The 144,179-nt window shown below is 39.1% G+C and overlaps 1 protein-coding gene and 1 pseudogene across 7 annotated transcripts; one reads left to right on the top strand and one right to left on the bottom strand.

The window, feature by feature from the left end:
* Window positions 1–43,334: 43,334 nt before the first annotated feature.
* SEC24B (SEC24 homolog B, COPII coat complex component) lies at window positions 43,335–135,571 on the top strand (the record flags this gene model as incomplete). 6 transcript variants are annotated; one of them, XM_080697307.1, is made up of 24 exons in its annotated part: window positions 43,335–43,461; window positions 63,218–63,961; window positions 69,000–69,167; window positions 78,725–78,829; window positions 90,581–90,661; window positions 94,827–95,050; window positions 103,228–103,412; window positions 106,795–106,897; window positions 109,406–109,532; window positions 110,680–110,789; window positions 112,804–112,916; window positions 117,025–117,143; window positions 119,774–119,829; window positions 120,069–120,275; window positions 122,930–123,053; window positions 123,445–123,603; window positions 124,315–124,488; window positions 125,860–125,970; window positions 126,709–126,884; window positions 128,502–128,639; window positions 129,402–129,506; window positions 130,291–130,383; window positions 135,120–135,223; window positions 135,457–135,571. In XM_080697307.1, 24 exons carry the CDS (start codon window positions 43,335–43,337, stop codon window positions 135,569–135,571), a joined length of 3,768 nt encoding a protein of 1,255 aa, XP_080553433.1. The 6 variants fall into 6 exon arrangements, with proteins under 6 accessions (XP_080553433.1, XP_080553432.1, XP_080553431.1 ...); XM_080697306.1 differs by having other exon boundaries at window positions 68,994–69,167; window positions 103,231–103,412; XM_080697305.1 differs by having other exon boundaries at window positions 68,994–69,167.
* LOC308264489 (large ribosomal subunit protein eL21-like) lies at window positions 43,735–62,446 on the bottom strand (annotated as a pseudogene). Its single transcript has 4 exons — window positions 62,427–62,446; window positions 61,807–62,293; window positions 58,274–58,340; window positions 43,735–43,917 (listed from the first exon to the last, which is right to left on the bottom strand). The product of its transcript is annotated as a large ribosomal subunit protein eL21-like (transcript).
* Window positions 135,572–144,179: the final 8,608 nt, after the last annotated feature.

The following is a 144,179-nucleotide window of genomic DNA, read 5'->3' as shown; positions in this document are numbered from 1 at the left end:
TTTGCTTTAAATTGGGTTGCCTGAGAGAAATAAACGATATCCTGCTTGACACACTCCCGGCTGGTGTGTTTCTGTTCCGGCCACTAGCACCCACCTTCCTTCTCAGCCCCACCGCTGATGGGCTGGACCCGTCAAGGGAGGGAGGGAGCGAGGGAAGGAAGGAAGAAAAAAAGGAAGGAAGGAAGGAAGGAAGGAAGGAAGGAAGGAAGGAAGGAAGGAAGGAAGGAAGGAAGGGCAAAATTTGATTTGTGGAGCAGGTAATGTCTGACATGTTTTAGAGAATATGTAATGATTTCACAGGTGAAAGAGGAGGCATAAAACACTTGAGGTAGAGAAATCAGCATTAATAAAGGGATAAATAGCATACTCTGTATAGAATAATATCCCACAACCAAGCAAAAAGAGCACTTTACTGTTTATTGGGCCAAATTAAATCATTTGGTGGTTTCTTGGAATTGGTATATCTAGAAAGATCAACGTACAGAGATGAAACCAAAAGTACTATGTAATTACTTGTTATGTTAGAGTTATTGTTATAAAACAGTAGACTTGCCGGGCGTGATGGTGCTCGCTTGTAATCCCTGCGCTTGGGAGGCAGAGACAGGAAGATCACGCTGGTTAGAAGCCAGCCTCCCTGGCTTAAGAGACCATGTTTCCAAATAAAAATATAAAATAGATCTGGGAGTGTAGCCCAGAGGTAGAAGGTCTTCCAAGAACAACAACAAAAAAAAATTGTCAAAAACAAACAGTAGATTTAAGGAACAATGTATTAAAAAACATTCTGGGTGAGAAATTAAAGATCCAGTAAATTTAGGAAATAACCAAGATGGTAAGCTTCTCCCACCAAAGGACTTCTGTACTGTCTTAGAAATATTCTGGCTGACTCATAGTTGACAGGTTTGTTGTTGTTGTTGTTGTTTTGGGGGGGTTAGCTAAGATTTAATTTAACTTTGGTGATATTTTATTTGTTTATTTCAGCAATGTCTATTTTTATTTATTAATTGCTAGTTTATTCTACAGAAAAAAATCTTAAGTACTTATTTACATAGACACTATTTGTATAAAACAGTCTTTGTGATGCTTGTAGTCCAGTGGGAAAGGCAGATGCTAAGGAAATAGATGAACTTTAAGCATATTTTTAAAAAATAGCATTTTTTTTTTTTTGGTGGTACTGAGGGTGGAACCCAGAGGCTTTCTACCTCTGGACTATACTCCCAGACCCATTTTATATTTTATTTGGAAACAGGGTCTCAATAAGTTGCTGAGAGCCTCACTAAGTAGCTGAGGCTGGCTTCGAACCTGCGCGATCCTCCTGTCTCAGCCTTCCAAGCGCAGGGATTACAAGCGTGCGCCACCACGCCCGGCTAAATAGCATTTTTAATGACATGAAGTCCGTAGCATCTGATACAACTAGAAGGTTCAAATATTTCAATACCATTAATCTGAAATAATCTTTTATTTTAATCCTAAAATTTCTTCCTAGGTACAATAGCAGTTTCTGGTGTGTATCATACACATGACAAAAAAAAAAAAAACACCCTACTAACAAAAACACTAAACACTAACCATTACTTACCTATTCGTATTATATTCCAAGTTGTCATTTGTGATGAGTTCAGGCCTATTGACTGGACTAATAGCATTAGCAAAATAACAAAACATATTACAGGGAAAGTATAAGAGCATAAAGATTACTTTCCTTTTAAGTTTGAAAAAAGGAGTCTTTGATTCAAATGGAGCTTCTGTTTGGTGAATTAATGGGTTGCCATAACCAAACGATTGTAAGTCACAATTTAACTGAAAGCCAGAAGGGTAAAAATAGCAAAGACTAAACATATAATATCCGTCTTTCTTCGTCTTTGCTTCTGGAAGGTGTGTCTTTCCTGCACCATGAATCATTGCCGCAGACCTTGCAAATTTGTTCCATAAGAGGGATATACCAGAAAGAGCAGCAGCCAGGCTCTCACTGCGGGCTTCGCTGGGGAGGAAGGAATGGTGCGCAGCCCAGTGTGGATAATATCATTCCCTGCAGGGTGTGTAAAATGGAAACTAATGTTAAAAGTGCAAAACTCCATGTCGGCTCACTTTTCCTTCTATAACCACTGCCATGACTATACCAGTGGCAGGCGTGAGCCTTTTGCCCCCAGCCGTCTTGAACTTGAGTCTTGGGAAATGTCATAATCATAGAACCTCAATACCGCAGTCCTCAAAGTAAATAAAATCATGGTTCATAAAATTTACAGCTTATGCCTGATATTTTGGCAACTAATGCTACTCTATAGGCCTGGAAATAAAAAATGAATATGGCTTGAATTTTTAGTCAGAATCAGAATTAAGGTTTCTCTCTCTTTTTTAAGACTTAACTTGATTGTTACAGAATTTTATCAAGCCAGGCATGATGGCGCACGCTTATAATCCCAGCATTCAGGAGGCTGACACAGGAGGATCGCGGTTCACAGCCTCAGCTACTTTGAGGCCCTTTACAACTCAGTGAAACCCTTTTTCACTAGTAAAAATAGACTAAAACATAGGGCTGGGGGCGTAGCTCGGAGGTACAATCAATGTCCCTGGGTTCCATTTCCAGTATTGCCAAAAAAAAAAAAAGAAAAAAGAATTTTATCAAATTCTCAGATTAAGAATTGTTATTTTAACCAAAAATTTTCAACATTACTAAAACGTAGCATTCCCTAAAGTGTATTATTTGAATTATTTGTATCCTTTAAAATTTATACTTTTACATATTTTTTGGCCGTTTTTCCAAAAAATACACATTTGGCATTGATGTATTAGCTTTTCTCCCAAGATATTTTTCTTAACATATATGAAACTAAAGTTGCAAGTGACAGCTTATTTAAAATTATATAGAAGTAAGTTAGGTGTCATTTATTTTATTCTTTGTCTTTCTAATAAGAATTGTTTAAACAATGTGATAATGAATTTGTGGTTAGAATTATTAATATCTTTTATTTGCTCTTTTGGCTAATTCGGAGTACAGCAGCGACGCCTAGTGGACACCTTGCTATCTTTCAATGAATAATCAGTTCACACCTTCAAAATACAAAATTGCCTTGTTTTGAGAAATGAAGTTTGGATGGCTATTATTTATTATTTTATTTATCAATATTGCTCTCATGAGCAAATGTATGAATTTATAAAGCTTGCCTAACATAATGATAGTCAGCCTCACGGTTATTGAGTCAAGAGAGTATTTTTAAATAAGTATGATGACTTTGGTGGCGCACGCTTGTAATCCCAGTATTCGGGAGGCTGAGACTGGAGGATCGCTGTTCGCGGACAGCCTCAGCTACTTAGTGAGGCCCTCTGCAACTCAGTGAGACCCGGTTTCAAAATAAAGAATAAAAATAGGGCAGGGGTGTAGCTCGGGGGTCGAATGTCCCCTGGGTTCCATCCCCAGACCTGCAATAAATAAATAAATAAATAAATAAATAAATAAATAAATAAATAAGATGATACCCATATAACCTGTGCTTCAAGTTTAGTATGCCATCATAATTTATTTCCTAAAAGAGACTTTATAAGGGAAACAGAACCAAAGCCTGAATTGTCAGCAACAACAATTATCGGAGTAAGCCATCCATTTTCCCACCTTCCCACACACCTAAGGAAAGATGCCTAATAGAGCTAATTCTTGCTGTTATGCTTAAAATCAAGGAACAAAGGAGAAAAAACATCCCAGATGTTTTTATGTAAATGTAGTTGTCAAGGAGGGGAAACCTGTGTTAATACTAACATTCACATTTTCTTTAGGGATGGTAAAGTTGGATTTGCCAGACATTCAATTAAAACCAGCAATAGGAGCAAGGATTTTACACATTCAAGAAGAAGCATAAAGGTTGCCATCTATATGCAATTTAAAGCGGGGCATGGTAACACATGCCTGTAATCTCTGTCCTTGGAAGGCTGGGTCAGGAGGATTGCAAGTTAAGAGGCCAGCCTCAGTAATTTAGCAAGACCCTGTTTCAAAATAAAAAAGTAAATATGGCTAAGAATATAACTCAGGTAAGATGCCCCTGGATTCAATCTCCAATACCACAAAAATAAATAAATAAATGTAATTTAGCATTTTTCTAATACTCTTATGTGATGGAAAAGAATTTCAGCCCATGCCAGTCAGAGACATAGAGATATATTTAGGAAAGTAGAAAATACACATTCAAGAGAATTTGGGACACCCCAAAAGTGAGAGAAATCCTTTGGTAGTACAGGGCTCATCTTTTGCAGGGGACTTTGGCGAGGGGTGGGCAGAGGATGTGCCCACAGCCCCTAGGTAGTTTAGAGTGTGCGGGTCTCCTTCCGAGTCCTGATCTTTGCCTTCTTACCATTCATGCCCATTTTGTATAAACTATACAAGAACAGCTAACGATGTCCGAGGAGACGGCTCTGAGTGGGACTCAAGGAGATTCCTCTTGTGTGGTCTCAGTTGCTTGACAAACAGACACCTCCTAAGGATGAGCCACCGTAACTCTGGTCCAACAGTCCTTGTCAGCGGCTCCTGTATTAACAAGTTACATTTCCTTGATCTCCCTGTACGTCTCCTTTTGAGGTGGTGGGAAGGAACTGGAGCATTCTACCTCTGTGCTATACCCCAGCCTCTTTCATCTTCTGTTTGGAAATAGGGTCTTACTAGATTGCTAGGAGTCTTCCTACATTACTGGGGCTGTCCTCGAACCTCTGATCTTCCTGGCTCAGCCTTCCTGGCTCAGTTCTACCTGGTGTGAACATATAATTAGATCTTTTCTATCAAAGGAATAGTTTGATGTATGCTACATTTTGTAATACTGCCATTGTGTAGCCTTGTGTGTGCTTGTAGTTTTGTAAAGATAGCATTTCCTGGAAATTGTGAGTGCCAACCCCTCCCTGGCACCCCCATCAGCCAGTGGTGTAAAGCTCAGGAGGCCACACGCCCACCAATGAGAGCTCAGCACGAAAGCTCCACACTCGAAATAAAATGCCCAGCAGTTTTCTGCCACCTTGTTCCTGCACACCTGACTTTACTGGTGGCAGGATCCCATTTTGAGAAAGAAATTTTCACTTTGCCAAGCTGCTTTTGAGTATGTGTCTTTTCTTACAATGTCATGGAAATTGATTCCTAACCCTGGGATTTTAGGCATGCACCACCATGCCCAGCTTTTATGTCTCTTTTCTACCTATTTATTTTGTTTTTTCTATCCTACATCACTCTTACCACTTTTTATCCCAGGATAATTTAACCTCATTGACTCGCAAAAGGCTCTATCTGGTTAGACTGGACAAACTGATAACCCAGAAACTGGACAAACTGATAACCCAGTAACTGGACAGTGGTGCTAACAAATCCAAGGGGTGCGGGCAGAGAGGACGACCAGGGGTAAGAGAGCGCACAACCAAATAAGACCAGTCACGTCTGTTCTCACGGGGCTGAGCTTGCATTTCCCAGCTCCTGTTCCAGGCCTCTTCTGTGCTATTGTTACTTCACCCGGCCAATTTTCAACGGCATGCTCCCCGCCTCTTTCTGCCCAACGTGGCTTTGAGCCCCACGTCCCCCTGCCCTCCATGAGTCCTCAGCGAGCCCACAAGGAAGCGTTCCGGTAGAGGAAGCAAGCAGGCTCATTAGAGGGGCCGTCCCCGGCCTTCTCGGGGTTCGCTGGACACTGCGTTTCACTCGGTGGGTTTACAAGGCAGAGGCTGGGCTTCGATTTCTCCTGCAAGGCTAGCGGCAGAGAAAACCATCAATTAAAACAGACAAAAGAGACCACAGATGACTTTTCCAGCTCCCCCAAAGTCGACAGCCCATAGATTACAACCAAGACCTGAAGTGTTTGGTGGGCCCTTGTATTGTTCCACAGCTCTTACTTGTCCACGCGAGGGCCTGAGGCGGGGGGTGCTCTCAGCCCCGCTCCAGGGTTTCAGACTTGTGTAATACGCTGTAAGCCAACCTGAAGTTTTATGAGAATTTCTGTTAAGCTTTTGGGGGTTGGGGCTATAGGCTGTCATTCTTCATTTTCAAAGAATACATTTTTACAGTGATGGTGTTTTCCATATCTACTTCCCACGGCCAGCCACATCTACCCTGGGTTATTTATAAACTGCTGTCAAACTCTCAAAACTTTTCTGTCTGGCAGCACACCGAACTTGATCCCCCACCCCATGATGGATGGAGAAGGCGTTAAGAGGCCCGTGGTGGGTTTGTGTGGTAGGAGAGAGATTATGGAGGGAGAGAAGGGACTGGAAAGTGGAGGCCAAACAACTCCGGGCAGAGCGGCTTTGCATAAAGCCCTTCCCCCTTGTGACGCGGCCACAGTACGAGGCTGTAGCCAGGAAGGCTGGTGGGTGCCAGGACGAGCCTGGCGCAGCAACCCTTGGACACTGGCAGCCTGGACACAGGAGTTTGGCCTCCTCTTCAAAATGTTGTCAAGAAGCAGGTGTTGTGGCACACACCTGTAATTCCAGTACTTGAGAGGCTGAGACAGGAGAATCACAGGTTCAAGGCCAGCCTCCACAATTTAATGAGACCCTGTTTCAAAATAAAACATAAAATAGGATGAGGGTATATCTCGGAGATAGAATACCCCTGGGCTCTATCCCTAGTAGCACAAAATTAATTGGCTGTGTGGCATTTTTGCATTGGTGTGTTCCAGTTATGTTGTTGCAAATAAAGAAGGGTTCTGAGAGGCAGGCACAGTGATGCATGCCTATCATTGCAGTACTTGGGCAGCTGTGACAGGAGGATTACAGGTTTGAGGCCAGTTTTGACAACTTAGACCCTTTTTTATTTTATTTTATGAAACTGGGGATGGAATCCAGGGAACTCAACCTCTGAGCTACACCCCAGACCTATTTTTTATTCTTTATTTTGAAACAGGGTCTCACCAAGTTGCAGAGGGCCTCACCAGGTAGCTGAGACTGGCCGGAAACCAGATCCTCCTGTCTCAGCCTCGCAAGTACTGGGATTACAAGTATGCGCCACCATGCCCATCAGTGAGACCCTTTTTCAAAATAAAAAATAAATTTGGAGCCAGACATGGTGGCGCACGCTTGTAATCCCAGTATTTGGGAGGCTGAAACAGGAGGATCACGGTTTGCAGACAGCCTCAGCTACCTGGTGAGGCCCTCTGCAACCCAGTGAGACCTCGTTTCAAAATAGAGAATAAAAAATAGGGCAGGAGGTGTAGCTCAGAGGTCAAATGCACCTGGGTTCCATCCCCAGACCCGCAGAAATACATACATACATACATACATACATACATACATACATACATAAAATTTGTTCTGGAGGTGTAGCTCAGAAGTTCAATATCTAGTACCAAAATAAAAAAAGAAAGAAAAGAAAAGAGGAGGTCTGTATAAAGCCTATCTTTACCACCCACGAGACTGTGATCTGTTGATGTATCTGCTGCCTTGAGAAAAGTGAAAGTCTGGGCAGTGGCACTTCTAATTTTGTCTAATCATGTCTATTTCAGGCCAAGTCCCGCAGTTTGTGGTATTAACACGAGACACAGAATAACTGTGTGTCATCGGAAACAAAGAGTTTGGAAAAGACATTTCCCCCAACTAAATTAAATATCACTGCTCAAAAATAATAACATACTATAGAAAGAAAATATCAACGCCACCACAAATCAACATCTGAGTAGTAGCCCTAGAAAACATCTGGAAAATTGCATTAAGTTAATAAACCACTAGATAAAAATGTTTGATTTCCCAGTCACTGATGTTGCTAACTGCAAAAGCAGTTAAAAAGTCTTATGAGGAATAATATCTTGGCGCTGGGTGAGCAGCAAGAAAGCCAGCTGTTTGCACTTGCTGTATAACAAGCACCAGTGTGCACACCGTGGCCCACGGTCTGCAGAGTGCTGAAGAGCCAGCCGCAGGGTGATGGAGCTTCCAAACGGGCGGCGTGAGTAGACGACAGGGACCAAATAATAGGCACAGGCCTCCTTTCACTACAGCAGCCCACTTCCAGAGCAGCTTCTTTAGGAGATGCTTTTTTTTTCTGTATATTCATTCATTTTCTTTTACTAGAAATGTATATGATGGTCTGGAAAGAACTTCTATTTCTAGGCAAGAGTTTCTTTAAATCATACCAGATGTTGGAAATAACGTAAGACCGGCCAAAGAAGAGGAGGAATTCCAGCCAGGACTATATCAGTGACAGAAAAGAGGCCAGTAGGTGAGTGCACGCGACGGACGAGAAGCACATAGCACGCTAGAGCAAGACCCTGGGACTCCGTCCAGATCCCCACCTCAGCGACCGCAGGGTCCGAGCCAGCCTGCGATGACACAGACAGTGAGGGTCAAGGCAAACACAGCAGGCAGGCTCGCTGCTGCCCACAGCCCTCCCCGGACACGGCAGTGAGATTGGCAGACACCTTCAAATATGGACAGAGCATCATTTGAACTATTTTCTTCATCAGTTCTTCTCCTCCCAGCTCCCTCCCTAGTCCCTTTCTCCTATTCTTCTGCTCTCTCTCCTCATTTATCTGAAGCTCCTTTTGTTTCCTATTTTCTCTCTAGTCTCCACATATGAGAGAAAACATACAGCCCGTGACTTCCTATGCCTGGCTGTCCTCGGCATACCGGGCTCTGGTTCCATTCATTTTCCTGCAAATGACATAATTTTGTTCTTCTTTATGGCTGAGTAAAATTCCAGTGTGTGATTGCCGATAATGCTGAACATTTTTAATGGATTTTTTGGCCATTTGTATTTCTTCTTTTGAGTGTCCATTCAGTTCAATTGCTCATTTTTGATTAGGCCATTTTTTTTTTTTAGTGTCATGTTTCTTAAGGACTAATAGCAATTGAGATTTTGAATGAAACTATAGTAAAGTTTCAAGACACACAAAAAAGAAGGAAATGTGTGGACATCTGGACAACGTGTTTATTTGCAATGCTACTTGGGCATTCATTGAAATCAGCAATTCATGACAAGTTAGAAGGAAAAGTCTAACCAATTTGGCTATCATTCATTTAATTATTAGGTGTGAGACCTGGGGTGAAATAATAGTGCGCAAGAAAGACATGGTCTGTTATAGATAATATTCAGGTAATCTCATGAATAAATAATCAGTTCTTGTAATAACTGTTATGAAGACCAAAGATGTATGCAGGAAAGGGGTTTCCTCTCTTTCCTTTATTTATACACTGGAAGAGGTAGATAATAATAATAATAAATGACAGACTTCCGGGAAGATGGCGACCGAGAAAAGCGGGGCTTAAGAGTCCCGCTAACAACCAATCTCCATTACCACAAAAAGAGCGCCTTTCATAGCCAGAAAACACCATCACCAGAAAAACAAAAAAACCACCAGGCTCCAGAGAGAAAGCGGACTGAGAACAGAGCTCAGGGCCACAGAGGAGACACACGCGCCCGAGGACGCGGCAGCAGCGCCATACTGCCGGCGGCAGCGGCGAACTCAGCGGACGGCTACAGCAAGCCGAGGTGAGCTGATGCGGAACAGCCAGGCGGGATCTTTCGGCGCAGACAGCATTTAAAGCTCCCAGTGGCTGAGCTCAGCACACGCTGCAGGGATTCAGAGTGGAAATCAAAACCAGAGAAGAAAGAATACGCCAGCCTCATGGCCGAGGGCGTGGCAGAGGCGCCATATTGCTACCGGGGGCGGCAGCAGCAGTGAATTCACCGAGTCCAGTACAGCTACATCTGCGTACTAAAGAACAGTGAGTCAAATTGCGGGCCACAGAGGAGAAATCCCAGTATTGTGCCTCCTGGGACTTGACCCAGTGAGGGAGTGGTGGTGGCAGAGATATCACGCCATAGGAGAGCGTACAACCTGGCACCCCCCATAGTTTAAAGCAGCCTCTATCGACTCCCTGGGTCGGAGACTCTGTGATACAACCCAGTAAAGAAGTAGTAGGGTCTGAGATAATACAGACTCGAGATCCAGAGCACCTTAAGTGAAGCCATAGTGACCCAAGGGAAGAACCCAGAGAAGGCACAAACCTCCGAAATCATGGGAAAGAGGAATAACACTGAAGTAATGAATGTGCACAATCCCACAACATCAGAACCTGATAAAACAGAAAATGAGAGATTTCTAGAAGATCAAATCAGGAAAATAACTGTAGAAATAATAGAGGTGCTTCGAAAAGAACTCAGAGAGAGCCAAAAAGAGATAAAGGATGCAATTAATGAAGTAAAGGCCTCAATTCAAAGCACAAACAACCGATTAGACCACATGGAGAACAGAATCTCGCTCTTAGAAGATGAGCAATCCAAAAATGAATGCATAGTTTCTAATCTAGAAAAAGATATCCAACAGCAGGAATCTGACATTGAAGAAATATGGGCCCATCTTAAGAGAGCTAACCTAAGAATAATTGGAATAGAGGAGGGAAAAGAAAGTGATACCAAAGGGATCAACAATCTCTTCAAGGAAGTAATAGCAGAAAATTTTCCAAATATAGAGCAAGAGGTTGATACACAGATCCAGGAAACTTATAGAACTCCCTTTAGACAGGATCCGAGAAGAGGATCCCCACGCCATATAATTTTCAAAATGACCAATGTGGAAGCCAAGCAGAGAATCTTAAAGGCAACAAAAACAAAGGGCCAAGTGACATTCAGAGGCAAACCAATTAGAATCACTCCAGACTTCCCAAACCAAGTCATGAGAGCCAGAAGGGCTTGGAGTAACATATTCCAAACTCTGAAAGAAAACAACTTCCAGCCAAAAATTTCCTATCCAGCAAAACTTTCTATCAAATTAGATGGAGAAATAAGAAGCTTCCATGACAAACAGAAACTGAAGGAATTTATGTCTTCAAAACCAGCGCTAGAGAAAATACTCAAAGAGATTAACTACAAAGAAGAAATAGGTAACACTCACCAGAACCAGAGAAACAAGAGTTTCCATCCAACAGACAACTAAGATTGGTTATCTGTGGAGATTCATTATTTATGTTAGTCTTTTACCTATCTCTAAAGGGTATTGTTTGCCTTTATTGTTGTTAATTTTTAGGATTTCTAGTTGGAATATTAATATACCTTCAGATATAGCATTTGGAAATATTTTATCCAATTCTATTAGTAACTTTTAACTCTGTTTACATTGTCTTTGGATATACAATATTTTCTTTTATTTTTTAGGGAGTTTGTATATTCTTCTGTTGCCTGTGCCATTGAAATCATATCCAAGAAATCACTGCCAATTTCAATGTTGTGAGGTTTAATGACCCAGATTTTCTCCTAAAAGTTTATAGTCTTAAGATTTATATTTAGGTCTTTTATCTAGTTTGAGTTAATACTTGTATGTGGGATTAGGTAAGGGTCCAATTTTATTCTTTTCCATGTAATTATTATTTTTCAACAATATTTAGTTAAAAGATTATTATTTCCACCACCAAATCTTCGTGGAAACCTTGTCAAAAATAACTTGATAATATAGGGAAGAAGTTAGCTCTAGGCTTGTATTTAACTCCAATGGTCTATATATCTGCCTTTAGAACAGTACTACACTGTTTCAATTATCGTAGCCTTATATGGTTTGAAATCAGAAAATATACATCTTCTTGCTTTGTTTTTGCTTCGAGATTGTTCTGGGTATCTAGAGTCCATATTCCATATCAGGATAGATTTTTTTCTGAAAAATAAATATATGATAGTTTCACCTAAAAAAAAGAAAAAAATATTCTCTGGTAAGAAAGAAAGCAAAAAGAAATATTGAAATGTTATCTTTAAGTCATCAAAAGCTTGGTATCAGACAAATGAAACTGTTATGTGAGATTATCATTTTTAATTTTGGATAAATTGCTATAATACTAGATGTCAACCACTAAGCCAAGCATGGGAGGGAGGGATGGGGAGAGAATGGGGTGGGGATCGGGTGGGGGCTGACTGGGCGATGTGTGCATGTATGTCTACAAAAGTTTGTATCCCACTATGATGTATGAATACAGTGCACCAATAAAATAAAATTAAAAAAAAATAAATGACAAAATAAAATTGTAATTGTGGTGACTGCTATAAAGAAAGATAGATGATTTTGTAAGAAGGAAAATTAGAACATCTGAACTTGACATAGAAATAAGAGTGTCCTTGAGGAAGGGATATTTGAACTTTAAAAGATGAGTGGAGTTTAATTGGTGAGGAAGGGGGCTAGATAGAGGAGGGGAAGATTTCTCCAAGAAAGAAACTAAAGGGAGGGGTAAGATGGGCATGGTGGCACATGCCTGTAACCCCATTACCTGGCAGGCTGAGATAAGAGAAGTGTAGGTTTGAGGCCAGCCTCAGCAACTTAGGGAGAAAGAGAGAGAAGAGAGAGAGAGAGAGAGAGAGAGAGAGAGAGAGAGAGAGAGAGAGAGAGAGAGAGAAGAGGGGGAGAGTGCAAGGCCAGCATTCAAGAATGGAGAGCATTTACATGAAGCATACTACCAAATACAATTAGAAAATGTGTTGGAGCAAAATGTGCAGTAGTCTATAGGCCATATTATCTAAACCCTAATGGGTATTTTTCCTTAGTCAGGATAACATGATCAGATTTGATATTGAAATGATCATCTGGCCACAGTGTGTAGAACAGATTACAAGAATGAGAATGAGCGAGATGAATCTGTATTTTATTTCTGTAGTTCAAGTGATGGAGAGCGATAGCTTACATGAGGATGATGTTGATGTTGGGAGACACGGAGCTTTGGAGAGACTCACGGTGAGCATAGGTAAAATGTGAGTGAACTAGGAGTTCACCATCAGCCCCAAGAAGACGGACTTCACTCAAACAGGAATTTCCTTTGCATGCCAACAAACGACAGTTACATTCTAAGAAACCTAAACAACCAAGGGAACTTGCCAGATCTTCCTTATTCACATAACTTCACTATATAAAACAATCACACTAAAAATGGCATGGAAAGCGGGCATGGTGGTGCACACCCATACTCCCAGTACTTGGAAGACTGAAGCAAGAGGCTCACAGGTTTGAGACCAGCCTCGGGAATTTATAAAGACCCTGTTTAAAAATAAAAACTAAAAAGGGCTAGGGCAGTAGCTCAGAGATAGAAGGCCTCTGGGTTGAATCCCCAATACAAATATTAATAATAATAATGAATAACAACATAGGAGAGGTAAGTAGAGGGAATTCATAGTTCCTTTTCTTTTCTTATTCTTTGGTAAGCTGAAGGTAGAGTGTTGGTAGAATGTACGTGTATCTAGATCTGAAAAAAAAGTTAATTTTGTGCATTTCACTTTTCATTTGAGAACAAAATGCATATCCTTACACAAGCTAAGAAGTATGAGTTGTTTATTTTGGTGATGCCACATATGAGTTAAATGCTCTCATATTTGCATTTAAATTGGCATTGTACATTATATATATGAATGGCAGAATCCATGTTAATACTTAAAGTTTTTAACTTTTCTTTACTTAGAACAACATTAAATAAGGACACATAAGAAATTAAGAAGCACCTGGCCTGGTGGTGCACGCTTATAGTACTTGGGAGGCTGAGACAGAAGGATTGCAGGTTCTCAGCAAGCCTCAACAACTTAGTGAGTCCCTGTCTCAAGATAAAAAATAAAATAGAACTTGAGGTATAGCTCAGAGGTAGAATGTCCCTAAATTCGATCCCCAGTAACACACACACACACACACACACACACACACACACACACACACACGTTAAGAGAAGCTGAGCATGCTGGTGTACACCTGTAATTCCAGTACTCAGGAGACAGGAGGATCACAGGTTCAGGGCCAGTGTTCAGTAACTTAACAAGACTCCATTTCAAAATAAAAAATAAAATAGAGCTAGAGGCATAATGCTCCTGAGTTCAATCATCAGTAACACACACACACACACACACACACACACACACACACACATACATACACATGCGCGCGTACACACACATACACATATGCACACATATATGCAAAAGTTAAAGGAGACAAAGAAGAAGAGGGAAAATCTATTTTGGTACCTTTGTTGGCACTTTTTATGTGGGAAGGGGCACTAGGGGTTGAACCCAGAGGCATTCTACCTCTAAGCTATACCCCCAGCCAAATAGATAGATTTTTTTTTTTTTTTTTTTTTTTTTTTTTGCAGTGCTGGGGACATTCTAACTCAGAGCTGCAAACCCAGCCCTAATTTTTATTCTTTATTTGGAACCAGGGTCTCACTAAGTTGCAGAGGGCCTCACTAAGTAGCTGAGGCTGACCCAGAACCTGTAATCCTCCTGTCTCAGCCTTTGAAGTACTAGGATTACAAGCATGAGCCACCACACTCGGCTCCAACTTTATTTCTTATTTGGAAACAGGGTCTCACTAGGTTGCTAAAAGTTTCACTAAGTTGTCGAGGCTGGATTTGAACCTGCGATCCTCCTGTCTTGGCCTCCCATGTACTGAGATTACAAGCATGTGCTACCACATCTAGCTCTTTGTTGGCACTTTTGAACAAAAAACAACCTGCATTTTCACATTGCACTGGGCCTTGAAAGTGAGGTGGCAGGCCCTGCACAGTGCACACCTTGCTGGATTGTAGGCAGCCGTTTACTTGCTTAATTCTTACTAGATTGTCCCGCTCGGAACACATGGTAAGTGGGAAGAAAATGGCAAATAAAAACAAGCCTGGACTTGGAAAAAGAGAAGCTTTATTCAAAAGAACCATTGTAAGAGAAGGAGGACTATTGCACGAGGAGAATGCTCTGGCCAGGCCATCCGCAAGTGTCTCCTTGGCTTTGTAGGGAGAGGATATGTGGATACAGACATGCACACACAGAGAAAAGGCCTTGCGGGGACACAGTGGGAATGGGCCGTCTGCGAGCCATGAATAGAGGCCGCAAAAGGAACTAAAGCTGCTGACACCTTGCTCCTGGACCCCAGACCTCCAGAGCTTCAGGAAAAGAAATTTTTGTCATTCAAGCCATGCAGTGGTAATTTGCTATGGCAACCCTAGTAAATTAATACAATCTTTTTTTTTATACTTTTTATATTCTGCACACAAGCACATTATCAGATAAGTCTAACACCAATATTTTCTACCAGATTGAATTACCCTTTCATTTTCCCTAATAGAAAAGAAAAGCAGTCATTAGCTGGGCATGGTGGCACACATCTGTAATCCCAGTACTTAGGAGGCTGAGTCAGGAGGATCACAGGTTCAAAGTCAGCCTCAGCAACTTAGTGATATTCTGTTTAGAAATAAAAAGTAAAAAGGGCTGGAGGTATACCTCCGAGGTGAAATGCCCCTAAATTTAATCCCAGTTCAGCAACTTAATGAGACTCTGTTTCCAAATAAAAAATAAAATAGGGCTGGGGATGTAGCTCAGAGAATGGAAACCCCTGGATTCAATTCTCAGCACCACAAAAATAAAAAAGGAAAAGAAAGAAAGGAAGGGAGGGAGGGGGAGAAGAAGGAAAAGAAAGGCTGGGCTCAGTGGTTTCATCTATAATCCCAGTTGGGATTTTTAACTTTTTTGCTACTGGAGATTGAGCACTTCCCTACCTTTACTACGTGTTTATATTACACTTTTTTTTTTTTTGATGGTACTGAGGGTGGAACCCAGAGACTTTCTACCTCTGAGCTACACCCCTAGAACTTTTTTATTTTTTTTATTTTGGAATAGGGTCTTGCTAGGTTGCTGAGAGTCTTGCTACATTGCTAAGGCTGGTCTCAAACTTGCGATCCTCCTGTCTCAGCCTCCCAACTACTGGGATTACAAGTATGTAAGTTAAATTTTTTTTTAATTTTTTATTGGTGCACTGTATTCATACATCATAGTGGGATACAAACTTTTGTAGACATACATGCACACATCGCCCAGTCAGCCCCCACCCGATCCCCACCCCATTCCCTCCCCATCCCTCCTTCCCATGCTTGGCTTAGTGGTTGACATCTAGTATTATAGCAATTTATCCAAAATTAAAAATGATAATCTCACATAACAGTTTCATTTGTCTGATACCAAGCTTTTGATAACTTAAAGATATGTAAGTTAAATTTAAAAAATAAAATAAAAAGGGCTTGGAATGTAGCTCAGTGGTGCAAATAACTCAGTTTTCAACCCCCAGGACTGCAAATAACAACAACAAACCCACTGATTTAAAGAGATGTTTAATATAGCCAGGTGGTGCACTTGGGAGGCTGAGACAGGAGGATTGAACAGGTTCAAAGCCAGCCTCAGAGCCGGGCATGGTGGCGCACGCTTGTAATCCCCGCGCTTGGGAGGCAGAGACAGGAGGATCGCGTAGGTTCAAAGCCAGCCGCGCGCTGGCTTAGGAGACCCTGTTTCCAAATAAAAATGTAAAAATAGGTCTGGAAGTGTAGCCCAAAGGTAGAAGGGCTTCCAGAACCCCAGTACCACCAAAAAAAAAATGTCAGCCTCAGCTACTTGGTGAGGCTCTCAGCAACATAGTGAGACCCTGTTTCCAAATAAAATATAAAATAGGTCTGGGAATATAGCCCGGAGGTAGAAAGCCCCTGGCTTCCACCCCCAGTACCACAAAAAAAAAAAAAAAAAAAATGAGAGAGAGAGAGAGAGAGAGAGAGAGAGAGAGAGAGAGAGAGAGAGAGAGAGATATGTTTAATATAAACACACAGTAAAAAGGTGGGGAAGTTGTACCAGTATTGGAAATGGCCTAGGAAGAATTGAGGAAGCTCTGATTATTATATTTCAAAAATTGTTGAAAGGACTTATTTTCTGCCAAAAAAGCAGGCAACTATTCCAATGTAAATTAACCTAGCTAAAGGTAATTAGCAAGTCCATAGGAGAGGGGAACTAGGACTTCCTCATCCTCAGTCTAAAGACAGGTTTACATAATAATTGGATAATCTAGCTAGGATGGGAGGGAGGGGGTCGACCTTGGACCATGACCTTCGTGGAAAGTACACCTTGCTGGGGAAAATAACAGGAGGTACTTTACAGGGTAAGAGGAGGTACCTTACAGGGTAAGGGGAGGTACCTGACAGGGACGTTTACTACGTCAGAATTACATGAACATGATAGAGGCCATGTGTATAAAAAGTCTAGTCCACATGTTGTATCTTTGGTGAATTCATTCGAACCACCCCCTCATGTTACCTTTGGGTACATGAGGCTGTAACTGTCTTCTATATTTCTATCTTTTTAATAAACTTCTTTAAATCTTCAGCAAGAGTCCGGGCTAATGTGTATTTATTCTTAGCTCAGAACAAGAGCCCGCGCTTTTTATCTTTTTGTGTTTTGAGGGAAATTGTGTCCAGAACCCTAACAGGGGTGCCCGGGGACAGTTTCCCCAAACCGTAACATATTCTCAAACTGTAACAGAAGTGCTACAAAAGAAGACTCTAGAAGATGTGAATTGGCAACTACAGATGGCAGTGCCCAAGTGCCCAAGGAAAGAAATGCAGAGATTCAGAGGGAACATCTCAACCGTGAAGGCTGAGATTCAGAGCTCTGAGGACACGTGTGACTGCCACAGAAACATCCAGACTCCTGCTGACAACAGGACCTGAATGTAGAATAGTGATTACTTGAGATTTGGAAGAGGTAAATAAAGGGAAGCTAGATTTGATCAATGCATGCTGTTGAATATTAAATTCATGAAATATGCATGTATTGAAACATGAAACTGAGTCAGGCATGGTGGTGTACACTTGTAATTCCAGCATTCGGGAGGCTAAGACTAGAGGGTCACAGTTCTCAGACAACCTCAGCCACTTAGTGAGGCCCTCCGCAACTTAGTGATATAGTGAGACCTTGTTCTAAAATAAAGAATAAAAAATAGAGCAGGGGGGTATAGGTTGGAGGTCAAATGCCCTTGGGTTCCATCCCCAGACCTGAAAAAAAAAGAATAAAACATAGGGCTGGGTTGTAGCTCAGAGGTACTGGGTTCCATCCCCAGTACTGCAAAATAAAAAATTATCAAACTAAACCCCATTAATATGCACAATTAATATATATTAATCAAAAATAAATTTTTAAAGCCGGGCATGGTGTCACACGCTTGTAATCCCAGCATTTGGGAGGCTGAAACAGGAGGATCATGGTTCGCGGACAGCCTCAGCTACTTAGTGAGGCCCTCTGCAACTCAGTGAGACCCTGTTTCAAAATAAATAATTAAAAAAATAGGGCTGGGAGTGTAACTCGGAGGCAGAATGCCTCTGGGTTCCATCCCCAGTACCACACACACACACACACACACACACACACACACACACACACACAATAGAGTTTAAAAAAACAATGCTCCAAATAAAGAAGTGAAGAAGAGGAGAGAAAGGGAAATCAAGACCAAGAAGTCTGAAAAGGAGCCTTAGAGGTAGAAGGGAAAACAGAAAAGTAACAGAATCTAAGGACTGAGTGTCTGATGCTGCTAGAAGAATGGTCTCCCTACCTGTCCTTTGAAATGGAGATTTTTCTTATTCTCACCCATCTTCATCTAATCCTATTGAACCTTTATATCATCCAGTATCAACCTAGATATTGCTTCTTCTGGGCGCCTCCTCACCCCACCCATGGTCTCTTGGATTTACCCTTGTGATAAGCTTAACCTCTTTGAGGTAAGGGATTATGTTTTACTCTGCATTGTGTCCTCAGATCTTAAGATACTTCTTGGCATGTTAATATTTCAACATTTGATTTATACAATACCTAAAACTCTGAATAAATCATGCTCTCTTTCTCTGTCCCAAAGCACTTTAATTATACTTTTGTCATAGAAATTAGTACCAATGATCGTTTTTGCATGTTGTTGCTTCTCCCAAAGAAATGTTAGCTCCTACTAATCTTTGCACTGGTTTGATCGCATGGCACAGTGTAGGTATGTGCTAAATGTTACTAAATGTCATCAAACTCATAAAAAGTGATTACAATGTAGTAAAAGCAATTTTGTGATTGGCTTACAAACTGGTTCTAAACACTTCTCTTTCCTGCTGCTACTTTATCAGGATGGGTGCAAACCTTTCAGTATTGGTTTATACTCATCTGGCTGAAAGAAACAGCTCTATTGAATTAGTTTAAATAGAAAGGAGAAGGAATTGGTAACGATACAGAGTAGGACTGGAATCGGGCCTGCTGGCTGGCAGTGACACTCCATCTCAGTCCCCCTGCAGCTCTTCCACACACAGTGATATTTTGTCCTTCTAGTTTTCTTCCCTAACAATAATAATAGCATCACAGGAAAAGAGAGAAAGGCTGTCGACACGCATTCTGCCAGATGACACATGGGCCCTTGCAGACTCAGAATTTACAACTCCTCCATTGAAGAGAGGTTTCTAAACCCAAAATTGGGTCACTTCATCCTCAGTCCCGAACTAAGAGTGAAGGGCTCAGATTTGTCTTTTGGGGAATCAAAATTTTATTTGTGTAAGCACCTTGCCCTTAGTCTGATAAGCTATCAGGTCCTGCAGCAAATGTAAGGCAGACATTTTCAGCTATGGCCATGAGGGCTGGGAAGTCCCTGGGGTCGGGAGGAAAGGGAACTTAGTGGACAGGAACAAAAGTACCCTGATGGCTACCCACTACACCTAGCCACCCAGTTCAGAGGTTCAATGGAGGGTCCTCTGGGAACCTATGTAACTGAGGGGTTGGCCTTAAATTTGAGCAGTAAGTAATCCAACACAGATAAGGTAGGGTCAATTTTAATGTGACTTGTGAACATAAAGGTCTTATATTCATCTTAGTCATATCAGATACTACCTCTTCCAGGGCTGAGGAGCTTATATCATTTCTTAGTAGTAGTTTATCAACTGGTTGAGACTAATGTGGAAAAAAAAAAACCCAGAGTATTCATTGACATTATTAAAGCACTTAAGCAAGGCTTTGTTTAGCACCATCGAAACAGATATAGGGACTAACTACTGGAATGGGGCCTTGAGAAAGGGGAGAGGGATCGGGCTGAAACCCCCACACAGCATGGGCAAGTGGGAATCTGTAGCCAAGGAGCAGGGTGGGAGTCAGTGAATGGAAAATGTCTATGAGAGAACAGCAGGGATAAGGCTAAACTGACTAACAAGACTCCTGCAAAGAGCCAGGACGATCAGATACCACGGGGCGATGGAGAAGGACGAGGAACTTGATGGGCTATCGAGGGTGAGCAGGTACTGAGGGTTCTTGCTAAAATGACTTAGCAGGACATTTGCTAAAATTTAATTTTATAAGGAAGGACATAGAAGTTTCAGAAGCCTAACTACAGTTTGAACAAGCAAAGAGTCACTGTCTTAACAGCTAAAGGCATCGGGGACTGGGAAAATATGGCTTATAATTTTTACAGTGTTTTGATGCTAGAGTGTTAATGATAAGCTTATCATTACCCAAGCTGCCTACTTTGACAGACAGCAGTGATGTGTGTGTGTGTGTGTGTGTGTGTGTGTGTGTGTGTGTGTACCCAGGGGCATTCTACCACCGAGCTACATTCCCAGCCCCATTTTTTTTATTTTTATTTTATTTTTTGCAGGTGTGGGGATGGAACCCAGGGGCATTCGACCTCCAAACTACACCCCCTGCCCTATTTTTTATTCTTTATTTTGAAACAAGGTCTCACTAAATTGCAGAGGGCCTCAGTAAGTAGCTAAGGCTGTCCGCAAACCGCGATCCTCCTGTCTCAGCCTCCTGAATGCTGGGATTACAAGCATGCGCCACCACACCCAGCTCTTTTTTTTTATTATTATTCTGTATTTTAAAACAGGGTCTCACTAAGTAGCTGAGGCTAGCTGCAAACCTGTGATCCTCCTGTCTCAGCTTCCTAAGTACTGGGATTAGAAGTGTGCACCACCACGCCCGGCTATTTTCTATAGTCTCACTAAGTTACTGTGTGCTGACCTGATACTGTGATCCTCCTGTCTCAGCCTCCCAAGTACTGGTGTGACAGGCCTGTGTCACCACAACCAGCAAGCAGGCTGTATATGCAAGGTCTCATTTGTTCTTATAGAGAAATGACTAAAGAAATTAACACCCCAATTGCTGAATATTATGAGAGCTACTCTGGAGCCCTATTGTCAAATGTTAATTATTTGCCTGGAATCATAGGGATATTAAATTTTTTAGTTCACAATTGATTGACAAGAACTGGACCCATGGCTCAACCTAACCACCAGGTGCCATCGGCCACGTGCAGAAGGTGACCAGAGGGCCACCGGCAGGACCATCTGCTTTTGCTGTCGCTTTCTCTGCCCCACCATATCCTTCAAGGCTACAATGCATATAAAGTTATCTGCATTTCAAAATAAAGGACATTGAACCATATTATCAAAAGAAGCACATTCTTAATGTGAAAATTTTAAGTACAGGATAAGGGCTATGCAAATCAGTAGAACTGGATATAAATGTGGACCCTCCTGTCCTCTCAGACAAGACCAGTGAAGGATTTTACTTACGTTGCTTCATGGCTCTGGGATTGTTTATAAAGTGTCATATGCTTCAGAGTGTGACTTGAAGAATTTGAGCAGATTTTTGTCAGCACTAGGAATTGAACACTGAGGAATTCTACCTCTGAGCTATAGCCTGAGCCCTTTTTATCCTATATTTTGAGACAGGTTCTCACTAGATTCCTAAGGCTTGCCTCAAACATGCCTCAAGAACATTTTAATTACTTTGGTTCTGTGTCACTGCAGTTTGTAATACAACACCTAAAAATTGTTCCCCATTTTATCCATTTAGTTTTCACATTTCATGTATTTCTTTCAGATCAACTGCATAAGTGGAAAATGTATTAATCACTCTTCTGCCTCTGAATCTTCTCACATCAGGGCACATCTCTACATTGTCCACCAGATGGCAATAAAAGCCCACTTACATTTTAGACCAAGGGGAAGAAGGGAGAGTAGGCTTCTTATTAGAGATGTGTGTGTGTGTGTGTGTGTGTGTGTGTGTGTGTGTGTGTGTGTGTGTGTGTGTGTTTTAACTAATTGTTAAATGGAAAAGGACTGTTGCATTTAGGGCCTCAGATATTGGACTTTTTATGAAGCTTTTTTAATTTTTAGATTTTTTTTATTTTTAGTAATTTTTAGTTTTTAAAAGCTCTTTTCAATTTTTCCTTAATTTTAAGGTATTTTAAATGAGGCATAGAGGCACACATTTGTAATTTCATTTTTTGGGAGGCTGAGACAGAATAATCACAGTTTCAAAATCAGCCTCAGCAATTTGGTGAGCCCAACCCTATTTCAAAATTTAAAAATAAAATAAAATAGGGATGTGGGTGTAGCCTAAAGATAAAACGCCCCTAGGTTCAATCCTCAGTATTACAAGGAAATAAAATGAATAAAAATAAAAAAGGGCTGGGAGCATAGTTCAGAGGTAAAATGCCCCCCCTGGATTCAATTCCCAGCTACCCACCCCCAAAATAAAAAAAAAAAAAAGATATATTAATGACAAAGTATGGCTGGGCCTAGTGGTACACTCTCCGGAAGATCACAGGTTCAAAGCGAACCTCAGAAATTCAATGAGATCCTTAGCAATTTAGTGAAACCCTATTTCTTTCTTGCTGTTGTTTGTTTGTGGTATTGTGGATTGAACCCAGGGGCTTTCTACCTCTGAACTATACCCCAGCCCTATTTATATTTTATTTTGAAACAAGGTTTCACTAAGTTTCAGAGGGCCTCACTAGGTTAAGGCTAACACCCTTCAATCCTCCTATTTTAGCTTCCCAAGTACTGAGATTATAGGCATGTGCCACCGCACCCAGCTGAAACTTTATTTCAAAGTAAAAAATAAAATAGAGCTGGGGTGTCGCTCAGAGGTAGAACGCCCTAGGGTCCAATCTGAAAGATTTGGGATAGGAAACACAGGGAGATGGATCAACAGTGCAGGTTTATTGAAATAAAACTAGTGGAAGGGTTCTCCAGTGAAAGATGGAGCCCATGTCCGTGGTGGCGCACGCTTGTAATCCCCGCGCTTGGGAGGTGGAGACAGGAGGATCGCGCAGGTTCGAAGCCAGCCACGCTGACGTAAGAGACCCTGTCTCAAAAATATAAAATAGGTCTGGGAGTGTAGCCCAGAGGTAGAAGGGCTTCCAGGAACCCCAGAACCACCAAAAAAAAAAAAAAAAAAAAAAAGATGGAGCCCATGTCTGCTTACAGACTACTAGAAGTTTATATAGGTTGCTTAAGGGGAGATTCTTCAGGGAGGGGGAGAGGTAATTAGCTACTGCCCAGGAGAGTTGTTCCATCAGGGTTAAGCAGGGTCATGGGGCTTTCCTATAAGCAGAGGGATCTGATAAGCAAGGAGCATATTAGGCAAGTCTTAGGCAAGACAGTGGGGACATTTCGGAAGCAGCGGGAAGGGTATACTGAGCAAGAACTGGGAATTTCTGGTCAAGATGGAGTCACTATTGTTTGGGCCTCTAACACAATTCCTAGTACAAAAGAAAGAAAGAAGAAAAGAAGGAAGGGATTTATATTTTCTAGTTCTTTCTTTAATGAGGCAAAACCCATCATGTAAAAGTCATGTAAAAACCCTCGGTAAAGTTTAGTAAGTTGTTTTTTTTTTTGGGGGGGGGGGCGGTGAGTGATGCAGATTGAACCCAGAGGCATTCTACCTCTGAGCTAAGCCCCAGCCCTATTTATTTTTATTTAGAAGCAGGGGCTTGTGAAGTTGCTGAGGGTGACTTAGAACCTACAATTCTCCTATCTTTTTTTGAAGTTCTTGGTAATCTGTTCATTGAAGTTACTTGGCTGGGGATGGAATAGAAAGTGCCATACTTTTCATGGCCAACTTAGACATACTGGAGAAAATACAGTTAAGGGATGTTGTTACCTGGATTTGGAGTCTTACAGACAATCCTCCTTCCCTGTGACTTCTCCTATTACTCCTGCTCTCCAGTGAGAGCATGGTTTGCAAATATTGTCTCCTAATCCATGGGTTATCGCTTCATTCAGCTACTTATTTCCTTGGTGTACAGAAGCCTTTCAGTTTGGTACAATCCAATTTGTTTATTATTTATTTAGGCTGCTTTTTTCTTCTTCCTCTCATACTGGGAATTGAACCCAGAGTGCTGTACCAGTGAGCTATATACCCACTTGGCCCTTTTTTAAAAATTTATTATGTGTGTATGTGTATGTGTATGTGTATGTGTATGTGTATGTGTATGTGTATGTGTGGTACTGGGGATGGAACCCAGGGGCATTCTACCTCTGAGCTACACCCCCAGCCCTATTTTTTAGTCTTTATTTTGAAACAAGGTCTCACTGAGTTGTGGAGGGCCTCACTAAGTAGCTGAGGCTGTCCACAAACTGCAATTTTCCTGTCTCAGCCTCCAGAATGCTGGGGATTACAAGTGTGCACCTCCTTGCCCAACTTACTTTGAGTTGATTTTTTATATGATGTATTTCAAGTTTTTAATCACCTTGTTATCATAGTGATGTTTTGGCTTATCAATATTCTTCTTAGAAAGTATAATGTCTTCTCTAACTGAACAACTATGTTCAATAACATTTTTTTAAATCTGGCATTTTAAGGATTTTTTAAATTATTTATTTATTTATTTATTTATTTATTTATTTATTTATTTATTTTTGTGGTCCTGGGGATTGAACCTAGGGGCATTCTACCTCTGACTGACAACTCCAGCTCTTTTTATTTTTTGTTTTGAAACAGGGTCTTGCTCTAGGTTTCTAAGAGTCTCACTACCTTACTGAGGCTATCCTTGAACCTGTGATTTCCCTGTTTCATCTCCTTAAGTGCAGGTATTACAAGTGCATGCCACCACACTTACCTAAATCTGTAAGAGATGTATTTCATATTTCTCCATGTAGTTTAAGTTTATTCTTTCAAATAGTAAGAAAAATTAATCAACTCATCTGCAATACAAAAGCACCCTTTCGTACAGCATACAGTTGTTTTTTTTTTTTTTTTTTTTTTTTTGGAGGGGTGCTGAGGATTGAACCTAGGGACATTCTACCTCTGAGCTACACCCCAAGCCCAATTTTTTATTCTTTATTTTGAAAGAGGCTCTCATTAAGTTGCAAATGGCCTCACTAAGTAGCTGAAGCTGGCTGCAAACTCAGATCCTCCTGTCTCAGCCTCCCAAGTAATGGGATTATAAGTGTGTGCCACCACAATATGGTCTTTAACTTATACAATTTTATAAATAAAAATAAATCTGTGCAAGGTAATAAATCTGTGAGGCACACTAGTAATTCCAGCTAATCAGTAGGCTGAGGCAGGAAGATCAAAAGTTCAAGGCCAGACTGAGTAACTTAGTGAGGCTTTCTCTGGGGTTGTAGCTCAGTGGTAGAGCGCTTGACTGGCATGCACAAGGCCTTGGGTTCCATCCGAGAAAGAGAGAGGGAGGGATGGAGGGAGGGAGAGAGAGAGAGAGAGAGAGAGAGAGAGAGAGAGAGAGAGAGAGAGGAATGAATATCAATCTGTGAAGCTGCTTTCCCTGGAGCAAGAATATCCACCCTGCCTGCATCCAGCAGATGGCACTGGAGATCCTGCACAGTATTTTGAATAGTTAGCATTGCCCATCTTCCTTCATAACACAGCTAGAAAACAAGAGGCAGGCGGGGCGTGGTGGCGCACGCTTGTAATCCCCACGCTTGGGAGATGGAGACAGGTGGATCGTGCAGGTTCAAAGCCAGCCGCTCTGGCTTAAGAGACCCTGTTTCCAAATAAAAATATAAAATAGGTCTGGGAGTGTAGCCTGGAGAAGGGTTCCATCCCCAGAACCACCGAAAGAAAGAAAGAAAGAAAGAAAGAAAGAAAGAAAGAAAGAAAGAAAGAAAGAAAGAAAGAAAGAAAGAAAGAAAGAAAGAAAGAAAGAAAGAAATCAAGAAAGAAAGAAATCAAGAAAGAAAGAAAGGAAGGAAGGAGAAAGATAGGTATGTGGGTAGCCAAAGGAGAGTAGATAACTCAAGGACCCCCTCCACTTGCCCTCAGGCCTGAAGGAGAATAGTATGTTGTACTATCATTTTAATGAATTGCAGTCTGTGGTGTGCCCTGGTGTAGTGATGCCCAGATCTAGATCATTTTCTTTTCTTTTCTTTTTTCTTCTTTTTTATGGTACTAGGGATGAAGCCTCAGGGGCATTCTACCTCTGAACTACACCCCCAATTCCATTTTTTATTCTTTATTTTGAAACAAGGTCTCACTAAGTTGTGGAGGGTCTCACTAAGTAGCTGAGGCTGGCTGTGAACCTGCGATCCTCCTGTCTCAGCCTCCCAAGTACTGGGATTACAAGCTTACGCCACCATGCCCAGCTTAGATCATCTTCTTATTAATTTGGGGACTAATGTGAATTTATACACTGGGGATGGAACCCAGGGGCATTCTACCTCCGAACTACACCCCCTGCCCTATTTTTTATTCTTTATTTTGAAACAGGGTCTCACTGAGTACAAAGGGCCTCACCAAGAAACTGAGGCTGTCCGCAAACCGCGATCCTCCTGTCTCAGCCTCCCAAATGCTGGAATTACAAGCGTGCACCACTATGCTCGGCTGGATTTATACTTTTAAAATGTGTTTTAGCTGGTTGTGGTAGCACACACCTTTAATCCCAGTACTTGAGAGACTGAGACAGGAGGATCGCAGGTTCATAGCCAGCCTCAGCTACTTAGTGAGACTCAAAAATCTAGTGAAATTCTTGTTTCCAAATAAGAAATTAAAAATCAGGCTGGGGTTGTAGGTGGGATGGGAAGTAGAATTCCTCTGGGTTCAATCCATAGTACTGCATTAAATAAATAAATAAATAGTGTTTTATAAATATTAATCCGACCAGCGATATCAGTGAGAAAGCAATAAGAATTCTGAAGGTGGTAGTAAGAAAAGTGTTTTAAAGAAGTTGATTACACCTGTAATCCTAGTACTTCAGAGACTGAGACAGGAAGATCACACATTTGAAGCCAGCCTCGGCAACTTACTGAGGCTGTCAGCAATTTAGTGAAACCATTTCCAAAAAAAAAAAAGAAAAGAAAAGAAAAAAAGAAAAGAAAAGAAATAGTAAAATACTGGAGGATGGCTTGGAGGTAGAATGCCCCTGGGTTCTATCCCCAGCACCACAAAAAAGCAGAGATTTAGAAATGGAAATTCATAGTGATAAATGTACATTATAATAAGATAATCCATTTGCAATAGAAACAAATCTGAGCCGGGCATGGTAGCATATGCTTGTAATCCCCGCACTTGGGAGGCTGAGACAGGAGGATTGCACATGTTCGAAGCCAGCCTCAGCTACTTAGTGAGGCTCTCAGCAACTCAGTGAGACCCTGGTTCCAAATAAAATATAAAATAGATCTGGGAGTGTAGCCCAGAGGTAGAAAGCCCCTGGTTCCACCCCCCTCCACCCCGTACCACAGAAAGAAAGAAAGAAAGAAAGAAAGGTCTAAACAGTGTTGTCAGTGAAAATGACACTTGCTTATGGAGCAATTTGTGCCCTCACTCCCCAAATTCATGTTAAAGCCTTAACCCATCACACCACTGTATTGGAAATAGAACTTTTAAAGAAATGATCTCTTTTTTGTACTTGGGATTGAACCTAGGGCAATTTTACCTGAGCTGTACTCCCAGCCCTATTTTTTTTTTTTTATAAATTTGAAACAGGATCTCACTAAGCTGCTGAAGATGGTCTTGGACCAGTGATACTTCTACCTCAGCCTCTCAAGTACTGGAATGACCTGTGTGCACCACTGTGTCCCCCGGCAAACAGGTGATTAAAAGTTCAGTGAGGCTGGGCACGGTGGTGCATGCTTATAATCCCAGCACTTGGGAGGCTGAGACAGGAAGATCGCATAGGTTCGAAGACAGCCTCAGCTACTGAGTAAGGCTCTCAGCAACTTAGTAAGACCTTGTTTCCAAATAAAGTAAATAGTAGGTCTGGAAGTATAACCCAGAGGTAGAAAAGCCCCCGAGTTCCACCCCCAGTACCACACACACAAAAAAAGGTTAAGTGAGGTCATAGAGTCAAGAAGCCCTTATAAGAAGGCATGGTGGTACATGCCTGTCATCCGTCATCCCAGTACTTGGGAAGCTGAGACAGAGGATTGAAGGTTCCAGGCCAGCCTCAGCAAGTTAGAAAGGCCCTCAGCAACTTAACTAGACCTTACTTCAAAATAAAAAATCAAATAGAAATGGGGGTATAGCTCAGAAGTAGAATGCCCTTGGGTTTAATCCCTTTAGTAGAAGAAGAAAAAGGGGGAGAGGAGGAGAAAAAGGAGACCAGAGAACTTGTTCTCTCTCTACCTCCCACCATGTGAAGAACAGTGAGATGGTTGCTATCTACAAGCCAGAAAGAGAGCCCTGACCAGAATCCATCCATGCTGGTACCCTGATCCAACTGCCAGCCTCCAGAATCAGAGGAGAATAAATAGCCATTGTTTAGGCCACCAGACTGTGGGCTTTTGTTACAGCTGTCCAAGGAGACTAATTCACCATTTTCCACAACAAATAATAACTGGCCAGAGGAAAGTAACTGACAAAATGAAAGCACTGTTGAAAATGTGGCAGAAGGATCAGTGTCAACTCATAGAATACTTGAGTTTTCCCCAAACAGAGTGAATAGACAGACTCATCATCCTCTTGGCTTTGGTGCCTGGGATTTTTGGTACGCTTGGTTGGGACTGAAGCTTTTGAGGGGCCTTGGATTTACGCAGGCACCTCAGTTCTGCTCCAGTCTTCAGGTGACTGTAAGGGGCTCCTTATGATCAGCATTAAAATCCTGGTCATCATCAAGTCAAAACCGCGGCTCTCATCCACCCGCCAAAGGTTTTCAGCCTTGATTCTTATATTTACCCGTTTGTCTTTCTATTCTTGGGGGTGGGGTGGGGGGAGAAGGAGGAGGGAGACTTGAAAGAAACACTTCCGTCAATGCTATACACATATGTGAAGTTATCAGTGGCATTCTTAATAACATATATGGGGAAGTGCAGGGAGTGAGGTGGGACCCAGGGGGAAGCTCACAAAATGCTGTGCATATGTATGTCTCTATCACTGTGAACTGCATCACGATGTGTGATTACAGTGTACCAATAAACATATATTAAAAAATCAACTGCTATAAGAGTGAGGATTTGTCCCTATAGCTCCTGTTTTACTCCATTTGTGTATGTGTCTGTTTGGGGGTCAGTACCACACTGTTTTGTCATCATAGCTCTGTATTAGAACTCTAAATCAAATATTGTGCTACCTCCCTCATGGTTCTTATTGCTCAGAGCTACTTTGGTACTCTGAGTGTTTAGAATTAGGGTTAGGGTTTTGTTCTTCCAAATAAATTTTATGATTTTTTTTTAGCTCTGTAAAGATTGATGTTGGTATTTTGTTAGGAATTGCATTGAATCTGTAGATTGCTGTTGGCAGTGTGGCCATTTTGAAATATTTATCTGCCTATCCAAGAACATGAGATATTTCTCCATCTCTAAGATCTTCAATTTTTTCTCTACTGCTCTATAGTTTTCAATGTACAGGTCTCCTCTTTGGTTAGATTTATTACTAAGTATTTTTTCTCTTGAGGGTATTGTGAATGGAATTGTTTTCTGGATTTTTTTTTCAGTGAGTTGGTGGTTGGTATATAGAAAAGCTATTGATAGTAGGAAGCAGTATGCCGGGAAATATACTAAGTGATGTGTACGTGTATATTTGTATAACTTTGCATCTCATTGTGATGTATAATGACATTTCACCAGTAAAAGTATTAAAAGTAAAAGAAAAAAAGCTGTGGATGTTTATAAGTTAATTTTGCATCTGGTTAAGTTAATAACTTTGTTTATCCACTCTAGAAGCCTTCTGGTGTTTTTGTACCGAAAGTACAGGAAACAAGGGGCTTTCCATTATAAAGGACACAAATATTATAAAGGATCTTTAGAGGGCACAAGGAATTTTACTTTTATATTTCATATTTTAAGTTACAAAGTATACAATTTATTTTCTTAAGTTCTCTTAATCTTTAATCAGAAAATACCAAAAAGGGGGGCCCTGCCTAGCCGATCTCTCTGTCACTCATAATAAACTTTAACTAAACTTATCCTTTACTAAATGCTATACTTACTATTTCTACTTCTAAAATTAACTGATAATTTTATCTGCTATTTTAACCACTAGATATTCCATTAACTTATTCTAACCCAACCACCAAACCCACACTAAACTTATTCTATATCTCTAACATACAATGTCTACACCTAATTTTCTATAATACTTATTAAATTGTTTACTAAGAGAATTCTTTTGTACTTTAGTGAGCAGGCACCAAGGAGATTCCTGCCTACCCAGCTTCTCCATAAGTCTATTTTTGTGCCAGAACCTATTTTCCCTTAACCTTTACTATCCATTCTCCATCCTATATTATTCCCATAAAGGGTAGGGGGGAGGAGGTGATGTATTGATTGGCTCTGATTGCCCTGAAGTGGCAAACATAGATGTCCTTTAATCATATAAGCTGACCTAATTAATTTTGCAGGCATTGTGTCAGGCTTCTCAAAAGACTCAGCATCTATAAACAACTGTAACTGTTTCAATTTCTGTTAACCAGATTCTTACTCTTTGGGATTTTATGAATTTCTGAGCAATTCCCAGGTTTCTGAATACCCTTTTTCCTGTAACATCTTCATATGCAAAGAGCAGCATGTCTAATTGAGACCACCCAGATCATTTGACTTGATTGATATTCCAATTAGAACACAGGATACAAAACAGGGTCGATGTGACCTTGCAGGAGTCCTCCTCTTCCTGGGACCTTGTCAAACAGCTTGAGGGACCTCCGGAATACTGGGATAAGGGCATGCTCCTCTGCACCCGGCTCACTGGGGTCATTTTCCTGAGCCAATTTTGATCCTCATTTCCCATCACCACCACCTATATGCTATGTTTCACCCTTGCCCAGATACCAAGATCTAGGGTGTTTCTAGTAGATGGCCCCCACTGTTGTGTCCTCTCTTCTGAGGCCTCAGAAGGGAGTGGCCTAGAGGCCATGGGAGGGGTGGGGGTGCTGTGGCTGCTGCCCCCACAACCTTGCCTCACCCAGCTCCATGAAGGCTCCACCAGCATGGGCTGCTGCAGGACAGAGGACCCAGGAGGCTGGTAGGAGAGGCCAGTTTCAAGAGGCCAGCAGTGGAGGGGCATTTGTGCTCTGAATCTGCCAAAGCTACTGGTGGAATCAGATTGCGGGAAGAGAAGCTGTCTGGGTCAGGCTCCCAAACCCCCAGAATTGTCTTCTAAATACTTTTCAGAGTGTCCTCACCCCCACTACACTTCTCCCAGCCGCTCTCTCCCTAGTCCTAGCCACAGTCCCTGGCTGGCCTTGATCATTAATGGCCCTGGTCTCACCCAAGCCTGTTCCACCTTGGCTGCCATTTTTAATTTTTTTTTCAGCACAATGTTGACCAGGTAAGCCCTCAATGAGAAATGAATAATGCTGCCCTGGATTTTCCTGAAAAATGACATAATTTTGTTCCTCTTTATGGCTGAGTAAAAGTCCATGTGTGTATGCAACACATTTTATCTATTCATCTATTGACAGACAGCTAGGTTGTTTCCATAATTCGGCTATTGTGAATTGTGTTGTTATAAACATGAATGTAGCCAGGCGTGGTGGCGCACGCTTATAATCCCAGTACTTGGGAGGTGGAGACAGGAGGATGGCACAGGTTCAAAGCCAGCCTCAGCTACTTATTGAGGCTCTCAGCAACTTTGTGAGACTCTGTTTCCAAACAATATATAAAATAGGTCTGGAAGTGTAGCCCGAAGGTAGAAAGCCTCTGGGTTCCATCCCTAGTTCCATAAAACAAACAAACAAACAAAAATAAATAAATAAATAAACATAGATATAAGCCAGGTGTAGTCATACATGCCTGTAATGCTAGTACTTGGGAGGCCGAGATAAGAGGATCACAGGTTGGAGGATAGCCTCAGCAAGTAGTGAGACTTACTGAGACCCTGTTTCAAAAGAAAAATAAAATAGGCTGGGACTGTAGGTTGGAGGTAGAATGTCCCTGGGTTCAATCCCCAGTACCACAGAAAATAAATAAATACATACATACATACATACATACATACATACATACATACATAAGTATGAGCCAGGCATGGTAGTGCATACTTGGAATCTCAGTACTTGGGAGGCTGAGACAGGAGGATCTCAGTTTCAAGGCCAGCCTTGGTAAGTTAGTGAGGCTCTGTTTCAAAACAAAAATAAAATTGGGTTAAGGTTGTAGTTTAGAGGTAGAACACACCTGAGTTCAATCCCAGTACCACAAAATAAAATTAAAAACATGGGTATGTATATATCACTATAGTATTCTAACTTTATTTTGGAAAGATACCAAGGAAGGAGTGGTATAGCTAGGTCATATAGTGGTTCCATGCCCTGTCTTTGAGGAACCTCCACACTGATTGGGGTTATACTAACATATCCACCAACAGTGTAGAAGACTTCCCATTTCCCCACATCTGCCATGAATGCCATAATATACAAAATTTCACTTTTAAGTATTTGCAAAAGATTGTTGAGGGGGAAAAAGATTGATCTCACAAAATCAAAATGAAGCAGCAATTAGGCTTAACTTGTCACTTCAAAAGCAGTGGTTTTCTCTGTGTGTGTGTGTGTGTGTGTGTGTGTGTGTTTGTGTGTGTGTGTTTGTGCGTGCACGCGCTGGGGATTGAACCCAGGGGAATTTGACCTCCGGGCTACACCTCCAGCCCAATTTTTTATTCTTTAATTTGAAACAGGGTCTCACTAAGTAGCTGAGGCTGTCCGCAAACCGATATCCTCCTATCTCAGGCGCTCAAGTACTGGGATTACAAGCGTGCTCCACTACACCTGGCTTTGTCAAAAGCACTGGTTCTCAACATTTTCTTGTGCTTGGGAGTCACTGGGGAGCTTGTTGCTGGTCCCCATCCCCAGAGTAACTCAGTAGGTCTGGGGCTGGCTGTTAGAAATAAATTTCTGTGGCATCATAAGAAATGACGCAGCTTGAAAGAAGCTTGGCAAGGTGAATTTTACATTTTGCAAAAAGGAATCCTGCTACCAGTAAGTCAGGTGTGCAAGAACAGCATGGCAGAAAATTTGCCAAGCATTTTATTTCCAGTGCAGGATTCTGTGCTATGCTTCCACCAGTGGAAACATAACCTCACAATGTTTTGCCATTGGCTGAAGCGGATGCTGGGGCAGGGATTGGCACTTACAATCTCCAGGAAATGCTATCTGTACAAAAATACAAGTACATATAAGGTTACACAATGATAGAAAAGATTTAATTATATTCTCACAATTCCCTTTTTTCATATACTACTACTCTTTTCTTCAAATTCCATTAGCATATGATAACTTTTGCTCTCAAAGATGTCATCAGCTCCAGCATCCTTAGCTAATTCATATCTAGAGCTAAATGATTTTCCTAGATCCTTCTACCGTTGACATCTAGTTGTTTGGCTATTCCCTTGATGGCATCTCGAGTATAGTCAACAAATCTCTGCTGATTGTAATATAATTCTCTCTAAAAAACAGAGAATACAATATAGCATATCAACTACTATCAATCACCCTGTCCATTAGTACTAATAATTTGCTTATTATAATGGTTAGCCACAGCTATCTCTTGTTTTTACATATTTGGCAAAGCTGCCTATAAATCAAAGATCCTGTTGTTCATTTCATTTCTTTTCTTTTTTTCCTTAAGCTGTTCAGGGGTCCTAGACCTGTAAAACCTCAAGAGAGCCACGTTTAGTTTCATAGTGTCTTATAAGGACTTCATGAGTACGGCTTCCTACTTCTACCCCAGAATATACTTCAACACACTTATTTTTTGGTTATTCTTTCCTGCTTTGGTTATTCTTATTTTCTGGTTATTCTTTTCTTTGGCATTCAAGACCAAACAGGTAGCTCTATGTTGGGCAAACATAATTTTTTTTTTTTTTTTTTGGTGGTACTGGGGTTCCTGGAAGCCCTTCTATCTCCAGGCTACACGCCCAGACCTATTTTTACATTTTTATTTGGAAACAGGGTCTCCTAAGCCAACGCACGCGGCTGGCTTCGAACCTGCGCGATCCTCCTGTCTCTGCCTCCCAAGCGCGGGGATTACAAGCGTGCGCCACCACGCCCGGCCAAACATAAATTTTTACAAAATTATTTTGCTGTTGTTAGTTAATTCTCCTCAGGATTACTCTTAGGGACCTTGGGATGCGTTTCCTCTACCAGTTCTGTCATCTGTCAAGATGGGTCATGGTCTTGCTGACACATGGCTTCCCTTGAAGCACTGAGGATCTTATCTGCAATGACCCTTCTTTTTACAGAATACACACAGGTGGCTCTTAGCCTCTGGAGTCTTTGCATCCCCTAGTTAGGGGATATGACAACTTACCAGCATTTTAGAGCCCTTTGGAGTCCCATCAATTGCTTGGGTCCTATTTGGTATAATGGATTAATAGAAGGGCAAGGGCCGGGCGTGATGGCGCATGCTTGTAATCCCTGCGCTTGGGAGGCGGAGACAGGAGGATCGCGCAGGTTCGAAGCCAGCCGCGCGCGCTGGCTTAGGAGACCCTGTTTCCAAAATGAAAATGTAAAAATAGGTCTGGGAGTGTAGCCCGGAGGTAGAAGGGCTTCCAGGAACCCCAGTACCACCAAAAAAAAAAAAAAAAAAAAATAGAAGGGCAAGGGCCAAAATACTGGCTGGCTGTTTCTCACCCTTTTATATCCTGGTTGTTCTCCAATTCCCAGTTGTTGCACATCCAGTAGGTCAGTTCCATCAATCCTTGTTAATGAATAGGAGTAAATATTATAGCCTATCTGTTTTCCAGGAAATGGCTACTAAAACATTGGTTAGAAACCAGGCATGGTGGCGCACGATTGTAATCCCAGCATTTGGGAGGCTGAGACAGGAGGATCACAGTTCAAGAACAACCTCAACTACTACGCAGTGAGGCCCTTTGCAACTCAGTGAGACCCTGTTTAAAAATAAAGAATAAGCCGGATGTGGTGTCACACGCTTGTAATCTCCATGCTTGGGAGGCTGAGACAGGAGGATCGCGCAGGTTTGAAGCCAGCCTCAGCTACTTAGTGAGGCTTTCAGCAACTTAGTGAGACCCTGTTTCCAAATAAACTAGACACTAGGTCTGGGAGCATATCCCGGAGATAGAAAGCCTCTGGGTTCTACCCCCAGTACCACCAAAAAAATAAAATAAAATAAAATAAAAATAAAGAATAAAAAAATAGGGCTGGGGGTATAGCTTGTAGCTAGAATACCCCTGGGTTCCATCCCCGGTACTGGAAAAAAAAAAAAAATTAGTTAGAAGCCAGGCATGGTGGTACACGTTTGTAATCCCAGTACTTGGGAGGCTGAGACAGGAGAATCACAGGTTCGTGGCCAGCCTCAGCTACTTAGTGAGGCCTTCCACAGCTTGGTGAGACCCTCTTTCAAAGTAAAGAATAAAAAAATAGGGCTGAGGTTGTAGCTCAGAGGTAGAATGCCCTGGACTTCAATCCCCAGTATGGCAAAAAGCAAACAAACAAACAAAACATTGTTTAGGTTATTTTGCTAGAAGTTGCACATGTATAATGTTAACAAATAATAATTATAAAGATATATAAGGAAAATAAAAAACAAACTATTAGGAACAAAATAGGTCCAGGTTGTTTAATAGTTCTGGTAATATTTGATGACACAAACAAATCCCCATTTAAGGACCCAATCTTTAATCAGAGTGCCAGGATTTGAAGTGTCAAGTGTTCGAGCACTTCTAATGATCTTAGCTTAAGATGGTCATGATACATTTTAGTAAAATGCAAACATAAACCTAAAAAGGGCTATCACTATTAACAATTTTTGTTTAGAGAACACCAGCTTGGTAAAGTGTTCTCTTAAGCTTTGCATTTTAGAGGATATTTGTGAAACACAAATATATTTAACTTAAAAAGAAGCCAGTAATAATTAATGTTACAGATACACAGGAGTTAAAAATATATTAACTTAGCATTTACTTTTGGAGTGAAATTCAGAATCCATAGCTCAGTAAGATAACTATAATTAGAGGTCTGTGTAGGTTATCAGCATTGACAAAAATCAAAGAACAGCCCTAGACTACTTTTATAAGTTTAGAAAACAGTGGGCATATTATCTGATGAGTAACTATATTTTTCCATACAATAATATAATATAATAAAGCATTTCTTCAGTCAAAGCAAACAGATATAAAGCAGGTTTTAAATGACAGGAACTTTTGAATGGTACTAAACATAGAAATTGCGTAAGTTTAATAACTTCATTAGAGCCGGGCGTGGTGGCGCACACTTGTAATCCCCGCGCTTGAGAGGCTGTGACAGGAGGATCGCGCAGGTTCAAAGCCAGCCTCAGCTACTTAGTGAGGCTCTCAGCAACTTAGTGAGACCCTGTTTCCAAAGAAAGTATAAAATAGGTCTGGGAGTATAGCCCAGAGGTAGGAAGCCCCTGGGTTCCACCCCTAGTACCACAGGGAAAAAAAAAAAAAAAACTTCATTAGCCATTTTATATGATTAAGGTTCAGATACAACATATAATGCATAAAGATATCACTTATTGGTTACCCTGCATTATATAAAACCCATATGTCTAACTTTATAAGCTTTTATGAAACACTTAGATAAACTTCCTGTATTCCCCATTTGTGCTTTCTGTTTGATAGGCAAGGACTAAGATGGTGTAGAGTAACTTTTAGATCAGCCATCCTGAAGCACAATCTCCTGCCCTGACTATTGAAATGTAATTTTCTAAGTACCCAAAAGTCTAATAAACACACGAGATTATCCTGATAAAACATAAAACCTTTCCTTTTAAACAAGCTCTTCATAAATGTCACTAACAACAGAAAATCTTATTGTTTTAAATATGAAGAACAAGCCGGGCGTGGTGGTGCACGCTTGTAATCCCAGTGCTTGGGAGGCTGAGACAGGAAATATAAATAGGAAATATAAATAGAATATATAAAATAGGTCTGGGGGTATAGCCCGGAGGTAGAAAGCTCCTGGCTTCCACCCACAGTACCAAAAAAAAAAAAAAAAAAAAAAAGAAAAGAAAAGAAAAGAAATCGAAGCCAGCCTCAGCTACTTAAATATGAAGAACATAGGAAATGATCTAGGCTAGTTTGTGTAAACTTTTTACCAAGAGCAGATTAATGTCTTAAAAATATAATTGCTTTAGCTGGGCGTGGTGGCGCACGCTTGTAATCCCAGCATTTGGGAGGCTGAGACCGGAGGATCATGGTTGGCAGACAGCCTCAGCTACTTAGTGAGGCCCTCTGCAACTCTGTGAGACAATGTTTCAAAATAAAGAATAACAAATTGGGCAGGGGGAGTAGCTCCGAGGTCAAATGCCTCTGGGTTCCATCCTCAAACCCGAAAAAAAAAAATTGCTTAAAACAAAATGTGACTTTAAAACTTAAATGTGACTTTAAAAACTTTAATAATTTTTATTTCTTGCAAATCATTTGCAACTCCCTTAAGCCTTCCTCAGACCAATAAATAGCTCCTTTTATTTACTGGTTTTTCTTACATTTAAGACAATCCTTACAGAAATCTTTTAACTTAGACAAAATACTTTAGTAAGAATGCTTAATTAATATCCAAAAGAAAGATATGAAAACACAGTTGATAAAACAAATATATTGTCTCTTGCTGATGTTGGAGAACAGGGCAAGGAAACAGGACGGGGGAAAGCCTATCTATGACCACAGGCTGGTTGGCTTTACACTGCAGCCCTAGAAACCAGGAAGGAAATCCCAGCATGGTAGACATGGAACTATAACCCTCAGCTCTTAGCAGGAAACCCAGAAGCAACTGAGCCCATGGGTGCACTAATGGCCACAGAGAAGGAATCAGAATGTCTTTATTTATTTATTTATTTAGTGGTACTGGGGGTGGAACCCAGAGGCTTTCTACTTCCAGGCTATACTCCCAGACCTATTTTATATTTTATTTGGAAACAGGGTCTCACTAAGTTGTTGAGAGCCTCACTAAGTAGCTGAGGCTGGCTTCGAACCTGTGTGATCCTCCTGTCCCAGCCTCTCAAGCGCAGGGATTACAAGTGTGCGCCACCATGCCAGAGTGAATGCCTTACTTTAAAACGATAGCCTTTGCCAATATGTTTACTGACTGTCCAGGCTTCTGATCTTTTTATGCAAATTTTTTTTTTTTTTTTTTGCGGTATTGAGGATGGAACCCAGGGACATCCTACCTCTGAACTACACCCCTAACCCTATTTTTTTATTCTTTATTTTGAAACAGGGTCTCACTGAGTTGCAAAGGGCCTCTCTAAGTAGCTGAGGTTGTCTGCAAACCATGATCCTCCTGTCTCAGCCTCCCAAAGGTTGGGATTACAAGTGTGCGACACCACGCCCAGCGATGCAAAAATCTTTAACTGTCCCAATTCCAATCCTCTGTTTCTAAAAAAAAAAAAAAAAAACTTTCTTTATCCATCTTACTTTCTTTTGCAGTACCATTGCTCTCTGCTTTGTTTTCTGCTCTTGAAATTTGGTGTACAATTTATTGAATATTTTGTTGTTTGAGATTTTCTCTGCCCACTTTATAAATCAGTCCATCACCTTTAAATTCAGACCCATACAAGGTTTCACACAGATGCTAACAATGGACACTATACCTCCAATATCACACTGAAGCAAACAATACAGGCTCTTTGGTTCCGATGAAACAACAATATTTAATCATCCTTTGATCCTTTTTTCCCCTCTAAATCCACAGATTATCTCCCCCAATTCTGTAACATTCAGCCTAAGGGATTATCAGAAGAAATTTTGTCCTTAATCTTGTATTTTAGGTACCATTCTTTTCTATTTCTGGTAGAGATTCAGCCTCTGCCCAGAGGTGTCTTGTCATCTATCAACCCAATGTCCCTGGCTGGGTGTTTCTGAGTCCCAACCCCCCTATTTTTCTGGGAGTTTCTTGAACTTGGACCTTGCTTTCCTCTCCACTGGCCAGGCCCCTCACGGGAAGCCATAACCTTTGGGGTCCACTTTCATTATGTGTCTTCTTATGCCCCTTTATTTTTACACAGCCCTCACCCCTGGGTATCTTGACCACCAAGAAAACACTTGGTCACCTCCTGTGACATTATTTTCCCTTGATCTGCATTCAGAATCACTTGGTCATTGCAGTGCAGACCAGGGTGTATCTTTGCAATGGCTGGAGGGGATGCTGGGCGTTGGCACTCACAGTTTCCAGTAAACACTATATTTACAAAAATACAAACACACATAAGGTTACACACTGTCAGTTTTACAAAATGGAGCCTAAGTCAAGCTGTTCCTTTGACATATCTAGTTATATTCTCACAGGGCTGTGCCTGAGAATTTGCATCTCAAAATTTTGGGATCTATTGTTCTAAAGAATTCTGGAATACTAAATATATAAACTAAAAATCTTTCTACATGAAAAATAGGATATCAAAGTAACATAGTTTTATGAGAAATATGAATTAGCCCAGTATAGTTTATAGTGAATAGAAAAAAGGTATTAGACCTAAGTAGATTTGGGGTTGAGCTCTGGTTCTACTAATTACAAGCTTATAATTCTTACTAAGATTACTTGAATTTTGTAAACCTTAATTTACTCACTGGCAAAATGGGGATAAGGAAATCATCCCACAGACTAATTGTGAGAACCAAGTGAAAAGAACTGTATCGTGTATGTAGTGACTAGGACAATGCCCAGCGCCTGGGAAGTATTCATGTAGTCCTGCAGCCTTTTATTCACTCATAACAGTGTTGGAACTTAAAGCAATAGAGCAAAGTAATATTTTCATAAAAGTTGTAGGACCTATCATTCAAAAGATTTTTATAGCTGGCTGCAGTGGTACACACCTGTAATCTCAGTACTTATGAGGCTGAGATGAAAGGGTCACAGGTTTGAAGTCAGTGCATGGTGATTTAGAGAGACTTTGTTTCAAAATAAAAATAAATTCAGCCGGGCATGGTGGTGCACCCTTGTAATCCCACCATCTGGGAGGCTGATACAGGAGGACCACAGATTCTCAGATAGCTTCTGCTACTTAGTGAGGCCCTTTGCAAGTCAGTGAGACCCTGTTTCAAAATAAAGAATAAAAAATAAGGCTAGGGGTATAGCTTGGAGGTAGAATGTCCCTGAGTTCCATCCCCAGTACCATAAACAAACAAACAAACAAACAAATAACAACTCTAAAAATAAAGTAAGGCTGGTGGTGTAGCTTCAGAGGTAGATAGAATGTCCCTGTGTTCAATCTCCAGTAAACACACACACACACACACACACACACACACACACACACACACACACATTCTTATAAATAGAGGGAAGGAAAAAGTGTCTTTTCCTTTACATTTCTCGGTTCCCAGCTGGGGTCCCTGTAATAAAAGACAGACTAACAAAAGAAAGGTATATAAATGTATTTCATATAATTGTTTTTTTTTGTGTGTGGTACTGGGGATTGAACTCATGGATGGGCATTCTACCTCTGAATACACCCCTAGACTATTTTATTTTTATTTGAAACAGGGTCTTGCTAGGTTGATGAGAGTCTTGCTAAAGCTGTCCTCAAACCTGTGATCCTCCTGTTTCAGTATTCTAAGTACTGAGATTACAGGTATACACTATCATGCTTGGCTTCATAGAAATTTTACATGACACTGAAGCCTTCATAAGAAATGAAGACCTGACAAAAGGGAGAAAAGTGATTGTTTTTCAACTGCATTTGATGCAGCGTAGAGAGTCATGGGACAATGTGAGAGGACAGAAAAGAAAAACTAGCAAGGCCAGTCCATCCAGCCTTCTCTTAGCTTTCCGGCATCCTCAGAGCTGAGCACGCTCCTCCCTTCCACATGGAGGGAGCTTAACTCAGACAGAAGGGTCACATGAACTGCTTCAGGGGAAGATCAGAGAATCCTTCCTATACCTGCCATTTCTCAAATTCCTTCTGCTTAAAATATTGAATTGGTGCACACACTATTTGGTGTTGTCATAAACATGCGAGAAAACTTCTATAGTGAATTAGCCACTGTCAGGTTAGGTACTGAAGATTGTAGGGGAAAACCTATGAAAATACAGGCTCTCAATTCTCCTGTTAAGGAGTCTCCCCTCAAGAAACAGCACTCTTCATTCCACACACCTCTGGCCTCTCACACCCAGGAGCACGTATTCCAAGGCAAAAGTCAGTTGTCTAGTTATCACTTTATCCATGGAATGGCAGCCTTTAATGGAATTCAGTCTCCTGGGGAGTGCCGGAAGTCTAGATCATTTAAACTCCTTGAAGAAGGAGAGTGTGATGTATTTCTCATGAGAAGCTTAAGTTCCTATGGAGAAGCCAGGAATACTATGGAATATGTAGAACATGCAATGTAGTTATTATAGGGCTGTATTTCCTCAGTTCTTTCCACAGAAAGAGATTTCATTTGGAGGATGCCCTTAGGTAGCCATAAAAAACTTTACTGGATAAATTCCACAGAGGGCCTGGGAGCAGAGTAAAGGGAATAGGGGGTCAAGAAGAGAGAGGGAGAGGAGCATCCTAAGGAGGGAGCGAGAAAGAGAGAGAGGGGGAGGAGGGAGGAGAGAGAGAGAGAGAGAGAGAGAGAGAGAGAGAGAGAGAGAGAGAGAGAGCGCACATCCATTGCTGTATGGTGGGCTTTTACACCTCCCCTTGCCAGAAACCCACCCCTTTTCATGTATATTAATTTTGGGTTTCAAGCCACAGGTCAGTATGGTGGTGCAGGATTCTACCATGCAGGTAACCTAACAATGTAATGTAATCGATTGGAAGTCCTTAACCCCAGCTAGACTGGGCAACCCCTGTCTTTCCTTTTGGGGAGGGGCTTTTCTATCCTTTTTTCTTTCTGCTATGTTCTATTTTCCTATCTAACTACCCAACAGTTGGAAATACTAGAATTTATTTTATTTATTTATTTTTGGTGGTACTGGGGTTCCTGGAAGCCCTTCTACCTCCGGGCTACACTCCCAGACCTATTTTATACTTTTTTATTTTTTGGAAACAGGGTCTCTTAAGCCAGCGAGGCTGGCTTGGAACCTGCGCGATCCTCCTGTCTCAAGCGCGGGCCGCTTGAAATATTAGAATTTAAAAGAAGAAATCCTAATCACAGAACTCAGGAATCTGAAACAAGAGGATCACAGGTTCAAGGCCTGTCTCCGCAATTTATCAAGCCCTTGTTTCAAAATAAAAAAATAAAAAGGGATAGGGGTGTAGCTCAGAGGTAAGATGCCCCAGGGTTCAATCCCCAGTAAACACACACACACACACACACACACACACACACACACACACACACGATATAAACCCAATACTAAAATCCGATTTGTAGTTTATTTGGCACCTTAAAGAACTTAGCATCATCAATGCCTGACAACAATTAAAGGAAAGCATTGTATTATTCTAGAACTACTACATACTTTATGCTCCCATGCTGAATCCAGTATTTTTAAGCAATTTCATTTCCAGTTACAGAGCGATGGTGGCCTGCTCAGGATTCTCTTTCCTTTTCTTCTTCTTTTTTTTTTCAGTAGTAAGGATGGAACACAGGGCCATTCTGCCTCCAAGGTTCACGTACCCTTGCCTGATTTTTTATTATATATTTTTGCAGTACTGGGGATTGAACCCAGGGGCATTATTCTACCTCAGAGCTACACCCCAGCCCTATTTTCTTTTCTTTATTTTAAAACTGGGTCTCACTAATTTGTGGCAGGCCTCACTAAGTAGCCTAGGCTGTCCGCGAACTGCGATCCTCCTGTCTGTCTCCCAAGTCCTGGGGTCAGAGGCCGGGCCACCGCGCCGGCCTGCGGGGCAGGCAGCCCGGGCTCGCCAGTCGGCTGTGGGCAAACCAGTGCGATTCAAAAATTAAACCTTGTAAAGCAACCTGATTATGGAGGCCACAGCCTCTTCGGAGACGGACAGCATGAGCAAAAATTGGAAGATGAAGCTTGTCTCTCTTACTTTATTTTCGCCTTTCCCTTCCCTGGATATTTTAGGCTACTGGAGGAAGTTTTGTCTAATTCATCATAGAGATGTTTCCCTCTTTCTTATTAGCAACAGAGAGCTTAGAAGACAAATTTCCTTCGGAATTAAGGAAAAGCAAATCAAGAATTACAGAGCAGAGCGGAGGCCCGGGCTCCTCTGGGGAGGAGGCAGCCGGCCGGGCCTGTGTCGGGGCCTGGCCCAGAGTCGGGCGGCCGGGCCTGTGTCGGGCGGCCGGGCCTGTGTCGGGTGGCGCGGCCCGCAGGGGGCGCCGCGGCTGCGGGGCGGCGCGGGGAGCGGCCGAGGGTCCCGCGGCGCGGGCGAGGCGGGCCGGGAGGGCGCGGGGCCGAGGAGGCCGGGCGGCCGGGAGGGCGCGGGCGCGGGGCCGGGCGGCCGCGACTCCCCCGGTGCGCCGGCGCGTCCCTTCCTCTTCCTCTTCCTCCGCGCCGCCCCGCCCTTCCTCCGCCCACCTCCGGAGCAGCCGCCGCAGCCGCGCCGTCATGTCGGCCCCCGCCGGGTCCCCGGTCCCGGCCGCCAGCGCCCGGATCCCGCCCCAGCTCGGCGGAGCGGCCGCCCCCGGAGGCGCGTCGCCCGCGGGCCCGGGCCCGGCGCCGCCCCAGCAGAACGGTGAGTGCGCGGGCGCGGGGCCTACGCGGGCGGCGGGCGGCGGGCGGCGGGCGGCGGGCGGCGGGCGGCGGGCGGCGGGCCGGGCCGGGCCGGGCCGGGCGAGCGCGGCGGCGGCGGCGGGGCCTGGGGCGCGGACCCCGGCGGGCGCGGCCTGGAGCGGGGCCGCCGCCGCCGCCGCCGTGCGAGCCGGAGTCGCTCCCAAGTTTGCAGACAAAGGGTGAGAAGACGCCGCCGAGCGCGGCGGGAAGCCCGCGGCCGCCCGGGGAGCAGGTGTCAAACGGACCTAACCGAAGCCGGCGGCGGCTGCAGCCGCTCGCTGCCGGGTCGGAGGCTTGGGAAATGCAGCTGGAAAAAAATAAAAACCCGCAAAACGATGGGCTCGGCCTGGGATCTGGAGTGCTCGCGGGCCGAGTGGGGCCGAGGCCCCGGGACTTCGCGGTGTGTCCGGGGAGAACCCTGGGAAGGAATTGCCTGGGCTTAGAGCAATGTCGGTCCTGTGTGAGGGAACAAAGCCGCGCTACTACTCAGCCAAGGATTGACCTATTTTACAGAATTTGCCAATGAAAATTTACTAGACTTTATAAATCAGTGTAACCAACATCAAAGTTTTAACTGCGGATGCTTCTCAGACAAAACTTATCCTCCATCCCAAGAATCGGAGGTTGCATCTTTTCATAATTTAAAGTGACAGTTTAAAAGCCTTCATATCCTTTGGATCATTCTGACTTGTCAATGCTACATGCTTCACGTCCAGTGGTCATGCTTTATGGTAGAGGGATTTGAATGTGAACAGTGTCGCTGTTATACACTTCCGAGCATAGCAAAAATGTATTACTCGTGAGCACTTTTTATTCTCGAACCGTAATTTAAGTTCTTGTCTTTAACTCAGTTTTGTATGTGAAGGACCAGAACATAATTTAGGACTAGGTCTTAAGTTATTCAAATCATTGTAATCCATGTTTAACAGTGATTCGAGGTAAATGTCCTTCCTTGATGTTCTGAGTATGCACTGTCCTCTGAATGAACAGCTTTTAAAGTAGCAAATATTTTAGCCTTATAAACTTCGTGAACACTCGAAGATGTCAGGATATTTACTCAGCCAAAAAGATGTTAAATTGTAAGGACAAATCAGTGTTTTGATGTGGAAATATAGAAGATGTTACTTAATTTCTACTTTATAATCTTTGCTTCCCTCTGAAGTTGCAACAGTCATTTCAGTGTGTTTTGCTTACTTAATAAAAGGTAGTGAAAGTGGTAGATAAGACAGAATCTCTCTCCTAAGTTGGCCTTGTATTTTGGCCCTTTGCTTGGCCTTCATAGATTTGAGGCGTGGGAGCGCTGTCTCCAGGAAGAGTTCACAGAATGAAGAAAATGTGGGGCTTGTTTAGAAACTAAGCCGTGGAGGGGAGCCAAGAGATCTGAGTAGTTAAAAGGGGCCTTGAGTTATGCTGGGGAATTTGGAAATGAAGAACTAAGGTCAGGTTTTGTGAAAGAGATTGTTTTAAGTAGGGAAACAGCAAGATCAAGTCTGTTTTTATTTGCTAACTTTATTTAGTATAGTACTAGGGATTGAACATAGGAGCATTCTACCTCCAAACCATACCACTACCCCTGTTTTTATTTTTTATTTTTATTTTGAAACAGGCTCTCACTAGATTGAAGAGAGAGTCACTGCTTGCTGAGGCTAGGTTTGAACCTGCCATCCTGTCTCAGACTCCCAAATACTGGAATTACAGTATTGCTAATTTTAGAAAAAACAGTCATAGATAAGAATTAAGCCGTCATTTGGGTTTCTGACTTATTCTTTGGCCCTAACACTGATGCCTGCCTGTTAATATATTCTCTGTGGAATTCCAGACATGGTGAAAAAGAAATAGGTCAGAAGAAGAGCATAAAAAACACTGTGGAAGACAGAATGGGATCATTTACTTCATATGCTTGGTGTAATATGAAATGCATTTTGTCTTTGTCCCAGCCTAAAAACAAAGGGTGTGTCCTAAAACCCTGGAGTTTTCTGAGTGATAGTAGTATCTTTAGTTACTCAAAATGAGTGTCTGATCAGATCTAAAGATGGCTGAAGATGGGGCCACTAGCTAGCCTCAGGATAAGACTGGGTCACTCAAAAAACCAAGTGATTGGAGAGTTAGAAAAATCAGTTTCTACTCACCAACCTCTAGGAAAGTGTGGGCAGGATGATGGGCTAGAGATTAAGTTGTATAGAAACTCTTGTAACACTGAAATAAACCTCAGCCCTTCTTCCATGTCATTTGTAATATCCTTTTTAGCAAACCAAGAAACATGTTCCCTTGAGTTGTGTGAATTGTCCCAGCAAATGAAGCCAAGGAAGGGGTAGTGGGAACGCTCATAACCATTGGGTCAGAAGGATAGGTGATACTACTTTGTGTGTGTGTGTGTGTGTGTGTGTGTGTGTGTGTGTATGTGGTTGGTACTGGGGATTGAGCCCAAGGCCATTCTACCACCAAACTACACCCATAAGTCTTATTTATTTTATTTTTTATTTTGAAACAGGCTCTTGCTAAGTTGTGAGGGCCTCACTAAGTTGCTGAGGCTGGCTTTGAACCTGCGATCCTCCTGTTTTAGCCTCCCAGTACTGGGATTACGGGTGTGCACACCTCCCCTCTCTCCCCCACTATGCACTACTTGTGATCAAAGAGGAGGTCTGTCTTGTATAACTGAGCCCTTAACCTGTGGGATCTGACTCTAACTTTAGGTATAGTGTCAGAATTGAATTGAATTAGAGGACCTCTAGTTGGTGTCCACTGGAGAATTGGTTGATGGAGGGAAAAATCCCCACATAAGTGGCCTGTGAGGACTTTTTTCTTTTTTTTAAAGAACATTAACAAATGTTTGAAAACTGGATTTGTTTTTTCAAAGGAAATTTTAGGTAGAACCCTGGTAGAGAACTCAGAAAAAGCGAAGTGGGTGTGATTAGCATGGAGGTGAAAGTCTGGTTGCTTTTGGAACACAGAAAAACACCTAATCCATTTTCAGAATTTACCTGTGAGCTCAAGATTCAGGAGCTGAGTGTTGGTGGTACATGCCTGAAACAGGAAGATTGCAGGTTGAAAGCCAACCTAGCAACTTAGTGAGGCTCTCAGAAACTAAGTGAACCCCTCTTTTCTAATAAAAAAATAAAATAGAGTTGGGAGTATAGCACAGGTATAGAGTGTCCCTGGGTTCTATGCCCAGCACCACAACAGAACAGCAAGTTTTAGGTATTCCTTAAGCATTTGCTTAAATGAAGTCCAGTCTGGTTCTCTTAATTCTAGACCCAGATCTTATTCTGTTGATTCAAAATTTGTTTTGTTTTTAGAAATTTTGACATTATTTGGGAAGAGTAGGAAATAGAAAAGGGGAAAATTGAGTATTTACTTTATTACTAAGTTTAACAGCTAACATGCTTTCCCCACCTTATTTGACTTTGTTGAGTCTGTAAGACCTTGTCTGTTAAACTTTCTCCCTTGGTGCTATATTTCTACACTTCAGTTTTTCTTTGAGCACTATATGGACTTTTAATATTATTTGTATGTCCTTATGAAGTGTTAATTGAATGCTTTTTACCTTTTACTCTGCCTTTTAAGATTGTTCCAAAGATAAATCTTCAAAAACCAGAATTGAATGAAGTAATAGCCTGATGATAATAATATAACTCCATAATTGTTCCCAGTTGACTTGAATTGAAAGGGGTCTTTTTAAAAAATATTTTTGGGGCCGGGCGTGGTGGCGCACGCTTGTAATCCCAGCATTCGGGAGGCTGAGACCAGAGGAACGCGATTCGCGGACAGCCTCAGCTACTTAGTGAGGCCTCTGCAACTCAGTGAGACCCGGTTTTGAAATAAAGAATAAAAAAAAAAGAATAAAAATAAAAAAAGAATAATAATAAGGCAGGGGGTGTAGCTCAGAGGTCAAATGCCCCTGAGTTCCATCCCCAGACCCGCAAAAAAAAGAAAAAAAAATATTTTGGGGGATGGCAGTATACAGAGTTTTAACAATATGCCACTGCTTTTTAATTTCATTTTTAGAAAGCAAGTGGTTCTAATTTTTGTCTCCTTCCTTCCGCATGCCTTTTCTAAGAGTGATACTGCTGACAGTTTTATCATTTTAGGTGTCAATAATGAGATGAGTTGTATGGGAGTTATTAGCATTCATTATAAAATATAATATAAAAGTATAAACAAACATTCCATTCACTCAGCAATACTACCTAGTCTGTCAATTATAGGAAACCTTTCGCTTTTGAGAGCACATGCAAAATTTAAAATGACACAAATCTTCCTAGTGTGTCTGAACCAAGTTCCTTTTGATCAGAGCAGCATCTGTGTCTCAGGTTTCTTAGTCTGAATTTATAGGTCACCAGAAGCAGCATGTTGATCCCTTCATGAATATATTGCTATGGTTTTTTGTTTTTTTTCCAACATTAAAGAAAATTTTTTCCCAGGGTTTCATACAATGCATATTTTTATTTTTTAAGGCATAGTCTCACTGTGTTGCAATGTCCAGGCTGGTCTTCCTGTGTTGCCTAGACTGGGCCTCTGAGTCAAGGTTCTCCTGCTTCAGAAACTCAGATTACAGGCTTGGATATTGACACAGTTTTTTTTTTTTTTTTTTTTTTTGCAGGGGGGGGGTACAGGGGTTCCTGGAAACCCTTCTACCTCCGGGCTACACTCTCAGACCTGGTTTTTTTTTTTTTTTATACTTTTTATTTGGAAACAGGGTCTCTTAGCCAGCGTGGCTGGCTTTGAACCTGTGCAATCCTCCTGTCTCCACCTCTAAAGCACAGGGATTACAAGCGTGCACCACACCCGGCTTGACATGGTATTAATGGAGCTCTCTTAATACATAATTTCTCTACTTCTTTTTGCAGAGCTGGGCGTTTGAACACAGGGCATTCTACCTCTGAGCTACACCCCCAGCCCTATTTTTTTATTCTTTATTTTGAAACAGTCTCAGTAAGTTGTGGAGAGCCTCACAAATTTGCTGAGATTGGCTGCAAACCTGTGATCCTCCTGTCTCAGCCTCCCAAGTACTTGGATTTACAAGTGTGTGCCACCATGCCTGGCTTTAATTTCTCTATTTCTAAGCTGATTGACAGATATGTCAGGCATCTTTAAAAAAAATTCACTCTGTATAAACAAGTGTCTTTGATCAAACAAATTATTGTTGTTGTTGTTGTTGTTGTTAATATTATTACTTTTTATTGATCCCTGGGAATTGGATCCAGGGGTGATGTACCTCTGAGCAGCATCCCCAGCCCTGTTTTTTGTTTTTTTGAAACAGGATTTCCCTAAGTTTTCCTAAAAAAAAATAATAATAAATTTAAAGAAATCCTGTAATATTTTTGTATTGTGGCTAGACATTCCTTAAAACACTTATTTTGTAAATTTTGGTTTTCATGTGAGGTTTGCTTAAAGTAGAAATAGAACTAATATTCCTTTGGTAGGAATTTAGCTTCTAAAAGGAGATTATGTCACGAGGGCAGACATATCGTTTGGGTAGATTCTGTGATGAATTGATTTTGTTGAGGGCATTGATGTGAATAGAAAGTCAGAGGCTGTGTCTGACCGGTATACCATAGTATCAGTCAGCTATGCAGTTTTATTGAAAAGGTTGCTAGACTATTTGTTAAACATCTTTTACTTATTTCTCAATTCAGATTGGTACCAATGAGTAGATAATGTGTTAGGACAATCCATTCATATCTTTTATTTGATATACGTCACTTGAAATAAGATTGTGAAATTCTGTCAGAGATTGTATATAAACTGAATTTTTTAGTTTTAAATGATTATTTTGGTAAATCACACTTTGGGGCTATTTGGTGGCAGAGTCAGATATTTCATTGATTGTAAGACAGTTTTTCACATTTTCTACTCTTGAAAATGGTATGCAGCTTAGAATAGTGGAATTCTTAAATTTTTTTCTGTGAAGTAGTTGTCATACTTGTGGAAATCTGCTATTGACACCTGATCAGGTGTAAGGATATTCTTAACTATTACAGAGTCAAAAGTATAAAATGCCAAAGTTAAAAAATTTAGGTTTGTATGTTTTTGTATTGCTAAAGTAATTATTTTACATAATGGATGCTCCAAGTGTCTTGATACATTGTGGTTAGTGCCAGATATAGACATATTTGATAACTTTTATTAGACTTAATAATTTTCAAGATATAGTAATGATTTTCATGAGTCAGACACCAGGCCTTGGGGACATAATAAAGCTAAGAGAAACTAGACCCAATTTTTTCACTTAGAGAATTTGGTTAGACAATTAGCATATCCATGGGAAAGTTCCATCATAGAAGTTCAGAATACTATGGAAGCAGCATTAAACACCTGTAGGGTCGGAGCATATTTTCAGAGGAAGAGTCGACTTTGGGTGTGAAAAGTGAGTTGAGAGGTAGTCAAGTAAAGGGGAAGAGGGAAGCCAGGAGAGCTCTGGGTAGAAGCCTGAAGATTTAGAGCTGCGGAGGCAGGGCTTGAAAAGAATTGTGTGGCAAGTATGTGTGTGATGATTCTTAGCCTTTCCATACTTGAGGTTATTTGAGTGCATATATAATATATAATATATCTGTATATATTTTTTATGGTACTAGGGATGGAACCCAGGGGCTTTCTACCTCTAGGCCACCCTCCCAGACCTATTTTCTATTTTATTTAGAAACAGAGTCTCACTAAGTTGCTGAGAGCCTCACTCAGTAGCTGAGGTTGGCTTGGAACCTGTGTGATCCTCCTGTCTTCGCCTCCCAACTACTGGGTTTTAAGCATGTGCCACCACGCCCGGCACTAGTGCTAATATTTTATTAACATTCTTGAAAGAATTAGACTTTGAACATATGTGTAAAAAAAAAAACAAGCTTCAGGAAGGTATTAAGTATTAAGCCCTTAGAAGACAACTTAAAATGAAACTTTATCTCCAGATCAGCCTCTTGGGGCAAAGTTCATGTGCTGCTGCAGAGGCTTCTTTCTTCTTTCCGTGTGTGTGTGTGTGTGTGTGTGTGTGTGTGTGTGTGTGTGTGTGTGTGTGTTATCTTTTCACTAGCCCAGCATTCCGTTATATTCTTAGTTGTAGCAAAATGAAATTGTATTTGACAGAAGCATACAAGGATGTGAAGTATACAAATACATTAATAGGAAATCATTTTGTCAAGGAGGGCAGGTTCTGAGCTGAAGGGATGAGTAAGGAAAGCTTATTATGTTCATTTTCTGTTTGTTGCTATAACAGATTCTGCAGATTGACCTTGTAAAGTCATGTGAATTTATTATTCAGAGGTTAGTCCAAATGGGTTTAATCAGGGTGTCTCTGCAGGGCTGAATTCCTTTCTAGCATTCCTAGGGTAGAATCCATTTCTTTACCTTGTCCAGCGTCTAGAGGTTGCCCTCATTCCTTGGCTCATGGCTCATGGTCCACGGTCCACTTTTTTCATGTTCAAAACCAAGCAATCCTGCCGGGCGTGGTGGCGCACGCTTGTAATCCCCGCGCTTGGGAGGCAGAGACAGGAGGATAGCGCAGGTTCGAAGCCAGCCGCGCGTGCTGGTTTAGGAGACCCTGTTTCCAAATAAAAATGTGAAAATAGGTCTGGGAGTGTAGCCCAGAGGTAGAAGGGCTTCCAGGAACCCCAGTACCATCATAAAAAAAAAAAACCAGCAATTTTGCATCTTTCTGAGGATTTTTCTGTAATCACATCTATCTCTGACTATTCTGCCTCTATTTTTTAAACTTTTGAGTAATTGATTACATAGGCCCACCTGGATAATCAAGGATAATATAACTAATTTAAGTTCAGCTGATTAAGAACTTTAGTACCATCTGCAACCTTAATTCCCTTTTAGATTACTATCTGTAATCTTGAATATTCTCAGGTACCAGAGATTAGTCTATGGACATATATCTTCCAGGCCCTGTTAAAGAATTTGAATTTTTCTTAATGGTAAGAGAAAAAAATAAAAGACTTTAAATAGAAAGTAGGAATCACATTTGCTTTTTAGGAAAATCACTCTGGCTATGTTCGGTATAGTTTTTTTTTTTTTTTAATTGTGTCATATAAACAATTTAGTATGTCATTTGCAGCAATTTTTTTCACAAATGCTTTAAAAATTAATTTTGAAATAATTTTACATTTATAGAAATGTTGCACACAGTACAGAAAATGCAATGCCTTTCATCAGCTTCAATGTTAAGAACCTACAAAACTATGATTCACTTATCAAAATTGGAAATTATTATCAGTGAAACGCAATGAACTAAATTATTGTTTTTTAATTTTTTCACCAATTATTCCACTAAGGTCTTTTTTTTTTTTTTTTTTTTTTGGTTCTGGAATCCAGTTCAGGATAATATATTGCAATTCGTTGTTATGTATCCTGAGTCTCCTCTAGTATGTGACAGTTTCTTAGTCTTTTCCTGTTTTTTATGACCTTGAGAATTTGGAGAAGACTGCTAGGTATTGTTTTTAGTCTCTCACTGTGGTTTTTTTTGGGGGGGTGGGGTGGGGGTAGTATTGGGGACGAAACCCAGGGGCATTCTACCTCTGAACCACATATTTTATTCTTTATTTTGAAACCACATATTTTATTCTTTATTTTGAAAGAAGGTCTCACTGAGTTTGCAAAGGGCCTAAGTAATTGAGGCTGTTCACGAACTGTGATCCTCTTGTCTCAGCCTCCCAAATGCTGGCATTACAAGCATGTACCACCACATCTGGCTTTCTCACCATGGTTTTGTTGACTCTTTTCTAATAGACTTGGGGTATGAATTTCTAGGAAGAGTACCATGGAGCTGAAGCATCCTTCTTATCACATGATATCACAGATTATTTGATACATACTTAAAAAAATTAGTGGTCATATTAACCTTGAGCACTTGGTTAAGTGTTGTCTTAGCTCAAGCTGCTATAACAAGATACCATAGGCCGGGTGGCTATTTTCACAGTTCTGGAGCCTGGAAGTCTGTGATCACGATGCCAGCCGGGTCAGATTCTGACGAGGGCCCTCTCTTTTTCATGGAGAGACTCTGTCCTGTAAAACCACTAATTCTGATTGCCCACGTTCTCATGGCCTAACCTAAAGAGCCCACCTTCATCAAATTGGGTGTTTTGGCTTCAACATAAGAATTGGCGGGGAAGGGGGGGGTACACACACATTCAGTTTGTATCAGGAGTTTTGCAATATTATTGGATTGTAAAGTTTTTCTACTGTGTTCATTAGGGAGTGACCTACTTAACTGTAGCCTATGTTCAGAAAAAGGGGTAAGTAAGCTGCATCTCTGGGATTAAGGTGTACTGAATGATTTTTATGCATATGTTAAAATCATAGGAATTAATATTCTTGGAAAGATACTTCAAAGTTACTTTTCTGTTTCTCCTGTAAATTTTGCTCCTTAGTTTTACCATTTCTTGGTGACCATGCGCTTGGAGCAGTTATTACTGTAGAATGCTAATGGTGATTTTCTTTCCCTCATTCCTCTGGATTTATTGGTAGGAATTTTTATATAAGAATGCTGTGCTAATTCTGTTTTAAATTTATTCAGTCCTTTATTTCAAACTCACAAATATTTATTTTGTTCTTTAGATTATAATCCAGTGCTGCTGTTACTTATTTTTGTTGTTTAAATTATTCTAGCTTTGGCCATTGAAAGCTCTTTCAGGTTGACTCCTGTGTCCATTTTCTCCATCCTTTTACTTATATTTTCTTTCTCTTTTTGGTACTAGGAATTGATCTGTCTCTGAGCTACAACCCCAGCTCTATTATTTATTTATTTATTTATTTATTTTGCGGTGACTGGAGATGGAACCCAGGGGCATTCTAACTCTGAGCTACACCCCCAGCCCTATTTTTTATTTTTTTATATATTTATTTATTTATTTATTTGACAGTACTAGGGATAGAACCCAGGGACATTCTACCTCCAAGCTACACCCCCCAACCCTATTTTTTATTCTTTATTTTGAAACAAGGTCTCACTTTAGTTGCAAAGGGCCTCACTAAGTAGCTGAGGCTGTCTGTGAACCCCATCCTCCTGTCTCAGCCTCCTGAATGCTGGAATTACAAGGGTGCTCCACCATGACCAGTTTATTTTGATTTTGAAACAGGGTCTCACTAGGTTGATGAGTCTCACTCCTTGCTGAGGCTGTCCTTGAACCTGTGATCCTCCTCTCAGCCTCACAAGTACTGGGATTCTGAGTGTGGTTCATCATACCAGGCTCCTTTTATTTATTTTTTATTAGTTTATGTTATTCTTCAAATAATGGTGATTTTATTTCTCCCTTTAAATCTATATGATAGTTTTTCTTAGTTTACTGAAGTAACTAGTCAGCTCTATAAGTTTTTAAGCAAGATACCAAAAATAAGACATCTTGTCTTCCTAAGTTTAGGAAGAATTCTGTCCCCTACCGTTAAGTATGATGTTTGCTGTAGGGTTTTAGTAGATATTTCTCATCAGATTAGGAAAATTTCCTTCTAGGGCTTGAGGGTATAGCTAAGTCTTAATGTTTCCCTGGCTTGTTGAAGGTTCTGTGTTTGGTACCCAGTGCTGTAAAAAGGAAAAGGTGGGGGGAGGGAGAGGAAAGAATGTTTCCTTTTGTTTCCAGTTTACTGAGAGGTGGTAGTGTTGCTGTTGTTAAATGAATGGATATTGTTTTGTCTAATTTTTTTGTTGTTGTTTTTTTATTTTTTTTGGTGGTGGTACTGGGGTTCCTGGAAACCCTTCTACCTCTGGTCTACATTCCCAGACCTATTTTTATATTTTTATTTGGAAACAGGGTCTCTTAAGCCAGCGAGGCTGGCTTCGAACCTGTGGATCCTCCTTCTCCGCCTCCCAAGCTCAGGGATTACGAGCGTGCGCCACCACGCCCGGCCTAATGTATTTTTTGATTCTACTATGTGATTATATGGCTTAAGTCTGTTAATATATGGTGGATTACATAGGATGTATTTCAAATGTTAACGCATCCTTTGGATTTCTGATATGAACCTATTTTGTCAGGATGTACTTTACTTTTTATATGCTGTTCTATTTGCTAATATTTTGTTCATGTGAGAAGTTTCATCCAAGTTAAACATGTACTTTTCCCTCAAGATAACCTTTATATTTCAGTATGCAATAGAAGTGCTATATGATTGCTCCTATGCTAATTACAGAGAATATTAAAAAATTTATGCTCCAAGGTTGAAACAAAATTAATACTTTTGAATGTATTATTTAGGACATTAAGTGGTATTAGTTCCATTTTTCTCTGTGAGTGCATGGTGGTGAAGGATTGCTTGGTTCTTGTCACCCAAGTCCATATGCTAGGTAATGTTTATTAGTGCAAAACTTGAAACGTGAGGACTCTAATCTAATTAGAGTTGTAATCTATTTGATGGATTAATAATTTGAATGGAATTATGAGTGGTAAGTCTAAGCAGGCGGGGCATGGCTGCAGGAAGTAGGCCACAGGGTGAGGCCTTGGGCAGTATCTGTCTCTCCTCCCCTTCCTTCTTTCCAGCTTCCATGGCTGAGCAGCACCCTGGCACTGTGATGGTTCTTCTGTGGTGACAGCTGACTGAATCTCTGAAACTATGAGCGAGTCCAAGCAAACCTTTCTCTGATTTGCTCTTGTCAGTGACAGAAAGCTAATACACTGCCACCATTTCAGTTGGTCTAGATTATTGGGGGGGAGGGGTATGTGGATGGAACCCAGAGGCATTCAACCTCCGAGCTAAACCCCTGCCATTTTTTTAATTCTTTATTTTGAAACCGGTCTCACTGAGTTGCAAAGGGCCTTAGTGAGGCCCTTAGTGAGGACAGCTGAGGCTGTCCGTGAACCGTGATCCTCTAGTCTCAGCCTCCCGAATGCTGGGATTACAAGCGTGCGCCACCACGCCCGGCTTGGTCTAGAATTTTATTGGTCATGGTTTTGTACAGTTAATACAAATATCAGCACAGTGAAAAAAGCAAATAACATCTTAGTACTACTCTGAAAATAGTTTTTTTTTGTTTGTTTGTTTGTTTTTTTTTGGTGGTACCGGGGTTCCTGGAAGCCCTTCTTCCTCCGGGCTACACTCCCAGACCTATTTTATATTTTTCAAACAGGGTCTCTTAGGCCAGCGCGGCTGACTTCGAACCTGCGCGATCCTCCTGTCTCCGCCTCCCAAGCACAGGGATTACAAGCGTGCGCCACCACGCCCGGCATAGTTTTTCTTTTTTTTTTTTTTGGTGGTGGTACTGGGGTTCCTGGAAGCCCTTCTACCTCTGGGCTACACTCCCAGACCTATTTTTACATTTTCATTTTGGAAACAGGGTCTCCTAAGCCAGCGCGCGCAGCTGGCTTCGAACCTGCGCGATCCTCCTGTCTCTGCCTCCCAAGCACGGGGATTACAAGCGTGCGCCACCACACCCGGCTGAAAATAGTTTTTAACCTATGTATCTTCTATTGAAGTGACTTTCCTTTTCTCTAGCGTAGGTTCTTGATGCCTTTGTCAAAACTCGGTGGACAGTAAATAAGTGTCTATTAATTTGTGTTATCTTGGTCTTTGTATCTGTTTTTTATATCAGTACCTTGCTGTTTGGGTTGTATAGCTTTGTAGTACATTTTGAAATCAGGTATTGTAATGCCTCTAGCTTTGTGCTTTTGGCTCAGAATTTCTTTCTTACTGAAGGTCTTTGGTGATTCCATACAAATTTTGGGAGAGAACTATTTTTCTAACAAGGCCAATTACCCCCTCCTGGTTCTGGGGGTGGAACCCAGGGACATTCTACATTGGAGCTATACCCTCAGCCCTATTTTTATTGTTTACTTTGAAACAGGGTCTTACTGAGTTGGAAAGGGCCTCACTAAGTAGCTGAGGCTGTCAGCGAACCACAGTCCTCCTGTCTCAGCTTCCCAAATGCTGGGGTTACAAATTTGTGCCACCATGCCCAGCTGGCCAGTGGTATTTTGATAGGAATTGCATTGAATCTTTCAATCATTTTTGGTAATATGGACATTTTTACCTTATTCTTCCAATCCAAGATTATGGGATATCCTATTTTTTTAAGATTCTTTTATATTTCTTTCATTAGTATTTTATAATTTTCATTATAGAGACCCATTCACTTTATTAAATTTATTGTAAAGTATTTAATTTCTGTAGCTTTTGTGAATGGAGTTGCTTTCTTTTTTGCTTTCTCAGCAATTTTATTATTAATGTATATGAAAGATACTGATATTTTAAATGTCCTTTCTTTGTTACCTTATTGTTCTGGCTAAGACTTCCAATACAATACTGAATAGGAATAGTGAAAGTAGACATTTTTGTTTGTTTTTGGGTTTAGAGGAAACAATTTCAGTTTGAATATATTTTGCTTTAGTTTCTTGAATATATGTTTCTTGAGTATATGATTGCTTTGAAGCTTTTGTTTACTAAACTAAGCTTTGGGTTTTGTTTTTTTTTTTTTTTGGTGGTGGTACTGGGGTTCCTAGAAGCCCTTCTACGTCTGGGCTACAGTCCCAGACCTATTTTTATATTTTTGTTTGGAAACAGGGTCTCTTAAACCAGCTCCAAACTAGTGCTCCAAACTAGTGCAATCCTCCTGTCTCCGCCTCCCAAGCAGGGATGTGCCACCATGCCTGGCGCTTTGGATCTATTTTGATTCTGAGTCTACCTATTTGTTTTATGGGCATCCTTATTATCTGTTTTGTCTGTATGGTTAAGCTGTGAATTTGACCCTTGACCAAACAGTTGTACTGAAGAAAATTTTGTTTTTTGTTTTGTGGTACTGGGGATTGAACCCAGGGGCATTCTACCTCTGAGATACACCCCCAATCTTTTTTTTTTTTTTTTTAATTTAAAAACCTAGCCAGGCATGGTGGCGCATGCTTATAATCCCAGCGCTTGGGAGGCTGAGACAGGAGGTTCACACAGGTTCGAAGCCAGCCCCAGCCAGTCTGAATTGAGAAATACTGTTAAATATAAACTGCATAGTGGATTTTTGAGAAGATAGTATAAAAAGAAAACTTTTAAAAATATTAAATTATATATATTTATCCTTCTTGATAAATTTTACATGGACACTGGGGTTCTGGTCCAATAAACACATAAGTTGGAAATATAAATAGAAAATACTTTTATTTGATACACCTAAGCTACAGACATCATAGCTTAGTCCAGCCTACCTTAAACATGCTCAGAGCACTTGTATTAGCATACAGTTGGGTAAAATAACCTAACACAAAACCATAAAACATAAAAAATGTGAATATAAAGTAATAGTATTGAGTATCTCATGTAATTGAATATCTGTACCAAAAAAAAAATAAATGCTAGCAACATTGTTATAGGGCGACCACCAGAAAAGACCACTCAGATTTAGTTTAAGCTGAATAGAATAGAAAGTCTTTATTAGCCAGCCATGACTACACTGCAGGGTGTTTAGTCTTGAGTGGGGCCCCAAGTGTTTTCTCAGGGTTCCTTTTATACCTGAAAATCACAAGCTCAGGAGTGAAGAGTTTAGGTTCTCACAAAATGGACAACCCCAACAGTTTCTTTCAGCGGGAGTGCTAGTCAAGTGGAAATTACAGAAGCCAGGAATAGAAGCATTGTGCAAAAGCTCAGCCAACCATTTCAGTCCCTTCTATTATCCACTTTTTCCTTGTTTTAGGGATAGAAAGTTCCTAGAGGCCTTTGTTTCTCTGCAGGTGCAAGCTACAGAAGCTAAAGGGGCAGTATGCATGACTAGCAAGGTACCTGGTGACTCTTAGGCTGATGAACATTAGTGCTTTGGGGTCACCTAGGGTAACAATATGGCCTTAACTGAAGCTAAGGCCTCTGCTCACTTTATCACAATAGTATGCTGTGGACTCTGGGTTGTTGCCCTGATTGTCTGTGCTGACTGGAGCTGTCCTTAGCCCAAGAAAAGATCAACATTCACAATTTGAGGTTTTGTGGCTCCTGAATGTATATGCCTAAGTAGGGGGCCATCTGTGATTTCACATAACTGTTTCACATATTTGGAGCATTTAGATTTTTTTTTCCAGTGGTACTGGGGTTCCTGGAAGCCTTTCTTGCTCTGGGCTACACTCCCAGACCTATTTTATTTTTGGAAACAGGGGTCTCTTAAGCCAGCGCAGCTGGCTTCGAACCTGCGCAATCCTCCTATCTCCGCCTCCTGAGCGCGGGGATTACAAGCGTGCACCACCGGTAGATTTTGATATTGTGTAAGGAATGGTAAATATCCACATTTGATTAGGTATTTCTTTCTCCTTCCCCACCATCTCCCCAAAGAAAAATTACTTTCTTTAATGGACTGGGAAGGAAATAGGCTTCCTCTCATGGGTAATTCACTTCTGTTATATTTCAGCAGATACAACATTTTACATCTTACTATTTTTAGAAGAATGCCATTTGAGTAGTTTGGACAGGATGATTATTTCCCTGTTTTCAGATCCTGTATCATGGATGAACCAAATCAATAATTAAGTGGGTGGGTATTTAAATAGATTTGACTTGGATCTTCTCTCTCTTAATCCTAGCACTGTAGTTTTCTGAGGCTACAGTGAAAAGAAATTCATCTTTTTTTCAAAATACTTAAGTAACAGAAAGGAGAATGGTTCACATTTTCTTCCCCTGTTAATGAAAGCTTCCTAATAGACCCTATTCCTTTTAAGTAAATAAGTTTTTTGAGGTGAATTGTGATTATATAAAATAACCTGTAAGGAAAGTAAATTATGAACTCAGTAAAATAACGTTATCTGAATTTAGGTTCTCTGTATAGCCTCTTGAAATTATACAAGTGTGGGAATTAGCTTTTCTATTCAACTTGATCATAAATTATCTTTGTGTAGGCTAGAGAATATGTATTATATGACCCCAAATAAAGATTATTTATTATATATTTAGTAGAAACTAAAAACAATCAGGAAATGTAGTGTGTGTGTGTGTGTGTGTGTGTGTGTGTGTGTGTGTGTGTGTGTTACTGGGGATTAAAATCAGGGGTGTACATCGAAGTCAACCACTAAGCCAAGCATGGGAAGGAGGGACAGGGAGGGAATGGGGTGGGGATTGGGTAGGGGCTAACTGGGTGATGTGTGCATGTATGTCTACACACATTTCTCACCCCATTATGATGTATGAATACAGTGCACCAATAAAAAATTAAAAAATAAGAAATCAGGGGTGTTATACTTCCTAGCTTTATTTTTTATTCTGAAACAGGGTCTCACCAACTAGTGAGACCCTCACTAAGTTTCTGAGGCTGCTCTCAAACCTGTAATCCTCCTGTCTCAGTCTTCCAAGTACTGGGATTATAGGCATGCATCACCATGCCCAGCTAGGAAATGTAATCTTTATTCTTATCTCTTTTTTAAGCAAATATTTTATATATTATTATGACAAAATAATACAGTGGTACTTCCTTTATATACTTGCCATCAATGAATATTTAAACAGTTTGCCTTTTTTGTTCCTCTTTGAGGTTTGGCACAGATGTTTATTTCCTTCTACATCAGAGGAAAACTAGTTTCTAGGACTGTGAAGCCGTGCCCCAAACCCAAAGAAAAGTAGTTGAAACTCAGACTGGAATTCCATTGTTTGCTTGGCTAAAAAAAGTAAGGTGAATTTTAGTATGGTGAGGGGCTGCAGGTCATTGTCTAAGAATGTGGACTTGAGCCTGATTGCTTGATTCAGATCCCAGCCCTGTTACTTCCTGTGTGACTTTATAAACAATACCTTCTGTATTTCATTTAACTCATTTATAAAGTGATAATACTATTTATTTCAAAGAACTGAAGGAACCAATGTATTTGACACATTTAGAACAGTAAGTAGCATATGATGTAATCTGTTCATAGTATTAATAATATTAAATTAATATCAGGATTAATGTTAATTCGTACCAATGTGATCTAAGATATAAATATAAGAATGAAAGTATAAAAGCATTAGAGGAAAACATGCATGTATAGTTTTATCATCTTAAGATCTAGAACGCTCTACTAATTATGATTCAGAGATCTATTAAAACGGTATAGTGGCACAGATCTGTAATCCCAGTAATTGTAAAGCTGAGACGGGAGGATTACAGGTCAGCTTCAGCAACTAAGCAAGACCCTGTTTCAAAATAAAAAATAAAATTGGGCTGGGAGTGTAGGTTGGAAGTAGAACTCCCTTGGGTTCAACCCCCAGTATCACATATACACATACACACAAGAAAATATTGAGCATTAAAGAAAGATTTTTACTACATAATAAGCACAGAACTATACCAAAAGATACTGTGAGTCAGGTGTGATGGTATATGTCTGTATTCCTAGTACTTGGGAGATTGAGACAGGAAGATCTCAGGTTGGAGGACATCCTCAGCAATTTAGCATGACCCTATTTTAAAATAAAAAGGGGTGATGGTACAGCTCAAGTAGAATGCCCCTGGGTCCTAGTACTAAAAGAAAAGAAAGAACTGAACAAAGTTGAAAGATAAACAATAACCTGAGGGAGAATACTTAGGCTAATTTTCTTACTGTAAAACAACATGTACAAATCATTAATGAAATCACAGCTTTGTAGGAAAAGGGTAAGTAACAAAATTAAAAATAAAAAGGGCAAATAACACTCTTGGTTATTACCTAAAGAGTCGCAGCATCACTCAGAGGTAATTACTGCAGGATAAAATGTTTCTCACTTTTCATATTGGCAAGGATTAAAATAGCAATGAGAAAATGAGGCACTCCTAAGCATTACTGATAATGGTATAAATTGTAGACATGGCCTTTAGGGAAGCCTAGGAAGAGGGCCTGGGCCCTACCTTAGAGAATACTAGCACCCTTTAGAAATGGGCTGAAGCAACTAGCCTATTCTTAACCTACCTTGCTCCGCATCCTCTCTGAACAGAGGAGGAAGATATGGCAACACAGCATCTCTTAGAAGTGAGAAGTAGGCCCTCATCAGATAATAGTCATGTTGGGACCTTGACCTTGGACTTTCCAGTCTCCAGAGGTGTGAAAGGTCAGCGATTATATACAAATTACTGAGTTCTGTAGTAGCATATTATAGGACAAAGACAAATATTTTTACACATTTTTTCCTGAGCCCTGCTCCATTAATGGTTAAAGTAATTCAGAACTAGTAACTAACTCATTAAGAACAGGATGCACATCTTTTCCCCATGGTGATTTAGAGACCATCCTCAAACCAGTATGAATATATCATTAATATTTGGCAATTTTCTAACCAATTGAGTGCACTTGATGCACAATAAGCTGATTCAGCAATAATACTAAATGTGAATAGTGAAGACATGACACAATCAACTAGGACACACGTAAAAATCTTGCCTTAAATATTTATTTATGGAAGATGACAACACACTTCTTACCTATTACGCATGAGTTCATAAGGAATAGGTTCCGCAGTTCAGGCTCCTTTCTTTTGGTTCTCACGAAGTGTGCTTCCCTGTGTGGTGCAGGCTGGCGCTTCAGCTGAACCTAGGTGCCTTTCTATTTGGTTTCTTTGTTCTTCTGATCATTTTCTTCACCCGCTTCTGGAAGCTGTCTCAACTTTTAGAATACATAATATGCTCAGCATGCACATTAATTCTCTTAGCAAGAATCCTGCCCTTGACTTGCTTGTTTACAACAATGCTGACAGCATGCTGGGTAACATTATAGACTCTTCCAGTTTTGCCATGGTAACGTTTGTGAGGCATTCCTTTATGAACAGTACTCATCCCCTTAATGTCTACAATATCACCCTTTTTGTAGATTCGCATGTACGTGGCCAAAGGAACAACTCTATGTTTTCTAAATGGCTTAGATAACATGTATCGGGTTCCTCTCCTCTTACCCTTGTCATTTGGTGAATTACTGGAAGATGGCAGCAAAAGGCCAATGGTCAGTTTTTAAAGCACAAAACCTTTAAACTTACCATCTCACGTCTAGGTAACTTATTCTATATATTGATTATAGAAGTTGAGCTCATAAGTATAAATTAGGTTACCCGCTGAAGTAAGTATTCATCAATGAGGATTTAGTAAATAATGTCATATCTCTGCAATGAAATACTATATAGATTTTTAAGAGAATAATGAGATTTATATATGCTAATACAGAAGAAGTTAAAAAGCCAGATGTAGAACTCTATTATCCTATTTATATTAAAAATAAAATAAATATTACATATATACATGGATATACAAAGGATACAGAAGAAGCCATTAGCTGTAGCTATATCTGAGAATTAGAATATCAGCTTCCAGAGAGAGAAGGAAATTTTACTTATTACTTTATATTGGTTGTCTAGGAGGAAACATTTTACTTTATATTGTCTTTTTTAACAATGAATATAATTATTACCACATGTATATGTGCTCATGCTGGGGATTATAGCAAGTCTTGTGCGTACTAAGCATGTGCTCTACTACTGATCTATATATCCTTAGCGTATTACTTTTAGGAAAAACAAAACTAATACGAAAAAGTTTGAACTCTTTATACTGGGCATTTTCAGTTGGTATATAACAAAATACTCTGAAACTTAGCAATTTGAAACAATAAATATTTATCTCACAGTTTCTAGGAGATATTAGCAGGAGGTATAGATTACTGAGTACTATCTTGAAGGCTGACAATTACATTGGCTCTATAACAGTTTATGTCTTATGTAATAAGTTGGGATTATGAAGAAGAAAATTAATTGGGTCAACTTTAAATGAGAATTATTTAAAAATTAATGATTGCATTATCCATTCTTGTAAGTCATTGTTTTTTTTTCTTTTTTCTTTTTTTCAGGTCCAGCACAGAATCAAATGCAGGTTCCATCTGGGTATGGATTGCATCACCAAAACTATATTGCTGCCTCAGGATATTCTCAAGGACCTGGGAAAATGACCTCATTGCCACTGGATAGCCAGCGTGATGATTACTATTCTGGTCTCTATACAGTACCATCACAAAATGTGGTGACTCCTAGCACAGCAAACCAACCAGGCATGCAGCAGGTGTATGGCAGAGGTCCTCCTGCCCCTCATATTGTGGGATCCAGTCCAGGATCTTTCCAAGGTGCTGCATCATCAGCATCCCACTTGCATACGAGTGCCTCCCAGCCATACTCCTCTTATGTGAATCACTACAATACTCCAACAATGTACTCAGCCAACTCTTCTGTTGCTTCTCAGGGATTTCCCTCTACTTCTGGTCATTTTGCTATGTCAACTGTTTCTAATGCTGTGTATCCTAGTGTTTCACATCCTTCTCTGCCTGCTGGTGATCCATATGGGCAAATGTTTACCTCACAAAATGCTCCAACTGTCAGATCAGTTAAAGATAATTCATTTTCTGGCCAAAATACAGCTATTAGCCATCCATCATCACTTCCACCTCCACCATCACAGCAGCACCACCAGCAGCCACAAAGTCTTTCAGGATACAGTACTCTGTCATGGTCAGCTCCGGGCCTTCCATTGACCCAAGACAGTCTCATCCGAAACCACACGGGATCCCTGGCTACAGCCGACAGCAACTCAAGAAATACTGGTAGGTTGAACAGTACACCAAAACATGATGGAAAATCAATACATCTCCAGTCATTAACTTACATGTGTAGAGATATATTGCCTCCTGGCAAATTCAGAAATAAACTCACCATCGCAGTATTTTGCAACATCTCTCTGAACTTTCTCCATCACCCCATCACAACTAGCCACCCAAACTTGTGTGGACCAGTTCTTTCCTCAGTATTTGTTGGTGTGTTTTATGCCTTTACAGTACTTGTCTTTAATGTGAATTGGGTACATGGTAAACTGGAAATCTCCGTATTTGTGGATATGCGTTCAAGTTGAGCAGTTATTTTTCCAACCAGAGCTTTACTCATGTAAAAAAGATTAAAATGGCTCACAATATTACACTGGTTTCCCTAAGTTAGCCCCAGTGAGGGACTTTCATGGAGGATATGTCTCCTATACATAAAAGCTGTTTTCTCATTCTAAAATTGGTAACTTGGGGCGAAGGGTGAGAAAGGGGAAGTAATATGCATGACAAATATCCTGATATATCGTTAGTCTTTCTGATCTTCCTAAATGAAGTAGACGTTACCCAATATAAACAAATGAATGTAAAATTGCTATCACTTAATTGATGTGAAGTAGAGATTTATGGTACTTGGAGAGCGAATGTCAGGCACACTTAGCCTGTTAGTCAGGAAGCTTTAAGGAAGTGTTCTCTGAAGAAGGGATATTTAGCTGCAATCTGCAGGATGAATTTTCTGTCTATAAAATAAATAATGGATGAGGTAAATATTGAAATGCAGAAAGGTAAAACTTTAAAAGTCTTCAACAAAAATGTAGAGGACTATCTCCAGAGCTTTGGAGTATTGAAGGATTTTTTAAAGACAGCACACAACATAGTCATAAAGGATAAGCATGGCAAACTTAATTTCCAATAAAAATCTTTTTGTTGTTGAAAGACAACAAAGAAAATAAAGACAAGCTGTTGAATTAGGGAAAAATTAATAGTGATTTTCTAGAATATACAAATAATATGTGCAAATTAATAAGGAAAAGTCCAGTAATCAAGAGGAAAATAACATAAGTACTTCACAGAAGATGAAATTAAAACATACTTCATTAATAATCAGAGAAAAGCAACTTCAAGCTAGAATGGGATATCATATATTTGGTATCAGATTAGTAAAAATTTGGTAATCTGAGAGTATTGAAATTCTTAGACACTTGATAGAGGGTATTTAGGTTCAATATTTTGGGAACTTTTTTTTTTTTTCCCAGAACTGAGGATTGAACTCAAGGACATCCTACCTCAAAGCTACATCCCCATTCCTATTTTTTTATTCTTTATTTTGAAACAGTGTCTCACTAGGTTGCAGAGGGCCTCACTAAGTAGCCAAGCTTGTCTGTGAACTTGTGATCCTCCTGTCTCAGCCTCCCAAGTACTGGGATTACAAGAGTGGGTCACCAGATAACCACATCCTAAAACACAGCTGTCCCACTTTCATATACTCTAGAGAAGTCTTCCTTAAACTATGTGCATATGAGTTGCCAGGGATCTTATTAAAATGTCGGTTTTAATTCACTGGGTCTAATATGCTAGTTCATAGACTACACTTTGAAAACGAAGGCCATAGAGCTCCACTTCCTATTTTAGTTGTATAGCACTTATGGCAAATGGTTACATTTGTTTGGAATACTGCACTAAAGAAACTAATCTGTCTGGACCCAAAACTTCATTTCTCATAAACTGCCCCCAAGGCCAATGGATTTGGTGTTTTTGCTGCACATCTTCACCTATTAAAGGTGTGGCACAGATGTTGAGAAACTGCCCTAGAGAAACTTACACATCTGCAAGTTTCACCAGGGACACATTCACAAATACAGCTGCACTGTTTGTAGACACAAAAAATTGGAAACAACCTACAAACCTATTTATGGTAGAATGAATAAATTTTTGCAATGGACTTCTCAACAGAAATGAAATGAAATGATGAAATGAATCCCAGAAATATAACCTAGGCAGTCATGTGAGAATACATGCAATATGCAATTGTTATAAAATTAAAAATCAAGAAAAAATAATGTTTAGGGGTAATCTATAAGTGTGGCAAAACAGTTAAAAAGTAGAGCAAGCCGGGCATGATGATGTATGCCTGTAATCCCAGTACTTGAGAGCCTGAGACAGGAGGATGGCAGGTTCACAGCCAGCCTCAGCAACTTAGTGAGGCCCTCTGCAACTTAGTGAGACCCTGTTTCCAAATAAAAAATAAAGTAGGTCTGAGGGTGTAGCTCAGAGGCAAAATGCTCCTGAGTTCAATTCCCAGTACTATGTGCGCGCGCGCACGCACGCACACACACACACACACACACACAAGCAAAGGAACAATAAGAGCTCAGGAGAGGAGAGGGCAGGGGGACTGCCTCCTATGAAGAGCACATTGAGAAGTTCAACAGCATTGGAAATGTTTTATTTTCAAAGTTGATGCTGAGCCGGACGTGGTGGCGCACGCTTGTAATCCCCGCGCTTGGGAGGCGGAGACAGGAGTATCGCGCAGGTTAGAAGCCAGCCATGCTGGCTTAAGAGACCCTGTTTCCAAAAAAAAAAAAAATATATATATATATATATATATATATATATATGTATGTATGTATGTATATATGTATATGTATATGTATATAATAGGTCTGGGAGTGTAGCCGGAGGTAGAAGGTTTTCCAGGAACCCCAGTACCACAAAAAAAAAAAAAAAAAAAAAAAGTTGATGCTGAGAACATGAGTATTTCTTATGTATGTTTTAAACACACATATTTTTATCAGTCTGTTACATAATGCAATTTTATTGATACCTAGCCATCTGTCTACAGTGAGGTATTTTTCATGGTTCTGGGGGTTCTGAGTGCAATTTCTCGGCTTGTTTTCCTGGGCTCCCTCATGTGCTTTCATTTGGCTGGAGGAGTCCTATTGTTACCTTCAGGTCTAGTAGTTGGTGCAGACTCTTTACTGGGCCCCCCATGTTTTTCTACACATGCCTTAATCAGCTTCCTAAGGTATCAGCAGCATTTCATGAGAGGAAAGGTATCTTGAAATTTGAGGTCTGGGACTTACATATTTTCACCTCTGTCACATTCTGTTAGTTACTGTGTAGTTAATCCAGTCAAAAGGTTAGCTCCAGTTCAGGGGGTAGGAAAATAAAGTCCACCTTAATGAAAGGAATTGCAAAATAGTATGGTAACATTTTCAGTCTCCCACCATCACAGTCTTCTTATTTGATGAAGCAGAACATAGTATGGAGGATCCTCAGAAGAATGGGAACGAACTTACCATATGATCCAGCAATACCACTTCTGGGTATCTACCCAAAAGAATGGAAACCAAACCACCAAACTAATGCATGAGTATCTATGTTCATAGCTGCACAATTCACAGTTGCCAAACTATGGAACCAGCCAAGATGTCCATCAGTAGATGAATGGATTACAAAATTAGGGTGTATGTACACAATGGAATTTTACTCAGCCATAAAGAAAAACACAATTATGTCATTTACAGGAAAATGGATAGAACTGGAGGACATTATGCTATGTGAGTTTAGTCAGTCACAAAAAATAAGATATCAGATACTCTCCCTAATATGCAGAAGCTAGGGAGAAAATGGGTCATAGGAGGAACTAGACGAAGAAGGAGAAACTATAGATGAACAAATTAGGTGACCTAACTGAAGGGATGGGAAGAGGAAGAGGGAAATGCCCTAATGTACATGATGTTCATTAACAAAGACATCAAAGTCAATCACTAAGCCAAACGTGAGAAGGGAGGGGGAGGGGACAGGGTGGTAATAGGATAAGGGATTATTGGGTGGTGTGTGCATGTATGTCTCCACCATCTAGTACCCCATTAAATGTATGACTACAATGTACCAAGAAATTTTAAAAAAGAAAGGGCTGGGGATGTAGTGCGGAGGTAGAATGCCCGTGGGTTTCCTCCCCAGTACTGCAAAAAAAAAAAAAAAGAGGTCAGATCCTAAACACATCTGCTGTTTGGTGCATATATGACGGTTACTCAAGATCAGAGGCAGCTCACTGGGGAGAGAAAGGCAATGAATAGGAAGCTGAGTGGTGGGTAACTAATCCACCACACTGTTTTTACTCTGCCTGTTATAGATTAATAAAAATTGCAACATTGTCTACACAAGACAAAAATGATGACTCAAGGTATTTAAACTACCTTCCGCCTCTTCCTCATTCCCCTACTTTGTTCATTTGTACACTGTTAGGACACAGATACCACGTTTTGTTCTGTCATCATATTTCTACATTTGCTTTGGCCTTACACCTGAGTTTTATTTACATATACACACACACATATCTTTATATGTGCACATACATATATGTACATATATCTGTATATGTATTTATTCAGGATATGGTCACTGCCAACCACTAGTCTTTTGCCATAGTTTTTTGTTTTGTTTTGTTTTGTTATCTTGATTGGATAAAACTGAAGATTATCCAGTAGGTCAGTGGACTAGGGGCAGTATTGCCCCCTAATAGACATTTGGTATTTAAACTATTGCAAAGGCTGCTGGGAATTACATGTACTTTAGTCCCCAAATCCAACCTAGTGTTATGGGGAGATCCTCACTTAGTAGTTACATGTGAAATAAGGTGTCTTAAAGCGTGCGCCACCACGCCCGGCAGTGTTCCAGTGTTTTGAAAAGCATTTCTTTGAACCTCCTTTTCTAGATATGTAAGATAAATGTGGCTGAGCATGGTGGCGCACACCTCTAATCCCAGTATTTGGGAGGCTTGAGACAGGAGGATCACTGGTTAGAGGACATCATCAAGCTACTGAGACCCTGTTTCAAAATAAAGATAACTAGGGCTAGGGTGTAGCTCAGAGGTAAAATGTTCCCATTCCCACACATTAATAATTATAACAGCAACAACAATAATAATAGTAATAGAAATATGATGAGACTGATGTTACTACAAAACTTCAGATGTCTAGACATATTAATATATTTTAAATTTGGTGCCATGAATGAAATAGTTTCTTGTCTTTAGTTGCAGATTCTCTGTCATGCCCGGTTATGCAAAATGCTCAGCCTCACAAGTCTAGCCCAGTCATATCCACTGTTTTGTCAGGAGCCTCGGGAACGAGACTACCTCCTGCTGCAGAGCACCCGGTGGAGCCCACGGCCTCAGCCGCCCAGCCACCAGAGCGGTTACAGCAGAAAGGTATTCGAGGAATTTGTATCCAAATTCCTGATTCTAAAGAGCCAAGCTGCATAACCATATATTTATTCATATATATATTTAAAAAGACAGTTTTAAGCCATTTTGATGATTAAGAATCCATTTTATTGCTGTATTATGATTTACTAGTTCATTCCTCTATTATGATATGATATATTTCCTTTTTTTAACGTTATTATAAGTGACAGTTGTTAACATATATTTTTTTATTCTGATTCCCCACATAATAGTCTCTTCCTCTGGAAGTTTCCTTGGTTGCTTTCTCTCTGGTGAAAATTTCAAAGTCTTGATGTCTCACTTATTGTACCCTATTTTTCAGTCGATTGGAGATAAGCAAACTGTTTTAGGAATCTGTAGTTTGTACTTTCAGATCGACCACTCTAATATTTTAATGACTGTATTATGTAATGACAGCTCCCACCCTTGAGTATGAAGATTCTGAAAATCAGAAAAGGAAAAAGCTTCATAAATGCTTACGCTATTCTCAGTGCTCTTATCTCTTGAGAGTGTATGTGGTCAATAGAGGTCTTTTTATCAATCAGATTGTACACTGTAAATGTTATTATTTGGTTTTAAAGGAAAACCAACTGCAGCACAAAAAAGAGTTCATTGTACTGGGAAGAGAATCTATTAAGCATTTGCCTAAGTAAAGGGTGGGTAGAAATGTTCTGTTTGTCATGAATAGAAAAAAACTGAAGTATATGTCAAAATTCTAAATGAATGCCATCTTTCTTTTCCATATCTTTCTTGAATTATTTTTTTATTTATTTATTTTTTATTTTTTTGGTGGAACTGGGGATGGAACCTTTCTACCTCCAGGCTACACCTCCAGACCTATTTTTTATACTTCATTTGGAAATAGGGTCTCTTAAGCCAGCGAGGCTGATTTGAACCTGCACGATGATCCTCCTGTCTCCGCCTCCCAAGCATGGGGATTACAAGCGTGCGCCACTCTTAGTTGAATATTAAAAGCTAGCTTCCATTTCTTAAGTATCATTTTTCTTTTGACCCTTTACACTTGCCTCTACTAATTTCTTTCCTCTGTCATATTTTCTTTTTACCATCTTTATTTATTCATTTATTTATTTTTATTTTTTGGTGGTACTGGGGGTGGAACCCAGAGGCTTTCTACCTCCGGGCTATACGCCCAGACCTATTTTATATTTTATTTGGAAACAGGCTCTCACTAAGTTGCTGAGAGCCTGACTAAGTAGCTGAGGCTGGCTTCGAACCCTCCTATCTCAGCCTCCCAAGCGTGGGGATTACAAGTGTGCGCCACCACCTCCGGCTCCATCTTTATTTTTTTAACTAAAAAAAATTTTTTTATTTGGTAGGGGGGATTGAACCCAGGGCATTCTACCTTCAAGCTACCTTCCCAACCCTTTTCTTAATTTTTATTTTGAAACAGGGTCTTGCTAGGTTTCTGAGGGTCTCACTGAATGCTGAGGCTGGCCTCGAATCTGCAATCATCCTGTGTTCGCCTCTCAAATACTGGAATTATAGATGTGTGCCACCATACTTGGCTTGACCATCATTTTTTTAAATGTCATCACTTTACTGTAAATATCATTTTATAAAGGCACTTTTCCAGTAAACTGTCATAATTTTTCTTTTTTTTTCTTAGTAGTAAACTTTTTTTTTTGGTACTGGGGTTCCTGGAAACCCTTCTACCTCTGGGCTACACTCCCAGACCCATTTTTATACTTTTTTAAATTTGGAAACAGGGGTTTCGACCCTGTGCGGTCCTCCTGTCTCCGCCTCCCAAGTGCGGGGATTACAAGCCTGGCCACCACACCCGGCGGTAAATTTATTTTTTAAGAGAAAAAGAGCTACCATTTATTGAGCACTTAACTACGTTCCAGATACTTTATAATCGCATTAATCCCATATTAATCTCATGACACAGATATATTTAAAGATGAAAAAAGCAAGATTCACAGAGTTTAAGTAATTTTCCCATGACTACAGGTAGCAGCCCCAAACACTTCTAACTCAAACCTTTCCATCTTATGTTGTTTCTATAAAATAAGGCTTATTTTTTTGTTGTTGTTGTCTGTTGATAAACTCTTGATTTACCTAAAATAAGATAGTTGAGTAAGTAGCAGAAAAGATGATACTGGAGACATGAATGGTTTACTGTTTGTGTAAGTAGGAGTGTGGCCTCTTCCTGGGCTCTTTGCCTTTGGCTAGATCTCAGTATACAACCTCATTACGTACAAGGGCAAGGCTGCAATGAATGGTTGTGTAAGTTGTAATCTGCATGAATGGAGCCCCTTAGCATTTGTGGTGTACTAACTCAATAGTGTATACTGGGGGCCTGACATGACTACAAAAATATTAATAAAGTCTGCCCTTCATATCCTCAGGTTAAATCTTCAGATTTAATCAACCGCAGATTGAAAAAATACATTTGAGCCAGGCATGGTGGCGCACGCTTGTAATCCCCGTGTTTGGGAGGCGGAGACAGGAGGATCACACAGGTTCAGAGCCAGCCTCTCTGACTTAAGAGACCCTGTTTCCAAATAAAAAGTATAAAAAATAGGTCTGGAAGTGTAGCCCGGAGGTAGAAGAGTTTCCAGGAACCCCAGTACCACCAAAAATAAAAAAATAAAAATAAATAATAATAATACATTTGTGCTGAAAATGTAGACTTTTAAAAATCATTGTATCCTAAGTAATACAGAACAACAGCTCTTTTCATAGCGTTTACTTTGTATTAGGTATTATACATAAATCATCTAGAAAAGATTTAAAGTATGCAAGAGGATGTGCATAGATTATATGCAAATACTGCAGCATTTCCTATAAGGAACTTGAGCATACATGGATTTTTTTTAGATGGGGAGGGGTTCTGGATCAAATTTGTGTCTGGTACTGAGGAACAACTATACTTAAAATGGTCTTTTATCTTCCAGTTACAAAGATACCTTTTTCTAGTTGTTCTCCTAAAACTAAACATTTTTTAGATCTCTAGAGGAGAGACGTTAACATTTTTGCTTGAGTGTCCTTGAAAAACACTTGGAGGCTGGGCATGGTGGTGTGTGCTTGTAATCCCAGCATTTGAAGGCTGAGACAGGAGAATCAGGGTTCATGGACAGCCTCAACTACTACTTAGTGAGGCCCTTTGCAACAATAAGACCCTGTTTCAAAATAAAGAATAAAAAATAGGGCTGGGGGTGCAGCATGGAAGTAGAATGCCCCTGGGTTTCATCCCTAGTACCGCAAAAAAAAAAAAAAAAAAACCTTTAAAAACTATATATCTACTTGGATGTTTTTCAGATAGTCATCTAAAATTTTTATCAAAAATTTAAATTGTTATAGTTATATAATATGTTGGCTTTTAAATCAAACATACTACATTATTCTTGTGTATACACTGAAATGATACTCACTATCATCCCTTTAAAAATACCTTAATAATCCCTTCTTCAACATTTAAAAAGTTTCCACTTTTTCTTTTTCTCTTTTAAGTCATGATCCTTCCCCTGAATGAATATATTATTGAGCTAGAAACTTTTATATTTTTAAATTTTCTACCACAATAATATGCAATTGAAGTTGAAATTTTGTCTATGACAAAATCTTTAAATATAACTACTTTTTCTTTTAGATTAAGCTATCATAATATATAGTCATCAAAACAGTATAAACATCTTAAGTTTTGGTATTATATATACTAAAAAGGACATTTTTATTGACAATACATCCTTCAGTGAGGTGAATGGCTCTCCTCCCTCCCCACCAGAGCTTTTTATTTGGGTTATATAGGAGCCATTGTCAGAATATGATATGGTAGAACATGATCAGTTTTGATCCTGGTTCCCTTTTCACACATATATAATTAATGAGAGACTTTGTTCACATATAGTAGATAAGAATGGTATTGGAACACTTACTAAACCAATATTGTTTATACTTTACTTTTTAATCTAAGTTACACAATTGAAATTATTGTTAGATTTATTTTCCAAGTTATAGATAGTTGTTACTTTCATGTAGCAGTTTTAGCAAATTATAGTTATTACTTTCATGTATCAAGTTTACAATTTATAAATCCCTTTAACTTTTATTAATCTCACTTGCTTATCATGTGAAGTAGGCACATCATATCTCATCTTCCTTTTTTCTTTTTTAGAAATGAGGAAATTGAGCCCAGTGTGGTGGCACACACTTGTAATACCAGTAGTTGGAAGCCTGAGATAGGAGGATCACGGGGTCATGGCCAGCCTCAGTTCCTTAGTGAGGCCCTCCGCAACTTAGTGAGACCATCTTTTAAAATAAGAATAAAATAGGACTGTAGGTGTAGCTCAGAGGTAGAATACTCATGGGTTCAATCCCCAGAACCACACACACACACAGAAACTGAAGTGTAGAGCAGTCAAGTGTCTCATCCAAAGTCCTGCTAAAAAGAGTGCCAAGGCGGGCGTGGTGGACCACGCTTGTAATCCCCGCGCTTGGGAGGCGGAGACAGGAGGATCGCGCAGGTTCAAAGCCAGCCGCGGTGGCGGTGGCGTAAGAGACCCTGTTTCCAAAAATAAAATAGGTCTAGGAGTGTAGCCCGGAGGTAGAAGGGCTTCCAGGAACCCCAGTACCACCAAAAAAAAAAAAAAAAAAGAGTGCCAACACCCAGCATAGACCTTCTGCCTCCAAATCCAGTGCCTCTTTTACTGGTTCAGCAATTATTCAGAGTATTGTGGATTGCTTTACATCTTTGCCAGTATTGTATTTTATCATATTTTATTAAGTTTTGTAAAAAAAATCAGACTATGCTGTAGGTCCTTTATTTTATGGATGCCATGTCCAAATAACCTAATTGGCAAAAGCATTTCTTAAAATAGGTCAAAAGTAAAACTAAGTATTAATAGGCTCTCCTGCTGGTAAATTTAAAAAAGATGTAGAAAGTCTGGGGATTGAACCCAGAGACATTCTACCTTCCAGCTACACCGCCAGCCCTATTTTATATTTTATTTTGAAATAGGGTTTCACTGATTTGCAGAGGGCCCCACTAAGTTACTAAGGCTGGCTGTTTTAGGCATGTGCCATCATGCCCAGCTAGTATTAAATATCTTATAAAACACAGTAAAGTGAGAATTATACTTTTACTAATTTTTTCTATAATTTATACTATCTTATAATTTAATATAATGTATGCTATTATTGCTAATATTATATTATGCTAATTTACAAGTATTTTATGATCAAATAGGTTGTGAAATACTTTATTGTACATTTCTCATTGGCTGAAAAAAGTCATATAGGATCTGTTTATATTGTGTGCAATGCTAGGAATGTTGAGTCCAGGGCTGTACGAACACTAAACACTCTACCTACGAGATATTTATAAATATACACACCTTAGTCTCATATAGGATTTTTATCTGAATTTTATCCAAAAAGAACATCTTATAGTACTAGAAAATATCTCACTTGTTTTGTTTGTTTATTTATTTATTTTGCAGTGCTAGGGATTGAACCCAGGGCCTCGTGTATTTCTAGGCAAGTCCTCAATGCTGAGTTATACCCCAGCCCTTTTTCTTTTATTTTGAGACAAGGTCATGCTGTGTTGCACAGGCTGGCTGGGAACTTGTAATTTTCCTGCTTCATCCTCCCAAGTAGCTGGTTTTATAGTGTGTGTCACTGCAATTGACCCTCTCCAGTTGATTTAAAAGAATCAGCATTACTAAGTACACTACTCTGGTTAATGGAAGACCTTTTTTCTCCCTGACCAATGTCTTGCCTTCGGGATGAATATTAAGAATAGATGAAAATAGCCAGGCGTGGTGGCGCATACTTGTAATACCGCGCTTGGGAGGCTGAGACAGGAGGATCACACAGGTTTGAAGCCAGCCTCAGCTACTTAGTGAGGCTCTCAGCAACTTAGTGAGACCCTGTTTCCAAATAAAATATTTAAAAAAAAAGGTCTGGGAGTATAGCCCGGAGGTAGAAAGCTTCTGGGTTCCACCCCCAGTACCACCCAAAGAATAGATGAAAATAGTTTTACTTAATTAAATATACACAGAAACATACTTTTAAAGTTTAGTGATGCTACTATCTAACACCTATTTAGTATTTAATATTTGTCATGTACCATATGTGTAAGATTTGACATATATTGACTCATTTAATTCTCACAACAACCATTTGAGGTAGTTATTACCCCATTTTACAGATGACATAAGTGAAGAACAGAAAGGGTAGTAACTTGCACAAGGACACACAGCTAGTAAGTGGTAGAACCTGAAATTGAACCCACAGTTCTTGTCTTTATCTTCATTATCATACTGCTTCTTAGCTCAGTATATCTTAGTTCTCACTTTTCAAAACAATGTTGTTGTTTTTGACAGTAGTGGTCACATAAAAAAGAATTAAGTAAGTTTATTATTAATCCTAGGACCCCACTCTCCATATTTCTGAATTGAGAATATTTTAATGAGAACCAGTCTTGTTTATAACATGTTTCACCCTTAACTGAAATGTGTCTGTCAAAGGGGGAAAAAAATGTTTATATTTGGAGTAGCTTGGTTAAATATTTAAAGAAGGAGGAATCTTTTCTTTTAGTGCCGGAAAGATGGAGAGACTTTTATACCTTAGGACAATGTGTACAGTCAGACTGAGGTAAGTCAGGGTTGTGTGTTTCCTTGTGAAGTGAGAGAAAGTATTTTGTTGGCACCGGCATCTTTTTAGGTGGATAAGATTGAGTAAACAGAGTGCCTACAGAAATTGGTGTCTGAAGATTGATTCCCTTAAAGCCATTCTTTTGTGGAAACGCTTCAGAAATCTTGTGGTATGTGTACCTAGCTTGAAGGCCAGCTTAGCAAAGATGACTGTTGCTCAAAAGTCTGAACACTTAAATTTTTGAAGAAACTAACTTCCACAAGGAATTTGTTCTCTTAAGGCCAGACTTTATTTATTCCCAGGATAGCAGTATCTAGGAAAGTGAAGATAGTTTTTATTAAGCAGTCCCAACGGATGTGTTCTCCTAGAGGGTTTTGCCTCAAGGTGCTTTAATAGCAGGAGTTTAATCTGAATGTCCTTTTAAGTATCACACACCTCACCCCTTGCTGGAGATGGATCCAAGTTGGCATGCATGCTAAGCAAGTGCTTTACCACTGAGCTACACTCCCAGCCCCAGTAATTGGAACTATGATATTTGTAATTTTTTTTTTCAAGGAGAAGGATGGTGCCCTTGTTAAATTACTAGGGCTTGTTTATAACAATTCTTCATCATGTTAGATTTTATGAAGTGTTTCTTGCCTCTTGGTTGACTAGATTTATACTTTGGAAGACGTGGATAAGACAATTAATTAGAATATAGCTTTACTCCCCCTGTGGTGGTGGCGATGGTGCTTTGGTACTCCATGTACATTTCTGCTGTGGGTTGTAGGATCAACTCCAGGAGAGGATGCCATGCTTGGTCACCTTGTACATTTGGCCTGTATCTCATGCATAGGTTCTGGCTCTTACAGAGGGATTAGCACGAGGAAGCCCTCATAATCATTGATATATTCTAGAGTAGATCTGTCCACCACTTTATGTCTGTAACTCCACATTTGTTGTGATCTGTATACGCTGCACTCAGCCTACAGCAAGGCACTTAAATATGAAATTATTATTATTATGGAGCTTTTACTATTCCTCTGTGGATAAACTAAAGTGTCTTATTCTTGTCCCGGTAATATTCCCAAACTTTTAATAGAATTTACTTGAATAATCAATGATAAGTTAATTATGAACATTTTGAGAATCATATTTGAAGAAAGGATTAAATCTTAACACTTTAATCCCTAACACCTTTCAAAAAGCATTGTACATTTTTTCAGAAAAGGAAGATTTGGGTTTGTGTATGACTCTGCAGTACATTGACAACCACGATATACTATGAAATGATACTACGCTTCCTCTGTCTTCTTCTTAGGTTCACTTCTGTGCATTAAGAACTTGCTGAATATTCTTTTTTCACTGTATAGCCATCTCAATTGCTCCTAATCAGGCACTGGATATTTTTCTAATAGTAGTTGGAATAAATTTGTTTTTACTCAGTGATCTTGAGAGGACAAAGTAGTTATTTTTATAATACATGTATAAACTTTGTCCCGTACTTTGACACCTTTGATTAGAGTAAAAAACCACCCATATTCATACAGTCCTAAAAAGAGGGCTTCCCTTCAGAGTTTTATCCAGTTTATTAGCCCCTTTATCTCAGTACAATAAACAGTATTTCTTGTTTCTTCTTTCCCTTGTATCATATTATATGCATACACATATGTATTTCTTTTGGAGTGCAGTGTTAATAGTATTTGAGAAAATACTTTATTTTTTTAAGTTCTTAAACTGAAGAATTTTTCTATAAAACCTTTTGATCTATTGTAATCATTAACTTCTTCATATATTTAACCAAAGGTCTAATATTAGTCAAATTTTCATTTTAACTAGGCTTTTTTAGAGGAACATGCCACTCTGAATTTGGAAGGTATCAGATTTGTTTCTTATGATGTGTGACCTTGTTTTACACTGAGTTTTACTTTCTCAGATGAATTTGTGATAACTGCTATTTTATCTCTACTAAAAATATTTCAGCACAGCTAGCAGATTTTCCATGACTGTTTTTGTCATACCGGGAAGATCAAAGCCTCACTCGTCTATGGTTTAACCTTTGCTGTTTTCTAAGCTCAAATTCATAAAGTGTTTCCATTTTTAGTTGATTAATTTTATTTTCCTTCTTAAAAATTTTATGGATGTTAACTTTCTACTTCTTGATTTTACCAGATTACTTGATAAAAATGCCAGTTAACTTTTTTAAGGGGAAATACTCAGTTACCAGTACCAGTTACGTGCCTTGTCCAGAGTCTGCCTTCTGTTGGTGTAGCTCACACAGAGGATCATTCTTACCTACTTCAGACCCACATCCAGGCAATAGGATGGCACTGATTTGACTGGCCATCTCATTGCAAGAAACCTACTTTTCTGTAATTACAGTGCTTGTAAGGCCACAGTTAAGGCTTTGTTTTGTTTTTCTTAATTTACTGTGAGTAGAGAACTATGCTGAATACAGTTCTCTGTCATTCTTTTTCATTAATGGAGACTGTGTTACCATGAAGGTGGCATCAACAAAAGGAAGTATCAAGTATCTCAATGTGTTTTGTATGCTATACAAATTCTATTCAGTAGAAATGATCGCTGCCCACCAAGAGTACACATAGTCCCAAAGGAAATATCCCACAAAGGCCCCGAGGTCAAAGAAGGTAAATGTGTATAGAGCTCAGAAAGAAAATAACATTGCAATTTCCTAAATATTATCAGTGTATGACATGGTACTTTTACCATACTTGTCAGTCTATATTAAAGCTGCTTTTACTAAACTGCTTTGCAGAGATTTTCTAACTGTTCCAGTTTTGAGAATAAATTTGCTGATATTAATATGCACGCTGGGATGGACTTTGGAATGTCAGAATTCTTTCTCACTTGAATGCAATGTCAAAATTGTATTTCTCGTCTTACCTGTTGGTTTGACTCTTGTGTTTGTGCTTTCCACTTTACAGGCATGCAGTATGGTGAATATGTTAATAATCAAGCTAGCTCCGCACCAACTCCCTTGTCATCAACTTCCGATGATGAGGAAGAGGAGGAGGAGGATGAGGAAGCAGGTCTGCTCTAGCTTTACACCAGTTTTTGATCTTTTGCTACTGAAATTTTATTTCTATGGTCTTAGTCTTTTAAAAAAGTCTCTCTGAAGATTTAGCATGATGAACTTACTTGGTTTGGGTTATAGAAGGAGGGTCACTTGAAATGAGCTATTTGTTTTATTTTTCTTACCTCGTACGTCTTTGCCATGTTTTAAGTAACAGAATTAGAATACGTCATCCGTGATGGTAGAGTGCTTTCTTCTCTCACAAATGCATTTTCGTCCACGTGATGTGCAAAGGAATGAGTCCTGACTGAGGCTCTTGGCTGCTGATTGTTATAGCACCCTTTTAGGAATTATGTTTGCTGCTTCGCATGCTACTTTAATCAAAATGAGCCATGTGGGTTTTATGATAGTGATAGAGAAATAGACAGCGTTCTTTTGGGTCCTTTTGGCCCTTCTGGTCATCTGTTTAGGAAATCTAGAATGTGTATTTGTTTTCCCGCTTATGAAATAGTTCACATCATGTTTACTGAAGAAGTTGTATATATGGCTATATGTTGCAATCTGTTTAAATATCTTTTCCTGTCCTGATAAGTGTAACATTATTGAAAATTTAGCACTTGGATTCCTCCATTGATTTTAGCAGTTTAAGACTGAACCAATAAGCAGTGATTTTTCAAGTTACTAGTGTGACTATGATTATTTTTTTTAATTTTAAAAATTTATATTTTTTGTGGTACTGGGGATGAAACTTAGGGGCATTCTACCTCTAAGCTACACCCCAACCTTATTTTTTATTCTTTATTTTGAAAAAGGGTCTCACTAAGTTGCAAAGGGTCTCACTAAGGAGTAGCTGAGGCTGTGGTCTAAGTTACCATGTATAGGCCTTAAACCCTGCTGTTTCAGCCTCCCAAGTACTAGAGTTATAGACTTGCTCCACTATGCCTGGTTACCTTCTATTATTTTTATTATTGATGACAGGATTTGCTTTATAATCTGTTAAACCAAAGTTTCTGTTTTATGTATATTTTGAAAATACTCAGCCGGGTGTGGTAGCACACTCTTGTAATCTCAGTATTTGGTAGACTGAGACAGGAGGATCATGGATTCGTGGCCAGCCTCAGCTACTTAGTGAGGTCCTCAGCAATTTAGTAAGACCCTGTTTCAAAATAAAGATAGGGCTGGAGGTATAGCTTGGAGGTAGAATGCCCCTGGGTTCTATTCCTAGTATTGTAAAAAAAAAAAAGAAAAAGAAAAAATATTCATCTTTTAAAATAATTTTTATTTTAGTATAACTTTAAACTTATAAGTTGCAATGAAAATAAAAGAAAGTTCCATATACATTTTACCTTAGATAAACTATTTTTGCTTCATTTGCCTTATAATTATCTTTTATATATTTTATTCATATATATATATTTTTTTTTTTTTTTCTTTTGTGCTTCTGGGAATGAAACACTGGGGTTTTCTACCTCCGGGCTATACTCCCAGACCTATTTTATATTTTATTTGAAAACAAAGTCTCACTAAGTTGCTGAGAGCCTCACTAAGTAGCAGAAGCTGGCTTAGAACCTGTGTGATCCTCCTGTCTCAGCCTCCCAAGTGCTGGGATTACAAGAGTGTGCCACCACACCTGCCTTATTTCTTTATTTGAAAGTAAGTTGTGCACACTGTGGACTTTACTCCCCGAATGTTTCGTTATATATTTCCTAGTTATAAGGACAGCGTCCTATATAACTACAGTATGGTTATGAGAAAATTGACTATTCATACAATAATATTTGTTATATAGTCCATAATAAAATCTCAGCTGTTGTCCCAGCAGTTTGATAATTTACAGCTCTTTTCATAGCCAGCATCCTGTCCAGGATCATGCATTGAATGTAGTTGTCATAGCTTTTTAGACTCCTTCAATCTAGAACAGTTCTTCAGCCTTGCTTTCTTTGCCTTCACATATAAGAATACAGGCCATTTATTGTTCCTTCATGATTAGATTCAGATCAGGCATTTTTGGCAGAACTTATACAGCAATGTTCTCATTACTGTGTAATCCTATCTGAAGCATGTGATAGTATTTGTTCCCATTTTATGAGATTAACTTTGACCTTTCAGTTTAGGTAATATTTCCAGGTTTCTTCAGGATAAAGTTAGTATTTCCCCTCTTAAAATTAGTAATTTGTGGAGAGATTCTTTGAGGATAGTGTATATGTCCAGTTCTTTATTACTGTCATGCATTAGTTTTGGTATTAATTAATGATTTTCTTTTCTTTTTCTTTTTTTTGAGGGTCTGGGGAGATGGAACCCAGAGGCATTCGACTCTGAGCTACACCCCCTGCTCTATTTTTGAATCAGGGTCTCACTATGTTGTGGAGTGGCTCACTAAGTAGCTGAGGCTGGCCGCGAACCACGTCCTCTAGTCTCAGCCTCCCGAATGCTGGGATTACAAGCATGTGCCACCACGCCTGGCAACTAATGATTTTCTAATACACAGTTCTTTTGTATTGAGGAGTTAGAGTTTTATAAGAGGAGTTATTAATCCAGGCATGATGGCACACACTTCTCATCTCAGTACGTGGGAGGCTGAGACAGGAGGATCACAGGTTCACAGCCAGCCTCAGCTACTTATGGAGGCCCTCTGCAACTTGGTGAGAACCTGTTTCAAAATAAAGAATAAAATAGGGCTTGGGGTGTAGCTTTGAGATAGAATGCCCCTAGGTTCGATACCCAGTACCAGACACACACACAAAAAGAAGTTATTGATATGAGTTGTCATAACTTTGGCTAGTGACAACTCCTTCAGAGAGCCCTCATGTCTTTTTTAAATGTCCCTATAACTCTTTGAGCACTTATTATGTGCTCAAGGGCTGCAACAAGAGGTTCCAAATTCATCTGGTACTCACCCCATTGCAGCCCTGGAATGAGCCATCCCTCTAAGGGGTCCTGGTTCCTTCAGTGGAGAAAGGTATTTTAGAAACCAAGATCTAATTGCGATATGTGCACAGCTTGGCTGATATCTGAGTAGAGAAAATTAGCTCATGCGATCCAGAGGGTCCTTGCCCCATCAATCAAAGCATAGAACTATTTCGGATAGGAGAAAGAAAAGAGAAAAAGAACATTTTCTGTTTCTTTCTAGCATGTGTTTAATATATATTTGCTGTATCTCTTTAAATAGTTAATCCTATGGAATGAATGTTATAAAGCCTGCTGTTACTAATGAGGAAACTCAGATACTAAGTGACCTTTTTTTTCTCCTAAGTGTCATGTAGTGACATGGGATTTCTTTACACTTTTTCCATGTTTTATGCGAGTAATGAAATAAACCTCAAATTGTTTGGTTAGAGCTGAGTAATACTGGTAAACATATTCGCCTTTGTTAACACGCAGTTTTTGTTTATTTAAAGCTTAGGCTTACCGGGCGAGGTGGCGCACACTTGTAATCCCAGCACTTGGGAGGCTGAGACAGGAGGATCGCACACACAGGTTCAAAGACCCAGCCTCAGCTACTTAGTGAGGCTCTCAGCAACTTAGTGAGACCCTGTTTCCAAATAAAGTATAAAATAGGTCTGCGAGTATAGCCCGGAGGTAGAAAAGCCTCTGGGTTCCACCCTCCGTACAATCAATCAATCAATCAGTCAATAAGGCAAGCTTAGGCTTAAATGCTTCCTTATGATTCCCCAACTTCAAGTTTGTTTGTTTGTTTTTGTGGTACTGGGGATTGAATCCAGGTGCATTCTACCTCTGAGCTACATTCGCAGCCTTATTTTTTTTTTATTTATTTATTTTTTTGAAACAGGGTCTCATTAAGTTGCAAAGGGCTTCACTAAGTAGCTGAAGCTGTCCGTGAACCATGATCCTCCTGTCTCAGCTGGGGATTACAAATGTGCACCACTACACCTAGCTTCCCAGCCCTATTTTTGTTTATTTTGAAACAGGGTCCCACTAAGTTGCCGAGGGCCTCACTAAATAGCTGAGCCTGGCTGAGAACCTGCAATCCCCCTGTCTAAACCACTGGGATTATAAGTGTGCGCCATCATGTCCAGCTAAACTTGAAGTATCCTGAGCTATTCTTTTTTTTTTTTTTTTTTTTTTGGTGGTACTGGGGTTCCTGGAAGCCCTTCTACTTCTGGGCTACACTCCCAGATCTATTTTTACATTTTTATTTGGAAACAGGGTCTCCTAAGCCAGCGCGCGCGGCTGGCTTCGAACCTGCGCGATCCTCCTGTCTCAGCCTCCCAAGCGAGGGGATTACAAGCGTGCGCCACCACGCCCGGCTGAGCTATTCTTTTGATCTGTTCTCTTCCTTGCTTCCTCAGGTTTTAGTTCTCCTATTTTTTCTTTTTCTTCATTCAGGCTGTGACATAGTGCCTGTAAAAGAATAAGGGGAACGCCGGGCGTGGTGGCGCACGCTTGTAATCCCCATGCTTCGGAGGCAGAGACAGGAGGATCACGCAGGTTTGAAGCCAGCCGCGCTGGCATAAGAGACCCTGTTTCAAAAATATTTTTAAAAATATAGGTCTGGGAGTGTAGCCCAGAGGTAGAAGGGCTTCCAGGAACCCCAGTACCACCAAAAAAAAAAAAAAAAAAGAATAAGGGGAAAATTCTTTCCAAGTGCTACATTCATTTGTTCCCATTTGATATCAGCACTTTTGCCGCAGAGGTGTAAAGTGACTGAAGAACCTGGAGCTACCTACGGTTTAGTAATGGGATAGTCATCAGTGATTCATTCATCCCAAACCAGCGTGTACAATTGTCCAGAGCAGTACAAATTGAGAGCTTCCCTAATCTGAACACCTAAAATGCTCCAAAATCCAAATTTTGAATATCAGTATGCCACTGCAAACAGAAAACTCTACCTTTATCTTGTGACTGGCCACAGTCAAACCTAAGCCCACTAGAAATACTGTATAAAATTACTTTCAAGCATAGTGTATTAAGTGTATGTGAAATATAAGTGAATTTTGTGTTTAGACTTTGATTCCCTCCCCAAGATATGGCTCTCATTATGTTTATATAGGTATTCCAAAATCCAAAAAAAAAAAATTGAAATCTTCTAAATAATTAAAATATCATAGGAAAACATAGACCAGAGGTGATTACAGTATAATTATGAAAATACAGTAATTCAGGATTGAAAAAAATGCCCTTACAAGACTGGGCGTGGTGACACACACTTGTAATACCAGCACTTGGGAGGCTGAGACAGGAGGATCGCAGGTCACAGCCAGCCCCAGCTACTTAGTGAGGCCCTCTGCAACTTGGTGAGACCCTGTTTCAAAAATAAAGAATAAAAAATAGGGCTGGAGGTGTAGCTCAGAGAAAGAATGCCCTTGGTTTCTATTCCCAGTAACACACACACACACACACACACACACACACACACACACACACACACACACACACCCTTATAGAGGAGAGGAAATGATTTTCCACAGGCATATGGGAAAGGTTTTACAGAGGATTTGGAATTTGAAGAGATGGGCAGGAATGGGCCATGTGGAGAAAGGAAATGTATGCTACGGACCACTGTGCGCCACGCAGTCCACGTCCTGTGGTGTACTGGGCAAGAGCTAGAAGTTTGGTACGATGTGCTGTTAGGTAAAAGGGAGAATGGTGCAAGAATATATGAGAGGTGCAGTTGAAAGACGAGTGTAAGCCAAAGTTTGAAGTTCCTTTTTATGACAGTGTCAAGGCGTTTAGACCTTATTCTCTGGGATGATAAGGAACTGGCAAAAGTATTTTGAAGCATGTTTAGAATGTTAACATGTAAGCTTCATAAAGTGCAGTGTGTAAGTACAGTCCAGGTTGGCATTGGCAGTGATGGCATGACTCTAGAATCCATTAATCTAAGTAATCAGCACAGCTTGACTCTTCATCTGGCCTAGTGGTTTATCTGGTTTTATAACTTAATATTGTTTTGATATTTTGACAGGTCCAGAATAGACCTTTGCATTAAATATTTGGAAATTCTCTTAGGAAAGTGAATTTTAAAGTAAACTAACTGATTTAAAATTATTCAATAAATGACTATTTCTATAAAATAGAATTATATAAAATAATAACTATAAAAGTAAAATAGAATAACTATTTCTATAAAGTTAATTATTTAAAAAGTTTATAAGTATAGCATTATTAAAATGGGCAATGTATTTAATATTCACATCTGATTTGACATGAAAGAAGCATAAATAGGTAGATTAGGACCTTTGAAATAGTTTTATATATATTATGCAAGAAACCTTTTATCTTTGGACTTTTTGTCAAGAATATTTTTATTATACACTTATTTTTGTGATATTGGTGAATGAATCCAGGAGGGTTCTACCTCTAAACTACAACTCCCAGCTCTATTTATTTCTTATTTAGAAACAGGGTCTCCTTAAGTGCTGGGCTTGGATCTGCAGTCCTTCTATTTCAGCTTCCCAAGTACTGGTATTATAGGCATGTGCCACCATGCCCAGCTTCATAGTATTTTTATATAACTGTCTTATTGAGATATAATTCACATACCATAAAATTTACCAGTTGAAATTATACTGTTCAGCAGTTTTTATTGTATTCTCAAAGTTGTCAACCATCACTGCTTGTGTAATCCTGAAAATAGAAACCCCATTGTTTTAGCGGTCATTTCCTGTTCTCCCCTCCCTGTGTAAGCACTTCACTCCAGGCACTACTACTTTCCGGCTCTAGATTGTCTGTTTGGCACATTTCACTTAAGTAGTTCCTATTTGCTCTTTTGTGATTGGCTTCTTTTACTTAGCATAATATTTAATGTTGTGGCATGTATCAGTACTGCGTTCCTTTTTCTGGCTGAAAAAGTATTCTATAATGTACATATATCATCTTTTATTGTTTCATGCATCAACTGGTGGACATCTGGTTATTTCCTTTTTTGGAATATCATGAATATTGCTACTATGAACGTTTTGTCAACAAGTTCTGTGTAGGTTTATGTCTCCTTTCTCTTGAGTGCAATTTCCAAGTCACACGGTGACTTTATTATTTAACTTTTTGAGAAATTGCTGCGCTCTTTTTTGAAGTGGCCATACCATTTTTCAGTTGCATGGGGTTCCAGTTCCTCTGCATCCTAGGCAAACCTGGCTTCTTACGTCGTTTCAGTGATAACTGTGCTGGTGCATAGGAAGTGTAGGCAATTATTGTTGCAGCTTTTGTTTTTCTTGTGGCTACTGATGTTGACCATCTCTTCATCTGCTTATTGTCCTTTTGTTTATCTTTGGAGAAATACCTTTGCCTTTTCTTAAATTTGGTTGTCTTTTTATTGTTGAGTTGTACAGTTTTTTATATATTCTAGATACCAAACCCAGACTACATTTGTAATTGCAAATATTTTCTTCTTTCCTATGGGTTGTCTTTTTGCCTTCTTGTTAGCTTTTAGAACAAAAACAAAAAAATGAAAAATTAAAGTTTTGTTTATCTATTTTTTTACTTTGTTGCTTTTTTCTTTGATGTCATACTTAAGAATCTGTTGCTTAACCCAAGACCATGAAGATTTCTATATTCTAAGAGTTTTATCATAGTTTTAGTACTTATATTTGTCTAATTTATTTTTAGTTAATTCCAGTGTAAGGTAAATAGGAGGGCTCTAGCTTCATTATTCTGTGTGTATGTGTGTGTGTGTGTGTGTGTGTGTGTGTGTGTATACCTAGTTTTAGCATATCTCCTAAAGAGAATATTCTTCCCCATTGATATATCTCATTATTGTTTAGCTTTGTTAAGATAAAATTTTACATGACAAAATTAATCATTTTAAAGGATGAGCTGGCGTGGTAGTACACTCTAGTAATCCAAGTACTTTGGAGATTGAGACAGGAGGATCAACCTGTGGCCAGCCTCAGGAATTTGCTGAGACCCTCAGCAACTAAGTGAGGTTTTATTTTAGAATGAAAAATAAAATAGGACTGGGGGTTATAGCTCAGAGGTACACTGCCCCTGCGTTCAATCCCCAGTACCACAAAAATAAATACAGTATATAAATCAGTGGCATTTAGTACATCTACAATGCTGTGCTACCATTCCTAGTTTCATCTAACTTTGGAATGTACTAAACTAGATTGAACTAGGTAGAACTAAACATTTTATCACCCCTAAAAAACACCCTGTACCCATTCAGCATTTTCCTTCCCCTCAGCTCTGACAGTCACCAGTCTATTCTGCAATTCTGTGGATTCACCTATGCTGAGTATGCTCACCTATGCTCACATAGATGGAATCACACAGTGTGTGGCCTTTGGATCTGGCTTCTTTCACTTAGCATGATTTGGAGGTTTATTTACATTGTACTATGCATCAGAATTTAAATTCTTTTCATAACTGGACAATATCCCATTGTATAGACATACCACATTTTGTTTAATTCATTGGTCTGTTCATGACCACTTGGGTTTTGATGTATTATTTTTAATGCTATTACTGCAAGACTTTTTTCTTCTTTTGTCAGTACCGAGGATTAAACTCAGGGGCTCTCTACCACTGAATGACATCTCTAGCTCATTTTACTTTTTTTTTTTTTTTTGGTGGTACTGGGGTTCCTGGAAGCCCTTCTACCTCGGGGCTACACTCCCAGACCTATTTTTACATTTTCATTTTGGAAACAGGGTCTCCTAAGCCAGCGCGCGGCTGGCTTCGAACCTGCGCGATCCTGTCTCCGCCTCCCAAGCGCGGGGATTACAAGCGTGCGCCACCATGCCCGGCTCATTTTACTTTTTTATTTTGAGTCAGGGTTTTACTGGGTTACCTAGACTGGCCTTGAGTTTGCAGTTCTCTTGCCTCAGCCTTCTCAGTAGCTGGATTACAGGTGTATGCTACCATGCCTGGCACTCTAAGACTTTTGACCTCATATATCAGTATTCTTGCTTTAGTTTTATTTAACTAATTTACATACTTATTTTTTGTTGTGCTGGAGATTGAACACAGGGGCATTCTATCTCTAGGCTACACACCCCAGCCCTTTTTATTTTTTACTTTGAAACAGAGTCTTGCTAAGTTTCTCATCACTACATTGCTGAGGCCCTCCTCGAACCTGCCATCCTCCTGTCTCAGCTTCCCTTAGTACTGGCATTATAGGTGGGCACCATTACATTCAACTTTGTTTTAGTAGCTTCATATCCACTATTTCATTTAAGCTTCAAAAGAACACTAAATACAAAACAATTTTGAAAATTATTTTTAGCCAGGCATTGTTGGCTAAAAACCATGGTTACCAGCATGCTTGTAATCCCAGTACTTGGGAAGCTGAGACAGAAGGATCACAGGTTTGAAGCCAGCCTCAGCAACTTAATGAGACCTTTTTCAAAATAGTTAAAAAAATCTAAAAATGGCTGGGGGTGTAATTCGGAAGTAGAATGCCCTGGGTTCAATCCCTAGTACCAAAACACATTCTTATTTTGCAGATGATAGCACTAATGATTCTAAGTTACCCAGAATTGTATAGTAAGTAAATGGTGGAATCTTACGTATCTGAAGCCTTATGCTTTCAAATCATATTGTTTCCTGAGAATAAAATGCTTTTACACAAGTAACTTTAGCTATTTATACCCTTAGTTGTTATACCTCATGCTCATTGTTATCCAAAGTTATTCAATAAAAGATAATTATGCATGATGATTCTTTTTATGTTGTAGTTCAAGTCAATTTGAAATGTAGCTTAGGTTCCAGTCATAATATTAGTGTGAAGAGCTAGATAACCTGCATACCACAAAATTGGTACCAGGGTCTGTTTCAAACACAAGATTTGTGATATGAGATATAGGGCGTATGCAATTTCTGTTTCAAACATCAGTATATACTCTAGCATACCTACCTGTGTTAATTTTAGGTTCCCAGTAAAGTATTTGTTGAGTGAATGAATTAAAGAAATATATTATGTGACCTACTATCCATGTGATTGATCATCTGATTTTATTACGAATTTCCACTCCAGTTATTGCTTCGGCAGCACATATACTAAAATTGGAACGATACAGAGAAGATTAGCATGGCCCCTGTGCAAGGATGTCACGCAAATTCGTGAAGCATTCCATATTTTTAGTTTTGCTTTATGATCTTATGAAGGAAAATTTGTGACCACACACACACACACACACACATATATCCTGAACCAGCAATGGGACTTTGTTTATATTGCAAATAAATATTATTTTTTCTTTAAAAAGCAACAGCAACAAATTGCCACTCCAAGCTGAGCATGATGGCGCATGTTTGTAATCCCTGTACTTGATAGGCTTAGACAGGAGGATCACAGGTTCAAGACCAGCCTCAGCAACTTAGTGAGACCTCCAGGAACTTAAAGAAACCCTGTTTCATTAAAAAATAAAAAGGTCTGGGGGTGTAGCTCAGAGGCAGGACGCCCCTGATTGAATCCCCTATGCCAAAAAATAAATAAATTGCCATTCAACTTTTCTCCTGATCTTGCAAGTTTACAATGAAGACAAACAATAAAAATTATTATAGTCTAACATAGTTATTAGAGTGCCTTTCACTTATATTACCTCACTAAATATGGCAGTTATTAATCTCAGTTTTGCATAAACCAAGGCATAGGAAAGCTTAGTAATATGCTAGGAAGCAGCTCAAGCCATAGACTTCTCATTCATGAATGTTTCAGACAGCTCTGCTATGTTACAAAAGTTATTAAAATCGAATTATCTTAAGCTATCCTAATTCTAATACAATGTACTTAATGGCTTGAGAGTTGGTAGTCATCTTTTAGGTGTGACTGTATTATCACATGTATCCATGTAAATTTTATATTTGTGTGTTTGACTGCTTTGAATAGCTTGACATCTCTACGTTACATGTGTTTGACTGAATTTTATTCCACTCATCAGCTTCATATTCTCCCCATTCTTACTGCTTTTTTTCTTTTTTTCTCTTTGTAGAACTGGGGATTGAACCCAGGGGCATTTTACCTCTGAGCTACAGCCCTATTTTTTTATTCTGTATTTTGAAACTGAGACTTAAGTTGTGGAGGGCCTCACTAAGTAGCTGAGGTTGGCCTTGAACCTGCACTCCTCCTGTCTTAGCCTCCTAAATACTGGGATTATAAGTGTGCACCACCACACTTGGCTTCTTATTGCCTATTCTTATTAACAAATCCATATGTGTTTTTAATTTTTTTTTGTTGTTTTGTTTTTTGTGGTAGTACTGGGGGTGGGTCCCAGAGGCTTTTCTACCTCTGGACTATACTTCCAGACCTGGTTTTTTTATACTTTATTTGGAAACACAGTCTCACTAAGTTGCTGAGAGCCTCACTGAGTAGCTGAGGCTGGCTTCGAACCTGTGTGATCCATCTGTCTCAGCCTCCCAAGCGCTGGGATTACAAGTGTGCGTTACCAAGCCTGGCTTAAAATTTTTTTAACATAAATAATTTAATTTTATTTATTTTTATTTTTATTTTATTTTATTTTATTTATTTATTTATTTATTTTGCAGTACTGGGGATGGAACCCAGAGGCATTCAACCTCCGAGCTACACCCCGGTCCTATTTTTTATTCTTTTCATTTTTTGAAACAGGGTCTCACTGAGTTGCCAAGGGCCTCACTAAGTAGCTGAGGCTATCCTCAAACCACCATCTTCCGGTCTCTGCCTCCCGAATTCTGGGATTACAAACGTGCGCCACTATGCCCAGCTATAATTTTACTTTTTTACTAATCAGAAATTTTCTAGCTTAGAAAACACATCTTTTTCAAAAACAAGGCTGCTCTAAGAACACTTTCATTTTAATCTTAGCCAGGTGTTTTGGTTTTCCTTTAGGAGTTGACAGCTCTTCTACCACGAGCAGTGCTTCTCCAGTGCCCAACAGCTACGATGCCCTGGAAGGAGGCAGCTACCCAGGTAACTTGACCTGTACTTGCATCATGTTCTGTTTTAACTATCGACTGTCAATTGCTTTCAGACATGAACATATATTACACATAAGTAGCCTATTGTATTTTGTTGTTGTTGTTTTTTCTTTTCAGAACTAGGAATGAACCTAGGGGCATTCTACATCTGAGCTTCACCCCCAGCTCAATTTCTTTTTTCTTTCTTTCTTTTCTTCCTCCCTTCCTTTCTTCCTTCATTTATTGTGGTACTGGGGATAGGACCTAGGGGCTTTCCACCTCCGGGCTATACTCCCAAACCTATTTTATACTTTGTTTGGAAACAGGGTCTCACTAAGTTGCTGAGAGCCTCACTAAGTGGCTGAGGCTGGCTTCGAACCTGTGCGATCCTCCTGTCTCAGCCTCCCAAGTACTTGGATGTGCGCCACCACGCCCGGCTTTATTCTTTATTTTGAAATAGGGTCTCACTAGGTTGCCAAGGGCTTCGCTAAGTAGCTGTGGCTGGCCTCAAACCTGTGCTCTTCCTGTCTCAGCCTCCCAAGTATTAGGATTGCAAGCATGAGCCACCACACCTGGAGCCTATTGTATTTTTAATAGAGGAAAGGGACATTGTCCTGGCATTTCTGAGCCTTAATTTTTGTTAGGCTTTTTTTTTTTCCTCTTTTTTTCCCATTACTGGGGATGGATCCCAGGGGCATTCTACCTCCAAGCTACACCCCCTGTACTATTTTTAACTTTTTTTTTATTTTTCAGTCTGGGACAGAACTCAGGGGCATTCTACCTCCAAACTACACCCTCAGCCCTATTTTTTATTATTTTTGAAACAGGGTCTCACAGTTGTAAAGGGCCTCGCATAGTTACTGAGGCTATCTGACAACCACAATCCTCTAGTGTCCGCCTCCCGAATGCCGGATTACAGGCATGCTCTACCATGCCTGGCTAGTTTTGTTAATTTTTATATGACAACTATGAATATGTTTTTCTAGAAGGCCTGAGGAAATTACTTTGATTTGGTTACTCTTATCTTTTCCATCTTTCTAAAAAAAATTTAATAGTGCATAATTTCCTTTTTTTCCTTCTTCCTTTCCCGTCTTTTTAACATAAAACTCCTTTAATATGTTTCATGTTTCTATTGTCATGCTTAGGCTTTTGTTTCTTCTAAGTAGCCCCTGAACATAAGTTGTGACTTTCTACCCTCCTCTGGCTCTGGCTGCCTCTGCTGGGAAACTAGATTAGCCACTTGGGCGTAGTTTTGGAGGCATCATTTTTTAACCGTACCTGGAAATAAGTTTATTTATTACATGCGAGTGTAGGGTTAAAGGAAAAAATAAAATAACTTTTTTTTTCTGTGGTGGTACTGGGGTTCCTGGAAACCCTTCTACCTCCGGGCTACACTCCCAGACCTAATTTTATACTTTTTTATTTGGAAACAGGGTCTCTTAAGCCAGCGCGGCTGGCTTCGAAGCTGAGCGATCCTCCTGTCTCCGCCTCCCAAGCGCGGGGATTACAAGCGTACGACACCGTGCCCGGCAATAAAATAACTTTTATAAGCTATTCTTATACTGTGGTTTTTTTTTTTAATTTCCTATTTCCTATCACTAACAATCTCAAAACTACCTGATCCCCCTTTCACCCGCCTTCAAACTTAAGGAGTTATAAGCCGGGTGTGGTGGCGCACGCTTGTAATCCCTGCGCTTGGGAGGCAGAGACAGGAGGATCGCGCAGGTTCAAAGCCAGCCTCGCTGGCTTAAGAGACGCTGTTTCCAAATAAAGTATAAAAATGGGTCTGGGAGTGTAGCCCAGAGGTAGAAGGGTTTCCAGGAACCCCAGTTCCACCCCAAAAAAAGAAAAACACAAAAAACAAAAATAAAAAAAAAGAACCAATACAGTCAGTAGAAGGATGTTTTTCCTGAAGAAATGTTTTAAAAATAAATTCATTAACTCAAATGCTTTTCAAAAAATCTTTTATCAGAGTCTAGTTCCTGGTGAAGAGTACCATTTTATTTATTTTATTTTATTAATTTATTTATTTTTGCAGTACTAGGGATGGAACCCAGGGGCCTTCTACCTCCGAGCTATACCCCCCAGTCCTATTTTCTATCACAGAATTTGGGAGGCTGAGACAGGAGGATCGTGGTTCGCAGACAGCCTCAGCTATTTAGTGAGGCCATCTGCAACCTAGCTGAGGCTGTCCGCGAACCACTATCCTCCTGTCTCAGCCTCCCAAATTCTGGGATTACAAGCATGTGCCACCATGCCCGGCTTACCCTTTTATTTTTATAAAAAAGATAAACTTAATCATTTTAATCATTTAAATGGTACACACTTTAATCCTTGGCCTTGCAGTATTAGTTAATGCATAATACAGGAAGATCACTGGTTGAAAATCGGCCTTAGCAATGTAGAAAGGCTCTCAGAAACCTAGTGAGACCCTGTTTCCAAATAATGAAAAATAAATCAGGCCGAAGGTGTAGCTTTGGGTACATTGCCTCTGAGTTCAATTCCTAGTACTGGGGGGAAAAAAAAGATAAAATGATTATACAGTATTGAGTTAACTTTAAAATAAGACTAACAGTCAGTATACCAAAATGTTAATAATTGTTATTATAGTAGAGTCATTCTTAGCATTTCTTTTTGTTGTCATTTGTGATGTTTAAGTTCTCCACAGTTTTAATCCAGGTATAGTTTTTGTTTTAAACTTAAATGAAGCCAGGCGTGGTGGCGCACGCTTGTAATCCCTGCGCTTGGGAGGCTGAGACAGGAGAATCGCACAGGTTCGAAGCCAGCCTCAGCTACTTAGTGAGGCTCTCAGCAACTTAGTGAGACCCTGTTTCCAAATAAAATATAAAATAGGTCTGGGAGTATAGCTCGGAGGTAGAAAGCCTCTGGGTTCTACCCCCAGTACCGCCAAAAAAAAAAAAAAATTTAAATTAAATGAAAAAAGAATATTTATGCATTAACTAATACTGAGCATTAGTTACATACCAGATATTGTTCAGGAGCTGAACACTGCTATTGTTCACTCTTTCCTCACAGTTTACCTGTGCAAATAATGCAGACTTCTAGGGGGCTGTAGAAATATGTCACTCCTTCCATGGATATTTTATATAGTTAGTAGGGTCAGATAAAAACACATGATAGAAAAAGAGTAAACTTTTGCTGGGCGTGGTGGCGCATACTTGTAATCCCCGCGCTTGGGAGACGGAGACAGGAGTATCGCGCAGGTTCGAAGCCAGACGTGCTGGCTTAAGAGACCCTGTTTCCAAAAAAATAAAACAGTATAAAATAGGTCTGGGAGTGTACCCGGAAGTAGAAGGGCTTCCAGGAACCCCAGTACCACCAAAAAAAAAAAAAAAAAAAAAAAAGAAAGAAAGAAAGAAAAAGAGTAAACTTTCTTTTGTGCTTCTTAGCCCCAGTCCTGCTGAATTAAAAAAAAAAAAACTATCAGCTATGTGTGTGTGTGCATACTCTCTGTTAGAAGTACAAAACGAAGAATTTGTTGATGAAATGATAAAAGATATGGACAGAACAATATGTAAGACAAGACTAGCCAAATACTGATAATTATTGAATCTGGTGGTAAGTATATGGGGTTCATTATTCTATTCTCCCTACTTTTTGCATTCAAAATTTGTTGTAGTAGCCGTGCATGGTGGCACACGCTTGTAATCCCAACATTGGGAGGCTGAGACCAGAGGATTGTGGTTTGCAGACAGCCTCAGCTACTTAGCGGGGCCCTTTGCAACTCAGTGAGACCCTATTTCAAAAAATTTAACAAAAGACTAAAAATAGGGCTGGAGGGTAGCTCAAGGTACAATGCCCCTGGGTTCCATCCCCAGTACCACAAAAAAAAAAAAAAAAAAAAATATTGGAGTAAGCCAGGTGTGGTGGTGCATGACTTTAATCCAGTACTTGGGAATCTGAGACAGAAGAAACACAGGTTCAAGGCTAGCCTCAGCAAATTAGTAAGACCTTTTTAAAAATAAAATAAGTCTGGGGGTATAGCTCAGTTGTAGAATGCCCCCGGGTTCAATCTCTAGCACCAAAACAAAAGAAAATATGTTGTCATAATATAAAAAAGAAACGAGGAAATGCCACAGGGAAAGGCTCACCCAGGAGTGAAGTCTTCGTAGAATCCTGATTTTCAGTTGTGTGCATCATGTTCTTCTATTCGGTAGATATGCATTCTTCATCAGCAAGCAGCCCTGCTCCCGATCCTGCCCCTGAGCCTGATCCTGTCCCAGCTCCAGCTCCTGCTGCTCCTCAGCCTTCAAAAATGGCTAAGCCTTTTGGCTATGGTTATCCAGCTCTTCAGCCTGGTTATCAGAATGCTGCAACACCACTGAATTCAGGAGTACATCCCAGTAGCCCAATGTATTCTGGATTCCAGCAGTATCCTCAAGTATGTATTCAGTTATCTGAAGGACATTGCATTTCTAAAAATTGCAAAATATATCAATTCTAATAAATCTGTGGTAATCGAATAGTAATCAAATTGTTCAAAAAGTTAAATCTAGACATTAGTTGTTATTTTCTACATTATATCTTTAGTTTTCGGACTGCAGTGTATAGGTATTTTATAATCAGGAAATACAAGTAAACGTTAAGTTTTTTAAATCCCGTATTATTAAGATAGCATTCTCCTCAGAAAATGACATAGTAGAATGTGATTTAGGATTTATTTGAGTCCTGCTTTTCAGTCAAAGAACTCTCTGTGGAACAAAACTGACCCTCGGGCTGGGATATATAGTTGAGTGGTGTAGTGCTTGCCTAGCATGTGGAAAGTCCTGGGGTCATTCCTCAGAATGAAAAAGGGGGGAAAAAGCAAAATAAAATACATGAATGAACAAGACCAACTCTGGGGAGCTCCTCCATCGCACAGGTGCTCATCAGTCCCCACACCATTGTGCCAGGCACGACCTGTTCTGACCTGGCTTCTTCTGAAGCCGCCTCTCAAAGATCAGGTCAGTTAGTCATATAGGGAACAGGAAACAGTTCACATCTTTATGAGAGGAAAATAAAATAGAGGAAAATGATTGAAATGGCAAAGATATACCTAATAAGCTGTTCTTAGTAGATTAATCATATAAAAATGTCATTTGGTGAGCTGAGAATGAAAGCTAACAACAGGAAAATAATTCGTGTTTGTAATTTAATCATAAAATTGAGGTGCAGGAGGTAAAAATAATACTAGGAGAGGAATTGGAAAAATTATGATTTGATTTGGTACAAGTTTCTCTGCCTTTCATTTTGTTAGATTTTTTTTTTTTTAATGCCTCCATTGGTCCCTGTGATATACCACATGTTTCAGTCTTCTGTGACTTGAGATTTAGGTAAACTCCTATATGGAGTTATATTATTGGTTTCTATAGTCTATTGAAAAGAAAACCAAGTTCAAAGAAAGGATTGATTTTTAGAAGTATTAGGCAAGATAAAAAAAAATTTTTTTTTAAATAGTAGGTGATGTCCCACAATGATCTAGGACAAAAGTCAGCAAACTGGCCACTTAGCCAAATTTTATTCATGCCCTTTTTTTTTTTTTTTTTTTTTCCCCCCAGTACTGGGAATGAGACCCAGGGGCATTCTACCTTCGAGCTACCCCCAGCCCTGTGTTTTATTCTTTATTCTGAAACAGGGTCTCACTAAGTTGCAGAGGGCCTCACTGCGTAGCTGAGGCTAGTATTGAACCTGTCATCCTCCTTTCTCGGCCTCCCAAATGGTGGGATTACAAGCATGTGCCACAATGCCCAGCTTTCCATGACCTATTTTTACAAGTAACACTTTATCAAAATAAAGCCATGTCCTCTTTTTTTTTTTTTTTTTTTTTTTCAGTACTGGGATTGAACTCAGGGGCATTCTATCTCCAAGCTATATCCCCAGCCAAATGTTTTATTCTATATTTTGAAACAAGGTCGTATTAACATGTGGAGGGCCTCCCTGAGTAGCGGAGGCTGGCCACGAACCTGAAGTCCTCCTCTCAGCCTCCCAAGTGCTAGGATTACAAGTGTGCGCCACCGAACCCAGATATTCCCATTTTTTGTGTTACTGTGTATGGCTGATTTTGCTCCGTAACTGTAGAGTTGAGTAGTTGCAAAGAGACCATTTAGTTCTGAAAGCTTTAAAATACTTACTGAGTCTCTTCAGAAAGTTTGCTGACTCCTGACAAAAGAGAATATGAAGCATTTTTCTTTTCCAATTTTATTTGGGTGGTTATTTTGGGGAAGTTAAGAGATTGTCTTTGGAATGAAAATAAAATAATGAATTTTTAAAAATGTAACCTACTGGACGTGGTGGCAACACACTTGTAATACACACTTGTAATATTTGGGAGGCTGAGACAGGAGGATCACAGGCTCACAGCCCACCTCAGCTACTTTGTGAGGTCCTCTACAACTTAGTAAGACCCTGTTTCAAAATAAAGAATAAAAAATAGGAATGGAGGTGTAGCTCAGAGATAGAATACCCCTAGGTTTAACCCCCAGGTCTGCAAAAAAAAAAAAAAAAAAAAAAATTCAATCTCTCTTTCTGTATGTGTATATACATACATACAACCTCATTCTGTTCTGTGATCACTGCCCATCCTGTACTCTAGGTATTCTAGGTATAGTACAAGGATCAGAACAGTTTGGATAACAGAAATAGAGACAGAATTAAAAATAATTTGAACTGGGCTTGGTGGCGCAAGCTTGTAATCCCAGCACTTGGGAGGCTGAGACAGGAGGATCGCACAGGTTCAAAGCCAGCCTCAGCTACTTAGTGAGGCTCTCAGCAACTTAGTGAGACCCTGTTTCCAAATAAAGTATAAAATAGGTCTGGGAGTATAGCCCGGAGGTAGAAAAGCCCCTGGGTTCCACCCCCAGTACCACAAAAAATAAATAAATAAAACTAATTGGTTATTAATCACAGTTGAAATGAATATCAGAAAGCCAAATGTATTGAGAAGTATGTTGTTAAAGATCCACTCCCATTTTTAATATTTTATAGTCTTTTAAAATTTTTCCACAAATGGAACACATTGACTTTACAAGTAGTCAGAAGCATCTCTCATGGCTCTTCTAGTCATTAACTTTCAAACAAGAGTAACCATTACCTTGATTTATAATAATGCAGATTAGTTTTGCCTGTTTTTAAACATTATATGAGGGGAATCATACCATGTTATTTTTTTTTCAGTCTTATGCTCATAGTGTGGTTGTGATCTATTCATTTTCAGTGTTATGTAGTATTATAGTATATGTGAATATACAAGTTTAGTTATTTGTTCTATTATTGATGGACATTAGGGTTAATTTCCAGTTATAGTTATTATTAATGGGTATATGCTGAACATTTCTGCCCATGTGTGTTTTTTTTTTTTCTTTTGTGGGGTTTTTTGGTATTAGGGATTGAATCCAGGAGCATTCTACCTCAGTGCCACCCCCTGCCCCAAGGTCTGTTTTATTTTTTTACTTTGAAACAGGGTCTCACTAAGTTTCTGAGGCTGAACTGGACTTAAGGTAGGAGCAAGTTTGATGTGCTGCAGTGTGGCTGGAACTCAGGAAAAAGTAAGAAGGATAAGATGAGAGAGCTAGAGATGGGCCGAAGAGATTTTACCTCAAGACATTGGAGGTTTTATGTAACAGGATTGTTTTGGTTGCTATGTGAAGAATGGATTAGGGATGGGGATATTTGAAAAGACCATAGTGGAAGCAGGGAGTAAGTTGAAGCCTTGTCATAATCCAGAAAGTAGAGGGTTGTACCTGGTAGTAAGATGGTATCAGTAGAAACAGTGAGACATGGATGAATAAGGGATGACTATGTTGACAGGTTGAATGTGGTGGGTGAGACAAAGGAAAACATCAAGAGTGATTCCTAGGTTTTTGGCATAGCAACTGGGTAGAGATTTCCTTAGATGGTAAATGCCAAGGAATTGGAATAGTGAAAGAATATTAACTGGGATTCAACTTGGCCGTGATAAATAAAAAATGTTCATAGATATCCAGATGAGATGTCAGTCAGTAGTTGACTGATGATTGGCTGTCACATGTCAGCAGTTTGCTGTACTTGTTTCACTTTTGTCCCCATTTCCTTTTCTTGTTGAGGAATTTGAAGCTAGTAAGGAGAAGAACATTACTTGCATAACCACAATACCACTATCCTAGCCAACAAAATTAATAATGATTTCTAAATTTGAAATTCAGTGCATGTTCAGCCAGCTATGGTGGTACATGCTTGTAATTCCAGTACTTGGGGACTGAAACAGGAAGATCACAGGTTCAAGGACAGCCTCAGCAAGTAATGAGACTCATCAATTTGTTGAGACCCTGTTTCAAAATAAAAATACAGTAGAGCTGGGAGTATAGCTCAGAGGTAGATTGTGAGTTTAATCCCCAGTACCACAAAAAAAAAAAAAAAATTTAGTACGTAGAGTTTTCCAACAAGTAATGTCTTTTTACACTTAGTTTATACAAGTCAGGATCCAAACAGTCACTTGCTGGTTGTTAATTTTTTTTTGTAAATTTAAATTAATTCTCACCCTTTCTTTTCATGCATTTGGTGGGAAAACTGGATCTATTGTCCAATAGAATGCCCCACATTCTGCATTTGGGTCTTTGCTTCTTTGTGGTACCATTTAACTTATTTCTCTATTCCATTTTTTATGAACTGGGAGTTAAATGTAATTGCTTGATTATATTTAGATTCATTACTTTCATGTATTTATTTACATAGGCCAGAATATTATATGTTCTGGTGATGTTTACTTCATAATAATACTGTCATCTAGCTTTTAGTGACGCTAGGATTGGTTAGTGATTCATAGAGTGACCTCTTGATCATTCAGTGTGAAGTTCCTCAGTAAGCCTTTACCTAGTGGCTCTATCATCTCTTGATATCTATGTATAATCTATTCTGGATGACATTAGTTGAATAATTTATTTCAGTGGAAAATAGTGATTTTTCTAAAATTATCAATCTGTGTGCATTACCTAGAATTCTACAGTGTTTTTACATAGTAAAACAAGAATCCTTGGTACATGTATAAATAAGAGTAGAAGATTTTGAATATAGATGCACAATTATTTCCAGGATTTTTTTTTAGGTTAAAAACAAAATGGCCATATTTAGAGCAGTATATGGTTATTAGTTCATTATTTAAGTGAAAAGCTAATAAAAAGTTAATTATAGCCTGGCATGGTAGCACACACTTGTAATCCCAGTACTTGGGAGGCTGAGGCAGCAGGATGTCAGGTTCACAGCCAGCCTCAGCTACTTAGTGAGGCCCTTTGCAAATTAGTGAGACCCTGTTTCGAAATAAAGAATAAATAGGGCTAGGAGTGTAGCTCAGAAGTAGGTTCAGTGTCCAGAAGTACACACAAATACACAAACTATAGGTTGAGGTCAAATTGAAACAAGATTATCTCTGAATATACTTTATTGTAAAGGTTTTTTTTTTTTTTTTTTTTTGTGTGTGTGTGTGTGTGGTACTGGGGGTGGAACCCAGGGGCTTTCTGCCTCTAGTCACACTCCCAGACCTATTATATATATATAATAGTATTATATGTGTGTGTGTGTGTGTGTGTGTGTGTGTGTGTGTGTACTATTATATATATAATACTATTATATATAGTATATATAGTATGTGTATATATAATAGGTCTGGGAGTGTGACCATTATTATATATATATTATTATATATATATATATATATATATATATATATATATATATATATTTTTTTTTTTTTTTTTTTTTTTTTGGCAGGTCTGTTGGTGGAACCTAGGGGCATTCGACCTCCAAGCTACACCTCCTGCCCTATTTTTTATTCTTTATTTTAAAACCCGGTCTCACTGAGTTGCAGAGGGCCTCACTAAATAGTGAGGTTGTCCGCGAACCACGATCCTCCGGTCTCAGCCTCCCGAATGCTGGGATTACAAGCGTGTGCCACCACGCCCGGCCTCTATTTTATATTTTATTTGGAAACAGGGTGTGACTAAGTTGCTGAGAGCCTCATTAAGTAGCTGAAGCTGGCTTCGAACCTGGGGGATCCTCCTGTCTCAGCCTCCCAAGTGCTGGGTTTACAAGCATGCGCCACCATAACTGTCTATTGTAAAGTTTTGACATTAACATTTTATGTTATGTTTACTCAAATAGAGAGGACTGAAACATCTATGGATTTCAATATTCATGGGGGTTCTGGAACCAATTTCCTAGGGATACTGAGGGACAAACATCAGGCTGTTACCATTAGGAATCAATATTTGCAGCAAAAGAAAAGAGAAATTTAGATATAAAACCAAAGATTTTGAGGTCAAAGTGAAATTATCTTAAATTTTAATTGGGACTATTAATGCAAACTCAGGGTTTTTTTCTACTTTAAAATAGATGTTTTCTCCGGGCATGGTGGTGCATGCTTGTAATCCCAGCGCTTGGGAGGCTGAGACAGAAGGATCGCATGGGTTCGAAGCCAGCCTCAGGTATTTAGTGAGGCTCTCTGGCAACTCAGTGAGACCCTGTTTCCAAATAAAATATAAAATAGGTCTGGGAGGATAGCTCGGAGGTAGAAAGCCCCTGGGTTCCACCCCCAGTACCACCAAAAAAAAAAAAAAAAAAAAAAGTTTTCTCCAGTAGTGTTGGTACATGTTTGTAATCTCAGCTATTTAGAAGGCTCATGTATGAAGACTACAAGTTTAAGACCAGCCTGGGCAATTTAGCAAGATGCTGTCCCAAAATAAATTTTAAAAAGAGCTAGGGATTGCTGGGCCAGATGGCGCATGCTTGTCATCCCAGCATTTGGGAGTCTGAGACAGGAGGATCACAGATTTGAAGCCAATCGTGGCAACTTAGCAAGGCCCTCCACAACTTAATGAGACCCTGTTTCCAAATAAGATATTAAAAAAAAAAAAAAAAGCCAGGTATGGTGGCGCATGCTTGTAATCCCAGCATTTGGAAGGCTGAGACTGGAGGATTGAGGTTCGCGGACAGCCTCAGCTACTTAGGCCCTCTGAAACTTAGTGAGACCGTGTCTCAAAATAATAAATAATAGGGCGGGGGGTGTAGTTTGGAAGTCGAATGCCCCTGGGTTCTATCCCCTGACTCGCAAAAAAAGAAAAAAAAGAAAAAATATGGGGCTGGGGGTGTACTTGAATGTAGACTGCCTCTGGGTTCAATCCCGAGTACCAAAAAACCCCAGAGTTATAGCTCAGTTGTCGAGCACCTGCCTATTATGTGTGAGTCTCTCTTTCTAGTTACACACACACACACACACACACATATCTCAACTTATTAGAAAAACCTGTTAGTTATCATAGGGTACTAGCAATAAGCACCCCGTCACCAGATTGTGGTTTCTTGATAATATTTTTACTTAAAAAGAGCTAATATTTCTTTTTGGATAACTGATCATTCTAGGTCTGAGTGAGGTAGTGTATAAAACATGCCAAGAGCAAGGAAGCTCACAAATATAATAGGTTTATAATAAAAGTCACTGTAGTGAGGTGTGGTGGTGCACACTTACAATCCCAGTACTTGGGAAGCTGAGATAGGAGGATCTCTCAGGTTCACAGCAAGCCTCAGAAACGCAGTGAGGCCCTCAGCAACTTAGTAAGATCCAGTTTCAAAATAAAGAATAAAATAGGAGCCAGGTATAGTGGCACACACTTGTAATCCCAGTACTTGGGAGGTTGAGACAGGAGGATCCAGGTTTGCAGGCATCCTCGGCTACTTAGTGAGGCCCTCTGCAACTTAGACCCTGTTTCAAAATAAAGAGTAAAAAAATGGGTTGGGATATAGCTCAGAGGTAAAAAAGCCCTGGGTTCAATCCCCAGCATGACCACCAAAAAAAAAAAAAAAAAAAAAAGAATAAAATAGGGCTGGGGGTGTGGCTCAGATATAAAAGTATAACACTCCTGTGTTCAAATCCCAATTCACACACACACAAAGTCACTGTGACCTGGGAATGTAGCTCAGTGCTATAGCATTGCCTAGCATGTGTGAATCCTTGGGTTTAATCCCCAGCACTGCATATATAAATCAATAAATAATAGCATAAAAGGACACTGGAGCCAGCTTGAAAGGACTCTCACTGGCCAAAGATTTAGTGGTATGAACACCAAACAAAGACAATAATTGAAATCAGTTTGAGTTGGTAAGTTGTGGATTTGTAATAATGCTAAAAACATAAGGAACAGAAAAAATAAGCAAAGCAGAACTCATCTGACATCATTGAATACTGTGGCACCAGCTCTTTATTCTGAAAATTGACAATTGATAAGACTTGAAAACAATTATCCTGCCTTTTCAGAAGAATGATATTTAAGAAAACTATATTCTTGATGCTGAACAGAATTTGTTGCTAAAATTTTGTTGTGGGGTTGAACTTTGCTAATAAGACTTAAATTTATTTTATTCAGTAGTTTTGCTTTGAATTTCTTCCAAGTGTGCTAAAATTGACTGCTCTATTAAATCATTCTGTTATCAAGTCAGATTTAAATTTTCTTACCTTCTTGATTTTTCTTTATGTTGAACTCTTATAAGTCTGGTGTAAGAAGTTTTATTCACATTTGTTCTGTTCTTTTGTCTTGTTTTGAATTGTTCTTTCAGCAGTATCCTGGTGTGAACCAGCTGTCCTCCAGTCTAGGAGGATTGAGTCTTCAGAGTTCTCCACAACCAGAAAGCCTGAGACCTGTAAACCTCACTCAGGAGAGGAATGTTTTACCCACGACTCCTGTTTGGGCTCCTGTACCTAACTTGAATTTAGAACTCAAAAAGTTAAACTGCAGCCCAGAGTAGGTATTCACTTTTTTCCTATTCTTTCTTTATACTGCTTGGATGAAAACATTATATGACTCTCAAAAAGAGTCAAGTAGTATGGTATCAGTTATAGGATTGGAAGTTTTGTTCACGTGGACTTTCCTAGTTTGGTTTATGTATACATGTAGATATAAAATTCAGTTTAGGTCATCTCCTCTTCTTCCCATCTCTGTTTCAGTCCCATTCTATTCCTCTTTTGTCAAATGCTAGGGAAAATATTTCTGTTTGCATGAAGGGTTTTGAGAACCCAAATTTATGTATATTTTTTAATTTGTTTTCTTTTTCTTCACCGTGAACTAGTACTAACAGCTAATATCTTTTAAATAAGGTAGATCTTTAAAACTTTATTCCTTCCTCAGGCTTTTCTTGAAAAGGGCACAGACCTTAATTATATTAATCCCAAGAACAGGTTTAAGTAAATGGTTTATCTCTTAGTTTTTTCCCCACTCAGTACAGAATATGAAGACTAGTAAGTCCAAGGCACATTGACCCAGCCTCCAGTTAGAGTCTGATCTCCATTATAGCTTTTTCACCTCCTCGAGTTAAGGCGGCACCTGCATCTGGTAGCCACCCCCACCCGGTGTGTGTTCTGTGTGGATTTGCTCTGTTAACATGCCTCACCTGGGTTCATGGCCGCTTGCATGCTTTTGGGACTTCTGTCTCCTAAGAATAGGTTATTCCTCTGGACCCAGGCATTTTTTAGAAGACATCCTCCTGCTCTTTGAGTTTCTCTTCCTCACAAGGAAACTCTGATTTATAAAACATTTACTGTATATTTGCATTAGGAAAATTAGTGCTTGTTTTTTAGTATTTTCCTTTTTTTTAAGGTAAAAGTTTTTTGTCTTTGGAGGGGGGAACCTGCCAATTCTTCTTTTCAACCAAAATATGGTATAGAATTTAGATATAGAAAATTGGAAGTAAAATTTAAGAATTTCTTTTTCTTCTCCCACCAGTTTACCACCAGTACCTTTCTACAACTAACTCAGTGCTAGAATTATGTCCATAAAAATTCAAGGCTTCGAGGATTACAACCTGACAGCAGCTGCCTAGATGTTCTGAGTTTACTATGCTGTTCTCAGGTTGACCTTGTGGCCTTGTATCAGGGATGGTTAAGCATTTTTTTCTGAAGCAGGTGAATATAGTATATATACATATAGGCAGGGGAATGATGTAGACATTTTCTACACAGTTACAGGGTTTTTGTGGGGAAAAGATCTATCTTATCAAAATAAGAATGAGTAAATAAGCTTTAGAGTTGGACAGATGGGTTTTTAAGGTTCAACTAATAAGTAACTATGAGTGTGCAATTTACTTAACCTCTCAAACTCAATATTTTCTAGTATAAAACAGGAATGCAGGTTGAGTATACCGTATGTGGTCCCAAAATGATTGGGACCACAAATGCTTCAGACTTTGGAACTTTTGGGATTTTGGAATATTTATATAGACTTTATTGGTTAAGCATCTTTAGTCCAACAGTCTGAAATGCTTCAAAATCCAGAACCCTTACAGCATTTCAGATTTCATCTTTTTGGATTAAGAATGTTCAGAGCTATAGTAATAATAATGCCTGCACAAAACATTGTTTGTATATTAAGATAAAGCATTAATTCACTGGGTGTGGTGGTGCATACTTGTAATCTCAGTACTTGGAAGGCTGAGACAGGAAGATCCTAGATTCATAGCCAGACAGCCTCAGCTATTTAATGAAGCCCCCTGCAACTTAGTGAGACTCTGTTTCAAAATAAAGAATAAAAAATAGGGCTGAGGGTATAGCTTGGAGGTACAATGTCCCTGGTTTCAGTAGCAGGTACTGGGGGGAAAAATTAATTCAATAAATATTTACTGAATTCCAAGTTAAGCACAAAGCATTGTTTCTGTGTTTTGAGGATAGAGTTGTAAACATAGCAAAGTTCCTGTTCTCTGGAATCAGAGAATTTATATTCTCTTAGGGAAGACATACTATGCATCTTCAAACTAGTAAGTACGTAATAGAATATCAGAGTATTACTATGAAGAAAAATAAATGAGAGTAGGGAGTGAAGGTGGTCGTTGACTACTTTGAGTTGAGGAGTAAATTGCAAATGGAGTGAAAGAATAAGGACTCCTGGAAAAAGAGTATTTCAAGCTTCCCAAACAGGGAAGGAGGTCCTCAAGTAGGAACAGGCTTGGTGTGTTCAGGTGCGGGACTAAGCCTGGAGTAAATAGGTATGTCTAACCATTCTCCTTAAAGTGACTTTCCTATATTTTAGTACTTTTTCTTCTTACTTCTTTATTGTTCCTTTATAGATTCTTTCTCTCTCGACCTCAGCTTATAACTTCTTAAGTCATAGCTGGGTGTGGTGGTGCACGCTTGTAATCCCCGCACTTGGGAGGCTGAGACAGGAGGATCGTGCAGGTTCAAAGCCAGCCTCAGCTGGCTTAAGAGACCCTGTTTCCAAATAAAAGTATAAAAAATAGGTCTGGGAGTGTAGTCTGGAGGTAGAAGGCCCCTGGGTTCCACCCCCAGTACCACCAAAAATAAATAACTTCCTAAGTCATAACTATTCACTCTATGGAAGAAACAGTTCTAGGGTGACAGGGAATCCAAATGACCTCTAATCTCAAGGGAGAAGGCACACAGCCAGCCAAAGCAAAGCAAGTTGGGGTGACAGTGCAGAAGTATAAACACATTCTGAGCACAGAGAAAGAAGTTGTTCCTTCTGGTAGTGGAGTTAGAGAGTGAAAGAGGTTTCAGAAGAAGGGATAACTTTGTTGAGTCTTTGTGTGTGTGTGTGGGGGGGGGTACTGGGGGTGGAACTCAGGGGCTTTCTACCTCCGGGCTATATTCCCAGACCTATTTTATACTTTAATTTGGAAACAGGGTCTAACTAAATTGCTGAGAACCTCACTCAGTAGCTGTGGCTGGCTTCCAACCTGTGTGATCCTCCTGTCTCAGCCTCCCAAGCGCGGGGATTACAAGCATGTGCCACCACACCTAGTTTGATGAGTCTTTTGTAAGAGTGAGAATTCAGTGGGTAAGAGGAGGGCAGTAAAGCAAGGACAGCATCACTGATGATCAGAAAGTGTGCCCTGTCACTCGTTTCATAGGGCTTCCTGTCTTGCAGGCTAGTCATAATGGAGTCATTGGATTTTCCTGAATATGTTGTACTTTCCCACCATGAAAATGTTGAGTCTTTAGGTCTTTTGACATCTATTGTGTATGTGTCTATTGAAAGTAATAGGAGCTTCCTGCTTTTAGTTACAGTAACATGTCCAACTGATTTTCACTTTTACCCTTAAATGTTTGTAATTATCCTACTTCTGTGTATTTTTTTCTGATAGCTAATGTACTCTCTGGTGTTTATGTTTTTGCAGTTCATTTCGGTGTACTTTGACAAATATTCCACAGACACAGGCTTTACTGAATAAAGCAAAGCTTCCTTTAGGATTGTTGTTACATCCCTTCAGAGACTTAACGGTAAAGAAATATATTTTAAAATATTTTGAGTACTTATATGCACGTACTTGCAAGGTGTTCAGACTTTCTGTTTCATTAGAATTTTCACCTTCTTTTATTTGGAGTTAGGAATAATCATTTCTGTCAAATTCAAGTCAACAAACATTTCTGAAAAAACTGCTTGTTGCAGACTCTAAACTAAGCACTGGTAATACAAAGATGATTATATCACTGATCTTGTCCTCAAGAAGTTTTTATCTAACAGGAAACAGCGATGTAAAAACAAATAATCATATGCAGGATAACTAGTATGTGCAGTTAATCAAATTGTGTGGGAGATGGACATAGTACAGTATGAGAAATTATTTCCTCTGGATAAACTAGCAAAGTTTTCTGTAAGTGGAAAAGTTTGAGGTGCATTTTGAAAGATGAATAGTTTTAGAAATTAGAACCACCAACGAGTTTGGAGTAGTTGCACACCATCAAGGGTTAAACTTCTGGGGTTAATCAGACCCTCTTGGCAGAGCATGCAGTGATCTGTGGAGAGGAGACTGTGCACGTAGGATTATATCCAAGGTCCTCCTATCTCCATGTCAGAAATGGGCTCAGGTGGACATTCCTCCTTTGTACTGTCTTTGTCCTTGCTTTGTGCTTTGCTCTAGATCACAAGTTATCTCTGTGCATCCAGAGTTTAGCATTGACAGATGCTTTGTTTAAATTTCTCAAAAAAAGAGGCTTCTGAGAGGAGACTAGCAGAAGTAAATCTCTGTTCTTTTCCCCAGCTGCCCTGACTGAATTTAATTCACTTGTGACTCCAGGTCTTTCATTCAAATGTACTTCAAAGCCTGCAGTATCCACCACAAGGAGTCTTTAATTAAACAACAGTGTCCAATTAGGGAGAAAACTGTCTGATTATTCCAAATTGAACAAATAACATTTGTAATATTAGGGAAATTTTCTATATTTCAAGTCAGTTGAATTAAAACATTACTTCTTGCTCAAGTTTCTGTGATCTATTTGTTTTAATACCTAGCTTGCTAGATTTTTTACACATGCTTCTGATATTTTTTGTAGAGCTGTTTTGAACTAAAACTTAAAAAAAAATGTAGCCAGAGACATTTTATTTATACTTCATGAGTTGCATTTCTCCCTCATACTTTTTTTTTACTGTTGTGCTGTTTTTTTTCTTTACCTCCCCAATGCTACCGATTTCTTTTGCTCTCAATCATCAATATATATATTTATTGACCACCTGTCATTGCTAGATGCTAGAAAGGTCACTAAGCTTTCTCATGGAGCTTACTTTCCTACTAGGATGTATGGAAAATATCAAAGTGAATAGAAAGTAAAATAATGATACTATTCGATAAGTACCTTGAATTAATTCATTCAGTAAATACTATTTAATCACCTGCCATACTAATACAACCTTTATTCTGAAACCAAGACAGTTAATTTCTTAAGTCCATAGGGAGTTTTTCTCTAAATACATGATACCTTCTGGAAATTTATACAGTAAAATATTAACAATAATGTCCCCTGGGACATAGAATTCTGGGTCATTTTTTTGCTTTTTCATTTCCAGTTAAATGTATTTCCTGATTTTTTTCACAAATACTATGTAGTAACTTGTGTAATAAAAACAGGATATGTTGAAAAACTTTAAATACAAAGATACCTTTTATATATAGATTGTCTAGAAGGCCGGAATGGTGCTAGGCATGTTGGTGCACTCTTGTAATCCCAGTACTTGGGAGGCTGAGATTGGATTGCAGGTTCGCAGCCAGCCTCATCTACTTAGTGAGGACTTCCGCAACTTAGTGAGACCTTGTTTCAAAAATTAAAAATAATTTTAAAAATAGGTCTGGGGTCGTAGCTCAGAGGTAGAATATCCCTGGGTTTAATCCCCAGTACCACCAAAAAAAAAAAAAAAAGAAAAGAAAAGAAAAAAGAAAAGGCCAGGATGAAGTATACTAAGTATACTATTCAAACATAGGATAATATTCTCTCAATTTTTTCACATTTTCTGCATTGAACATTAAGTTCATTTTCCAAACTAAGCATAACGATGTATTTTTTATGGCACATTGTATTTGGCTTCTTCTGACCTCAGCTCTGCTGAGGAGCTGTCTGTATCCTGAGCAGTGCCTGCTAGTACTGGCTGCAGTCAGTCAGCAAAGCCGAAGGCATTCTTCCATGGTGCATGTTTTTCCCTCACAGTTATTTCTTGAGTCTAGCTGATGAGCTCTAACTCATGTGACTTTTTGGCCATATCAGATTTTCTTGGCCACATTAGATTTGGTGTGATTTCGCTGTAATGTCATCTTATGGCATGTGAAAAGAGAGGGAGACAGCTTGATAGCAGCTTATGTTGCTCAGCACATCACTGAATTCGATTAATATGCTCAATCGAAAACCACATAAAAACACAGTTATGATTTATCTTCCATATATGAAACAGAGTAGTATGTGTCCTGTTTTTCCTTTGGGTGCTTTTTGTTGCTACAACATCTTTATTTTCTTACCCAGCAATTACCAGTGATAACATCAAACACCATTGTGAGGTGCCGATCTTGTCGAACATACATCAACCCCTTTGTGTCATTCATTGATCAGCGTAGATGGAAATGCAACTTGTGCTATAGAGTTAATGATGGTAAGCTTTAAAATACATGTGTTGTAATATTATTTTCAACATTTTCTGACATTTTGTCATTAATTTGTTTTTCTCCTCGTTCCCTTAAAAAATAACTTCCATGAGCCAGGCGTGGTGGCGCACGCTTGTAATCCCTGCGCTTGGGAGGCAGAGACAGGAGGATCGCGCAGGTTCGAAGCCAGCTGCGCGCGCTGGCTTAGGAGACCCTATTTCCAAATAAAAATGTAAAAATAGGTCTGGGAGTGTAGCCCGGAGGTAGAAGGGCTTCCAGGAACCCCAGTACCACCATAATAATAAAAATAATAATAACTTCCATGCTATTTTTAATGGACAGGAGATTTTAGGCTAGTGTGTCTTCATGTGGGCCAATAAAGGAGGTATTGACAATAAGTAGAGTGACAGTGAGGGCCATGTAAAAAAGTTCATAAAAGAATTAGTGATGGTCACTCACGTGAGCTCATGTACTTGAGACCTAAGATTGCCTTCCATATGTATATTTGACCCATTCAACTCAGACCTTTATCAGTGTTCGTGGACTCACAGGTATGTATGTGTCTGTCAGTTGTCTCCTTTACTCATTTCTATAATTGCTTTCAGATTTGCATGTCATGAGATATAATAAATTATGATACAAGTTTAAAAAACAAGGCTACCTATGTCCTGGTTTCCTTACAGATTTCAGAAAATAAATTTATTATCCTTCATATATGTATGCATGCATGCATGCATGCATGCATGAGAGAGAGAGAGAGAGAGAGAGAGAGAGAGAGAGTGTGTGTGTGTGTGTGTGTGTGTGTGTGTGTGTGTGTGTGTGTTTTACTAGGGATGGAACCTAGGGGTCTTCTACCTCCAGGCCATAGTCTCAGCCCTGTTTTTTATTTTGAAACATGGTCTTGCAGAGGGACCTTATGAAGTTGCTGGACTGGCCTCAAACCTGTGATCCTCCTATCTTAGCCTGTCGAGTACTAGAACCACAGGCATGCGCCACCATGTTGGCTTTAGTCCATTTTTAAAGAAGGCTTAAGGGATTCCTTTTTATCATTAAATGTTCACAGAACTATTGGTAAGCCTCATAAATACTGATAGTAAAGGTTTTTAATTCTAGGCATATTACTAAATTTGTACTGAATTCCTGTCTGTCGTCTAGTTCCTGAAGAATTTATGTATAACCCCCTCACTCGATCCTATGGAGAACCTCACAAACGACCAGAAGTTCAGAATTCAACTGTGGAATTCATTGCTTCTTCAGATTACATGGTAACTATTTTGAGCTAAAAGGGGTCATGGGCCCCAATTGAATTGGTCATTGTACTTTCTTAATGTATTTTTATTTGTACTTTTCTGTTAAGTGAATTCTTTTTCAGACCTTGAAACCGTAGTATTAAATATCTAGAATAAATTGATGGTGAAAGTTTATACTTACTGTTAAGTAATATGTTAATGTAGAAAACTTTTCCTAAATGTTATTGATCTCCTAGAAGCATGTGTTAGTATTCTATCACTTAGTGTTCTATCACTAAGAAACATTATTAATAGCTTATGATGAGCACTGATATCTATAATTTGTCGCCACTTGGATTTGATTACTTGCATTTCTTTGCCATTTAACATCCAAGTCACTCAAAACAGAAAAATGACTTGGCCAAAAACTGCAGTTTTCAGGGTCTTAAAGACACAACCATCTTAACTACTTTACCCAATACAGATACCAAGATACATGAATATTGAGTACACTTAAACTTTTCTCTCTAGTTCAGTCATAAAATTTGACCTGTTCTTTAATTATATTGACCCTAAATCTCCTTCTTCTTTTCCACTTGCAAAAATGATTTTGAGGCATAAATTCTGCTTATCTTTGTCATATTTTTCTCATTTTTAATGTATATATACATAATGTATATATAAATTTGTATATATTTCTTCTAATCCTCATTCTAATCTTTGTTGCTGCAAAAATTTTAAGTGCTACTCATGGAGAAAAGTGAATAGGAATAGCTGATGTTCAGTAAATTTCTGCCACTTGACCTGTATTTTTTATAATTATAATAGCCTTTTGTGTATAACTTACCCAGTGCTTATATAACCACAATTTTCATGTCTATCTTCATATTAGTTATAGTAAACTTTCTCTTGGTCAGTTTTATTCTCAACTTCTTACCTTCTTTATAAACTTCCTATGTTTTCAACTCTGTTTTGGACCCCTTAGGAATTTTAATCTCATTGAAATGGCAAATCAATACTTTTTTTTTTTCTGTACTAGGAATAGAACCCAGGGGCATTTTACCTCTGAGCAATACCCCCCAGCCCTATTTTTTATTCTTTTTATTTTTGAAACAGGGTCTCACTGAGTTGCTAAATAGCTGAAACTGTCCACGAACCGTGATCCGGTCTCAGCCTCCCGAATGCTTGGAATTATAAGCATGCACCACCATGCCATGCTTCAAGAAATTACTTTTAATTTTTATCATATTCTTATAACTTCGATTGCCTTTTTTTTTTAAAGAAGCCTTCATGAGCTGGGAGTATAGCTCAGTAGTAAAGCACCTCTGGGTTTAATATCCAGCATGAAAATCCCCCAAAACACATAATAATGGAAAACAAATGAAGCAACACAATCTTAGGAGCTGGGGATGTAGCTCAGTGTTACTGGTTTTCCTAACATGAGCAAAGCCCTGGATTCAATCCCTAGCTTGATAAAAATGAAAAAGTGCTTTTAGAAATAAGGAAAAAAATAAGCCGGACATGGTGGCACATGCTTGTAATCCTAGCACTAGGAAGGCTGAGATGGGAGGATTGCACAGGTTCAAAGCTAGCCTTAGCTACTTACTGAGGCTTTTAGCAACTTAGTGAGACCCTGTTTCCAAATAAAGTATACAATAGGTCTGGGAGTATAGCCCAGAGGTAGAAAAGCCCCTGAGTTCCACCCCCAGTACCAAAAAAAATATATATATATACACAGTTATAAATAACAAACAAGCCTAATTTTTCTTTAAGGCTATCTTAGTCAACATTTCTTACCAGGAATACTTTAACCCACCTGCTTAACCATTATACCTGTCTTATCATGGTTAATCCACAATAAACTTTACAAGAAAAAAAAATTAAGGAATTGTTTTCATTAGCACATAAGATATTACAGAATAGCAGTCCAAATCGTGTACTTTTCTGGTACAATACAAATGTACCTTTAGTAATGTCCAGTAGTAATAATGATATAAAAAGAATAAATTGTGACCTACTAAATAAACCACATTATTTTTATTCCTTTCAGCTTCGTCCTCCTCAGCCTGCAGTTTACTTGTTCGTTTTAGATGTATCACATAATGCGGTAGAAGCTGGATATTTGACAATTTTGTGCCAGTCACTGTTAGAAAACTTAGACAAGTAAGAATATTTTTATTAATAATATTATGTGTGTACATAAACATTTTAAGTGTGAAGTATTTATTAGCAATTTATGAATCTGTTTTTATTAAGTTTGTATTTATCTATATACCAAAAGGATAATTTCTGTCCACCACAGGATAGGGATACCCTGCTACTTGAATTATGAGTATTTAATGACTTGATATCTGAACATAAAAATTTAACATTTAGCTAGAAATGTAGATCTTGTCTAACTTTCCCTCTCACTTAGCTGACCTGAACTCTGAGGCTCAGATCAGAAAATCTGACTTGGCCAGGGTATCAAAAATCTTAATGAGCCAGGTGTGGTGGTACACCCCTCTAATCCTAATACTTGAGAGGCTGGACAGGAAAATTACAGGTTTGGCTAGCATCAGCACCTTAGCAAGGACCTCTGCAACTTAATGAGAACCTGTCTCAAAATTAAAAAGAAATAAAAAAAGACCGGACATTGTGGCGCATGCTTTTAATCCCTGCACTTAGGAGGCGGAGACAGGAGGATCGCACAGGTTCGAAGCCAGCTATGCTGGCTTAAGAGACCCCAATTTCCAAATAAAAAATATAAAATAGGTCTGGGAGTGTAGCCCGGAGGTAGGAGGGTTTCCAGGAACCCCAGTGCCACCAAAAAAAAAGAAAGGAAGGAAAAAAAAATAGGGCTGGGAGTGTAGCTCAGAGGCAAAATGCCCCTAGGTTCAATCCCCAGTACCCTCTCCCCCCCAACAAAGAATATATATATGAAACTAATCAAACATGGCTTAACCTGAAGGAAACTATGTTAAGTAACATAAGCCAGGCAGTGCAAGATAAATACATGATTTCACTCATGGAATTTTCAAACTGATTTTATACAAGTAGGGGCTAGGACAGGGAGTACGTTGGGAAGTGTTGGTCAAATGATAAAAAATTACTCTTTGCTGGGCATGGTGGTGCACACTTGTAATCCCAATACTTAAGAGGCTGAGACAGGAGGATCACAGATTCTTGTCCAGCCTCACCTACTTAAGTGAGGCCCTATGCAACTTAGTGAGACCCTATTTCAAAATAAGGAATAAAAAAAAAATAAAAAAATTGACCCCTGGGGTCAATCTTCAGTACCGCAGAAACAACAACAACAAAAATGTTTGACAGGAGTCCATATTAGAGATCTATAATATACTGTAATCTTTTGAAATATTAAAAGGTGGGTTTTTTTTGCGATAATGGGGATTGAACCCAGGGGCATACTACCTCTGAGCTACACCCCCAGCCCCACTTTTTATTCTTTTTTTTTTTTTTTTGGTGGTACTGGGGTTCCTGGAAATCCTTCCACCTCCGGGCTACACTCCAGACCTATTTTTATACTTTTTATTTTGGAAAAGGGGTCTCGTAAGCCAGCACGGCTGGCTTCAAACATGCAGGATCTTCCTGTCTCTGCCTCCCAGGCATGGGGATTACAAGCATGCACCACCACACCCGGCTTTATTCCTTATTTTGAAACAGCTCTCACTGAGTTGCAAGGGTCTCACTAAGTATCTGAGGCTGGCTGAGAACCCAGAACTTCCTGTCTCAGCCTCCCAAATGCTGGGATTACAAGCGTGCGCCACCATGCCTGGATAGATTTGAGGTGTTTTTACCACAAACATGGTAACTTTGGAAGGGAGTAACATGTTAATTACTAGATTTAATCATTCCTAATTTAAATGAAATTAATAATAAAAATGTTTTAATGTTGTTTTTGCGGTACTGGAGATTGACCCCAGGGGCATTCTACCTCTGAGCTACACTGCCAGCCCTATTTTTTTTATTCCTTAATTAATAATAAAAATGTTTTATATTTATTGTGGTACTGGGGATGGAACTCAGGAGCATTCTACCTCTGAGCTATACTCCCAGCCCTATTTTTCATTCTTTATTTTGAAACAGGGTCTCACTAACTTGTGGAGGGCCTCACTAAGTAGCTGAGGCTGTCCGCGAACCATGATCCTCCGGTCTTGGCCTCTCAAATGCTGGGATTACAAGCGTGCGCCACCACGCCCAGCTAAAAATGTTTTAAATTTTAAAAATCTTAAATTTGCTGGGCGTGGTGGCATACGCTCGTAAGGATTGAACCCAGGGGCATTCTACTTCCAAGCTATACCCCCAGCCCTATTTTTTATTCTTTTTTTTTTTTTTTTGAAACAGGATCTCACTAAGTTGCAGAGGACTTCACTAAGTAGCCTCCACTGCACACAAATAACTACTTGATTACAACAGGAAATAGAAACATTAAGAAAGTTTAAAAATAGTATATGAAGCCGGGCATGGTGGCGCATGCTTGTAATCCCCGCACTTGGGAGGCGGAGACAGGAGGATCACGCAGGTTCGAAGCCAGCCTTGCTGGCTTAAGAGACCCTGTTTCCAAATTAAAAATATATTTTAAAAAATAGGTCTGGGAGTGTAGCCTGGTGGTAAAAGGGTTTCATCCCCAGTACCACCAAAACAAACAAACAAACAAAAAATAGTATATGATAGGATAGCAGCAATGTAGTTACATATTTTTGGAAAAGGCTCTGAAAACATATTTTTGAGAAAGTAGTTCAATGCTAGTGTAGATTCAGTTCACCATGATATAATTAGATATTGAGGTATATCAACAGTCTCTACTTGAGCTGGTAATAAATGACCCTAATACTCAGCGGCCAGAAAAATCTTAAAGAAGTCAAGATTAGTCTTTGGAAACATCATGAATGTTGACCATGACTATTGGTGAACTGAATACATGTGTTCTGCTCATTGAAATTTTTTCAGCTTACTTTGTGGACTCTGAGTATCCTGATCAATCATACTTAAGGGTAATGGTGCTCTTGCTTGGGTACACATTCTAGGTTGGCATCTTATTATATTCAAAAAACATTAAAGGCATTGCTTTTGGATAAATATAAATAACTGAAGTTAACATAGTTAGAGGTGCTTACTGAAATATACTTCTTTTTTTTTTTTTTTTTTCTTTTGGTGGTACTGGGGTTCCTGGAAGCCCAGATTGATGATAAATAAAAATAAATACAATTACATAAGTATGTTTTTGGTTTAAAATTTTGCTCATTAAAATATAATTTGCAAGCTGGGCGTGGTGGTGCACGCTTGTAATCCCAGCATTTGGGAGGCTGAGACAGGAGGATCTCAGTTCCCGGAGAGCTTCAGCTATTTACTAAGGCCCTCTGCAACTCAGTGAGACCCTGTTTTAAAATAAAGAATAAAAAATAGGGCTGAGGGTGTAGCTCAGAGATAGAATATCCCTGGGTTCCAACCCCAGTACTACAAAAATGAAAAAAAAATCTAATTATATTTTTATAATTATAACTAATATAATTAGTTATAATTATAACTAATTATAACTTTATAATTAGTCTTATTGAAAAGTATTTGTCATTCTATATTTAAAGTCTTAAATGAAATATACAATTGTCATAAATTAGAACTGAAAAATAAAAGTAAGTTTTTACTTAATCGATTGTTTCACAGAAAAGTTAGCCAAAAGCTTTAGGTTTTTAAAAGCTTTAGGTTTTTAAACTAATTTCAGATTTTCTTTCCTTTTTTTTCTTATTTGAATAATGATGTAGCTCAATTTTCTGAAGTAGGGATTCTAACCATGTAAGTTGGTTCATCTGAAAATGAAATATTTTATCCATTTGTTCATTTGTTTTGTGGTACTGGAAATTGAGCCCAGGGGCATTCTACCTCTGAGCTATGCGAACCAGATCCCCGCTTTTTTGTGGTACTAGGGATGGAACCCAGGGTCATTCTACCTCTGAGCTACACCCCTGGCCCTATTTTATTATTTTATTTTGAAACAGGGTCTCACTAAGTTGTGGAGGGCTTAAATTGTTAAGGCTAGCCACGAACCTGTGATTCTCCTGTCTCAGGCCTCCCAAGTACTGGGATTACAAGTGTGAGCCACCATGCCAGCTCTATATATTGGTTTAGATTGAGATAATTTTTTTGTCGCCTATAAAAGTGCATGTATTTATGTGTGTATATATATAGTTATTTTTAAAAGACTTAGCTCACTATTTCATTATTTTCTGAAATAGAATATTTTACTAAGCAATTTTAAATTATCAATCTGTAGGCTTCCTGGAGATTCACGAACAAGAATAGGCTTCATGACCTTTGATAGCACTATTCATTTCTACAACTTACAAGAAGGATTATCACAGCCTCAAATGTTGATTGTATCTGATATAGATGGTAAGCAGTTGGCAAAACTACAGACTTTGTTTTTGTCTTGTCATATCCTGTTTGAATAATTTGGAGTACTGTAGTGTTGTTTTTTATTTTTTATTGGTGTATTATATTCATACATCATATTGGGTTAAAAAACTTGTGGATACATACATGTAACACATCACCGATTCAACCCCTACCAAATTCCCATCCCATTTTCTCCCCATTCCTCCTTCCCTTGCTTGGCTTAGTGGTTGATTTCAATATGTTCAAGTACATTGTGTGTTTTAGAGAATTTCCTTCTTCCCCTATCCCATCCCCTCATTTAGGTTGTCTTGTTTGCTCCTCTATAGGATTTCCTTTTTTATCTAGGGTTCCTCCTATGACCCATTTCTCCTTAGTTTTCACATATTAGGAAAAGCATCTGATTTCTTATTTTTTGTGACTGACTAATCTCACTTAGTATAATGTCCTCCAGTTCCGTCCATTTCCCTGAAAATGATGTAATTGAGTTATTTTTAATGGCTGAGTAAAATTCCATTGTGTACATATCCCACAGTTTTGTAATCCATTCATCTGTTGATGGACATCTTGGCTGGTTCCATAGTTTGGCTATGGTGAATTGTGCATCTGTGAACATAGATACACATGCATTCGTTTGGTAGTTTGGTTTCCTGTTTTTTGGGTAGATACCCAGAAGTGGTATTGCTGGATCAAATGGTAGATTTGTTCCCATTCTTCTGAGGATTCTCCATACTGTTTTCCAAAGTGGTTGCACTAATTTGCAATCCCACCAACAATGTCTTAGAGTTCCCACTTCTCCGCATCCTTGCCAGCATTTGTTATTGTTGTTATTTGTGTTTTGAATGATGGCCATTCTAGTTGGAGTTAGGTGAAATCTCAGGGTAGTTTTGATTTACATCTCTCTGATTGCCAATGATGTTGAGCATTTTTTCATGCATTTATTGGTCATTTGAATTTCTTCTTTCATGAAGTGTCTATTTAGTTTGCTTGCACATTTTGTTATTGGATGATTTGCTTTTTTAGTGTTGAGTTTCTTGAGTTCTCTGTATATTCTAGATATTAGTCCTCTATCGGAGGTGTAAGTGGCAAAAATCTTCTCCCATTCTGTTGGCTCTCGGTTAAGGTTCTTGACAGTTTCCTTTGCTGAACAGAAGCTCTTCAGTTTCATGCAATCCCATGTATTGATTCACCTTTTAATTTGTTGTGCCTTTGGGGTGTTGTTGAGAAAGTGTTTATCTGTGCCTATGTGTTGCAGTGTTGGACCTATGCCCTCTTCAAGGAGCTTCCAGATCTCTGGTTTAATTTCCAAGTCTTTGATCCATCTTGAATTGACTCTTGTGTAGGGTGAGAAAGTGGGATTAATTTCCAATTTTCTGCATATGGTTATCCAGTTTTGCCAACACCATTTGTTGAACAGGCTATCTTTTTTCCAGTGTATGTTTTTGGCCCCTTTGTGAGAAATCAATTGGCTGAAAGTGTGTGGACTTGTTTCTGAGTCTTCTATTCTGCTCCATTGGTCTATGTATCTGTTTTTATGCCAGTCCCATGCTGTTTTTATAACAATGGCTAGTTTAAAGTCAAGTATTGTGATTCCTCTTGCATGGTTTTTGTTGCTGAGAACTACTTTGGCTATTCTGAGCTTTTTGTTATTCCAAATAAATTTAAGGACTGATTTGTCTATGTCTGTGAGGAATGATCTTGGTAGTTTAATGGGCATTGCATTGAATCTGTAGATTACTTTGGGAAGGATGGCCATTTTAATTATATTTATTCTGCCAATCCATGAACATGGAATATCTTTCCATCTTCTAAGATCTTCGATTTCTTTTTTTCAATGTTTTATAATTTTCTTTGTAGAGATCTTTTACCTCCTTGGTTAAGTTTATTCCTAGGAATTTTTTTTGTGTGTGTGGGAGATCCTGAGTGGAAGTGTATTCTGAATTTCTTTTTGAGTGGATTTATGGTTGGTGTACAGAAAAGCTTCTGATTTTTTAAGATTGATTTTGTATCCAGACACTTTGCTGAATTTATTGATCAGTTCTATAAGCCTGGTTTTGTTGAGTTTGTTGGGTTTTCTAAATATAGTATCATGTTATCTGCAAATAGTGAAAGTTTGAGTTCTTCTTTTCCTATTTGTACTCCTTTGATTTCCTTTTCTTGTCTTATTGCTCTGGCTAGAGTCTCTAGTACTATATTGAAGAGAAGTGGTGATAATGGACATTCTTGTTTCGTTCCTGTTTTTAGGGGAAATTCTTGAAGTTTTTCCCCATTTAATATAATCTTGGTAGTTTAATGGGCATTGCGTTGAATCTGTAGATTACTTTGGGAAGGATGGCCATTTTAATGATATTTATTCTGCCAATCCATGAACATGGAATATCTTTCCATCTTCTAAGATCTTCTTCGATTTCTTTTTTCAATGTTTTATAATTTTCTTTGTAGAGATCTTTTACCTCCTTGGTTAAGTTTATTCCTAGGAATTTTTTTTTTTTTTTTTTTTTTTTTTTTTTTTTTTGTGGGAGATCCTGAGTGGAAGTGTATTCTGAATTTCTCTTTGATGAAAACTAAGTTTTCTAATTTATTATCTTTTTTACTTGAATTGTTGATTAAAGTGTATCTTTTCTCTATAGATGTTTTTCTACCTACACCGGATAGTTTACTTGTGAATCTACATGAAAGCAAAGAGGTAAGACTGATTTATTTTCTTGTAGCATCAAAATATTTCAGTCATTTCAGCTGTTTACTAGATGCTAATATTTATTTACCTGATATATATTAGGCAGTAGATAATGGTAGGTTGCATATGTTTTGACTCCTCACTTTACAGTCCCCAGAGATGGAGTGACACATGCTATATTGTGCTGTGTTTTAAAGAATTTTGCCTTGCCTTCTCAGTAATTCAACGTTTAATCTTTGTTTTCCCAGCTTATAAAAGACTTATTGAATGCATTACCAAATATGTTCACCAATACGAGAGAAACGCACAGTGCCCTTGGTCCTGCACTTCAGGCTGCCTTTAAATTAATGTCTCCAACAGGTGGCCGTGTGTCTGTATTTCAGACACAGTTACCTTCCTTGGGTGCAGGACTTCTGCAGTCCAGAGAAGATCCTAATCAAAGATCCAGTACAAAGGTATTTTATGTTTATCTTCTCTGTCATATCCAAAGGTGTTTTCTACTTCTTATAGACAATGTAAGTATTTTTTAATTTTTTAATTATTTTGCTTTTTTACTTCATTAGTAATACAAACTAGTAAGAGAGTGTAAATCAAATTATCTTTTCTTTGTATGTTGCTGTGTATCCTTTTTATTACTTTGCAAGCCATAAAAATTTAGAAGTCATTTAGTCTAATCCTTTAGTTTTACATATAAGGAAACAGATGAAAGTATCTGGCCAAAGGTTAAATAACTACTTAATGGAAAACATGTGGCCTGATTTTCTGAGTTCAGTATTTTTCCTGTTGTACAAGTAAGAAACTTATTAAATTTGAGTTATCATCATTTAACATGCTCATTTTAATAAACTTTTTAATTATAAAGAAATACCTATCATTGTATAAAACCTAGAAAGTAGAAAAATATATAATCCATTACTAATATCACTTTTTTTTTTTTTTTTTGGTGGTACTAGGGTTCCTGGAAGCCTTTCTACCTCCAGGATATACTCCCATGGGCTACACTCCCAGACCTATTTAACTTTTTTATGTGGAAACAGGGTCTCTTAAGCCAGCGGCTGTCTCCGAACCAGCACGATCCTCCTGTCTCAGCCTCCCAAGTGAGGGGATTATAAGTGTGTGCCACCACGCCCAGCTACTAATACCACTTTTAAGATACTAGCATTTAGGAATACAAACATATAAATAAGCATAATTAGGCATCATACATATATTGTTATTTTGTTGCTGGTGCTGGGGATTGATTCCAGAGCCATTCTACTTCTGAGCTGTACTCCTAGCCCCTTTTATTTTTTATTCTGAAGCAGAGTCTCACTAAATTGAAGAAGCTGGCCTTGAACTTGTGATCCTCCTGTCTCAGCCTCCCAAGTACTGGTTATGGTCATGTGCCACCACACCCAGCTTATGTGTTGTATTTCTTCACTAGGCTTTTTCATTTTGGGCATTCTCTGCGGTCTCTAAAACCATAAAAGCTACACACACACACACACACACACACACACACACACACACATCTTAGTAAACGGAAAAGTACTTTAACTTAACTATTCAATGACTAGGTGACATTAATTAAATCTTCCTTAAGCATTCACATGCGGTCTCTAAAACCTTAAAAGTTACACACACACACACACACACACACACACACACACACACATATCTTAGTAAACAGAAAAGTACTTCAACTTAACTATTCAATGACTAGGCGACATTAATTAAATCTTCCTTAAGCATTCACACTCTCTTATTGTGTTGAGAGTATATAATAGCATATTATACATAATAGAGAGCATATTTTCTTTTATTTTTGTTTTTGTGGTACTGGGGATGAAACGCAGGGGCTTTCTACCTCTAAGCTACACTCTCAGATCTATTTTATATTTTATTTAGAAACAGAGTCTCACTAAGTTACTGAGAGCCTCACTAAGTAGCTGAGGCTGGCTTTGAAACTGTGCGATCCTCCTGTCTCAGCCTCCCAAGTGCGGGGATTACAAGAGTGTGCCACCACACCCAGTTTAGATAGATAACATTTTAATCTATAATAAACAGTGCTTGCTCTAGAGCCAGATCTCTTGGGTTTATATTCTGGTATCTACCACTCAATAAGTATAATTTTGGTCAAGTTAGTTAATCAGTTTTTGTCTCAGTTTCCTTATTTGAGCAAGGTAGATAATAATCCTTTGAGATACTGCTTTGTGTGTGTGTGTGTGTGTTTGCTGGGGATGGAGCCCCAGGTCATTCTGTTTGAGCTACACCCCCAGCTCTATTTTTTAAATTTTCATTTATTAATCTATTTGTTTATTTTGGTACTAGAGATTGAACCCAGGGAACTCTGCCTCTGAGCTAACCACCCATCCTAGCTATTTTTATTTTGAAGGTCTTCCTAAGTGTCCAAATTGGCCTCGAACTTGAGATTCCCTTGGCTCCGTGTCCTGAGTAGCTGAGATTACAGGCCCCATGTCTGGCTGAGATTTGTGTTATTATGAGAATTAAATTATTTAATTTAGCTGGGTGTGGTATAACAAGCATATAACCCTAGTACTTGGGAGACTGAGATAGGAGGATCACAGGTTTGAAGACAGACTCAACAACATATATATTAGAGAATATGGTGTAGCTCCAATGTAGAATGCTCTGGTCCATCCCCAGTAAATAAATAATTAAATAAATTACTTAATTTATCCGGACTCTGTGGTACATACCTGTTATTCCAGTATTTGGGAGGCTAAGGTAGGATCATAGGTTCAAGACCAGCCTCAGGAATATAGTGAGGCCCTTGGCAACTGAGCAAGACCCTGTATCCAAAATAAAAAATAAAATGAGTTGGTAGGGGTGTGACTCAAAGGTAGAATGCCTCTGGGTTCAATCCTAAGTACCTCCCAAACTATTCAATTTGTATAAAAAAAAAACTCAAGCAGTACTGACACATAAGTGGTTTTCAAATAAATATTAGCTATTATTATAGGAAATCTGTACCAACTATCTAGACATTTAAAAAGTTTCCTCATTTTAGTAGTGGGCAGAGGATATCCTCTTCCTTTTTATAAGAGAAACATTAAAACATGTGGATAATGTAAGTTTGGCACTCTTACTTTGTGATCTATTTACTTAGGTGGTGCAACATCTTGGCCCCGCAACAGATTTTTATAAGAAACTTGCTTTAGATTGCTCAGGACAGCAAACTGCAGTGGATTTGTTTCTTTTAAGTTCACAGTATTCTGATCTTGCTTCTCTAGGTAAGAACATGTTATTGTGTTTATCTGTTTGCATAGACATTTTTAGCACGTAGTCTAAACTCTTCAGAAAACTTTCTCAGTACTTTTGTGAGAAAGGTATGTGAATTAGGTACGTAATGTCTATGAAGATTATTGATAAACTTTTAAGCCCTATACAGATATAAAGTGCTTAGTACTTTACTTTGTTTATACAACATGATTCCTTGCCATTCTGCTCAACAATAAATTTTTATAAGTTATTCTATTTTCTCAGATTTATATTCTTCTAGAACACTTTGGCAGCTTAAGCTTTCTTATTATAATTTAGATTTCTTCATAATGTAGAATTTGTATATTGTAAAGTAGTATTACTACTTCTGCAACTTACACTTTTTGTATTTCTCTCTTAAAGCTTGTATGTCCAAGTATTCTGCAGGCTGCATTTATTATTATCCATCTTTCCATTATACTCACAACCCTTCGCAAGCAGAAAAGTTACAAAAAGACCTAAAACGATATTTTACAAGAAAAATTGGATTTGAAGCTGTTATGAGAATAAGGTGTACTAAAGGTATGAATGTGTAAAAATTATGCTTTATTTACTTACTTTCTGTCAAAATAAGTGAGCATTTATATAGTGACTACCTGTAGTGATGTCTGTTCAGCATACATTTCAAATAGTCAGTTGGTTATTCCCGGTTTTAAATATATATATAATTATTACATAATTATTGCCCAGTTTTTTAGTAACTTGTATAATAGATAAAGGTAATGTTTTGGCCTATCCAGGAGGAACCTAGAAGAAAGCCCATATTTCAAGTGATTTTGATAAGAATTGGGAGAATATGGAAGATCTTAAGTGAAAACTGGCTAGTTAAGGATTTTTGCCTTTATCAATAATTGCATTTATTTTGGGAGGTTTTTTGCAAATATTTACTAGGGGTATTCGGATCCTTACTTTAAATATGAGTTGCATAGTACCCTCATGTTTAATTTTATAAGTTAGGTTTCTGCCTGACTTCAGAGCATATATGAAAATATGTTAATAAGATTAGGTATCAATACAAGTAAAATGTATAGTCTCACTTTTATATAACCTACTTGGCTCTTCGAATTAGTCTTTCGAGCCTCTTTCTATACTCCAACTATATTCCCTTTGTTATCCTTTTGATTCAAAAATCAGAATAATAAAAATAAAGCTGTTATTTGAAATATAACGTAAGCTTGAAGTAAAGATACTTCTGTTACTTCATCTTTTATACCACGTTTTCTCTTTTGTTAGGTCTTTCAATGCACACTTTCCATGGAAACTTCTTTGTCCGCTCCACTGATTTGCTCTCCCTTGCCAATATCAGTCCTGATGCTGGATTTGCAGTGCAGTTGTCAATTGAAGAGAGTTTGACCGATACTTCTTTAGTGTGCTTTCAGACAGCCCTTTTGTATACATCAAGCAAAGGTAATGTTATCTGAGATGAAATAGATCCTGCAGCATTAATTCTCCCTACTTTTCCCCCTACATCACTGCTTTTTAGTACAGTGGGGAAAAGAATGAAAACAAAGTGAGAAGTAATCCAATTCACATTACTCAAACACATGTTCTTTTGTTTTCTTTCTCTTCTTACCTCTCACTCTTGAATCTTTATAAAGAATAGTTTAGCTGGGCAGGATGGCACATACCTGTAATCCCATGCTTGGGAGGCTGACACAGGATGATCTCAGGTTTGAAACCAGCCTCAGCAACTTAGCAAGACTTAGCAACCTAGGGAAAGCCTGTTTCAGAATAAAAATTTAATTATGGTTGGGAGTGTAGTTCTGAGGCAGAATGCCTCTGGGTTCAATTCCTAGTACAAAAAACAAAGTTGTGTTTTTTTTTTAATTTATGGAATTCTTGTATTCCTAAAATTATGTTTCTGGTAAGCAACTAATGCTAAATCCTGCTATATCATCCTTTGCATTATTTTGCCCTGTGAAATTAAAAAACTAGTAATTAAGGCTTATTTTTTGTTTGTTTGTTTGTTTGTTTGCGGTACTGGGGATGGAACTCAGGGGTATTCTACCTCTGAGCTACACCCCCAGCCCTATTTTTTATTCCTTATTTTGAAACAGGGTCTCACTGAGTTACAAAGGACCTCAGTAAGTAGCTGAGGCTGTCTACAAACCGTGATCCTCCTGTCTCAGACTTCCAAATGCTGAGATTACAAGCATGCGCCACCAGGCCTGGCTAAGGCCCATTTGTTATTTGATAGCCTGAGGTTTTTTTTTTTGTTTGTTTGTTTTTTTTTTTTTTGTGTGTGTGTGTGTGTGTGTGTGTGTGTGTGTGTGTTACTAAGGGTGGAACCCAGGGGCTTTTCTACCTCCAGGCTATACTCCCAGACCTTTTTAAATATACTTTATTTGGAAACAGGGTCTCACTAAGTTGCTGAGAGCCTCACTAAGTAGCTGAGGCTGTCTGCAAACCTGTGCAGTCCTCCTATCTCAGCCTCCCAGATGCTGGGATTACAAGCGTATGCTACCACGCCTGGCTTGACAGCCTGAGTTTTCTGATATTTTTCTTTGTTGGGTGTTAAGTTAGAATGAATAACATTAAAATAAAAACTAGAACCTAATGTTTATGTACAAAATAGAGTTTATGTACATAGTATGTAGATTTGGAAGAGTAATTTTCTTTAAAACATGTAAATTGTAATGTTTTTACATCTGGTTTTTTTTACAAGTTTTATTGGTAATTAACCAAAATAATAATTTGATTAAAATTTTGACCTGTTCACTTTCTTTCTTTCTTAACCTAGTATATTTTACAGTGACATTTACTCAACATTTTCTTTAGGAGAACGAAGAATTAGAGTGCATACACTGTGTTTGCCAGTGGTAAGTTCACTAGCAGATGTATACGCAGGAGTGGATGTACAAGCTGCCATCTGCCTTCTGGCAAATATGGGTGAGTAAAAAGTGAAGGAGCAGACAAAATGCAGTTTTCTGTCTATAAAGCTGGGGCTTTAACTGTTTTTTAACCAAGATATCCCTCATGTAAAAAGTGTCTGCTATACATTTTCATTTTTTGCAGAGTGAATTAGACTATTCTTACCTTTTTTACTCATTCTTTGTTTTAATAATCAATACTTGAACAAACATGGATGATTCTCATAGACATTATGCCAAGTGAAAGTAGCTAGACTCAGCCGGGCGTGGTGGCGCACGCTTGTAATCCCCGCGCTTGGGAGGCGGAGACAGGAGGATTGCGCTGGTTCGGAGCCAGCCTCGCTGGCTTAAGAGACTCTGTTTCCACATAAAAATGTTAAAAAATAGGTCTGGGAGTGTAGCCCGTGGGAGTGTATACCGGAGGTAGAAGGGCTTCCAGAAACCCCAGTACCACCAAAAAAAGAAAAAAAAAGAAAAAAAAAAGAAAGTAGCTAGACTCAAAAGGCTGCCTCCATATGATTCCAGCTATATGACCCTCAGGAAAAGGGGAAATTATCCAGTGGGGAATATATGAGTGACTGTCAAGACTGAGGACAGGGAGAGAGTTTTACTCCAGACAGGCTGTGCAGGGAGGGCTTTTTGGAAAATGTGTATCTTGATTGTGGCAGTGACTACCTGGCTCTGTGTTTGACATGTACAGATCTGTATCTCTTTTAAGAGCACTCATTGAGATCTAATTGTTTGGGTTGCTTTCCAGCTGTGGATCGATCCATTTCATCAAGCCTGTCAGATGCAAGAGATGCCCTAGTGAATGCTGTAGTGGACTCACTGTCTGCATATGGCTCTACTGTCTCCAATTTACAGCACTCTGCATTGATAGCACCCAGCTCCCTGAAGCTGTTTCCTCTCTATGTTTTGGCCCTTCTCAAACAGGTGGCTCTCTATATGTTGTTATATTTCATGAAGTTAAAAAAATTGTAAATACATATAAAAAGAAATGTAGGTTGTTGCTTTTTAATATTTAAACTAGAGGATTCTACATTTTAGCATAAGAATTTAGGGTGAAAATCATTGGGAAATGAAAGTACACAAATACATTATGATTTGTGAGACCAAATGCTCTCTTTCCTTTTTTTTGGTACTAGGGATGGAACTCAGGGGCATTTTGCCTCTGAGCTATTCCTCCAGCCCTACTTTTTATTCTTTATTTTGAAACAGGGTCTCACTGAGTTGCAAAGAGCCTTACTAAGTAACTGAGGCTGTCCGTGAACCGTGATCCTCCTGTCTCAGCCTCCCAAATGCTGAGATTCCAAGTGTGCGCCACCACGCCCGGCTGTGTGTCATTCAGTTTTTTATACTGGGGGTTGAACCCAGAGACATTCTACCTCTGAGCTACACCCAACCCTCTTTTACTTTTCACTTTGAAACAGGGCTTTGCTAAATTACTACACTGGCCAAACCTGCAGTCTTCCTATCTCAGTTTCAGCCAAGACCCTGGGATTACAGATGTGCGCCACGACCCTGACTCAACTCACTTTCTCTTTCCTTTTTTTTTTTTTTTTTTTTGCCAATGCCATGGATTTTTATTTTTTCTTTTTATACTTTTATTGGTGCATTTTAACTAGCCATCATAGTGATATTCAAAGTGATACATTTGTTTTTTTATATACTTTTATTGGTACATTATAGTCAAACATCTCAATGGAATACAAGACATGTGAGGATATACAAGCACATATATTAGCCTTTATCCAGTCACCATCCCATTCCCTCCCCTTCCCTGGATCCCATGCTTGATTTAGTGATTGACTTTGATATATTTAAGTACATCATGTGCTTTAAAGAGATTCCATCTTCCCCCTCCCATCCCCTCTGATAGGTCCCCTTAATTGCTCCTCCATAGGCCCTTTCTTCAACTAGATTTCCTCCTTTTACCCATTTCTTCCTAGTTTTTTGTATTAGGGAAAGCAGAAGTGATACATTTGTACATGCACGCATCACTTGGTGTATTCCCTCCGCATCCCACCCCACTTCCTTTTTCTCCCTCATTATACCTGTTAATGAGATTGGTGACACTTTCATATATGAACATAACATTATTTCTCTCCTTTCTCCAGTTTCACATATGAAAAAAAGCCTAAGACCCTTGACTTTGTAAGACTGACTAATCTCACTTAACATAATTTAATTAATAAAATTTTCCTATTTCTGGCAATGCTTAGGTGATACAGATGCTAAAAGGGACTCTAAGGAAAAGATCTAATATTTATTGAACATTTTCCATTGTTTCAAATTACCATAATGAGGGCTCTATGTACACCATCATATTTAATCCTGACAACAACCTAGAGAGGTTTAATTTTCTCAGTTTTAGCTCAGAGAAGCTTGAGTAACTGCTCACATACCTATTAAATACCAGCTAAAAATCTAATATGGGTCTGTCTGATATGAAGACATGTTTTTTTCTAAGATTGAAGGTATATTTATTTGTTTTAATATTTGTCTACTATATTTATGTTTTACTTAAAAACATGTATCTTTTCCTTGTAGAAAGCATTTAGAACAGGTACAAGCACACGCCTGGATGATCGTGTATATGCCATGTGTCAGATAAAGTCTCAGCCACTTATTCATCTAATGAAAATGATTCATCCCAACTTATACAGGATAGACAGATTGACAGATGAGGTATGTATCATCCAAGATACCCCAGTTCTTTTTTATTTTTTATTTGGAAACAGTCTCACTAAGTTGCCGAGGGTGGCTTTGAACCTACACTCTTCCTGTCTCAGTTTTCCAAGTACTGGGATTACAGTCATGGGCTACTGCACCTGGCTGGTTTTACTTTTTTTCTTTCTTGTGATACTGATGATTGAACCTGGAGGGACTCTACCTCTATGCTACACTCTCAGCCATACTTTATTTTTATTTTGAAACAGGCTCTCACTAGGTTGATGAGAGTTTCACTACTTGCTGAGGCTGTCCTCGAACCTATCATCCTCCTGTTTTGGCCTCCCAAGTACTGGGATTAAAGGCATGAGCCACCATGCCCAGCTCTGTTTTTTTTTTTTTTTTTTTTTTCTTAGAGTGTCTTGATTCTACAACCAAGGTGATAATGTATAATCAATATTTTTAGCATCATAAAATTATCACATGTCATATTTCAGTATTTTTTAAGTGACCAGTTATAAGTGGGGTTAGTGACCAGTTAGGAAAGAAGGAAGATGATGTGGGAGAGGAAGAAGATGAGGAGGAAATGGGAATTTTGAAGTGAAATTGATCAAATTATGATTTTAGGTATGTGCAAATTTGGCACAGTGAAACCCTCCATTTTGTATAATTAAGGTTTGGCCCCTAAAAGAAGTCATTAAAAAAATGTTAGTGGCCATTAACTGCTGAACTGTGATGACAATATTACAAGCTTATTCACATGCTACCTTTTCTTTTCAGGGTGCGATACACGTTAATGACAGGGTGGTACCTCAGCCACCTCTTCAAAAGTTGTCTGCAGAGAAGCTGACCAGAGAAGGCGCTTTCCTAATGGACTGTGGCTCTGTAAGCACCTCTACTGACTGGCACAGGAGAATCCTTGCAAGAATCCCTGTGTTCACGGAGCAGGCAGGAAGGGGGTCAAGAGCTGCGAGGCAATAAATTATAGACTGGCACAAGAGATCCAGCTCCTTTAGATTTTTCTAGTTGATTATCATACTATTATAGATCAATTTTATTATCAGGATTATATGTACTTGATAAAGAGAAGTAGAGACCATTTCCTGTCTTCGAGGACTTTTAAGAATTATAAAATCCCAAGGGACCTCAAGAGTTTATCTTGTTGAATTTATGATTTATTGTCAGAAATCTCAGTAAAGATTGGGAGGTTAGGAGAAGTCACGTCATCGATGATGGTAAAAGGTAGCTGGTTGAGATAGCTCCAAAATGATACATTAAGAACAGGAAAAGGATTTGGATAACCATAGAAGACAGAGAGTTGAAATACAGAGACAATAATTGAAATAGTGGATGGGAAATACAGTGAGCCAGTTATCCTGACTAAAGCATTACATTCCAATTGGGGAAATGAGTGAGGAAGAAGATAAAATACATTTTATGAGAAGCCTTAAAATTTAAGAAAAGCAAATAAGAACTAAACTCTTGATTCTTGAATGGAGATGAACAATGTACCACTTAAGAGTTTTCTGTCTTAGCTATATGTCTGTTCCAACCTGCTTTGTTTAAGATAGTATGCTTGACATCTTATACATAATAATCCTGAGAGAATTGGCTATGATGAATTTTCTTAACTATTAGGGAGTTTTAATATTTTGTTGCTTTTTCAAAGGTATTTTACATTTGGATTGGAAAAGGCTGTGACAATAACTTCATAGAGGATGTGCTTGGGTATCCTAATTTTGCCTCAGTACCACAGAAAATGGTCAGTGGTTTTTATACAACTTTATCTTTTTGTTTGGTTGTTTTCCGTTTTTCATTAACATAAATGTGTGTAAGATTCACCGTGTTTAACTATTTTAAAGTGTAGAGTTCAGTCGTTTTTAGCATATTCACAGTGTACAGCCACTCGCTCCTACTGTCTAATTTCAGACCATTTCTATTACCCAAAAAAAGAAACTCCTTGTCTCACGGTTCTCACATCCCACCCTTAACCTGCTCAATTTATCTACAGATTTGTCATATAAATGTAATTACACCACTATTTGGGAAGCTGAAACAGGATTGTAGGTTCGAGGCCAGCCTCAGCACTTTCGTGAGGCTGTTTCAGATCTTCTAAAAAAGAGCTGGGGATGAGGTTCACAATGTCCCTGGGATCAAACCCTAGTACAAAAAAAAAAAAAATGGACTTACACAATATGGGGCCTTTGGAGTTTGGCTTCTTTTACTTCATGACGTTTACAAGGTTCATCCATGTGGTGGCCTATATTAGTATTTCATTCTTTTTTATGCCTGAAATATTTTGGTGTGAAATATTTTAGTACTTTTGTGAATAGTGCTACCATGAGTGTTTCTGTTCAAGTTCCTCTGTGGACGTACGTTTTTAGCTATCTTAGGTATATACCTAGGCGTAGAATTGATAAATCATGTTTACCAGAGAACTGCCAAATTTGTTTTCCAACAGCTTTAACTTTCGATTCATTTTCTAATTAACATTTTTTTCAGTAGGCCTTTTACTAAAGGTACGTTAACCAATACCTAGATAATGTGATTCTGAAAGCAGTTCTGTATATGAAATTAATTTTTAAAGGCCTACCTTAAATATGTCCTTTTTATTGAAATTACTATAATTCAGTGTAATCCTTATCACAGTATTTTATTTTTTTAACTTTGATAAATTTATTTCAGAGTTCATTTCTAAGACTTAGCAAATGAGTATTATGAGGAAAAGTTTGAAAAGAAAGAATAATGTCAACAAAGGTGAAAAACATATGAAAAGTAACTCCTGCTAAGTGAACAGTAAACCTCACTCTAAAGCTGTAGTTTTGATTTTTTTTGTGGTACTGGGGATTGAACCCAGGGGCATTCTACCTCCCAGCCCTTTTTATGTTTTTGAAACAGGGTCTCACTATGTTGCTGAGGCTGTCTTTAAACATGCCATCCTCCTTTCCCAGCCTATCACGTCCTTGGATTATAAGAGTGCACCACCACATCCCGCTCTAATTATTTAAGCACTATGACATTAGTACAATAAACATCAGTAGAACAGAATAGAGTTCAGAAATAGATCTTGAAAAATAGAATGTGGTAAAAATTACATTTTAAATCACTGTGGAAAACAATGGAATATTAGAAAAATATTCTTGGGACCACAGATTAGGAAAAACCTGAAGCTGGCTGGTTTGTGTTTGTTTTTGTTATTGTTTTACGGTAATGGGGATGCAACCCAGGGATGTTCTACCTCCAAGTGACAACCCCAGCCCTATTTTTTATTCTTTATTTGGAAACAGGGTCTCACTGGTTGCAAAGGGCCTCACTAAGTAGCTGCGGCTGCCTGTGAACTGCAATCCTCCTGGCTCAGCCTCCAAATGCTGGGATTACAAGCGTGCGCTGCCACACCCAGCTGTTTGCTTATTTCTGACATCAAATAGATCAGACTTTTGAACATAAAGAAGGAGACCATGGCCAGGCGTGGTGGTGCACACTTGTAATCCCAGCACTTGGGAGGCAGAGACAGGAGGATCGCACAGGTTTGAAGCCAGCCTCAGCTACTTAGGCTCTCAGGATCTTAGTGAGACCCAGTTTCCAAACAAAATATAAAATGGGTCTGAGAGTATAGCTCGGAGGTAGAAAAGTCCCTGGGTTCTACCCCCAGTACCATAAAAAAAAATATAATAAAGGACACCATGTAGGTCATCAAAAGAATATTTATGGTTTTTAATAATATTTAAATGGGCAAGGCCTCTATAAACTAGCAGTGTAAAAGATTAATAAGTCTGAAAACATAAAACATTTCTATTTAGTAATTAATAAATAAAGCCAAGACACAATAAAATTGTAAATACTTCTGGAAAGCCATTTTGTAATAGCTGTTGAAATTAAAATTACAACTCTAAAATAGAAAATAAAATCATATACTCTGATACAGCAAATCACTTTACTACTAAAAATATATCCTATAGATGTATTCATAGAAATGAATATGTATACATGCCTATTATACTAAGCAAGTAATATTTGGTCTTTTATTAAAATAAAAAAGTCTAGCCACCTGGGCGTGGTGGCACATGCTTGTAATCCCAGCATTTGGGAGGCTGAGACTAGAGGATTGCGGTTTGCGGACAGCCTCAGCTACTTAGTGAGGCCCTCTGCTATTCATTGAGACCCTGTTTCAAAATAAAGAATAAAAAATTGGGCAGTGGGTGTAGCTCGGAAGTCAAATGCCTCTGGGTTCCATCCTCAGACCCGCCAAAAAAAAAAAAAAAAAAAAAAAAAAGTCTAGCCAGGCATGGTGGTGCATGCTGGTAATCCTAGTACGTGGACGTGGGAGGCTGAAACAGAAGGATCACAGGTTCATAGTCAGCCTCAGCTATTTAGTGAGACCCTCTTCTTTTTTTTTTTTTTTTTTTTTTTTTTCCTGGTGGTACTAGGGGTAGAACCCAGAGGATTTCTACCTCCAGGCTATACTCCCAGACCTATTTTATATTTTTATTTGGAAACAGGGTCTCACTAAGTTGCTGAGAGCCTCACTAAGTAGCTGAGGCTGGCTTGGAACCTGTGCGATCCTCCTGTCTCAACCTCCCAAGCGCCGCGGGGATTACAAGCGTGCGCCACCAAGCCCAGCTCAGTGAGACCCTCTTTTTAAAGGGTATAGCTTGAAAGTAGAATGCCCCTGGGTTCAATCCTTGGCACTGCAAAATAATAATAATAAGAAGAAGAATGATGTCTGAAGAGAGAATAGGATGCATAATATGATCACCATTGTTATTTTCAAAAATGTATTGTATAGCCAGGCGTGGTGGCACACGCTTGTAACCCCCGCACTTGTGAGGCTGAGACAGGAGGATCGAAGCCAGCCTCAGCTACTTAGTGAGGTTCTCAGCAACTTAGTGAGACCCTGTTTCCAAATAAAATATAAAATACGTCTCCCGGAGGTAGAAAGCCTCTGGGTTCCACCCCCAGTACCCCCCCACACACACACACACAAATGTATATATGGTAATAGTTATGTACCTAAAATATATGTGGGAGGAATGATATCAAAATAGGAGAATGAGTTTTTAGTGTTGTCAGTGTGTGTGTGTGTGTGTGTGTGTGTGTGTGTGTGTGTGTGTGTTTTCCTGGGGATTAAACTGTGGCATTCTACCTCCAAATTATACCCCCACGCTTTTTTAAATTTTCTGTTTTTGAAACAGATTGCTGAATCTCACTAGATGGCTGAATCTTCCTAAATTACTGAGGCTGTCCTGGAACCTCTAATCTACGTCTCTCAGTCTCCCAAGTACTGGGATTATAGGCCTGAGCAACCATGCCCAGCTAGTTTTTAGTTTTTTTAAATATTGACATGACATGCTCACTTCGGTAGCACATATACTAAAATTGGAACGATACAGAGAAGATTAGCATGGCCCCTGCGCAAGGATGACACGCAAATTTGTGAAGCGTTCCATATTAAAAAAAATATATATATATATAGACATGACACACAAGTTTTTTACCCCAATATGATGTATGAATACAATGCACCAAATAAAAAAAATTTTTAAATAGATAAATAAATTATTGACATGAATTACAAATGTAATTAACCCAAGCTTTTCTATTTAAATATTATTATATGCTGCATACTTTAAATTATTTAATTTACTTTTTTGTTGTTTTTGTTTTTGTTATTTTGGTGGTCCTGGGGTTCCTGGAAGCCCTTCTACCTCCGGGCTACACTCCGAGACCTATTTTATAATTTCTTATTTGGAAGCAGGGTCTCTTAAGCCAGCATGGCTAGCTTCGAACCTGCGCGATCCTCCTGTCTCTGCCTCCCAAGCGCGCGGATTACAAGCGTGCGCCACCACGCCCGGCTTTAATTTACTTTTAAGTTGGCTTAAAAAAAGAAAAATATATTTTACTCTGTATATAATTAAGTGAATTTAGAACTTAGTGGAAGCCTCTTTCATTTGAATATTTCCTTTAGAAGAAACATAATAGTATAACATACTACTAGAAACATACTAATCATGGTGTATGTTTTATGGACCTAGTCTAGAAAAATATAGTATTCAAATAGAATGTCAGTGACATACATTTTTTAAAATTTATCCAGAAAAAAAGTAAATGTTTTTAATTTAAATTTTATTTTTGTGGTTGTTACAATTGGGATTGGGGATAGAGTACAAGTGGTTATTAGTGGTAGTGGGAATCATGCTCTACTTTCTTTTTCTTTTCTTTTTTTTTTTTTTTGCGGGTCTGGGGATGGAACCCAGGGTCATTCTACCTCCGAGCTACACCCCCTGCCCTATTTTTTATTCTTTTATTTTGAAACCAGGTCTCACTGAGTTGCAGAGGGCCTCACTAAGTAGCTGAGGCTGTCCGCGAACCACGATCCTCTGGTCTCAGCCTCCCGAATGCTGGGATTACAAGTGTGCGCCACCACGCCTGGCTCACTGCTAAAGTTAGTAAGAAAGGACATAGTTTCTAGTTTATTTATTTATTTATTTTTTTTACCAGACACATCTTCCAGAACTAGACACGCTGTCATCAGAAAGAACCAGATCTTTTATAACTTGGCTTAGAGATGGGAGACCGTTAAGCCCAGTCCTTCATGTAGTAAAGTAAGTACTGCTGTAGCGTAACTAGGACATCTTCCTCTCAGTACAGTCTATCTGGAATTGCTTGTCCTTGAAGCAACTTTTGAATATCGCCCAAATACATTTAGTACTAAAATCTTACTTAATTAATAACCCCCATGTCCCATTTTTCCTAAAGTCCCCATGTACTAGTAATTTTTAAATGTACAATCATTCTTTTTAGTGTGTATTTTTGATGCCTTTTTCTCTCTTTTCAGAGATGAGAGTCCTGCCAAAACAGAATTTTTTCAGCATTTGATTGAAGATCGAACAGAAGCTGCATTCTCTTACTATGAATTTTTGCTTCATGTTCAGCAACAGATTTGTAAGTGAAATAGAAAAAATTTTGAATAAGAAGGAAAAGATCCGTAACCTAAGTAAAGCATAATCTGTCACAGGAAAGGTGAGGCCCCGGCTTCCAATGTTACAGGACACAGCGCACAGCACGCTGGGCTCTGGCGGAAGGTGATGGGGAAGAGCAAACGTGACAGGTTTTCTTGAGCCTAGGTTCATGGTCGTGACGATGCAGTTCACCAAGTACACTTTGAGTGGGTTTCTACACATTTCCAGTAGTGCAGCAGTACAGTGCTCATCATTGCAAGCAGCAAATACATGTAGCTGTGTGGAATGATATGTCATAATGTAAAATTAGATACATTTTTTTCTTATTATTAATATAACATTTCTGGACTTGAACAAGAGATGCCAAAAGGCAGTGGTACCGTGTTACTTGTTTATATGAATTACTTTTTAACAAGGAATGATTCGTATACATTCAATGAATTCAACATTTTCCCTGTAAAGACAATAGAGTTTCAGTACATGAACTATAGAAAAATATATATATATAATGTACATAAATGTTACATTTGTAAAGAAAATGTAAAAATGTAACTACAGAATATGAATTGCTTAAACTGTGCTGCATTGTTGTTGGATGACAACTCTTTTTGTCACAGTAGAGAATGAGGTTGGCTAATGCATATTATGAATTGAGTCCACAAAAGAAACACAAAACACTTTGTAATTCTGTTAAATCTTTTATGTGGATTTATTTATGATCAGCCTACTAATTAAAAATATTTTGCTTGACAGTTGTTTGGTGCTGCTTTTTTGGTTGGGGTTGGTGGTATTTTTTACATATAGGTTATACTGAATTTAACTTCTTGGGGGGAATGCAGTAATACTGCTTTTCAATTAGGAATACATGTGAATCAATAAATTTTTGTTAGTTTGTGGACATTACCAAGTACTTGTTTGTATTGTAAAAAAAATGATGCTATTTTCAAAATATATTTAATTACCAAATATAGTCTTAAATAGTATTTTTATCTAAAGTAAATATTTTCCTGTATACTTGTAATAAGAATTTAGTAACATATGATCATCTTTTTACTTAAATGACTTTAAGATTATCATCTTGACCTATGAGAGTGATTTTATTTATTTATTTTTATTTATTTATTTTTTTGGTGGTACTTAGGTTCCTGGAAGCCCTTCTACCTCTGAGCTACACTTCCACCCTATTTTATATTTTTATTTGGAAACAGGGTCTCTTAAGCCAGCATGGCTGGCTTTGAACCTGTGTGATCCTCCTGTCTCCGCCTCCCAAGCGCGGGGATTACAAGCGTGCACCACCACGCCTGGCTGAGAGTGATTTTATTAGGGGTGTAGCTTAGTGGTAGAACACTTGCCTAGCATGTGTATGCCCTGAGTTTGACCCCTAGCACCAAGAAAAGCAAAAAAGAAATCACATTCATTATAGTTTATTAGATATAAAAAATTTAATGATTCATTAAATTATAGAGTAGAATTTTATTTTTGTACCCTACAAAAGTGTCCATGAAACTTTGGAAGGATAAAGGCTGTTGGTGTATGTGGTGATTTTTTTACCGCAAATCTCTTTTCTATAAAGTGCTCTCTTACTTTCCTTCATGGCAATGAGAGGTTAAATGACTCACTGTCTGACATTACCTACTAATTAGCAACAGAGCTGATAATAAAAGCCAGATGTTCTCCCCACCCACCACCACATCCCCACCCTCTACCCCTAGGATTGTTGCTGTCCCCAGACCAGGCTGTCTTCAGCAAAAGAAAATCTTATTGAATATCAGAGCCAGGTGTGGTGGTCCGTGCCTGTTTGTAATCTCAGTACTTGGAAAGCTGAGACAGGAGGATGGCAGGTTTGTGATCAGCCTCAGCAACTTAGGCTCTCTACAACTTAGTGAGATCCTGTTTCAAAATAAAAGAATAAAATAGGGCTGGGGGTATAGCTCGCAGGTAGAATGCCCCTGGGTCCAATCCCCAGTACCACATACACACACACATAGAAAAAAAAATCAGGAGAAACTGCATTTTTGCTAGGGGCAACTAAATACTGTCATTTTACAGAAAAAGAAAGAAAAATTATTTCTACTTACAGACAAAAATATTGTTTGGATATTTTGTCCTTCATTCAGTACATATTTATTATCACTTAATACTTTCCAGATAATTGTTTCAGGCATAGAACAATACTCCTGCTTCCACCAAGCTTATACTCCAGAGTCAGAATGTGAAAGACTGAGCATAATCAAAAATCAAAGACCTTCTTTGCCTCTCTTTCTTTCTTTCCTTCTTTCTTTCTCATTTTCTTTTCTGTGATACTGGAGATCGCACCCAGGAAGGAACATTCTACCTCAGCTGTACCCCCCAGCCCTTTTTATTTTTTATTCTGAAACAGGATCTCACTGACTTGCCGAGGGGCTCACGAAGTTGCTGAGGCTGGCTTCAAACCTCTGCTCCTCCTGTCTCAGCCTCTCAAGTACTGGGATTACAGGCATGGGTGACCCCACACGGCTGAAACAAAAAAATTCTCTATAATTTGTCAAGTGTGATGAATCCTGTGAAGCAAAATAAAGCTGAGCCAGGTGGCTTTGAATACTGTTGTTCATAACAGGGAAGGAAGGCAAAGGTGAGAGTTGAGCAAAGACCTTAAACCCTGGGAATATCTGGAAGAAGAGCCATCTTAAAACAGGAGAGCTTTGTAACAGTTGAATGGGGAAGTTACATAGCTCTTGCTTCCTTCGTGAAAGACTGCAGAATTATCAACAGAAATGAGGGAGAGTGTGAGAAGTTTTGTAAATTAGTTACTTGGAAGAATGAGATACTGAATTGACCACTGTTCAGTGGGATTGTCAGGCAGTACCACAGCCCATCTCAGGGTGTGAATCATGAACTTTTTTTTATATTTAAATACATATTTTATTAGTTAATTTACATACTGTCTGTCTATATTCAAATATATATATTTTACTATTTAATTTTTTTTTTGGCACTGGGAATTGAGCCAGCAACATTCTACCCCTGAGCTATACCCCAAGACCTTTTTAGTTTTTATTTATTTATTTATTTTTGTGGAGGGGGGGAGTCTAGGGATGGAACCCAGGGGCATTTGACCTCCGAGCTACACCCTCTGCCCTATTTTTCTATTCTTCATTTTGAAACAGGGTCTCACTGAGTTGCAGAGGGCCTCACTAAGTAGCTGAGGCTGGCCTCGAACTGCGATCCTCTGGTCTCAGCCTCCTGAATACTGAGATTACAAGCATGCTCCACCACACCTGGCTTTTAGTTTTTTTTTTTAATAACCCACACTGATTTTATTTTCATTATATTACATATATTATTTTCTGCTAGGTATCTATTTATGCTACTTTTTTTAGTTACTCTTGATTATTGTTTTTTGCATATTTATTTATGTATTTATTTATTTTAAACAAATTTTTTATTGACCATAAATGGTATACATTTAAACTATATTTGGTCCCTTCTCCCACCCCACCCCTGTTTTCCCTTCCCCCCTCCCACCAATGGTTGTCCAGGTTAACCATGTCATACTCATAATTTTACACATATTCAGATGTAGACCCTCATTAATCAAGATCAGCCTTCCTCCTCCTATCTTTCCATTCTAACTTTGCTGATATTTCCCCTCCATTATCTGGAGTCCCACTGGTATCCTCTGTGTTTCCTAGTTTGGGCATATTAGAGGAAACATATGTACCTTCTCCTTCTGTGCTTGGCTGATCTCACTTAACATAATGTTCTCCAGGGCTTTCTATCTTTTTTCAAATGATATAATTTTGTTCTTCTTTATGGCTGAATAGAATTCCATTGTGTGTATTTCCCAAAGTTTTGCTATCCATTCATCTGTTGATAGAGATCTGGGTTGGTTCCATATTTTGGCTATTAAGAATTGTGCTGCTATGAACATAGGTATGCATATGTTGTTGTAGTTCTCTGGTTTCAACCCCTCTTGAAAAATACCTAGAAGTGGTAGAGCTGAATCATATGGTGGATCTATTCCCAGTTTTCTAAGGAATCTCCACACAGATCATAGTGGCTGAACTAGTTTGCATTCCCACCAACATTGTAAAAGAGTTCCTCTTTCCCCACATCCTCACCAGCATTTGTTGTTATTTGATTTTGAACTTTAAACCAGTTAGTACGGCGGGCGTGGTGGCACACACTTGTAATCCCCGCACTTGGGAGGTGGAGACAGGAGGATCACGCTGGTTCGAAGCCAGCCTCGCTGGCTTAAGAGACCCTGTTTCTAAATAAAAATATAAAATAGGTCTGGGAGTGTAGCCCCTACATTCAGTGTTTGATGGAAAGTTGGATTTAATCAGAGTTGGATTATAGCAAATAGAAAAGCAAGGAAACTGAGAACATATACAAGTGAGTTACTCATTTAAATGCTTTTTGTTGTTGTTGTTGGTACTAAGGGTGGAGCCCAGGGGCTTTCTACCTCTGGGCTACACTCCCAGACCTATTTTATATTTTATTTGGAAACAGGGTCTCACTAATTTGCTGAGAGCCTCACAAAGTGGCTGAGGCTGGCTTTGAACTTGTGCGATCCTCCTGTCTCAGCCTCCCAAGTGCTGGGATTACAAGAGTGCGCCACCATGCCCGGCTTCATTAAAGCTTTTAAAGGAACACAAAATAGATAATAGGTAATAGAGAAAGGTAGTGAGTATAGTAGTTTAGAGGCCCTGCTGAGGTCAAAAAGTAATTAGCATATGGGTACCAGAATGAATGAGCTGGAAGGAAAAGAAAGAGCAGGATATGGGATGCTCAGGATTGAGATTAGGGGCAGTTTAGGTACCTGTAACAAGACCTAGAGTGTGTACATAGGAGCGGGCGTTGAGATGTTATTAAAGAAAACTAGAGGGGAGTAGGTCAGAATTAGAGCCCCAGGCTTTAAATGGGTCCTCTATTTGATTATTAAAATTGTTCTGCAAAACCCAGGTGTGGTGGCACATGCTATAATTCTAATACTTGGGAGGCAGATACAAGAAGATTATATGTTCACAGCTGCACACATAATCCCAGCATTTGGCAGGCTGACACAGTAGGATTGGGTTCTTGGCCAGCCTCAGCTACTTTGGCCCTCAGCAACTTAGACTCTGTTTCAAAATAAAAAATAAAATAGGGCTAGGGGTGTAGCTCAAGTCTAGAATGCCAGCCGGGTGTAGTGGCACACGCTTGTAATCCCAGCATTCGTGAGGCTGAGAATCACCGTTTGTGGATAGCCTCAGCTATTTAGTGAGACCTTCCGCAACTTAGTGAGACCCTGTTTCCAAATAAAGAGTAAAAAATAGGGCAAGGGGTAGAGCTCGGAGTCGAATGCCCCTGGGTTCCATCCCCAGACCCCCCACACAAAAAAAGCTTCTTCAGTACTAAAAAAAAAAAAAAAAAGCTAAGCCTGGTGTTCCCACCTGTAATCCTAGTACTTGGGAGGCTGAGACAGGAGGATCCCAGGTTCAAGGACAGTCTCAGCAAATAGACTCTCATCAACCTAGTGATAAAACTAGAAAATAGGGCTGGAATGGAGTTTGGAGGTAGAATACCCGTGGGTTTAATCTCCAGCACCAAAAAAAAAAAAAAAAATCTCTACACAATGAGAGGAGTTGTGTTGTGGTGGAGGGGCGGGAACTAAATGACTGCAGTGAGGAGGGGTGGCAGGGGATATGAAACGGCTGGATGGCATGACCTTGGAACACCTGGAGAAAGCAAGGAGAAAGAATAGACTGGTTGCCTACAAATGAACAATAGAGGGTTGTCTTCCTAGGACAAAGATAGTTGGGGGTAAAAAATCGTTCTTGAAAGACTTGCAAACGGGTAGTGTTCTCACAACAGCTTTCAGTCAGAGTGAATGGAGACCGACGCAGCAGGGTATGGGCATGATGAGACGACCTGCTGAAAGGTGAATAAGCCGTTCCCAGTGCTTTCTTGTGGGACAAGTCTCTCTGGGCATTTTCTTTCTGGGGCTAGAGGATTGGATAAGAGGAAAGGGTGTGCTTCACAGGTGTCCCCTTTCAATTAATTGAAACTGGAAACTGAATAAGACAGGGGTTCTTGGTGTTGGTGATAGAGATGGAAACAATTTCCTGGGAGAGCTTTTTGGATATGCATCCAGCCATACCTCCCCAAATCTGATATTTACCCCCGGGGTATGGGCTTTACCAGAGATATATACTGTATTTTAGGAAAATGAAAATATATATATGTGTGTATGTGTGTATATATATACATATATATACATGTATATATGTATCGAATACTATTTGATAGCATTTGTGGACATGACTCTTTTGCAGTAAATTTATGAGGCCAGGAAATACACAGATAGTGAAGTGTTATATTAAGGAAACCATGAGCCTCCTATTCAAAGTATCTTTCTGCTAAAGTATCTCTGAAAACAAAAGATGAAAACTCATGACAAAGTTGAAAATAACACTGCAGATGTTATTCAGATAGAATTACAAATAACTAAAAGAAGATAATTTAAGAAAACAACACTCTAGGAGGAATTATATCCGAATATGTGTAAAAGCATGAATGTAGCATGGTTAACCTGGACACTCATGGTTGGAAGGGGAAGTGGAGGAGGAGAGGGCACCAATTACAGTCTGAATGTATGCCATGTCCAATATGATCCACATAAAATTAAAAAAAGTAGCGCAGGACATGGTGGTCACGCTTGTAATCCCATTTGGAAGGCTGAGACAGGAGGATCACGGTTTGCGGACAGCCTCAGCTACTTAGTGAGGTCCTTTGCATTCTCAATAAGACCTTGTTTCAAAATAAAAAAAATACCAAAAAATAAGGCTGGGCATATAGCTTGGAGGTAGAATGCCCCTGGGTTCTATCCCCAGTATCACCAAAAAATAATAATAAAATTTTAAAAAGAAAAATTAGATTAAAAAAATAAAGTGATATCAACAGAAAAGAAAACAACACTCTAGTTTGGTCTGCTACATGCAACATAGACCTGAAAATAAGATAGTAGGAAGCTATTTTATAATTCATTTCTTTTGTCTGAGTTCGAAGATACATCTGCATCCACCAGAAAATCGGGTTTTTTCCTTCCCTCATTTTATAATAGCTGTAGAAGTAGACAGGGAATGTATGTGAAGATGGTAGCCATCATCAGGGGACACAGACGCTCTTACTTAGTCCATTGCCTCCTGAATGGACATGAGGCGATCCAGAAATGAAAGTCCTTCTTTAGTTCCCATTAGTGAACAATGCACTGTTCTGTAGATTTTCTTTTGTTGTTGTTGTTGTTGTTGTTGTTTTTGGTGGTGGTACTGGGGGCTACTTCCGGGCTATACTCCCAGACCTATTTTCTATTTTATTTGGAAACAGGGTCTCACTAAGTTGCTGAGAGCCTCACTAAGTAGCTGAGGCTGGCTTGGAACCCGTGTGATCCTCTTGTCTCAGCCTCCCAAGCACGGGGATTACAAGTGTGCACCACCACCCCTGGCTGGAGATTTTCATTTTTCGACCAGTAAGCATTACTCACTAATAACCCACTGAGTGAGTTACTAAAGATCACTAAAATTTGTAGGCACAAATGAAAATCAGTGTTTTATTTGTATTTACTTGGGATTCTGCTTCTTTTTCTGAGAAATTTGTTTTTTGTACAAAGTTCATAATTTTACAAGAATGCCCCAAAATGTGTTTATAGATCCTACTCCACAGAGCTTACCCGATTACTGACAGAAGCTACCCGTCATCACCTCCGGCATCTTCTTACAAGTGTAGCATCCTCGTTGGAAGGCGTCCATGGCTTTTGCTGCTGATTTTGCTTTTGGGGTACATATTGTAGCTTATGGCTATTTAGACTGCTATAGATCATTTGCTTAGAGCATGGTGATGCATATAAGACATTCTTACACTCTCTAGTTTTTTGTAAGGTTTTAAAATATCCTCGGTAGAAATAAAGTAGTTATACTTCTATTCCTAAAGCAGAAATATGCACAACCTACCTTTAATTTTGATGTAGCCAATGAATATGTGCTAATTTTCGTAACTTCCAGATACAAGTAAGACAAGTGTAATATGACTAATGGGTATGGGTTCTTTTCAAAATAATAGCCTATAGTTTTGGGCATTTGGAGAGGGGTGATGGGGATTGAAGCCAAGGGCACTTTACCTTCAAGCTATACCCTCAGCCAGCCCTATTATATTTTTTTTATTTTGAAACAGAGTCTCACTAAGTTGCTGAGGCTGGCATCGAACCTGCAATCCTCCTGTCTCAGTCTCTAAAGTACTGGGATTACAGGTGTGTGCCACTACTCCCAGCTAGCCTGTCATTTTATAATATTATCTGTTTAAGTTCTCTTTAAAAATAAACCAAGCAAGCCAGGTGTGGTGGCGCATGTTTGGAATCCCAGCGTTTGGGAGGCTGAGACAGGAAGATTGTAGTTCATGCACAGCCTCAGCTACTTAGGCCCTTTGCAACTCAGTGAGACTCTGTTTTAAAATAAAGAATAAAAAATAGGGCAGGGTGTATAGCTTAGAGGTAGAATGCCTCTGGGTTCCATCCCCAGTACTGCAAAAGAAATCAAGCAATTTTCATATGTTCCTCTCATTTTTTACATAGGAATTTGCTTTT

Source organism: Muscardinus avellanarius (genome assembly GCF_963383645.1).
Source record: "Muscardinus avellanarius genome assembly, chromosome: 6".
Lineage (NCBI taxonomy): Eukaryota > Metazoa > Chordata > Mammalia > Rodentia > Gliridae > Muscardinus > Muscardinus avellanarius.
This window is presented reverse-complemented; position numbering and strand designations above follow the sequence as displayed.